This window comes from Polyodon spathula, chromosome 12 (genome assembly GCF_017654505.1).
Source record: "Polyodon spathula isolate WHYD16114869_AA chromosome 12, ASM1765450v1, whole genome shotgun sequence".
Classification (NCBI taxonomy): Eukaryota; Metazoa; Chordata; class Actinopteri; order Acipenseriformes; family Polyodontidae; genus Polyodon; species Polyodon spathula.
In genome coordinates this window covers 4,615,516-4,744,119 of record NC_054545.1, presented here as the reverse complement: position 1 = coordinate 4,744,119, position 128,604 = coordinate 4,615,516, and the positions used below count along the sequence as shown (strand labels likewise).

Here is a 128,604-nt window from a genome sequence, read left to right as displayed (position 1 = left end):
TCTATTTTTCCTTTTAGAAACAAACTGGGTGGAAGTTTATGAAATCCGGTTTGCTGCAGATCACAGGGATCTCATCCTGTCTTGTGATTGTTAATTTTGCAAGCAACCCAGCTAATAAATATTCATATGTTCATGTGCCAGGAACCACAGCATGTGAATCAACATGCTATTCTGGTTGCCATAGCAAAAAGAAATAAAGAAACAAACATGTACCTCCAAACAAAAACTGCAACAAGTGAACCCTCAGAATTTGTGGACTACATTGATCAAACTGAGCCCTTGCCCAGAGAGGTACTGTTTGTAATTCAATCCATCAAACAGACTCACTGCCTCTGGTCTGTACTGGGCTCTACCTCTTTCACTGCTGTGTTCTTCTGGGTGGTAACCAGTAACTAAGCAGTCAGTTCTAGACCCTAGCAGTGTGCTTCAATTCTGTTTACCTGGATAGTGTTTAGAAGAATCTTCCTAGCTTTTTCGATCCAGGATGAACACAATACACTATCAAGGTTTTTTAAAGAGTGATCCTTGATCGCAGGGTGGCCCATTAATTGCTCACTGCAAAAAGAAAAAAAAAAATGTATCTTGAATATTCACAGTACCAGTTACTTTCTCGACCAGACTCATACATGGTCGGCCTGTTTCATGGGTAAATCTAGTTGTGTTGAACTTCTGTTTTTATTTTAATGATAATAAAAGAATAATATATTAGTAATAATAACATTATACATTTTTCCTATAATTTCCTAAATCTTAAGCATATTGCTGGTGATAACAGTGTTACAGGTTTTTTTTTGCAGCTTACAAATTAAATATTGTTCTTCCACAAAATGTTATTGTTTACTTTGGTGGTAAGGCTCGAGTTCCTGCATAGTGAACAGCAGCACCTAGTGGCTCAAAGCTGTACTGCTATTTTAAACAGAAATCCTGCATTTCTTCTAAAGTGTCATTTATCTGCCTGTTTCTGTTTCTTTAATTGGTGGATAGAATTAGAGGATTTATGATAATCCAAGGTTAATGAAGATATTGCCAATAAGATCCTTCCGGTCCCTACCTTGTATAAGTATTTGCAACCCAGAAAAGCAACATGAAGAGGTCATTAGGCTGGAGGTTCCTCTCTAAGGCTTTATGCAGCTGAGTGAAGATGCATTTATCAAAGCACTTTGCATAGGTGTCAAGCATCAGGGCTTGATTTGAGCAGCTCCTTGTAGATATCAGCTCTTTTAAAATGCTGTTTTGCAGAACGGCTAGATAGGCTTCGATTGATTCAGTCTCTTGTGGTGGGAACTGCGGAAAATTGTCAGTCACTATTTTTTCCACCAGTTGCATGAATTGCTGATGCAAACTGCTGGGCATGTTTGAAGGACAGTTGTTCTCCCCCCACTGGATTGCATCCATGGCGGTTTCCACAGTTTCTGTCAATGTGGTCTCTTCTTCATGGAGGGCGTTCTCCACAATGCTCTGCACTTGGAGCCACACATCCCTGTGCCTATGACTCACTCCTGCTGTTGTCTTTGCATTACGCACACACCTGCAGACTTCAAGCAGTCTACGTCCATTTGTTGAAGTCGCTACATGAAATTTCACTAGGAGACAAAGAAAAAACGAAATCACTTTCAATATGGAGCATTTTAAAAGAAAATATCATGATACTTTGTAATAAAACATCTGAGTGGTTATTTCCTCTTTACTCATTTCTTTGCTGTTTTGTTTTTCCCTTGCTGATGGCTTTTAAGTTTGAGAATCTAACTCACATTGTTTACCCAGTAAACCGTGCAAGAGTTCCTTTAACCTTGTCATTATTTTTAGTCTGACATTACACCATCATTGTGCAGTGTTAAACAGCAGTGAAACTTTCCTGAGGAAGGAGCTAGATTATGCATGCCAGTATTTTTTGCTTCCTTGTTCTGAGTTATTAATTAATTAGCTACGTGAAAGTTCAAAGTATTTCAGTAAGCAAGGTCGGCTGGTCAGTTTCCTTTAAAAATGAAGAACCTGCTATTTTATACTGTACTGGCAGCTAATAAACAAAGTATTTTGGAACAAACATTTGTTTACATGAGATGGTTTAAATAATACATTTTAATACTACTAATAATGTAGGGAAAAGTAACAGGCAGTTAAAAGGTTTTAAAAACCTCCAGTCAGTCAATCCCATGGGCAGTGAATCAAAGCATTGTGACAGCTTGTCATTTAACTGCATAGCTGCCTGTGTTATCTTAGGGATGAACATAGTGTGTCTGTTATTATACCTTACCCACACTATCTAAATTAGCAACAACCATTTCATCATTTGATTTGCATGTACGTTTTTAAACATAATGTATTATTAATGTGTGCAGGCAGGGCATTAGAAAGATCTACTGCAGACGTAAAGCTTCAGTGAGCCGATCTGCATGTACATTTGTAATCTCCATCACACTGAATGTTAACACAGTTATTTTTGTTGCTGGAGTTCAGTCAAAAATGTAAGAATAAAAAGTGCAACTATGCATCTAAATGATCTGTGTTACAAGTGCCCTATACTCATTGCTCAGTGGTACAATTACAATTGTCAGTGTACTCTGGCCTGTCTTACCGTCTTTTTGGATTGCTTTGTCCAAAAGTGGAGCAATCTCATCTTCACTTTTACAGAATATCTTTTCCATTAACTTTTTGCAGCATCTTTTTTTTTTTGTAGAGATACCTGGCATGGTTCCCACTCTGAAGAAAAAGCATAGAGTGATAAGAGGAGGCACTAATTGAAGCAGAACAACTGAACTGTACAATCCTGCTGTAAGAGCGGAATGCATCCTCTTTATCAAGCCTTACCATGAGCCCGCACATACCGCACTTCTGCACACTTAAAAAGAAACCTGCCAGTCACAAAGGCGCATACTGGGACATGTTATTTCCCTGTGTGGGTAAGGTAGTGGTGTGGTAAGCAGTACATCTTACTTCCTAACAGATACGGGAACCAAAACCATTCCCGCTGACCACTTTAGAGAATGCTATTATGAACAGGTGATTTTGCAAAACCAAAATCATTTTTCATACTTTTTGTGCCCCACTTTAAACTGTGGCACTGTTAGCGTGCGCCATAGAACTGTGACTCAGATGACTTATGATAATGTAAACATGATAATATTCATATGTTAAGAAATGTTAGCACATTCCTGAACTTCAATATACATTTTCAAACAACCCACAATATGTAACATATTGATCAACCAAAATATTGAATCAGTGCTCTGTTGTGTTGTTGAACTTCCTTTCTGGTTACAATTTAGAATCTCAGCAGTAATATTCACAAGCCTTCATTGAACAATGGCAACGAATAATTCATTCAACTGGCATCAGTCTTACTCACTGATTTACATCTGCAGTTTACAGCTATAGATCTGTCAATGTGAAAATACCCTTCAGGCAATGTGCATTTTTATCAGTTGTGTTTCCTTTCACTTCTCTACTGTCTGCTATTCAGAAATCCCCCCCATCCTACATCCCAGTACAGTGCTTTCCCTTCCCAGTGAGTGTGGGGAGGGTTACATCATGCCATCAGCTTAAAAACAAATAATAAAACTGTTCCCCATCTGAATCCTGGAATAATTAAACTATATGGGGACCGACTGCTGGTTTTGGCTTGGACATCACAAAAACAATTCTAATACTGCAACATACTGTAGAAAAAGAAACAACACTGCTATGAATTCTAATGAAGGATGCACATGGTGTACCAGAAACATACATATCCAAGGATATAAAGAATCGATTGCAATGCCAGTGTCATGAGGAATGAGCCTGGCATTACCAGCCCCCACAGCAGCCCCCACAGAAATAGCTTTTTTTCTTTAAAGCTCAGCTACTGTACATATAAAGCTATAAGACCTATATGTTATTTTCTATGCACAATATGTACTGCAATTGAAATCTTGAATACAGTATGCATGGATTTATTTGTTTCTTTCTTTCTTTATGTAAATGTATGAAATTTCTACCATGACATCAGTAATATCAGTAACATTTTAATTGTTAAGCCCCCCAAAACAAAACAGCACTTACTTACCCAACAGTAGATGCTCCAGATAAAAATGTAAATCTGTTAACTGGAGGGCTCTGCCGTGCTTTTAAAGGATGGTTTTAGCCTGCTGCTACCAAGAGGTAATTTCCCTTTGATAGCTCATCCCTCCTGTAGGGACTTATCCAGCAGGCAATCTTCCATCAAAACCTTTTTTGGCTTGTGTCTTTGATTCCGGGTATTTTGGGAATTTTCCTTCATGAAAGGAGTCAAGTTTCAGGCATGTGCACACCGTCTGGTGTTTGAATGGGGACAAAGCAATCACTGTAAGGAATAACTGAACAACCCCCCCCCACACACACACACACGCGCCTTTTTTTAATCCTTTTGGCAAGGTAGGCTCCACCTTATCACCTTATAAGTTAAAGGAAAGCCTGTTTTAATATTTGATTGGCAGCCGTTCAGTTCTGGTGACTCTAAATCTTCAGTGTCCCCACAGCCATGTCATCAATTATCTGTTTTCTACATGAATTCACACATTCTCCTTCAGCACACTCTCAGAAAGCAGGCCTGATTTACAGGACAGTTTGTTAACTTTTTCAAAAGTAGTGTACAGACACAAGCTCCCCCTTCCTTGAAAGGTGCTTGTTATAACATTGCTCTGTGCACCAAAAAAGACCTGACCAGACTTCTGGCATATCTGCAGCAGTAGTAGTTTTTAAATTGCTTCTTTACTCTCCTGCTGGGGATGCAGTCAGCCACCGTTGTATGTAATAGAGCTGGGTGTGTGTTCCTAGGCTATGTCAATACACTTTTGTTGTGTTTGTTTTGTTTTTTTTTACATAGGAACTCCTTACATAATTGTAACAAAACTTGGTAAGGAGTTTTTATCAAGGACATATCAAGGGAGCCGCTGGTCCAATTGTGATGAACCTTGCTAAAGTTAATTAATTAAATCTGTGTGCCTGTGTGTATATATATAACACAAGAACTACATGAGTTTGCTTTATTAATTTAACCTCATGTGCCCTGAAACTGGCAGATCAGTGATCCCATGATTGGTGCAGAATCCCTGGTGTAGAGGTTTCCCAACAGCAGCCTGCAGTGCAGGGTTTCCTCAATAGTTCATTTGTTTAACCCCATATTGCAGCGTATTTTGATTTTAGCCTAATAAAAGATCTCCCACCACCCCTAAACTAAATGTAGCTAACAAAATGACTCCATAACCGTTAGCTATTGTCCACTTCTATTAGCTGCAATGCATTAAATGTACAGTTTTAAAAGAAACATGATATCTGGTACTCCTTCTGCTTAAAGGAAGCTCTTGGTTTCTATGCCTTATTCTTCAGTTGTCTGTTTAACACCCAGAAGCTTTGAAGTTTTGAAAAATGTGACATTTCGAAATCTAACATGAAATACTGTACAACTATAATTTTGTAGTTTCTTTGATTACACGATGCTATATAAAATATCTAAATTATGTTCACATTGTTTTTCTCAATCCTATAATTGTAGGTGATTCAAAGCTTCTGGCCACAGTTGTAAATCTGTGTTGTCGTGCTATTGTTTTGAAAAGCTTGAGGATACCCATGCTCGGCGGTGCAGTATCGGTATGACAGGACCTGCACTACGGGGCTTTTATTTTCTTACTTTAGAAAGCATGATGCTCAATTTCTCTCATGTTATGAGTTTTGTTTTAGGAATCTTCTCTTCCCTTGTCTCATCCTACCCCTGCCCCTCTACCCCAAGCTGGCTGTGATACACAATTAGCTCTTGTGGTTCAGATATTTGGTACTTAAATAAAAGGCGAATATAATCTTTCATTTTCAGTCTTTGAAAAGGTATTTTTAAGAAGGTTATTTCTTTAGCATAACTCAGAGGTTTCCTATAAATGTTTATTGGTATAAAAAAAATTTTAAAATAAAATTGGGAAAGCAAAGAAATCCTCTTTTTTTCTTTTGCTTGCAAAATGTACACAATAATAATTTAGCCAGGGCTGTGGTTCTTTCATGTCTGCCCTGTGGTATCACACTAAACCCAGTGGATCTAAACAGGACAAGATAAAGATATGGTACATAATAAATGCTCACATATGAAACAAGGCAGGAGTATTTGTTTTTTCAATGCATACATTTAAAAAGATATTTTGCAGTTGTGTGCCATGTGGGCCCGTAGCCATGTGATGGTACTGAAATAAAGAACACTTTGTTACATTCTAACTGGCGTCTTATTGTTCTCTTTATCAGGGGAGCAGAATGCTTAGACGCTGCCACTATAATGGGTCAGATTAATTTTTTAGCCATAGCTGGTACGGGGCTGTTAGCAAACAGTGAGTGCCCTGCTCCCTGTAGTTTTAATCCTAAAGCATACACTTTCTTGCCAACAGAGACGTTTAACCTCCCAAAGCTATAGATTAACATGATTCCTAAAGCTGAATCTCCTTGTATGCAGTGTGTATGCCTTTGTACTTTAAATGTGATATGAAATAAATCTGTGATGTCACAATGAAGCAGGTTTTCCAATGTTATATTAGACTAGCAAAAGACAACAGGTTTGTTATAGGTTTATTCTTGCAGTTTACAGTATAGCAAAAGCCAGTGGTAGGTAACAGTTGTCTTCTAGTAGGCATAGCCCTTAAAGAATGATTAAGAATGTGAATACTTTAGAAGATACAGTATTTAGAAATTTGGACGAAACATAACAGTTATAGTGCATCATCTAGTGGACTAATAAGGTAATTAATGAGAAGGTTTCAAATTATTAAAAGAATCATTGTATTTTCCTCCTGTGATGTAACTCTGTTTACAGTGGCAAATCCCACCCCAACCCCCATCTTAGGCAAATAAATAAATAAATAAAAACATTGTATCAACCCTCACCGTTCTGCCCAAAATGTAAAATGCTGTACTTCCAAAGTGAGTCAGAATCTCGCACTTAAAACTTCCCTTAAAAAAAATGTAATACGCTTTATTCACTTTGAAAAGTGTCTGGTGGTACAGCACAGAGAGAGAGAGAGAGAGAGAGAGAGAGAGAGAGGGAGAGGGTGTCGAACTCTTTCTTAAATACAAGCTGTGCCTTCATGATTTACTGATACAGTAGGATTGTGATTGACTTGACTAAATAATGATTTACTGATACAGTAGGATTGTGATTGACTTGACTAAATAAAATTTTCCTTCTCAAATTTCCCTCTACACCAGGGGACTAATGCCTGGGGAACCCTGTCCCTAAAGACCCATTCCTGTAGAGCTAATAAGTACAAAATAACTCTCTCTCTCTCTCCTACTCTCTCTCTCTCTATCTCCTGATATATATATATATCTATATATATATATATAGTATTATATATATATATATATGATATATATATATTAACTATATATTTGTACTTAAATTGATAAACCGAAAAGTCACTACAGACAGCAGCCTACACACTGCTGTGGAAACTATACGATTTAATGCTAAAATGTGTTTATACATATCTAAATACGAAACACAGACCAAGCTTCTCAGTGTGTGGCCTTTACCATAAACACACCTGCCGGCACACGACTCAGTGACTAGACCTCGTCTATTTAATGTGAAACAATAAAACGACAGAATTGTGTTTTCATCTCTGCCGTTTAGTTAATTGGAAACCGTTTAATGCTTGATTTTCTGTTCCCTGCAAACGGATACATTGTAATTAACATTGCACACATTTTTAATCAATAAATAAATACGATTCACTTCAGGGTGCGACCGTCGCGTAACCTAAACATGAATTAGCCCGTCAATGTAACTCTAAAAATAGTATTTTATATTGTGATTTTCTATTTTTTTCTTTTTCTTTTTCCATATCAACAATGATATTATCCATCTTGTCACACGGAGATTACAATGTAATTTGTTACAACTGCAAATAGAAAAAAAAGAATAGTCACCGTTTATAGATATCGCGAGACTATTCACATTCATTGTCACTTGACCTACCTTGAGAACTGGAACGCTGTCGCATTATGATTGTCATTATCTGGAGCCAATCATATCACACTGAAATAACCTTGTCCAATCAAGTATCTGTTGGAGGTGGGATTAGTATTTTTTCGGCTAGGATTGACAGCTGGTAACTGGCGTCGAGTCACTCTGGCGTCGTTCAGGTCGTGAGAGAACCTTCTGGAGGTTAGTACGGTTTGAAGCGAAGCGTGTGAATTAATTTGAGTTAATTGAAGGAATGTGATAATACAATTCTCACTTAAATTAATACCTTATCTGTAATTCCCACATCGTTGGCTACAAACTCGTTTTACAAGCTTCAGAAATTTGAAGATAAATCCCAATATACAATTTCAATTAATATACGTTGTTGTTTTTCCCCAGATACCCTGCTTTTGAGGGCGTCTCGTTGACCTTGGGTGTTTTTTTTTAGAATTCCTCTTCGCCGAAAAGGTCTGACCCTGTGTTATCTGCACCGCCGCCGTGCAGTATTTATATAATATAATAACACACCACAAACCCCCACAGCGACCGAGCAGTTCATCGCGTCCAAGGGCGAGCAGGGGTGTGTTTATGTCTTTATTTTACGAAAACGGTGAGTACCCGGACGACAGGAGCGACGGATGGGAAAGGTATTTGTTCGTTTATTGTGACTTTTTCATGGCTTGTCTTCTCTTTTAAAGAAATGTGGAGCGAGTGTAGTAATGTGGCTCAAAATGGCGCCTCTGTTCGCACTATATATTATCGTGATAAATTTTAGTGACGCACTCTGACCACTTTTAGCATATGGGACTGAAGTGGTGTGTATATTTCGTTTTATAGTCGAGTTTGTTCCTGTGAGTATTTGATGTGTAAAATGATATATTCCCACTTGATTGTCACAACACGTGTGTATTTAAATTCCTGCGCGGTAGTTTGTGACTTGAGTTAGATCTAATCTCATGCGATTGGCTGGTTCAGCGGGCTCACCTTATTTTTGTGGCTTTGTGCTGCATTACTGAGTCATCATTTGGAAAGATCGACCTCGAATTGTACGGCAAGGTAGTGTTTTCTTTTATTCATCTTTTCTGATACGACCATTGGAACAAGTCACAGGGGGGAAACAGTTTGCCATTAACTGGGTTACAGTACCTGCCAAGACTTAGTTGTTGTATAATACAGTACAATAAAACACATTTTCTAGCGCGTGAAACATATCCACTGTAAATATATGTTAATACTAGCTAAAAATATAATACATAATACACAGATAATAAACCGTGTATAAACTAACCCGGGAAGGTGTGTCCAGTACATTATTTTTCTATCTAGTTTTTCCTCCAGTGTTCACAGGAGATAATGCTGTTTGCTTATCCAGCTTTTGCAGTGTGTGTGTGTGTGTGTGTGTGTGTGTGTATATATATATATAATATATGTATGTGTATGTATATATATATATATATATATATATATATATATATATATATATATATATATATTGAGAAACTGATGTGATGCATCTGCTGTCTGGTTTAAGTTCGTTTAACAAACATTTTAACAAATTTAAAGGACACCAGTGGAGACACTGGTGTGTGTATAGATATAAATATCTCTACCATGTTGTATTTTACATTAAATATAGCAAAATGAATAATTACTATGTTATACAGCTATGACAACCCAATGTTATGTTTGATAATTTAGCTACAAACAGAAATTTGTTAAATGATCTCGCATGATTTTACCCATGCATTTAAAAAATACAACTTTTTTTTTCCTTTCTTTTAGAGCTGTTGCGCTGGTACCTGTGTGGGGGAAACTTGGACTACAAGCGAGGAGCTTGCAGCCTCAGTGGCGCAAACTTTTTCATGTCAGAGACCGAGTACACTTACAGTCGTTTATGTCATCCGCTCTTCTCCAGACAGAAGATACCAAAAAATTGCAAGCAAAGATCATTTTATCTTATTGACAAAACTACTAGTAAGCCAAAATGTCTGTCAACGTTAACCGCAGCGTCTTAGACCAGTTCTATCGCTACAAGATGCCCCGTCTGATTGCCAAGGTAATGTTATTTGTTTGAATAGTGGGATGAAAGCAAAGTTATCCCCACCTGCTATATATACTGGGTTTGAGATGTATTTCACCATTGTAAAGGGACCTGACTGATTCATTCAGAGTGCCTGTTCATGAACATGATTTTGTGCATTTAAAAAAATGATATGGCAGCATAACTGAACCTGAAACCCCGATATCTCGCTTTTGTAACAGCAGAATCTGAGACTTGCCTATCTAAATTTATTCCTAACTAGTTTCACATAGGGGTTTCTGGTCTCTGAATAATCTCCTGTGAACAGTCGTTACCAGTTACCATATTAATTATGTTTTAGTTCCAGTCACACTTTCTGTTGACTGGAATTCTAGAAAATACAGCTTGGTTGTCAAAGATGCATAATTTTATCTTGACATTTTTATCAATGTTTGTGCTAATCTGACAGGATTTCTTGTTTTTAAAGTATGGGGAATTCTAACCGATTTGGTCCAGTTTTACAGGAGAAACATTCTAATAGTTTTTAAATGTATTTGTATTCTTTGCCCTTTTTTAATAGGTTGAGGGCAAAGGAAATGGAATAAAGACAGTTATAGTCAACATGGTTGACGTTGCAAAGGCACTTAATCGGCCTCCAACGTGTAAGTGATGCCTTTTATGTATTTTGCTGAAAAGACTTAATTCACCTTTCCAAATTGATACAAAGTTAACAAGGCTTGTCAGCTGATCTCCCTATGTGTGTGCATGTGTCCTGAGCTTTACGATTCAAATGATTGGAACTGAAAACACTACAGGGGTGGATTTATTTTACAGACTTCTATTTAAAACAAAATGCTCTCAAAATCTAGTACTAGCTTCAAGCATAACTAGAACTTTAATATATTACCTGTGATTCTGGGGATATGCTATTCTTGGTGTTAGAAATAAGGAATGCTTAGATCTTTTAAATGTCTGTTGTAGAACATGTCTGTTGTATATAAAGTAGTTTTACCAGTTGATATTTTAATTTTAAAATGTGTATGAATTTGGGGAGTAATTCAGTCTTGCTAGTTGATGTTTCTTTGGACATCTACATGGAGTGTGCATAAACTTTACTCTCCTTTTTTGTTTAGATCCCACCAAGTTTTTTGGTTGTGAGCTGGGAGCACAGACCCAGTTTGATGCCAAGAATGACCGCTTTATTGTCAATGGATCTCATGAGGCGAATAAGCTGCAAGACATGTTGGATGGATTCATTAGAAAGTTTGTGCTGTGTCCAGAGTGTGATAATCCAGAAACTGACCTGGTAAATAGTCCTGAGGGTAATTGGGGTCATACGAATGGTTACAAAATATTAGTAAGGGATTTGGTGTTTTTTTTAAAAAAAAAAAAAAAAAAACACAAAAAGAATGTTGGAAAAGAAACTCCAGCCCATGTGAGAATAGAACCTGCAATGCCTGTCCCCCCCCCCCCCCCCCCCCCCCCCCCCCCCTGGAGAAGTTGGCCTATCTAACGATTTTTTTTTTTTCTGTTCATACTGCTGCATTGCAGTTATTGAGTTCCTTGATTTCTGTTAACTAGGGCATCTGTGTTTACCACACTAGCACCAGTGTACATTCTCCTTATCTGCAGTGACTTTAACTGATAATGATAAAACTCTGCATTAATGTATACTGTTTCTGATAAATACCAGTCTTTTATATTAAACTGCTTTTAGCAGCAAAGAAGACTATTGATTTGAGTGTCAATCTCATGTAGATGCTTTTTTTTCATAACACTGCAGGCCTAAATCAAACTTATAAAAAAAAAAAAAAAAAAAAAAAAATCTGCTTGCACTTGCTGTGTTGGAGACCAGAATTACTTGCATTGATCAGTGCTAAAGCTCTATGGTGGCAGTCCACATAAACACAACTTAAATTTAACCTGGAACAAGAGACTAAATATTTATGGATAGTTACATTTGTTTATACAATACATTTGTTTTTGCACCTTTTGGTTATTCTTTGAATAAACTATTTGTTTGTTTCCCCCTCCCTAGCATATCAATACTAAGAAACAAACCATAGGTAATTCCTGCAAAGCCTGCGGATACCGAGGCATGCTTGACACAAGACATAAGCTCTGCACGTTCATTCTTAAAAACCCACCTGGTGAGTAATTTCTGTCAAAGTAATAAAATGTGAATGGTGCATACAAGAATACCGATTTAATTAACTCTGTCTTCTCCTGATTTATGACATTTTTCAGGAATTACAATTTAAAATTAGTTTAAGTAATTGTTGCGTTATTTTTTTATTGCCGTAGGCAGTTTGACTCTTTTTGTTTTTTTTTTAATGAAGAGAATGAGAGTGGATCTGCAAAAAAAGAGAAGGATAAGAAGAACCGCAAGGGTAAAGATAAGGAAAATGGATCTGACAGTGGAGAAGCTGGCAGTCCTAATGCTATAGATGCACCTGACGCAGTTGTAAGTAAATGTTTATATAAACATACATCTTTTTAGTTGTATGTATTTCCACTTCTGGAAAGCCAAAGGTTTGTACATGGTAGCATTTTGTGTACTTCAAACACCTGACAGCTGCTTCCTTTTTCATTTGTGGTGAGGGAAAATTGGTAACAACAGCAAACCAATAAGACGGGCAGAGTTAAGTACCTGCACCTGGAGAAATTGTGATTTCTGGCTTTCAGTGGCTCTTCCAGGGCACCTTGAAACGTGTTTCTTGTAATTGTCAAACTTAATAAGACACATTGTATAGTGCATGTTAAATATATCACTTGATTTGATCTATAAAAGACAGAACTTTTGTATTGTCATGTTTGTCAATTCTATTTGACTTGCTTGGATATAGGTCCAGCGTTGAACCTTTTTGTAACACAAAGTGTGTTGTGTTGGTTTTTAGTTTTTTTTTTTTTTTGGTCTCTTGCTACAGGATAGGGATGATGATGATGAAGACTGGGGTGAAGAAACCACAGAAGAAGCTCAGAGGCGCAGAATGGAGGAAATTAGTGATCATGCTAAAAACCTGACACTCTCTGAAGATTTGGAAAAGACCCTGGAGGAAAGAGTCAATTTGTTTTATAACTTTGTCAAGGTAATCTAGCCTGCAGTGGTACAAGGTTGGGTTTGGGGAGAGTTAGGAATTGCCAAATAAAATAGATTGAAATTTATGAATTTCAGTTGTTTAAAGTAGATGGATTCTTTTAACTTGCTGTTCCATTCATTAATGTATTTTTGTTATGGTACAGCATTCAACAAGAATTAGACTTTCTTAACCAATTTTTTTGTTTAAATTTAGTTTTGTGCCTCGGTAGATGTTGGTAGCCTTATTCCACAAATTCTTAACAATCTTGTTCTAATCTGCAGCAAAAAAAGGAAGAAGGATCCATCGATACTGCAGACAAAGAGATACTTGCTGAAGCGGAGCGACTGGATGTGAGCGCCATGGGCCCCTTAATCCTGAGTGAGCTGCTGTTTGACGAGAACATCCGGGACCAAATGAAGAAATACAAGCGTCACTTTTTGCGTGTAAGTATTACACAATTTTATGACTTTTTTTTTTTTTTAAATGTTTAAAGCCCTTTTAGTTGTGTTTTGCGGGGGGGGTGGGGGAGTTGTTAAACAAATTGTGTACAATAACATATGTCTGTTTTGGTTAACAATGGGGACATTTGGGTAGTCATTTGTCTTTCTTTTATTTCCTTAGTTTTGTCACAACAACAAAAAAGCCCAGAAATACCTGCTTGGAGGCTTCGAATGTCTGGTTAAGATCCATCAGACTCAACTGCTTCCAAGAGTCCCACTTGTGCTGAAGGACATGTATGATGCCGATCTTCTTGACGAGGACGTTATCCTTGCTTGGGCCGAAAAGGTAAGCTTCCTGATTCCTGCTACTTGCCGAAAAGTGTCTTAACCTTGTTATTGATGGTGTAGGAAGAGCATAGCTTTCATATTTATTCATACAGAGGTCAAGGCTTAAATTAAGTTAATAGAAGATTCCACATGATGCAGTCACTGACCTGTTTCAAATAACCATGAAGCTGCTAAGATTCCTTTCTGTGGTTTATCTTGTTGACTTCTGACATGCCATGTGTTTTTTATGGTCTGCTTTTGTCTGAAGAGAACACTTTTTTTTTAACACTAATATATATTTTCTTTTGAATAGGTGTCTAAGAAATACATTACCAAGGAGCTGGCCAAAGAGATACATGCTAAGGCTGCTCCTTTTATCAAATGGCTAAAAGAAGCAGAGGAGGAAAGCGGGGGCAGTGAAGAGGAGGAGGAGGAGGAAGATGAGCATGTGGAGGTAGGCTGATTTTACTTGTCATCCAAGTGTTAAACATTAAGTGTTGCTATTTAAATCTGAAGATTTTAGAATGATTAATTTGTGCTGGTATTTATTGTAGTTCTTTTTTAATTTTGTAGGTGGTGTATTTGTCCTCTGCTACACAGCTGAAAGTTGAAACTGTCAAAGCTGCCAAGGAAGAGGAAGACATTGATATCGATGCCATTTAAAATTGCTGCTTGAGCTTAGTAAAGCTTGCCTGCTTTTGAAGTAGATTACAAAGCTTAGATAATACAACAAGCATTCCTGCACAGCTACTACTGTTAATCTGAATTTTACAGCTTTGCGATATTGTGTTTGACATTCTTATTGGTGAGTTGTGGTGGAATCTAAGACTATCATTGATTCTATTGAGTGGGCTTATTTAGTATCTTTTTGTTTTTAAAAATGGATATGTGGCACTAACAGTACATATGAAATAAAGATGTCTTGTTTTGTCAAAAAAAAAAAAAAAAAAAAAAATTGTTTTATGGTGGATGAACTTTTAAAACAAATATCGGCAAATTGACCATTCTTGGCGTCCGATGTTAAACAACGCTGGTGGGTATGTTCAAATTATGAAACTACTAAGTTAGTATGATCATTTTACATAAGCATACAATACATTATGACATGGCTCTTATTTATAGCAGGAGCTTGGCATGAAAAGCCAATTCATTTAAAAAAAAAAAAAAACTACCATGAGATTAGCCAACCAGTTGACATGAACATCATAAGAGTGAGAATCTTTAAAATGAACTTTGGGTATTTGGGTATATATTCCAAAACTGCACTAGCTGTCTGTTCTGTGAAGTTTAGTTAAAACAAATGGGGGAATTTACACACAATCTATTATAAGAATCTGGGTAATGTTGATGTAATTGGTGAATAATAATATAAATTTATAAAAATAAAAAATGGGGGGGGGGGGGGGGGGGATTTTGAAAGATTAAACATGCATAGGCAGTCAGTTGAAATGCTGCAATTGTATTTTATTACCACTAGAGAGTGCTGCATCATTTAAAAAATGTAATATTCAGTCGGTTTTGATACCTGAATATACTGTGCTTACGCTGGAGCAAACGCTTTGCCATAGAAACAGACTTCTGAAACAATACATTTTTTGATTATTAATAAAGGAGGCAGGTTTAAAAAAAAAAAAAAAAAAAAAAAAAGTGTCAGCCAATAAAAATAAAAAAAGCATGAGTTAGTAAAGGCATAAGCAAATATAGGTACTTCAACAGTTATGTAAATAACCCAAATTTTGTCTTGAAAGACAAAACATGCATTTTTTTTTTTTTTTAATTACTTTGTCTGGTGTACAGTATTGAGAGAATCCAGGATATAGCAATCTTCATTCACCGTTAAGGCATTTCAGTCTACCACTGACAAACCTAAACCTACGGTAAGATTTTGTCAAATTATTTTTAAACCCAACCTTTTTTACCTTTATTATTAATGACCAATGCTCAATTGGATTTAGAACCAGAGTACGACTGACATGGACCAAGAACCTTCTGATTAATTGCATACCACTTTGGGAAATAATATTTGAATGAGGTAACACAGATGGTGATTGGAAGCTAGGCTCTCCATTTATGTTACAAATTACTGTATATACTTCTGATATACTCTGCCATCTTTAAACAAAGGCTTTTGAATATTTACTCTGGCAGTTCAATACCAGCCCTTGTCTGATGTTGAATAGTACTTTCAGATGCATTCTTTATTTTTCAATGTGAATGGTCTTTTATAATGTGTAAACCACACAGGAAATGCAGTGTGGGAGGGACATCTTATCCTCCGACAACATGCTGCAAAAAGGTAGCTGGTTAAATAAACACAACGAGGAGGATACGGGGAGGAGCCTGAATGTTTTATTTTTCACCAGCTCCATGAATCAAGACCTAGATTTTTAAATTTTAATTACTGTAATGATTATTGAGTTTTGAGGGAAACATATTCCATCTCAATATGTGTGCTACAAAACAATGGTTACATCTTTGGACAGGGACTAATGATATCATTTCATTTGCAAAACCTACCTTTTACAGAAGTAGATAGAAAGCCATATATTTACACCCCTGCTGTTATTTAGTTGTAAAAGTGTGCTGTTTTTTCTGCAATTCCTCAAGACAGCTAAAACGTTTCACGATTTGTGAATGCTGTTTTATGTCTTGATCATTAATCAACTTTCAAGCTCCATCCCCACTGAGCAAGCACCATTCTGAGCCCCCAGGCTAGAACGACTCTTTCTGGGAGGGTGAGCAGAGACAGCTGGAAGGCTGGGTCCTTCCACACCCATGGTTTGTAAATGAATGGATGGATTCTTGTTTAAATTGTATCCCAAGGTAACACCCCGTACCACATAGAAGTGAATGGAGATAAATACATGAACTAATGCAAGTGTCAGTAGAGAGTGTGAAATAAGAGTAGAAACCAGATTCTCATTCTTTACAGTTAAATGAATGGTAGTTAACTGCACAGCATGTGTGTATATCTATCTCTCTCGCTCTATATGTATGTATGTGTGTATATATATATATATATAAAGTTACAATATGAACATAAAACAACCAAGCACAAAACAAAGAACAGAAAAACACAGTGAAATATACAGGGTGACAATTATGGTTCTTTTATCAATTAAAACATACTCTTTAGCTCCAGTGGCAGCTAGGACACAGCAAGGACATCCAGTTAACTGGGCACGCATTATATCTCTTAAGCAGAATGTAAAGGGAAAACAGTTGCTTTTGCCCGGGCCAGTTAATAAGCATGCTTTGGAGTCAGTGCTGTCATACAGCATCATAAGGCTGGATTGAGGAGTATGCTTTTGAGTAGCCCCCAGCTCTCTGAGGTTCTGTCAGGACAGTGGGGGGTGATGATGACCAATGAACAGTTTTAACTAATCATTAACGCACTCTCCCAACAGCGAACTGTAACAGGAGTGTACTCACACTGATATGTCACAACCAGGTTGTTTTATATGAGAAATTACAATAGCCAAATTAGTCAAAACAAAATTGCATTAGCTGTCTTTATATAAGGCAGATACATGTCAATATAAGCCACTTCATTGTTGGTAATTACACATTAGTGGGCATTACAGTTTGCACATGCATCATCTCACTATTCCTCAACAAACACAGTAGCCCCTCTGTTGTAATGAACATATTGATGCTAGTTGCCAGTCACTTGGGTTCATTTGCAATAGGACTCCTACAAGAAACAGCAAAACCGGAAAACAAGATAAACATAGCAGCTGATCTGGTGAGTACATACTCTGCATGGGGAGCAACAGCTCAATTATTAGTTGAGGGAGTTACAACAAATAATAAGGGGGGGGGACTATAAAAATGAGGTAAGACTTCACTTGAAGGTCTTGGGCAGGTAATGTGAGTTTCTTGTAATCACCCCAGCAACAACAAACAGCGCTGTCCTGGCAGCTGCTCCAATGAGCTCTGAATGCAGCTGCTTTCCTCACTTCCTCTCGCAGTCCCAGGGCTTGGCTTGCAACAGTCCTGACAGTGGGCGGCCATCTTGGATTCAGTGAGCCCGCAAACCTTACCTTGGCTTGGGTTGGAGATGGGGAGATATCAAGCCGGCTGGAGGTTTAGCCGTTAGCTATCCCATTTATTTTAAAACACGAAATCCCAGGTCGGAGCTCGTTATTTATTTATTTTTTAGCACGTCTGGAAGTCTTTTATGTTGACGGGATAACCGGTTTGAGGATCTCTGCGGGTACCCCGCCTCCCGTCTGCTCTTCTTGTGTGTGAATGCAGTGAAGCAGGGCCCGTTTCGGTGTGTTTATTTCACTTTACACAGACGTAATCTGTTTGCCTTTCTAACGCTGCTGTACACGTTAATTTATGCGAGGGAGCAGGTCTCTTCTGATTTCGCCGGTGAATAGTTTGTACCGTACTTGGCAGGATGCGGTTCTCTAAGTTATATTTTAATTAGGTTGCGACCGGTAGCATTGCAGAGTAGAACTTGGTAGGTTTGAATGGCTGGTTTAACTTTACAAGGAATCAATGGTTTTTATTGAAAACCATCACAGAACTGTCTGGCGTCTGCTGTTCTGAAAACTGTTGCAAAATAAATACAAAAGATCCGGTCTGACCCTGGAAATATTAATAACACGGCTGAGAAGAATGTCGGCGAGAACACCACTGCCCACGGTTAATGAACGCGACACCGAACATGTAAGTACTGTACTATTTTATCATCTGGCATTCTAATTATTATTATTATTATTTATTATTATTATTATTATTATTGAAGACATTTTAGACATAACCTGTTTTGTTCTGATTTTGTTTTGCTTTCACCAGACCTCTGTCTAAACAGTATCATTTCATTCATCTGTACTGCACACTGTAAAGTGTTGATAGCTTGCTTGTCTTGTGTTGGTAGCATTATTGTTATAAAGCTAAAAGGAATGAATTGCATACTGCCTTTGTTACTGTGGTAAATGTTAACTGCACGCAAATCACTTTGGAAGCGGTGAGCGACTTTGCAAGTTACACGAACTTGGGACGCATCATATTGATTTAAAAGTGACCTGACACAGATAGCTAGTTGCAATGAATATGGTAATTCGCAGTCAAGCGTATTCTTTGCTGTCTATATTGAAGCACAGGTTTTGTTTGTGTAGTAAGCTCGCTGCCGGTACAATCGAGAGAAAAACGGTGGTATTTGCGACAGTTACAGTAACAAATTGAATTGCCTTGTTGCAGTAAACAATTCATAGACGTTTTCTTTTTTTTGTGGTAACTAAAGGTTGGTTACAAAAGATTTTTTTTAATTGTTTTTGTTCATAATGTTATCATTAGTGGCGAAATTGAAATGATTACACGACCAGTGAGATGCATAGTGAAACATGTCACAGCACTAATGCTTTTGTTATAATTGTGATATATATTCGTTAAACAAATAAAATGGTTATAGACCAACACGCTGTTACAGGTCAAAAGATAATTTATAATTAATAAGTGCAGTATAATTGTTATTAAAGCAGTTATATCTACAATTAAGTATTCAGCTGTAGTTTAAAGTCCATTCTGTATTGTAAACATTTTATAACTAAACATGCATTCAATGTGTGTGTGTGTGTGTGTGTGTATATATATATATATATATATATATATATATATAAACATTTTTTAGAAGCCAAAGCATGTAGAACGCTATAGCAGTTTATATAACATTGCAATGCTACTTACCTGGTCTTCACCTGCCCCAGTTAGACAATTTTTTTTTTTAAATTTTATAGTTTTTTTGTTTTTTGTGTGAGTCGCCCACCAACCAGTTCAAGAGCCATTGTTAACTGGCCATCTGCTGTGTGGTGTTTGCAGTTGTCAGACTGTTTTTCACACTGACTTAAACGTCTGGCTGATCAATGATTGTTCGCAACAAAAGCAATAGGCCAGTCTGGTTTGATGCCATTCAAATAACGAATGCAAACATGAAAGGGACACACTCCGTTAAGAGGCATTGCATCATCATTGTAAGTCTTTATGCTCATGTAAATGTTTCAATATATTTTATTTACAAGTTGGACAGAATCAGGATTTAGGGATATGGTACAGATTCTTAACTTTATATATAATACCTGTTTAGAGAGTTACTAAACCCTGGACAGATCGCTGTTGGATTGAGCTGTTATATTCAATACAACATTTGTATACATTTCTTCCAAGCAGACCCATTTCCTTTTGTAATTATAATTTTTGGTTAAGTTTGGTTAATTTTTGAAAAGGCCGCGCTTTCTCAGATGTAATTTAGATAAATCCTGACTGGAATGCTGGATTTTCCTAACAGCTGATTTTAGTACAAACATCATAGAGACAAACAACAACAACAAGGTTTTAGCAAAAAGGAGAACTTTGACTTATTTCAATACTCTTGGTTGAGTTGGGGGTGGGGGGGGGGGGGTTCTGTTGTTTCTGCCATCACAAAACTAGTCTGGTCTCAAAGTTTTTGTTGTAATTTTTTGACAGCTGAAATGAAATGAAAGGTGTGCATGACAGATGATTCAAATATCTTGCTGCAATTGACAGTAACTGAATCTCTCAATGTCACTCCAGATGGAAACCTTTCAATGGTATTAAGAAATGAATTGTCCATTGATATGACTATCATGTGATGTGAGTGTATAGTGAAGGCAAACTGCTGTCATGCAGCTTTTCCACAGCTCTTGGAGTCCTACTTTTAAAGTAATGTTTTTTTTTTGTAAACCACATCCTGAAACTTTTTATGAAACCTTATGTTAAGTGTGATGCAATGTGATGACAACATTATTTTGGTTTACCAGAAGTTATTTATTGCTGTTATTAAAGCAGCACTTTTTTTTTCTTTAGTTTCAGTATGATTTTTTTTGCCCGACAGTGCTATATAGCCCAATTGATGTTCACTAGTTTGGGAGCCTTGGCACTACCCCCTTTTATGTTTCATGCGAGCAATAGTGGTGTAGAAAAGTTAAAACACGCAAAAATGTGCCAGAGACTTGTCACAACAAATGTTGTTATATAGCAGGGGATAATATTTCCTGAGCACCTTCAATGTTAAAGGTTTTGAAAAACAAAAGGATTTAAACTAAGCCTCTGACCTACTGTGGGCTGTTTTCAGTCAAGTATTTTACTTTTGGCCAGTAAGAAATTGAACATTCGGTGTTTGTACAGATGTGATAAAGGATCTATAGCTGCTGATGTTACACACCCATTTGTTCTTGCTGCAGTAAGGTAGCGGTTTATGAAATAGCCTAGAGATTTGCTCAGTGAGACAGAGGAAGCTGATCAAAGTCAGGTTTTCTCACTAGCATTCGACTCGCACAGCAAACAGCCCCAAACCAGTCTTGTTTTGGTGGTGTCTTTAAAAGCCTCCCATTGATCTTGAAGTGCACTCCTCTGTTCCGCAATCATTTGGCATGATTTGGGTAATAGTGCTGAACCAGTTTAAAGTGCACTTGATAGAAATGAGTCAGTCCATTTGCATAATGCGCAGGCAGTTTTCAGGGCAGGAGGTCTATATTCTCTCAGTGACTTTTTGAGTAATACAGAAAACGAAATGAACTGTGTTTTTAGCGTGTGATGTTAATGAAATTAGGGTTTGAGCACATATTGTGCTGGCAGTCAACATGAGGTCCAATATTTGAACTGGTAGAAGTTTAAGGTGTTGGTAAAATACTCTGACAGGTCAAAATAAACCTAATTCTGGGAGCTATATGTTTTTTTCTTTAAGTTTAAGTTTTGTATATGTTTCTGTGATTAAGTGGGCGCTATTGCATGTTATGCATTTCTTTTTCAGCTAATATTTTGGTCTGTGTATTATTATAAGCTTCTTACGAGAGAGAAATCCAGTGACATCCAGTTGTAAAGCAGGCTGATGTAAATGAATAAAAAAATTCACTTAACTGTTTATGAAATCCATTAAGATTTGTTGTTCTGTTGTTTTTCATATTGATGTTGAGCCTATAGTAACGTTAACCCACTCACCCCCACCACGCAGCACACGTCTCGTGTGGATGGGCGCTCGGAGGTGGCGACGCGGCCGAGCCGCACTGGAGCCCGCTGTAGGAATTCCATCGCCTCGTGTGCCGACGAACAGCCTCACATCGGAAACTACCGCCTCCTCAAAACCATTGGCAAGGGAAACTTCGCCAAGGTGAAGCTAGCCAGGCATATCCTCACTGGCAGAGAGGTAAAAAATACTTTCTTTTGTTTTCTACTGCAGCATTGTTTGACAGATAGATAAGATAGAGACAGGGGCAGTATCCTGGCTTGGTCAGGCTCTGTTAAGTGCAGTAATATTAACACTGGGTAATATTGAAACAGAGTATAGGCTTATAATCTAGTGTGACCTCAAGCCCAAAAGAATCTCAACGTCTAGATATTGTTAAACACATCTGCCTGCTCTAACATCTAGGATTAGTAGCGACAATTGAAGTTTTTGTGCTTATTAAATGGTTTACATTACATTTTTGTAAAGTAGAGAACTTTACTGTTGTCTTCAGTGAGCTAGCTACTAGTTAAAGGTCTGACTACTATCTGACTCTACTGTGTCATAGAGAAATCCAAAGTTAATTAAACCTCATTAAACTGTGGTGTTCGTATTCATTATTTTAATTTTTTTTCAGGTTGCGATAAAAATAATTGACAAAACGCAGCTGAATCCTACCAGTCTTCAAAAGGTAAAACTGTTTTGCATTTGTTGTCTGTTACACTATGTAGGACAGTTATTTTGTGGGTTTTCTTCAATATTCACAATTTACAATTCCTGGGATTGAACTTTTTCTTTTTTGTTCCATGTTGCATGGTGCTATACGTGCACAATGCATTTTATATTTCGTATGTTTAAGAGATTGCACTAATCCTCCATTCCAACACATGAAAGAGATGGGTAACATTAACGTTTGCTGTGGCTGTTGAGTTCGGTGATTTTTAAAAAAATAAAATAAAAATTCAATACATTTAAACGCACCAGGTTTGGAAACTAAGCACAAGTGCCTTTTGGTGTGAGCTGTTCCAAGTGGAATTATCAGTGCTTCAGTTTAGATTTTGTAGGTGTAGGGTTCCCAAATGAGTGTTGACAAAGTGAACCTGTGAGTTCAAATATAATAATAATAATAATAATAATAATAATAATAATAATAATAATAATAAAAACATTATTTAAAACATTGAGTACAGTTAATTTAATTTGTGTTCAGTGGTCATATAGTGGTTTGTATATGAAATTAAAATAGTGCCACAGTTAAAGTGGCTGGTCTTGCCTTTACAATTGTGAGCAAACTGTGTTTTAGTTCCAGGAAGTAAATGTGGGGGTGTTGCAGAGAGAGAGAGAGCACTTGTGAGTTGAAAGTGTTTTTCACTGCTGGTACGGTTCTTGCATTCCTCTTAGAAATTGACAGATATTTGCATGACAGCTGTTTTGAGATTTGCATTTTGCAAGGCGATTCAAGTTTGAGGTCCAAATATTGATCAAACAACTGCGTATGGAAGCTGATGACAGGAAGGGGATATAAATCCCAAGCGTCTCCCAGTTTGTGACTGAACACAGACTCACTGTATTAAGCACCTCTATAATTAGCCCTGCTGTGGCTTGTTTTTCCAAATCCATATTGATTTTCATAACTTTTGACATTAGCAGTGGGCCTGAAAGAAAAATTGTTGTTGTCAACATTGGTAAATCAAACTTGGTTATTTACTACTTTTACTTATATATATATATATATATATATATATATATATATATATATATATATATATATATATATATATATATATATATATATATATATATATATATATATCTATCTATCTAATATATAAACTATTATTTACGGTATGTGATTTATTGTATGACATACAATAACAGTAACATATATTCCTATTTGTTTACTACCCAGTGAGTGATAATAAAACCTGCAAAATACAAAGAAAGTACACTCTTACTAGTTTTATGCTGTTGCAATTGATGCTGGCTCAGGTGTTCGCAGAAATACTAGTTAATGTATTCAGAGGCAAAAACAGGCCTAGCACTATTATTATTATTATTATTATTATTATTATTATTTAGCAGATGCCTTTATCCAAGGCGACTTAGACTAGGGTGTGTGAATTATGCATCGGCTGCAAAGTCACCTACAACAACGTCTCGCCCGAAAGACGGAGCACAAGGAGATAAAGTGACTTGCTAAGGGTCACACTGTGAGTCCGTGTCTGAGCTGGGATTTGAACCGGGGACCTCCTGGTTACAAGCCCATTTCTTTAAGCGTCGGACCACACAGCCTGCATATTCCTCTTAAAATGACAATATGTCCACCTGACAGAAATCTGTTTCATATCAAAAATCAATAAGGTCACAATGTTAAGGAGGAAATTTTAGTTATCAGTCACTACATTTCACAGTGTAAGATCTCCAGCAGATTGTTTAACTGTGTGTGTGCAGCAGTGAGAACACATCTCGTTTTTCCTGGGTCCTGACACCTAGCATTTCAGCTGGGAATTCCAGGTAACAGGACATGGGTAGGGTGACAACATAAGTCAGTGACCTAAAAAAGTGATATTTAGTTGGTCTTGAATTTTATTAAGGAATATCTCCAAATTCATTGGACCTGCAGTATGTCCTGATGACTTGAGTTGGAGCATGGTTTTGTTTTTTAACTGTCTGTTTATTTATTTTTTCAGTTTTAAAAAAAAAAAAAAAAAAAAAAAAAAAGGCATCTGGGTTTATTGCCATGAGCGGAGCTTCATGCTCATCTTCTCCTAGGGAAATTGTTTGATATTAATATTTTTTAATTACCTTATGTTGCTTCACTTTTCATCTTCTCAGTGAGTATGGCTTAACCAGGGTTTCTTAACCTTTTCACAGCACAGGGATGCAAGTCGCTGTTACTGGCCCTATCTTGGGCAGAAAATAGTAATGGATCTTTAAGTAAACTTAAGAACTAAAACAGCTCTTTGAATAATAACGAAGTATGTTTTGCCACAGCTATGTTTTATTTGTTTATGTATTTTTTAAACAGTGTGGCCTCTGATTATAGAATTTCAGAGAAGTGGGAAGTGTTGGCTGTTCGGTTGCACAAGTTACTTCTCTTTTAGAAATGTGATTTTATGAAAACGTTGAACACACCAGAGTGGATTGAGGTTAGGCAATGGCTCACTGACAGAAATAACGTCAAATGCACCGGGGAGCTGATTACTGTAGTGTTAGTAGTTAGAACTGTTTTATAACTGATGATGCCTTATAAGTGGTATTGCACGGGGGAATGTGTGAAACTTCTGTAAACCAAGTAAGTATTTATAACGCACAATGTGTTTTACTAGTTTTTTTTTTTTTTTTTTTTTTTTTTAAGCCAGCATAAAGCAATGTGTATACATAGATTTGAGTGTTACAGTGCTTGTACAAAAACCTGGGAGATGGAGCTAAATCAGTTAGAAATATCTAATAACAAAATAATTAAGTACTGCGTGCCATAAAAACAAATAAAAATGATGTAAAAAAAAAAAAGAGATAGCTAAAGTATCCCCAGGGTAAAAGAACGACAAACAACAATCGTCCAAAACAGTTTAGTCCATTCTGACTTAATACTACCATAAAACAAAGTAGGCTTGAATATGCCATTTCTTCATTTTCAGAATGTGCTTGGGCATTGCATGTGGTCCAACACTGGAGTGTGGTTAGGAGGTAATATAGTGCTGATTCTAATCTAGCAGATTTAATAACAATGTAGTCTATTCAATTTTATTGTAAATGCCATTAATATGCACTGACTGTGCCAATATTGAATAATATATCTAGGAACTTGGTTCTTGGATAAATAATGTCATCACCCTGTTGCTAAGAAGAAATAAATCTAGTACCAGACTCTGAGGTTGCATGACATTTTGTTATAGCTTTATGCTGAACAGACTTCTGTGTTAAGCATGATTGAACGGGGGTGAAGGGGTGAAGAGTTTAATTTTAACTCACTGTAGGTGTTCTTTCCAGGAAACTATTGGTACAGTAAGATTATTTTTGCTTTTTAATTTCCCTTTTAAACTCTGTGTTGACCTCAGCTTGTTTCATATTCTGTCTACAGGGAAATGGAATATGTTGTCACCTAAATTATGATCATTGAATCGTTCAGGATTTTAAAAATGTTGGATGTTTGTCTGTCATTGGAGTGGAGAGGGGGTCATTTGACCACCACTCAGCCTTCAGCTTAAATAAAATTGCACGTCCGAAAGCTGTACATTTTGCTTACCCTAGACTCTTCTTCATGTAGGTTGTAAATAACTGAAAAAGAAAGTGTACTTCTGTGGATCTGTGTTCTGTGTATCTGCTACATTGATTTGACAGAAGCAGCCACATGTATGACATGCCCGATGCACATCACGAAATATTAGAACAGTGTATAACAGCCACAAAGGGCTTAATGACATTTAAAATAGGCTGTTTGTACTGTATGTGTACATTACTGTTTGTTTCAGCATTGGATTTAATGAGGTGTTTCCTTCTTTTGACTCTTCATGGGAACGTATGCATACCCAGAGGGATACCCCGTGATTTCTTTGAAAATTTCAAATGGATTTCTGTTGCAGTCAGGGCAGTGATAACTGTGTACAGTAATCCTATTATGAAGATAACTAACTGAAGTGATTTGCTACCCGATTATAAATCTAGGTAATAATTAGATCTGCTGTAAGAGCAGTTTATGGCAGCAGTTTTAACAGAACCTGTTTAGTGGTCTTATATACATCCTTAAATATTCAAAGTGTTTTACTCTAGGAAGCTAAAGTATTATTATTTATTTATTTATAATAATTTTGCACCCCTGTCCAAACAGTGTTCCTATCCTGAATGTTTTACAGCTAGCATTTAAGCAACAAACATTATATTGTGGTCCAACAGGGCCTCGTCCATTTTTGCTCTCTGTTTGTGTCTTAAACTGTATTGTGAACAGGGCCAAATTTCTTGTGTCTAAACCTAGAAGTAAGCATGTTTGTTCTTCGGTGCTTGTGCATTGCTTCCTTAGGCCTTCAAGCTGTGTAGTAAAACTCTGGTTAGTAACTACCTGTCCAATACTGGCCTGCACTCTTGAGTCTAAATAAAAGTGAAATGTTCTTCGGTTTTGTGACACACAGATTTGCTTAAATACTGGGATTTGCAGTACTGGGAATGCCATTATCTTCATTCTTACAATGGGCTGTAGCATGCTGACAGATGTACAGTAGTGTATAGAAATTCAGACAAATGCAAGAGACAAGAGCAGGGATAATAGTGCACAGTATGACAGTTTATCCCTGTGACATAAATCCACCCTTCCTAATTGCCCTTTCCTCCAATTCCTCTTTTTACTTTTATTTTGATTTTCTATTCTTTCTACTATACCTTTTTAAAAAGTCACCCTTCCCAGCTAAATACCTTTGTCTGCTTTACTTGGTTTCTTAGTGCATGGAATTTGATTACTCTGATGGTAAAGTGTGTAGCCTTTGGATATTTCGATGCAGTTTGCCGATGTTCCTGTAAACATCTAATTCTTAAAAACATATCATTGTTTTTGTATGCTAATTGTTTGAATTCTACTGTAATGTTCAGTAGAAAACCGCAGTCTGTAAGAGTTAGATTTACTGTATGACTGCTAGAAACAGTAACAGCAGTGCTGGGAATGGTTTTGTTTTCCAGCAGAACTACTCATGTCTCAGAGAAAATGTGAGTCATTGAGAAGGAGACGAGAACCTTGGGATGACGCACACCTTCCTTAATGTGAATGTCACACTGGTTTGTGCTTTTCATCAAAGTGAAGCATTACATTGCTGCTGCCGGATCTGTGGTTTAATTAGTGTTGGGGAAGTCTTTAGTCTCTGAACTACAAAATAGTTATACAAAAGTGAAGCTTAGACCAGAACATAAATGGATCCCCAACCCCAGTGCCTGGTAGTTTTGAGGGTTTTTATTTCATATAGAGGTTTGCGTTGGGGATAATGACGAGTTACCATAAAGAACCTTTTGGTGGAATTATTAGTTTTGAAGAAGGCTTTGAAGAGCCCTCGTAGCTTGTAAATGCTTCTTTAATTGATTCTGTGGGTGTCCGTGTAATGATCTTGTTAGTGGGTAGAGGGTCTCTGGTTTTAAACCCCAGTCTTGTAAAATTCAGAACCTTTTTTCTAACTACCATTTGTTGGTATGCTAGCTGTGATCCTGGCCTGCAATCTCTTGTAGATGAGAGTTTGTCAACTTTTTAAACCATATAAACCTAAAGATCACAAATTGTTGTGATTGGTAGAAAGCACTGCTATAGCTTTGTGTGTATCATAGATCTTCCGGGAGTATTCCAGCCCTTGCTTCCTGCCATGGTTAAACTCTTGACATTTAGCTCCGCTGTGAAAAATCCATGCCATTGCAAACACAGCATGGGGCTCATGGCTAAACAATACTTAGCAATTCAGTCATTTCCTTCTCAAATATCATATTTTTTATATTTTGTGAATCACTGTCTAAAAGAGTTTCCTCTTATGTTTTAGGTCTTTTGTGGCTTCCCACAAACTACTTTAGCTTTAATACGATGTTTGGAAAGCCAGGTAGGGTTAATGTTCATGCTGTTGATTGCCATATGAAAGATAAACCGCCTCAGCTATTGAAAACAGACTAGAATTGTAATGAAGTGCTACTTCCACAAAAGTACAGTAACACCACTGTACCGAAAGTTGCCCTCTGATTTGGAATGTAATGTTTTGATGCCTGTGCAGCATATGGTCTGCCAGTTAAAATATTGCTTTACTGTACTTTGAAACGCAGAATTCTCGTTTGTCAGAGCAAGCACGTCAGTCTTCCTGGTGGTGGGGGGCAGGGTAGCTCAGAATTAGTTGATCTTATTTCAGCAGTTTGTTGCTCAGTACACCGGCTCAGTGTAGCTGTAGATGAAACTGGTTAATGTGGTTAAATGTATGAATTTTAAAACGACGATTTTTGCAGTTGTAGACAAAAGCCAAGCAACTTTTTTTTTTTTTTTATTGCATTGGAAGTTCTTTATCTGTTAGTATGTTAATGGTAAAGTTTGTATATTTGCCTGGTTCTCCTTGATCAACATTCAGATTATTTTCTTTTTCTGTTTCCGCATTCATATGTTCTCTGGTAGTTATGGTATTAGGAAGTGTGTATGTATGTGTGTGTGTGTGTGTATGTATGTGTGTGTGTGTGTGTATATATATATATATATATATATATATATATATATATAATGTGTGTGTGTGTATGTGTATGTGTATATATATAATATATATATATGTATATATATGTATATATATATATATATATATATATATATATATATATATATATATATATATATATATATACATATATACACACACATAATTAGAGCTTGTAGACTCCCCTTCTACTCAAGAATGTAAAAATTCAGCAAGTAAGAGATTGCTTAGACGCTTTTTGCGTCTCATAACATGTTCTTTGTGGGTTGTAAAAAATTCATGAGACTGTTTCTTGTCAAGAAATCAGATACAAATTTTAGGAATTTTGCTTGGCAGAGCCTTTTTCAAGACAGCAGACTGGCTGTGAAATTGTTTGGCACTTTGGTTTTCTCTCCATTATTTTGAGTCACGAGGCACAGAGGGATTCACTTTTTTTCTTTCTTTTGCCACTTTGCTAGCTCAAATATCTATAAGCAGTGCTGCAAGAATGTATTTGCATTGAAGTTATTCAGAGTGCAGTGTCATGGTGACCGCAAAAGTATCTCAAAAGAACTGATAATTGCTTTGGTCAGTTTAATTTTGTCATTTTGTTCGTTTGTTGATATTTGTGTAATGGCACCTAAGACTCAAAGCAACACATTTTTATCTTGTATTAATTTTGTGGTTCCACAAAGTAGGTTGGTACAGCGTGGTACCAGTAGCAGTCTGTAGTAGCCCAGCAGTCAAACAAAACTTAATATACACCAATTTTATTATTTCCCACTAGTCTTTTATGATTTATGTTTAGGGAGTGTCTCGTAATTACTACTGGTGCTTCTTCCCATCGGAACAAATTGCCTATTTACTGTAAGGAAGTCAGATCAGAAGGACTTGTTTTAAATACAGTCACATGATGAGCTGGTGATTGACATAAGCAGACCTTGTACATTTTCATCCACTGTGACCCATAAATACATTTATATAAAACCAGAAAGCTAAAATGAGTAACTTAATATACGTTCTGTTAGTAGAGCAGCTCGTATTAGAGGTGTTATAAAACTGCAAGATGTGCCTCTCAACTCTGCCGTTTCAGTTTATTATTTTTGTTTTGGGGTATTGAGAGAAATCCTAAATTCAGAAACCCTAATTGTACAGTCCTGAGGACCGTTAGTTTTCTGTAATTGTTAAAACTTGCACGGTCTGGCATGTGAAGTCATTGTGTGAACTTTTCATATAGCCCTTCTGTGTAAAAGGAAACTTAATAGTTCCAAAGTTTCTGACACAGTTTTCTAAATTTCCTGTCCTGAAAATGAAAAGAATCCCTGACAACACAGTTTAGGGAACGTCAGCCTGCAGCTGGTTGTTAATTATTCAGTCAGCCATGGAAGCTGTAGAGAAGCCTTTCAGAGGTGCTTTAGTAAGTAGGGAAGCCAAGAACATTTACCACCCTCGTCAGCTGCACCAAATAATAACTTTCCTGGGTTTGGGATAAAGCCAAGCATCTGGAGGAGGTCAGCAGCAGGTCTTGAGTTTCAACTTAACAAAACAGTCTGCCCGCGCTTTTCATGTCTTCTGCTGCTTGGTTAATTGTGGCATTTTGCAGCTCGCATTCCCGAATAGTTTGTGATGTGGGTGTTGTGGGGGAGAGTGTCTGGGGATTAAATGTCCAGCCGGATGTGTTGGGTCACTCAAAAAGGAAGATGAATGTAAGTGGTCACTGGATAACCGTTTGGTGGGCTGCAGCTGCACTGTATTCAAGTGCTCCTTGAATGCTGGATTTAGATGTAGCCAGTTTAATCCCTTGATGGAACGATACTGTACACTAAAATCACATTGCCTTGGCTAATTTGCACGTGTCTGAACGTTTATTAGATTGCAGCATCTAAAGCAAGTCTTGTAAAAACATTTTCGCAATGAACAGTTATCGGGTTTGTGTGAAATACTGTCAATAAAATACCACAAAAACAATTGTAATGTAACTCCTGCCGGCAGTCTTGTGAAATATTGTACAAAGACAGTCATCGATTACTATTATTATTATACGCATTAACCTAACCTAGTTATTTCATCATCCTGGGAGTAGCTTCCTTTGTTTCATTTCTTGTATCTCTGCAGTCTGTCTGAGTGGCATCACACAGCTGAGGATAAGTTGACACCACCATGATCCGAATATCCTCCATCTGCAGACTGACATGGATTAATCACTTCAAGGATGAAACGGAAGCACGTTTCATTGCGATTCCACTTGAAATGGCACAGCATGTCTTGCGTTCTGTGTTAGTGGACCTAGTATTTTTAGCGTCTGCTTATAGTAGTGTTCCGAATAGGAAAGGTGGGATGTGTTTCCTTAAATTCCTGTAAACCTCATATTATCAAATACAGTGAAATCCCTACATCGCAACCAACAGAGACTATGATCCTGTAAGCGAGTTGGTCCTAAAAGAGATGAAGGCATACCCAAGGCTATTTGTTATGTTACTTCTGTTTTTATGTAAATGTGGAATTCCAAACTTCCCCCACAACAGGCATATAGTGGAGCCCTTTATGTATGGTAGAGCTCTTCACATTCTAGATGTTTCAGAACATTTAGAGTCCTTTATTTTCAGTACTCGTAGCTCTGTCTACCCTTTTTGGAAGATTCCATTCCCATTGCTAGGGCTTCAGGGGCAGTCAAGCCTTCCAATCACGGGGCTACTCTTCACTTTTGATGAGCTAAATAAAATCCAACCTTTTATTTGCAGCAGCCAGATGATGCTAAAGGTGCTAACTCTCACACCCCCCTTCACACTGGATATGGGCCGTGATTATTGCCTTCATAGCCTCTACATTTCATTCAGCCTTCAGCACTGCAGAGTGACAGTATGTGCAGGCTAACAGGGCCAGTGTCCTTCTGGAGGTCCAAGTACCGTACAGCTGTGGCCATAGGTTTTGCGTCACCCTATATAATTAACATGACATTTTGAAATCTAACATAATGTACTATACTGCTATTATGGCTACCGATAGACTTTTCAATATAATTTTGTAATTTGTGAAATAAAATCTAAATGTCTAAATTATGTTTATAGTTTCTCAGCCCTAAAATTCTAGATGGTGCAGAACTTTTTGCCAGTGCTATACATGGTGGGACTGCAGTGGTTGCTGTGAATTCATTCACTGCTGCATGAATTAAACCAGAGTGCTGTTTTTAAGTATGTTAAATAACAGTAACTGTCACCAACAGTTTTTGAAGGAGGGTCACAACAAAATGAAAACTAATCTGAATTTTGTTTTTGCAAAGCGGACATTTCAGATTACACAGGAAGGTGACTGCTGCTTTGGGCATCGTGGCATCAAAGGAGCAGAAGCAACTCGTGCTGAGCAGACGGTCGTCTTTTTTGCTGTGCTACTGTATTAGTTGCTGTATCATTTTACTGTGTTGAGTACGGTAGTGATTGTAAAAGCTACTTTGAATTTGTCAGGGCAGTATGAGCCGTCAGTTTTTGCCATTTTTATCTTTGTATGATGGTTGAACTCTTTCAGTGTTAAGGGGTCGTTTTGATTTGCCTGTACCCCGCTTTGATAAGCCACAGCTGGTTTTTGTTCTTCTTTTTTAGAGTATTTTACAGCACCAGGGAATTTCCCTGGATTGCATCAATCCCTTGATTCTGTGTTTATCCTAGGACCCCTATAAATGTGTGGTTGATGTTATCTGTCTGTCTAATCTATCTATATGAAAAGCTGTGGCTTATCCTGGAAGGGTTTAGGTTAATCAAATCCAACCCTAAGTAACTTGTTAAAAAGACAACAATAACTAATGAATAGCTTTAAGTGTCTTGCATACAGATATTTTGGTTGGGGCATACCCAAGACTGGGACCGGTTAACCAGTTGGCTTTTTTAAAATTTGAGAATTTATAATTTGTCCTAGATTGACCCCCGATTTATCGTTTCTATGACCCTAGTTACACAGGCCTGTTATAAAACCAGCAATGACTCTTGGGTATAGCCTTTGCACAGTTGCCTTGCTATTGTAAAAGGTGTGGTTTTACTGGACCAAAATGGAGCAACTGCATTGGGTTACATTGGAGAATTTTTCCACTGCATTTTGACAGTGCTGCTTGTGGTATTCAGCTGTGCTGAACGACCGCAGTTACTCACGATGCATTCAGTGAGTGGGTGTAATGTTCTTATGCGTCATACAGTCTTGTTGGAGAAAAAAATCTTTTCCTGTCAGTTACATTTCCCTGATGATGAATATTATTATATTATGGGGCACAAATAAGGGGCGAAAGAATCTCACCCGTATGATATGTTGTGCTATATGTTATTGGAATCATCCGAGACAGACTGGGATAGGTTTAATCTGCAGGAAATCTTTTATTGCTTCTAAAATACAGAATTGTTGCATTATAATATAGATATGCACTGGTGGCATGCTGTTCATACTGTGTGCACACTAGACCCGCTTAGAACGGGTGCGGCAATGCCCCTTGGTGAAGGAGGCCAGTCTGGAAATGTTGGTCTTCTGCCCCCAGCGTGCAATCCTCCTGTTGTACCAGGTTAGGCGCTCTGTTTTTCTTCCTCTCACTGCTTGCATGCTGGGCTGCCTCTTATTTTCCTTTTAATCCTTACCACCGTTGACCTTTTAACCCGAGAAGGAGATTTAGTAGTGGTGGCAGGATAACAACAGGGCCACATAACTTCTGGAACTGTATGCCAATTCTTGATCTGTTGGTGCTGTTTAGTGTTTCTTGTTTTATTGCTCAAATTTTCCATTCAAACATGCTTACATGTAGAGTAACAGGTTAGTAATAAGTACATAGACACATTGATTATTATTTTTTTTTCCCCCAAAGTTAGATACATGTGCAGTTTAGTATCTTAACTTTATGGTTTGTATGTGTTTTATTGTATTTTCGATCTAGAAAAGCATTGAAAGCTTCCTCCCGTTTGAGCTGCTAAGTGTGTGCACTATGAATGAATGAAAAAAAAAAAAAACATTCCTTGGTACCTTCTGTGCTGAGTTGTTACAGAACCTTCACATGCACATTCATCCTATTTGTGTGTGTATGTATGTGTATGTATGTATGTGTGTTTGTCTGTAGGTGTGTGGGCAGTTGTACAGTAAGCTTCTCTCTGCAGTATTGTAATAGAGACAGGTCTGCAGCATTCTTTCTGCCTATTATAACAGAACTGCCTGAAGTGATTTCCAGTACTTCAGTGGGCTGTGACTGAAATGTGTGTCTAGAGTTTGCAGAGCATTGTCTGAGTAGTCTTGACTGCAGAGTACAGAATAGCTACTGCCACCCTAGCATGACTGAAATATTTCTCACTGAGGTGTTAGAAGTCAGTATAATATACATTTTAATACAGGTCCAAATGTAGGGTGTACTTAAAACAAGGGATTTGTTTTTTTTAGTGGAATTATACACGGCAGATACAGATTAATTCATTCTGCTGTTTTTAAATGTCTGTTACAGTAATGTAGAGCTCTTTTTTTTTTTTTGTTGTATCGAGTGTGAAGTGCAACATATTGGCAGCTTTTCACATCCTGGTGGTTGGCAATGTACAGTACACTGACGTGGTCCTGATTTTGGCAAGTGGGTACCCCTCAATGTAATTGAGTATCTCAGTTAGCTTTAAATTAATGGATGCATTCCTAGGGCTTCCACTAGCAAAGGAGTTCCAGCATGAAGCTGAAGTACGTTGCTTCAAAAGTAACCTCTTCCTACTGTAATATACACACAAATACATGATACAAAAATACTGCTAACACCCTAGATAGTGGCAGTATTAAGATCCAGCATTGTTTTTAGATTAACGTGTTGAACTGTAGTTGCTCCTGAAACGTACAGTATGGTAATCTGACACACGCAGTCTTGCTGTGTTATCAGGGTAGCAGCAGTAACACTTCCAGTTACTGTACAGCTTGGGGACCAAGAACAGCCTTAGATATTTTGAGTTGGTTATTTTCACGGTGTTAAACCCCATAATGTAAAAAAATAAAAATAAAATAAGGAAACTAAACACTTTTATAGCAAAGTTCTTGGTGTTCAGAGGCATCTGTCAAGAGGCAGGGACGCTCATAAATATGAACAGCTTTTGTAGTGTAGAGAAGCATTTCCGGTAGTTCCATTTACTTCATTCTTTGTAAACCTAATGGAACTCCCAACTGAGCCTGATGTGGAAAAATACAGGAGGGGGGGGGGATCCTAATTGTCAGGCATAATTGCATGCAAAAGGGTGTGCTATCCTCCAGTTTCTAGTTGCATGGAGAATGAGGCTACAGCTGCATCATTGAAGCACCATTGCAATCAGAGTAGGCAGGGAAGTATTGTCCTATTGGTCCTGTATACCATAGCAGGTGCATGTGGAGGCGGTGGTGTTACTCAGTGGTGAAAGATAAGGGAGTTAGGAGTGTTGTGCTTCCACAGCCAAGCTCTGCAGTTAGCCTTTTTTAAGTCTGCTAAATTTATTTATGCCTATAGCATCCCCGGAGCCATATGGCTGCACTACACAAGCTCTGGGATATAATCTACATAAAAACGTGACCGCAATATAACCCCCCAATTTAATATTTTAAATTCATGATCATGATCTACCCGTCTTAAACTCGTATTGCACTCTGCTAAATTTCCTACTCTGGAAAACCTAATCCTGATAACTGAACTTCAATGGGTATTTTTGTAGCTGCTAGAATTAGAACCAATTACATACTGTCACCTAGAGCTGTAACAAAGGGTACATTTTGACCTTCGAAGGCTCAGACCTGGTGAATGTTACCATAGCTACTACTAAAGTCCTATTTTTACAAGTAAGCCATGTAAATGGAGTAAAACATTCACATGTAGTTTAAAAATTCTTCATATAGAACAGTAATCATGTTTTTATAATTAAAATGCAAGTTGTTTATGTACATGTAATTGATGCTGCTTGTGAAACATATACAGTAGTGTTGGACAATAATGCAATTTTCTGTTACAGATTATCTGCTGTAAATTATCACAATAATAATGGTTGTCCCCTGAATAAATAACATATATAACATTTCTTGTAACAGTCTTGTAACTTGTTTTACAAAATCAAAAAGAAAACGGTGTTTCAGTTCATAATGCTTTCCAGTTCATACAAGTTCTAAATTGCGATTTTTTTTTTTCTAAAAATCAGCTGTTTGAACACCACCTCCTTTTTTTGCACAGTGCAGGATACCCCGATGTGTCCTTGTAACATTTATTCCCCTGGTTCCACCCTAGTCTGTTGAAAATAAATGCACATTTTCTTCAAAAAACAACATAGCTGAACACAATACTTCAGACTGGTTGAACATCTTTTTTGCAAACTGTAGACGAGAGGTGTTTCTATGGGTTTTTTCTGCCTTTCTGAAAGCAGTTCTTTGGACCGTGTAAAGGTTCCGTAGTGATGAGGTGCTGTGTGTGCTGGGTGCAGCGTTTGTTTAAGTTTGGTTTAGAACTCCCTTTGAATTCCTGGCTAGTGACCGAACCTTTGAACGCAGCCCTACTGTCAATACAACATCTCCTAATTGCTGGTTTTGTGTGTATTGTTAATTATAGCATTGTACAACTTTGTTTGTTTTTTTTAAATGCAGTCTTTTTTCTGCAATAATAAAAAGCAAACATGTAATTGGCACCAGCCCATTAAAGACTATTGGGGGCCTGCTGATCAGACTGTGGAGTTGGCGGCTGTCATTAAACTCTAGCCTCTCAAAGCCGTTGGCTCTCAGAGCTATTTCGTGGATGTGTACAGTTGGCAGAGCATTTTGACTGTAACTAGAGGTTGGCTTTGAATTCTTTTGAAGCCAGCAGCGATAAAAATCTTGTCTGGTATGTACTTTACTTGCCCTTATGGGTTGTGTTTTGTAGATGTTGCACTTCAGTATTCAAAGTCACAGACCATTTCAAACTAAATCTAGCGTGTGTGCAACTTGGCAGGGTAACTAGATACTAGCCAGATAGGACTCACTCGCTCCCCAATGGCCTCTTTTTGTGAATCGGCTGAGAATATGCTAGCATACAGAAACTATCCCCAAGAATTTTTTTTTTTTTTTTTTTTTTTTTTAAGAAAAGTGGCATTGGTCTCCAATAATAGCTTTTACTAATTTCTTCAATATGATTAAATATCTTCCTCTTATCAGTACAATTCTTGGTCCAATTGTAAATTGCCCTGAAATTTAACCTTATCCCTCCTTCCTGAAACAGTATCTGTTTTTTGTATTATATTATAGCAAAGTGCATTCAACATTGCAGGTTGGGTAAGATGCTCTCTGGGTCTTTTTTACAGCATGTTGCTGTCGATTTTCTTTTTCTAATCAAAAAGCAGACGCTGCAAAAAGTAGATTTTCAGCGCTTGGATAATTTAAGATCAAGGCACTGAAGTTTAGGTTAAATTGAGTAGTTTGTGTGGGAAGACATGCAGAGGGCATCATGGTTGCATGAGTGGGAACAGCATTTTTTCACTGATTTCATTAACCTTAATTAGCTTATTTTACTTTTTAATCGGTTCCTCTGACTAGTGCTTGATCCACACCACCTAAATAATGCACTGTCGTCGTTTTGGATGAAGTGACAGGCAGTCCAGTGGTTTCTGTGTGTGTTAATTGTTTTGTTACTTTGTTAAAGCTGGCACAACGTGACTTGTTTCTTGGGTAATTTTGAATGGACGTTTTTCAATGTCCTCCTTTGTGGAGAAAGAAGCACTTTTTTTTTTTTTTTTTTTTTTTTTTTTTTTTTGCCCATTACTGGATGAGCAGAGTACTTTTTTCCCTGGAGCTGGAGATTGTCCACAGGGAAGCGTCTTCCTCCCCCACGGTTCTCCCTTTGTGAGGTTAAAAGGCTGTCTGATTTGTGTCTCATTTTATGTATGTTCATTATTCTGGGGTCATCATGTCATCTCATCAAGGTTAGTGGGGGAGTGAGTGGGGAGTGAGTGGGGTGGGGGGGGGGGGGGGGGGGGGGATCAATGCCAAGTGTTGTATTATATTGAGAGAGGTTTGTCGAGAGCCAATCTGGATTATGTTTACTGGTGCAGGGCTTTGTGAAGGTGGACTTGTATACAAGGTTTATTATTCTACCAGCACTGTTGGCATTAAATAAGGGCTTTTAAAAGCAAAAGGAGGTCTCTTGATGAAAGGTTAATCAAATGAGTGGAATTCCCGCTTGGCAGCTACAGCTGCGTATGAAGATGTGTAATACTGTATGCAGTTCTCTTCTGTGAATCAGAGCTAGCCGAGGCTGCATTACATCATAGCCAAGATGCATGTGCACTGTATTACAGTACATGGAATTTGAAATGAGAGACTGTCAGTTGGGTGTATGTTAAAGTCACTGTTGTGTCCTGATACAATCTAAATGAATTTCATTCAAGGACACGTACGACCTGTATTCCTAAAAGCAGTTTCAGTTCAATTGGATGCTATTGGGAGATCTACCCGAAGCTTCCATTCTGTGTATTAAAAATAATTTGCAACCCCCCCCCCCCCCCCCCCCCCCCCCCCCTTATCTGCAGTAATCCTGGTCTGGGATTGCACTGGCATAGGGTGTCGCAGGGGGATTTTTGGCCATGACTAAATTTAGAAAACCATTGCAGAATTTAATTAACAGTGAAGTATTTGCATGTTTATTCAATGAGCTCTTCATTCTGCACTTGCCTGTAGTACTGTTGTCGGTATCAATATACGTACGGGTCTAATACAGTCTAGGTACACAGACGAAAAAACTAGGGCACGGAAGGACATAGGAAAGTTAGACAATAGCTGTTGAAACTGCTAACGGTTAACTTTTTTAAAGGAAAGTGGGTTGCACATTGATCCACTGTGCCAGGTCGTTTTACTAACAAACTGCTGACATACAAAAGGATGTCATTAGCTGATCTTTGTATCTCTTTCATTAATCTTTTCAGTATTCTTTCAATATACTGTATGATGCATTTGTGGTTTGTAGACAAATGGACCTTAGTATCAGCAAGCCCAGAATGCTGAGTCGACCCATCAAAGCATCCAGGTATTTATTCTTCAAATGTGAAAACTGTGAACTTACAGAAAAACGGGACACGTTAACTATGATTGACTTTTTTTTTTTTTAACGCAGAGAATACTAAAATTTCAAAGGAAAAATACAGGCTACATAATCTATTATCTGCGTGAGTGTATAGTATAGTGGTGGTCACTGAATATCATGTGGGACAGCTTTCCAATGTGTGTTTTCTTCTGTTTATAATGGAACTGCACTGGAGTATGTTGAACTCTATTCCCATGAATTAAAAGAAATGTGACGGGTTAAAGAAAAAATAAAGTTGCGCTGACAACTGATCCAGGGCAGTGAAGGAGGGCTTGCAATATTTTCTTGCTAATGAGGGAATCACCTTGCGGTTCAAAAGGGGTTTTGTTGGCTCTGAAGTGATCCACTGGTCATGAGTTTTGTGCCTCTGGGTTAGTGTTCTAATCCCTTTTTAAAGTCCCTAATCCAATCAGTGAGATCCTGGGTTTTCTCTGTAGTTATTGTTACTGTAGACTAGGACAGGAGCTGCTACAATTGATAGCTGTGCCTGTCTGTACTCCCAGTCTAATCCAGTGGTGGTCTCCTCTCCCACTCTTCCCCAAGTGTATCCTGTTGCACCACTTTTTATTTTACTGTTTTATTATTATTTCACATTATTATTGAATATCCTCAGGCTGGTAGTCAGGCTTTAGGTCACTTTAGGACTTTGTTTGTACAGCACATTAAATCCAATTAATCTGTCAACTTATCAGTTAATAAATGCATTACCCTATGTAAAAATATGTACTGTTTGCATTTTATTCAGCACCAAATTGGGAAGTTAGATAATGAGAAGTAATCTCCTGTATTTCCCCCTTTTTTCCACCTCCTTTTATTAATTGTATGCGGAAGTTAATAAAACCATCTAAAGCAAAATAGATTTTGATGTATTTTACTCCTTTTGAATACATGCCGTCATAATAAAACTTGTAACAAGGCCAAAACAATGCTGTCAAGAGATTGAGATTAAACAGAAATATAGAGAATTATGTTTTGCAGTATTTATTTTTTAAATCTCTCCATTTTTTTTCCCCAGCTTTTCAGGGAAGTAAGAATAATGAAGATTTTGAATCATCCAAATATAGGTAAGTCATTTTTATTTAATAACTAAATGTAAAGTTTAATGGCTCTTAGTTGTTTAGTTTCACCTTTATGTAAATGAATGTATGTTTCAGGTATATCCTGTATGTAAATGAATATCCCCCAGCACCTGGAAGGCACCAGCTTAATAACTAACCCCACAATACACTGGGTGGCACTGTGCTGCTGGTGTGTCCTCGGACAGCGTACCAAAAACCTGGCAATCTAGATAGGACAGAAACTGGATCTACTGAGGTTGATGAGACAGGAATCCAAGGTGATATGGCTGCAACATTGTTCATTCAGTTGCACCTTTCCCCTTTCTTCCTACATTCCCAGAGACTCCCAGAGAAGAACACATTAGCTGTTTTTATTTAATAGCTTGCTGAGGGGTCTTTTGAACACCCTAATAAAAGGTTGCATGAAATGCAAAGTGTAAACAGGTTCTGGCCCTGGAGTGGGTGTGCTGTGCTTAGTGGGCACAGTAAATGTGACAGCCCTTTGCTTGGGAAGCCTCATGGTGAGATTCAGGGTCCTGCTTGTCAAGCTGTCTTGACTATTGTGGGATGCTGTATGGCACTGTAAATGTGGCAGCCTGGTTCTGGTGTGATTAGGTGCTTCAGAGTAGTTTGATAAAAGCTGCTGAATATATCTTGCACTGGTGGAGTTGGCCGTAGTATGCCTTCGGTTTTTGGTCTTTCAATTCTTGGTCTTTTCAAGGTCTTTCAATTCTGTTTTTGAAACCCACTTGACCCAGTCTTTACTCAAGTGAAGTGTACGTTTGTAAAGTGCATCGCCTCATCTGATTAGTAAATGCACATGTCCCTGCAACATGTGCTCATTAAATATTTCAAGAAGTTCAAACCTTCTGATACTCGGTAAAGGCAGAGACCGGAGATAGGCTTTAGTCATTAATAAAAAAAATAAAACACTAATAAAAGCATTTATTAAGAAGCTGAACGCTGTCAAAATCAGTGATGCCTGTAGAAAATGATCATTTGTCTGCTTATGTTTTGGTACATGATTAATTAAACAGTGGACTATATTGTGGTAATCCATTTCACATAAAAATAAATAAAAAATTAAATCCATGTATTTATACTGGGTGGATTTTCTGCCTGAACCATCTACAGATGAAAACTATTTCATCCCAAGACACTGTTGAGTGGACTGGTTTTGCACTGTACACATCTGAAGTGTTTTTTTTAAGTAAAAAATTACAATATAGTGAATTAACATATCAGTTTTCGGTGTAAAACCACTGGTGTGTTTAAGAGGAGAGACTGCCCCCTGGTGGTCCACTGAACTTCATGTAGCAACAGGTACTCATTGGCGGTCTCATCTATGGACCAGACCTAGCCTTGCTTTGGCTGACAAATTCTTAATCCCAAATTGTGTGGCGACCATGTTTTTAAAAGGATTATTCTTCCTAGAAAACAAGTGTGTGTGTGTGTAATGAGTTGGGGAAATTAACAGATTGTGAAGCTATATTTTTGCTTGAATGCATTTCAAAGCAATATAATCTTCATTGCCTCCAAGGGTTCATTTATAATTTCACACTGAGCTGGTGAGTTTATTTTTGGCAAATGTACAGGCTGCTGGTGTCACTTTCAGGATGAAGTTCTAATCTCATTTTTACATATAATGGAAGTTTTGTTTATATGTGATGAGGATGACTAAACTGAAATACAGTATGCCTATGGTTTTTACCAGAAATACTTTCCCCCAAAAAAATCACCCTTAAATATTCAGTGGTTATGATTGTGCCGTTTGAACAATTGCTGATGAAAAGAAATGTAAAGCTAAAGTCTGCTCAACCCAAAATAAAAGCATGGGAACAAATCAGCCTGTCTTCACAAAGCGTCAGGGATTGGTTAGACAGAACAATCCCTCTTTGTGTCTGGTTGCACAATCAGCCTGAAGGATTGAGGAAGATTGGATTTGTTTGGCTTGGTTTGAGTGCTTTACAGAGCGCTACGCTGGGATGTGCTCGGGGCTGCTGTGCTGTAGAAATCATGAACATAAGAACATAAGAAAGTTTACAAACGAGAGGAGGCCATTCGGCCCATCTTGCTCGTTTGGTTGTTAGTAGCTTATTGATCCCAAAATCTCATCAAGCAGCTTCTTGAAGGATCCCATGGTGTCAGCTTCAACAACATTACTGGGGAGTTGATTCCAGACCCTCACGATTCTCTGTGTAAAAAAGTGCCTCCTATTTTCTGTTCTGAATGCCCCTTTTTCTAAACTCCATTTGTGACCCCTGGTCCTTTTTTCTTTTTTCAGGCTGAAAAAGTCCCTTGGGTCGACACTGTCAATACCTTTTAGAATTTTGAATGCTTGAATTAGGTCGCCACGTAGTCTTCTTTGTTCAAGACTGAACAGATTCAATTCTTTTAGCCTGTCTGCATATGACATGCCTTTTAAGCCCGGAATAATTCTGGTCGCTCTTCTTTGCACTCTTTCTAGAGCAGCAATATCTTTTTTATAGCGAGGTGACCAGAAATGAACACAATATTCGAGATGAGGTCTTACTAGTGCATTGTACAGTTTTAACATTACTTCCCTTGATTTAAATTCAACACTTTTCACAATGTATCCGAGCATCTTGTTCGCCTTTTTTATAGCTTCCCCACATTGTCTAGATGAAGACATTTCTGAGTCAACAAACTCCTAGGTCTTTTTCATAGATTCCTTCTCCAATTTCAATATCTCCCATATGATATTTATAATGTACATTTTTAATTCCTGCGTGCAGTACCTTACACTTTTCTCTATTAAATGTCATTTGCCATGTGTCTGCCCAGTTCTGAATCTTGTCTAGATCATTTTGAATGACCTTTGCTGCTGCAACAGTGTTTGCCACTCCTACTTTTGTGTCGTCTGCAAATTTTAACAAGTTTGCTTACTATACCAGAATCTAAATCATTAATGTAGATTAGGAATAGCAGAGGACCTAATACTGATCCCTGTGGTACACCGCTGGTTACCACACTCCATTCTGAGGTTTTTCCTCTAATCAATACTTTCTGTTTTCTACATGTTAACCACTCCCTAATCCATGTACATGTGTTTCCTTGAATCCCAACTGCGTTCAGTTTGAGAATTAATCTTTTGTGCGGGACTTTGTCAAAAGCTTTCTGGAAATCTAAATAAACCATGTCATATGCTTTGCAATTATCCATTATCGATGTTGCATCCTCAAAAAAATCAATCAAGTTAGTTAGGCACGATCTCCCTTTCCTAAAACCATGTTGACTGTCTCCCAGTACCCTGTTACCATATAGGTAATTTTCCATTTTGGATCTTATTATAGTTTCCATAAGTTTGCATATAATAGAAGTCAGGCTTACTGGTCTGTAGTTACCTGGTTCAGTTTTGTTTCCCTTTTTGTGGATCGGTATTACGTTTGCAATTTTCCAGTCTGTCGGTACCACCCCTGTGTCAAGAGACTGCTGCATGATCTTGGTTAGCGGTTTGTAAATTACTTCTTTCATTTCTTTGAGTACTACTGGGAGGATCTCATCCGGCCCAGGGGATTTGTTTATTTTAAGAGCTCCTAGTCCCTTTAACACTTCTGCCTCAGTTATGCTAAAGTTATTTAAAACTGGATAGGAACTGGATGACATGTGGGGCATGTTGTCAGTATCTTCCTTTGTAAAAACTTGTGAAAAGTAATCATTTAATATATTTGCTATTTTTTTTTCTTCCTCTACGATTTTGCCATTTGTATCTCTTAAACATTTAATCTCCTCTTTGAATGTTCTCTTGCTGTTGTAATATTGGAAAAACATTTTGGAATTGGTTTTAGCTCCCTTAGCAATGTTCATTTCTATTTCTCTCTTGGCCTTTCTAACTTCCTTTTTGACTTGCGTTTGCAGTTCTGTGTACTCTTTCTGCGTACTTTCTTTTTGGTCCTTTTTTAATGCTCTGTAAAGTGCCTTTTTTCACTGAATATTTTTTTTAATTGATCTATTAAACCATTTTGGCAATTTAGTTTTACATTTAGATTTGTCTACTTTAGGGATATAATTGTTTTGCGCCTCTAGTACTACATTTTTGAAGAACAACCATCCTTCTTCTGTGGGTGTTTTCTCTATTTTACTCCAATCTACTTCTGTTAGTCTCTGTTTCATACCTTCATAGTTTGCTTTTCTAAAATTGTAAACCTTAGCTTTAGTCATTACTTTTGGGGATTTAAAAAACACTTCAAATGAGACCATGTTGTGGTCTGAGTTTGCCAGTGGTTCTCTGACCTCTGTTTTAGTTATTCTATCTTCGTTATTTGAAAAGACTAAATCAAGGCATGCCTCCCCTCTAGTGGGTGCCTTCACAAATTGTGTTAGGAAGCAGTCATTTGTCAATTCCACCATTTCTGTTTCATCCTTCGCGCTACCCACCGGGTTTTCCCATTTTATTTGGGGGAAGTTGAAATCCCCCATTAGTATGGCTTCTCCTTTGCTACACACATTTCTAATGTCATTGTATAACAGATTATTGTGCTCACCGTCTGAATCTGGCGGTCTATAGCATGCTCCTATTATTATGCCTTTTGAATTTTTGTCTGTTATTCTGACCCATATTGATTCGGTTTTATTTTCTTTGTCCAGGTTTAACACCTGGGCTTCAAGACTGTTTATGTATAGCGCTACCCCTCCTCCTCCTCTTCCCACAAATATTATATTCGTCCCCATCACTCTCAGATAACCACGTTTCTGTAACACCTATCACATCATAGTTACCTGTTAGTGCAGTAGCTTCAAGTTCTAGAATTTTGTTTCTGATACTTCTAGCATTTAGATAAATACATTTAATGGTTGTCTTACCTGAGTTGTTGTTCTTGTTTTGATGCGGTCTCCCTTCTGTTTTTTTGTTGATTTCTCCCCCCTTCCTTTCTAGTTTAAATGCTTCCGAACCTGCTCGAGGATCTTTTCTCCGAGTAGACTAGTTCCCTTGTTATTTAAATGCAGTCCATCCCGTCTATACAGATAGTCCTCGTTGTAGAATGTGGTCCAATGATCAAGATAGGTGAAGCCTTCCCGTGTGCACCACGTCTTCAGCCATGCGTTTTGATTAATTATTTCCAGCTGTCCATATGGTCCTTTGCAAGGTGCGGGTAGTATACCAGAAAATACCACAGTTTTGGTTTTCTCTTTTAATTTCCTTCCTAGCTCTCTGAATTTGTTTTGCAGGGATTTTGGTCTGTCTCTTCCAATGTTGTTTGTACCGATGTGGACGACTACTACCGGGTTGTCTCCTGTTCGTTCTAGGAGCCTGTCCACGTTTTCAGTGATGTGCTTGACCGAGGCTCCCGGAAGGCAGCACACTGTTGTAGTAAGGGGGTCCAAACTGCGAATTGAACTTGCTGTGTTTCTCAATATGGAGTCCCCAACAATCATGACCTCCCTTCTTTTTGCTGTCTGGTCACCACTGTCAATAGGGTCCTGGATGTTGTTCCTTTCATTCTCTTGTTGTTGGTTCTGCTCATCAAAATTCTGAAGTGACTCAAATCTGTTGGTTGTTTTGATTTCTGGTGGTTGTGTTTGACGAAGTTTCTTTTTTTCCCTGCTTCTGCCTACCTGAACCCAGCTGTTCTGACCTTCTATCTCCCTGGTGGCTTTCAGTCTGTTAGGGGTGATGCAGACTTCCATGAATTGTGGGTGTGCCAGTTCCTCAAGATCCTGTTGCTGTCTCACTTCTTCCAGCTCCATTTCTAGCATACTTACTAGTTTATGCAAATCCTGGATCGCGCGGCACTTTACGCACAGTTGGTTTAGCTCCGCTGGGTTTTCTCGGATTTCCCACATCAAGCAGGTGTCACAGATTACTGGCTTGAAGACCATGTTGAGGTTTTTTTTTTTTTTTGAAGTTTAGTTTCTTCTGCAGCCGTCAACCTGCTTTCAAATTGCTTCGAAACTGCTCTGTACTTTTCCACGCCTGTACTTCTCCCACTCGCTGTCGCTTCCACTCGCTGTCGCTGGGAAGACTGCCTCGTTCCTGGAAGCAGGACTCTTGGGTTCTTGGTCACCAAAAACCCCATACATGTTTTCAAATGTTAACTTTTCATTTCAGTGTTTTAATTTTGTAATCTGCCCGGTTTCCACTTAATTTAGCAGCTGGCAGGGTTTAAGTCAAGTCACCTGTTATAAACATGTGGCCACGCTGTCTTGTGCGCACACATGCCATGTGTGAACTACCACCTGAGAACTTCATGCTTCTGTCAATCCTTTTAGGAGGGAATTAGGCACCCTGCCACAGTCTATTTACTACATTGCATAAAGGGGGAGATGTCACTGAATTTTATTAACTTGTGTTACGATCTCAAGCAAGATAATTCATATCTGCAGTCTAGACATATTATACATAAAGAATTGCAGGACTGTTCTCATATCTGCGACCCTAACCATGCTATATTTAATTAATCTGAACAACAATAAATACATTAACACACAACTCGGTGATATGTAAAATGTAAGGTAAAGAAGAGTTAGTTTTGCCGCAATGTAAAGAACATCAGTTTTTGGAAGTGTTTAGCATTGTTACACTGATCGTAAGACAACATCCCGCTCTATGGCTTTGGTATTTGAAATGGTCAGAAAGCAATCCATTGATCTGTAACAATTACCCCCAACAATTACCCCCAAAGAGGCCACATTCTATTAGAAAGCTTCAGCTGAACCCCTTCAAAACACTTTTTTTCTAGCACGCAAAATCACTGTTTTTAGTGATCATTTCTGGGATGTGGTGCATAGAAATACTGAACACTGCGTCAAGTCGCTGTATAATATGTGATCTGCGATTGGTAAGGCTGTAATTTTCTTAATAAATAGTAAGAAGTTAAGATGTTTGCACAAAATGTTGTTTAACCTTCCTTAAAACTTTGTCAGCTGTCTGTCGTGTTTCAAATCCAACGCATAAAAGCAAGAAATGTGGTGCTCACAGAGTAAAAGGAAAGGTGATGCTCCTGATTCGTGTCTGTGGGTGTTGAGAGCGTTTCTGTGAGTATTTTAAGCACACTAAAATACCGACACATCACACCAGCTGATGAGTATTTTTAAAAGCTCCCTGATGATTCAGTGAGGTGTTTCTTACTCATGAATTCAGTATGCCATCCCACGGGCAGCTATTCAAGCTTATTTTTTTGTCAGGATTTTATAATTCTAGTCAAGCTGCCGGAGTGTAGGATTTTAAAAGAAGAGCTAGAAATATTTTACATTTTTGGTTAGGGATATTCAAACTGTAAATTTTTATGCATTTCTTTGTGAAATTAATTACTAGAGTCATTTTAGTCTGATCATCTTCCTGTAAAAACTTGATCATGATTTAATTAAAGCAAGGTAACCCTTTTATGAATGCTTTGGATCAGATTTAATTGTGTAAATAATGTAATTGATATATATATACTAATAAATAAATATGTAATGCAATAGTAGGCTGTACAAAAAAATTTTAAAAAAAAAAAGGTGGTTAAAACATTGGACTTACTGTAAATAAACCACTGAGCATTGATTCATTTTTTGCTGTGTTTGTATACAGTAGTTCTCTTTTTATGCTTGTTACGTAACATTGTCCATTCTCTTAGGGTGTCCGTTAACAGTGCTGGCTTTAGTACTGACACGAAAGAGTACTGCTTCAATCCATAGCCGAATAAGCCCCCAAAATGGTGGGGGGGGGGTTCATACTGGCAATAAATGGCTGAAATGAGTATACTGCCTGTGCTATTAAAAATACGTACAGAAAGACGAGAATTGTTGCTATAGCTCATGTTAGGAATTTGTGTCGGAGTTGTGATGACATTTCGTTTTATTCTGTAGCTATAAGTTACTGAAAGTACCATCATCTCTGGGAAATAACAGGACACTCGTCTGTACATATTGCCACAGCGGGTGGTGTGTTTTACACTGGCTCTAATTTTGTATTCATTACATTGAAGGGGATGTATGATGTTTTCGATACACAATGTTACCTAGTGAACAATTCCCTGGTTCTTGACTGAAAGTTGTCAATCTCCAAGGTAAGTACAGCAAGCCCCACGTCTGTGTGCTCTTCAGCAGGTGACGGGAACAGCCGTCTTTCTTAACGACGCTTTCAGCTTAGAAGGTTCTGAGTAGGGAAAAGACTAAAGTGTTTTTTCCATGTAATTTTTATATATTCTTTTTTCCCTCCCCAATAGTGAAATTATTTGAAGTTATTGAAACAGACAAGACTCTTTACTTAATAATGGAATATGCCAGTGGAGGTGAGTGTAAATCTTTAATTTTGAATTGCATTGTTATTGAGTGATATATGTTTTGGTTTTCTATACTTCAGTAGTGCAGCACTGCTCCATCGTGCACCTGCAGATTGTAAGAGGCTCAGAGAAAGCACTGGTGGTGTTCACTAGTTGACTGCAGATTGGGTTTTGTATGCAGCTTGGGAAGGAAGTGAAATGTTTTTGTCCGGCTGGGGTAGCTCTGTTCCAAATGGTTCGCAGAACATGCGATGATACAACTCAGTATGACACTAATTAGCACAAATAGCAACAAGAAGCAAAGGGGTCTGTGGTGCCTCAGTGAATTGGCAATGGGATCTGAAGCCTTTCACTTCGCCGGTTCAAATCTATCAGCAGTGATCGAAAAGTCGATCAGGTGGAAGTTTGTTGCCTAGATGTGAAATGACTTCTGTTGACCTGTGCCCAGTCCACGTCACACCCACCACTGCCACCACCATGATCATTAATGGGCACCTTGACAAGCAATTTCATACAGTACCATGTATACAGAACCTCCCTTGCACCCTCAGAGAGTGGTCCTTCCAGGGATGTTAAGGCACACTAACAGGAAAGTGTTGAAGCCTGTATCACCAGTGTCTCATCACAGTATAGGATAGTCTGTATAGGTTTAGATTGAAATATATTTACATAGTAGAGGTTGGGAAGGCAGGCAGGTGGCAGGCACATACTCTGTCCTCCTAAGCTGGAGCTGATCAAGAAAAGATGGGGAGTTTAAATTGCCATTGCTGCCAATCTGCACCAAAATGATCACAAAGAGAAGCAGATCCTTTGTCAAAATTTGTTCATTTATTCCATTGCAGTACGTAATTATACTGAACCCCTACCGCTGTATAAACGTCTAAAAATGTAACCACCTATTTATCTCCCGATAACATAATTCACATTGGTAACTGTATACTGCAAGATATGGGATCAATATAAAGCAAGATTAAACATTAAAACCCTGTTTTTGAAATACACAATCCATTTAAAAGGTAGAAAGTGTTTAGACCTTTTGAGGTGTAGCTGTTGCGTGTTTTTTAAATGTGTTATTTTTTGTCGGATTGTATTTGCTATATACAGTATTTAGATTCTTGATTTATAGTATGAAGACTGCTTATACATTCATAGAGCAACCAAATATAGTCTCCTAATATGTTGACGTTGTTTTTAATAAAAGCTGGGAACCGGTTCTGTCACAGGCTGCGTCCTAGTGCTGCTTTCAATTGATATGCATGTTGGATGAATGGGCTGTTCAGCAGTGTCGATCTCATTCACGTACACACACACACACACACAAAAGCTGGCCTTCACTTGTCTTTGATAATGAGTGAAGTGCCTTGCACAATGCCTGTATTCTAGTGTATACAGCATATCTGCTGTATGAAATACCTGATTCCAGTAAAGAGGAAAACACAGCATTAATTAAGAAAAATGTAATTGCTTAATATAGTTAGATGTAAAGAGCATGCATACTAAACAAATGGAACAAACTGTCCAGGGGACAGAGCGGAGGTGGACGGTTGCACAGAGGAAAGCTGTCACAGTGGTTGTGTGTTAGCCCTGTGCAGGTTTACATCAGAGGAATTGGTTGGTATGCCTTTTTCCACAGTAATTTAAGGATGGAAGAGAGGAGGTTGTCATAAAATCCTTGTGCACCGAGGTCAGGCTGATCGGGAGTCATTATTGGCAGGCAGAAGCCATCATGGACATTCCACAGGGATCCAGTGTGCAGTGCTGCTTACTTCATAATCTTCATTCCACAGGTTTCCAGTGTGCAGTGCTGCTTACTTCATAATCTTCATTCCACAGGTTTCCAGTGTGCAGTGCTGCTTACTTCATTTCAGCAGACTCTCTTATCGACTGTGTTTTCCACAACTATTTCCAGTATTGTGTATGTCACTGTAACCTATATTAATACAATGTTGACTGTCAAGGATCTTGGTTTTATTGGTCAATCTGTATTTAATTAATAGGGATATTGGTTGGTGGGGGTATTGCATTGTTGACTACCTTAAATTCTGCAGCAGCTAGCCGTTATTTTTTTTTTATTTTATTTTTTTTTAAATAAACTATTTTCTTATCTGGATTGCAGGAGAGGTCTTTGATTATTTAGTCGCACATGGACGAATGAAGGAAAAGGAGGCCAGATCTAAATTTAGACAGGTACTGCAGTGTGCTCATTTTATAAAATGCTCAACCATATTGGGGGGGGGGGGGGGGGGGGGGGTTGCTATTATTTCTTCGTTGCATTTCACCTCGTGTAATGTGGTTTTTTTTTTGTTTGTTTTTTTAATTCTAACAATATTCAACCTTTGAGACCCACAATAGCATGTATGAAAAGCCAGCTGCTTCCATTTCTGGTACACCCAATTTTAAAAGGAAAAGTCCTGAGACTTTGCCTGTTTTTTAATGTGTCTCCTGTTTAAAGACACATGAAACTCCTTCTGATTTTAATAGTAGCATCTCCTGGAGTAGGCAGTGGTTTCATTGTTGGAGCTTGTTGCTAGTTCAGCAACTGCTGGCAAAACTTAACTCATTACATTTTCAATGACACAAGACTCATTCTAGACTGTGGGGCACCCTGAACTTTTAATACAAAATAATGATGACGGTTTCAAGGGCTTCCTAGATTTAGGTGAACAAGTGAGATGCAGGTCTCCCTCCCCCTCAGCACTCTCGTTTTCCAGTATTTGGGTCAGCATCAAAGTTAAAGAATGCAGCAGCAGCAACAAAAAAAAAAAGTAAAGAAAAACAAGCCTTGCTGCAGCAGAACTTCTTTGTTTTAAAATGAGGACTGCGAAGATAAATGTACTGTCTGCAGACAGGAAGATTTCGAAGACTTGCTGCACTGAATTTGTTGCATGTGTGTGAAACATCAGTTATGTAGGGCGTTTTTTATTAATGACATGTTCGGTTCTTATTTTTAGCTATCTTTTAGGGGCTTTCGCTTTTTATATACAGTATGAAATAATTGTTTTTAGTTACTTTCCGAAATGCTTGGGTGTTTTTTTTCTGTCAATAGTAGTAACTCAACAAGACTTGCACACTTAGTTTTGCCTTCTTTCCTTTGCTGCCTTCCACCACAGGCATTTTTTTTGTCTCTAGGATTTGCAATTTGCAATTCTGTTTTTAAATTCTCACTGTGTAACTATTGTAATCTCGTTTTAAATCTTCAATAGAAATGTAGAATTTGCTGCCACTTAGTAGTTTGGGTGGGGAAAGGGGTGAGGGCAATGTGAATTGAGTATCCCTTTCCGATATTTTTCTGGTGTTTATTGGCTATACGCAGATTTCATTTATCGGTTAAACTGAAAAATCAGAAGCCCTAGTTATATGGAATCCTTTTTTTTTTTTTTTTTTTGTTTCGATTCACTTTGTACATCATTTTCTGTTCGTCATCCTGGTGACGTTTTTAAAACCAAAGGGCTTTCAATCATGTATTTTGTTTTTTGTAGATATTTATGCATTTCTTGAATCCACTAGAAATTAAAACAAAAAATGATCTGCCAAGTGATAAATGACAAGAAGAATACATTAGTTAAAATAACTTTTCCCAGACCTATACTAAATTGCTATTTAAAGAGCTGTAATTGAATAGAAGTTCATTTTTTCTCCCCTTTTAGAAACCACTGAAAACAAAACCAAAAAAGTTTCACATCAGGAATAAGGATGGTGTAGCATTGAATCATCAGTGACCTCCAGTTGTGGAATTTTAAGCAGTACAGGTCAACTGCAGGAGTCCAGGGTTACTGTAGATAGTAAGTGCTAGTAGTCAGGAAAAGTAAGCCTTAGCTGGAAGCAAAGATATATGATTTACACCTACCAATGACTCCTTAATGTGAATCCTCTTTCGAGAGATCTTTTTAAATGTGTTTTTGGTCTGTCCACACTGTCTGTACAGAAAAATAACCTAAAGATACGGGTAACGAAATTTTAAAGGAAACATGGCATGTATGTTTTATATGCTGATACACAAGACAATTCTGTCCATTGGTCTACAGTATTAAATGATTTCACTGAATTTGATTCTACCGTGCAATTAGTGAACCGGAGTTCAGAGCAGAGTTCTATTTCCTAGACCTCTTTACCAGGTCTGCAGTGTTAGTTTAAATGAAATGTCCTAAACTAACTTCAAATGCACGTGTTTTTGTAATTTCATGAAAATGTAAAAGCTTGTATTTGTTTTGTTTAATGTAGATAGTGTCTGCAGTGCAATACTGTCATCAAAAACACATCGTGCACAGAGATCTGAAGGTAAGCAGCTGCGGCACATCTATTTTTAATACTGACCTTTTTGGTTTTGCTCCAGCTTGTTTTTAGGTTTTTTTTTAATAGCAAAGCATTTTGTTTGTTTATTGCCTTTCTTTTTTTCCTTCTATGTTATTAATTATTTGTGCCTTTTTAATGGGTTGGTCATTGAACTAACTGGACATACAGTGTAGCTTGTTTTAAAGTGAGCTGTTGGCACTTGAATTCATGTTTTATGAACCAGGAAAACTTTTTTGTTTGTTTGTTTTAAGCTTCCGCTAATCTATAATGAAACTAAATAAAATCTCCAGATTGTGTTTATTTATTTTTACGTTCATGAAGATAGGATGTATTCGATCTATCAGCAAAACAAGTTGGATGATAACTTTTTTTAGATTTTTTCATTATCTCTTTTCATGAAATTAATCGCCAAAAACAAAAAATATATATATATATAAAAATGTGTGTGTATCTGTGTTGTCTTTCTCCCTCAACAGGCTGAAAATCTGCTGCTTGACGCAGACATGAATATTAAAATAGCAGACTTTGGTTTCAGCAATGAGTTTACATTGGGCAATAAACTGGACACGTTCTGTGGAAGCCCCCCCTACGCTGCTCCAGAGCTCTTCCAGGGAAAGAAATACGAAGGACCTGAAGTAGATGTTTGGAGTTTAGGGGTGATCCTTTACACACTAGTCAGTGGATCCTTACCATTTGATGGGCAGAACTTGAAAGTAAGAAGCATAGTTTCTGATTCCACTAATACCAATTGCCATAGGTCTGTCTTTGATAGCCGTATGATTCTGGACATTTTTTTGTTTTACTCAAACATTTGCTAAAATATTATTCTATCTTTTAAGATTTCTGTTTTCATTTACCATTTTAAACTTAAGTTGGGTCTGCTGGTCTCTGACCAATTTAAAAACTGCCATCACTGTTGTGTATCTTCGAAACATGTAATTGATTTAATGAACACATGTTGAGTTTCTTTCAATAAAAAAAATTGTTTTTGGTGAAATATCAAGGCAGTAATGGAAAATGTCATTATTGCACATCACTAATCTGTAACTGTTCTTGATAAAAGTACAGCCAGATACAGAGCTGTTTGAGACCAGCGTTCAGACAGATTTCTGTTGCAACACGTAACATGCTTATCTTGTTTCAGGAGTTAAGGGAAAGAGTACTAAGAGGAAAGTATCGAATTCCTTTCTACATGTCAACAGACTGTGAAAACCTTCTCAAACGCTTCCTAGTGCTAAACCCAATCAAAAGGGGCACACTTGAGGTGAGACACAATGAAACAAATGGGTTTTATCCCATAGTAATAAATCATTCCAGTGGTCACATTCTAATCCGGTCTTGTTCAAATCCCAGCTCAGCCACTGACTTATTCCGTGATCCTGAGCAATTCACTTAACCTCCTTGTGCTCTTTTGGGTGAGACGTTATTGTTGGCAACTGATGCATAGTTTACACACCCTAGTCTTGTATCTTGTAAAGCGCTTGGTGGTCCACTATGAAAGGTGCTATATAAAAATATATTATTATTATTATTATCATCCCACCCCCAAATACAGTAAAAGTGATTTGCAACAAATGCATTTCTCTCTTCCAGCAAACAATGAAGGACCGGTGGATCAATGCAGGCTGTGAGGAAGAAGAACTAAAGCCTTTTACAGAACCAGAATTGGATATTACAGATCAGAAGCGAATAGGTACACGTCATTATTACTGCTGTTGTAACAGACAGCATTTAAGATTTTATTTTTATTAGTAATAAGTGGACCTGATAAGCAACATAAACATTTATACATTTTTAGATGGCAGAAAAAGGAGCATATTTCTAATTGTAAAAAAAAAAAAAGTGATGCACAAATAACTAGCTGCACCACAGTTACTGTACGATTATTGCTTGTGTCTAGTTTTATAGATAGGGGGTGGCTAAGGTACTGGGTGATAGTGACACTCAATCCTCTGCTTTAACACTGCGGTCCACCAAGTCCCAAGCTCTTTCTACACAAAGGACTAATATATAAATGTCTATTCTATTGTTGCGCTCTGGCCCTGAGCTGGCTGTGAAAATTTATTCAATGCAAAATGCATTACATATACATTCATAAAGTAAGAACGGTATGGGGGGGGGTCTCATTGTAACTGTGCAAATCGATTAAGCTTTAATTATTGTATTTGTTTTATTGCTTTTATAGACATAATGGTAGGGATGGGCTATTCGCTTGAAGAAATTCACGAATCCCTCGGCAAAATGAAATACGATGAAATAACGGCCACCTATTTGCTGCTGGGCAGGAAATCCTCTGAGGTAAGAGTTCCACTGGCAGTGTCATGAAATTCTTGCATTCTGATTAAAGGTTTATTTAAACTTGATATTCATTTCTTTAATGTATTCTTGTTCTTGCAGTTGGACGCAAGTGATTCCAGCTCAAGTAGCAACCTGTCTTTAGCAAAGATCAGACCCAGCAGTGACCTCAACAACGGCATTGGAACATCCCCGGCACATCACAAGGTCCAGAGAATATCATCCAGCCAGAAACAGAGGAGGTACAGTGATCAAGGTGAGAGTTAAACAAAAACAAATGCTGCAAACACAGTGGCTGTGTTGAAAACGATATGCGCAGCAGGTAGAACATGAGAGGCACATTTCAATGTCAAATGTAGTAATTGAGAAATTACAGAACTGGCTGCCTTAATGAACACACTGCACAGGCAGACATATCTTATTGCAATACACTCCTCGCTTCAGCTGCATACATAGTAATGACATTCAAGTGATATGTAATTTCACAGATAGCCGTTGCAGTGAGGAAACACATGGGCACAGTCAGTGTTTATAATAGACTTCTCTTTTTTCAGCCGGACCCTCGATTCCCCCGGTCGTGACCTACCCAAAGAGAAGCCAGACAAGCACTACAGACAATGACCTGAAGGAGGAAGCAGGTCAGTCCAGGAAGTCCAGTAGCAGCGCTGGGGGAGGAAGGGGAGTGGCTCCTGCCAGCCCCATGCTTGGGAATGCTGGCAACCCCAACAAGGCAGACATTCCTGACCGGAAAAAGGGTTCGGCTGTCCCTAGTGTAAGTAAACTCGTCTGTTCGAGACTTTACACACTGTTTATTTGTCAGACATTCAGTCACTGTGGCTTGGAAGGGTGGGTTTTGTTTTTACAATGGGGTCAGTAGTTCAGATATTTTTAGAATATGTTGCTTTGGTGAGAATATTAAGACTTATGGCTCCCACAGGCATCTGAAAACACTTTGACAAGCAAAACATACTTACTGATGATCGACTTTTTGACAAACCAATGTATCCTGTTTTTGTGTGTGTTTTGTATTTATTTAAAAGTGTTTTTTAGACCTGCATTTTGTTTAATAGTTTATTGGGTTGGTTCTTTGGAATCAGTAATTCACACTTAAGTTTAAAGGAGTGGCTTATAGCTATAGTGCCCAATTAAAGTGACTGTCTATGGGACTTAAATTATGTTCTGCAAACTTCTAAGGTTCATAACACTTAAATTATGCTTTCAGAATAATTCGGTTTCTGGTGGAATGACCCGAAGAAACACTTACGTGTGCAGTGAAAGAAACAACACAGACAGGCAGTCTGTAATACAGAACGGCAAGGAGAACAGGTAACGTCCTTGTTTACTCAGTGTGTACACTATATTGATTAGCTTCTGTTAAAGGACTGCTAGGTGAAAGTAGAAAATAAGTATGGACACTTGCACGAGCTGACAACTGTATGGAGCAGAAGCCTGGAGCTGTAATGTGTGCTACTGCTGCTACAACTATTGCTACTAATTGCATGGTTTTGTATTGGGGCAGATTAATATAACTGGATGCTACCCTCTTGAGAAACCCTGAAGGACTAAACAAAAGTCACAAAGTTAATAAAACATCCTTTTCAGTTGTGAAAGCAAAGCCGCTTGGCCACGCTCATTAAATACAGCAGCCTGAAGAAGCTTAACGCAGCTTGCAAAAGCGGTGTTTCATTTATAATTTTATGAAGAAAACCGCTGATGTGATTTTACCATTTGTATTAAGATTGATCGGGGGGGAGGGGGGGTTGGTCTTTTTTCTTTCTTTTTTGTGATTTCTCTTTCTTTATTTTCTGTAATTTTGTTGTATTTTCTGTATGCTTCTGCCTGGCATATGCCCCGCATCACAGCCTGACAGAAATGTCCGCTTGCTCGCCTAGTCCTTCCGCATACGCATCAGCTTGCTCCACATCCTCCATCCAGCTGCGACATCACAAGTCCATGTCAGCCTCGGGCTACTCCAGCAGGATGCTGTTGCCTCCCATAGAAAGTGGAGCCGATATCTTCAGGCTTGTGTAAGAAACTGAAAGGGGCAGTTTTGTGTGTTTTTAACCTGTAGTTTTACCTGCTTTCTGATCCCTCTGCTTTTGTCTTACTGTTTCTTGCAGTCCTGTGTGTTTGCGTTTCTGGTTCCCTCCTCCCCGGACACTTGAAGCAAGGGGCTGTGTCAGTTTTGATGTAGGAGCAAGACGGGGCTGCTTATTTCTTTCTAGATGTTTTGTACTGCTTTCATTTGAGTGATTTACCGGGCATGAAGCATTAAACCCCACCCCAGACCTAGTCTTCTCAAAGCCCTTGTTGTTGTGGACTCCCCACCATATATAGCCCAAGGTCTTTTTTGTATTGCATTTTAACAGCTCATGACTTGTCATAGCTCTTTCCCAGTGGACCAAAATCCAGTTTATGGTGTCTCCTGTTTGTGCCGAATATCAGTCTGTATTATAGATACATGAAAATGGTTTGACTACAAACCTTTAGGCATATATCTATGTATTGGAGATTCTAGAACTTATGTTTAGAACTTAAGTCTACAGCTAATAATCATGACTTATGAGAAAACCGAGAAAAATGTTTGTTTTGATTTAAGTAACACAAGCCATTCTCACTTTTACACTGATACTGCAAATGCACATTTTAATTCTAGATCCTTCATATAAAAGTTCAATAAGTCTTGCCTTCCATGATGTATCGGTTCGGTATCATAAACTTTTCCTGGTTTCCATGAGAAAAAGAAGTGTGCTCAAGCCGTCGCATTTCAAGGGATTGAGAACATTTTTCATCCTTGGAAATTTCTTCTGCCAAGATTCCTTCCACCTTGACAAAGCCATTCTTTGCAACTGGATTGAACACTTTTAATTTCATTGTCTTCTGTCCTGATCTTTCAGTATCTTAAGGAAAAGCTTTCTTAGCAGCCCCACTCCTTTTCTGTGTTATTCAGCAGCACTCAGTCCTCCAGTACCAAATTTCCCATGCCTTAAACAGGAACAGCTCAACTTCTCTCTTGCAGAATAAAAAGGAATCTTTTTAGACATGTTTCCTTACTCCTAGTGACTCTCCACTACAGAAGTCTCTAAACTGACTTACGTACTAGTCACATGCATGCCCATTTTTTTTTAAAAACGCCTGAAACCCCTTCCCCACAGTTGTGCCTGTAATGGAAGTCCTGTCCGGTATATCCTAGGAGGTTGCAGAGTCCAGATTCAGCCAAAATTTCCATTAAATCTCCTTGAATGAAACTGTAAGTCCTTTGCTGGTTTTGGTCCTTTTTACAGCACTACACCTGGCCAGAGAAACCCTGTGGCTTCCACCCACAGTATCAGCAGCGCAGCCACCCCCGACCGCATGCGCTTCCCCAGGGGCACCGCCAGCCGCAGCACTTTCCACGGCGGCCAGCTCCGAGAACGCAAGACCGCCACCTACAACGGGCCCCCCGCTTCTCCCACCCTGTCGCACGACGCCACGCCCCTGTCCCAGACTCGCACCCGGGGCTCCACCAACCTCTTCAGCAAACTGACATCCAAACTCACAAGGAGGTAGGTGCACTGCTGCAGTATCCCAGCCCTGTCATGTAAGGGAAAGAAACACGAAAAGGTAGAGAACTAAGGAATTGCTTTTTTTATACACCTGCATTAAGGCATTTTGGGCTTTCTATTTTAATTTCGTCATTCCAGAGTACGCCTGTAGCATATTCCGTTTATTTAGAGCTGGGTTTGCAGAAGGCACTATTGGACATAAAGTAGAGCCCATTGTAGAGCTCCAGTCTTCTGGCAAGGACCACCCTTTTTGTTTATTTTTTTAGGCGATAAATTGGATAGCAGTAATTTTACATAAATGGTAAATTTTGGCCAGATTTTCTGTAATAGTTCGTTTTGTTTCTGTTCATTTCATGACATAATTCTTGCAATTTTTTGGTGGTTTGCTCCAGATTACCCTGGTGTAAATATTGTGCTTTAATCTGTGCAGTTTAGTGTGTTAGACCACAGTCACATTTTATTTATTTATTTTTTTCATGATTATGCTGCATTTTTAGTTGCGCCAGATCTTCAGTTTTTCAGTTGTGCAAAAATTTAAATTCAGGCACTGTTTTCAATTCTAAAATATTTGTTAGTGTACTTGTATAATGCTTACCAATTAGATTGTTCCACCAAGAGTTGCCCTGACTAAAATGACAAAAAAAATATAATATAGATATATATAATGATCTAAAGAAATATTTGCAAGCCTTTTTATTTAGCTTTTTTTTTTTTTTTATTGGGTGTGATTCGCCAATATTTTTTGGTTGCAAATGTTTATGGCTTTTCAAAAAAAAAAAAAAAAAAAAACACCTACATACACACACAAACTAACTGTTGCTCTTTCCTGGATATCACTTAAAATATTAACAAGGCAAAACATTCCCAGTTCATTTCAGTCCTGTCTAATTTAAGCATGATTTAAGGCTCCGTTCTTAAACATGGCGATGCTGTAACAGGCTTGAACGGGACTCGGAGCACCGTGCCCAAGTGATTCAAGGGGCTTCTGTGTGCAGTCCAGTTCTATAGAAGGATTTCACAATCTACTGTTTGGTGTACATGCTAGAAAGATGTCCCTTTTCTGTCTATAGAAAATCTGTCCATGTGTTCTTGCTAGAGGTTTTGCTGGAGAGGCATAAGGCTTTGTGCTTACAAGCTTCAGCTTGCTTTCTTCTGTCAACTGAACTCAATACGATAATATGATACTCCACTGAAGCTTCACTGCTCACCTTATCTGCTTGCTGTTTAACAATACATAATAAAATACATGTTCAGAGTTTCATTGTTTAAAAAAAAAAAGTGCAATTGAAATATCCTGCACTATTTTTAACTTTATATTTTTTTTTAATTGATCATTTTAAACAAGCTAGTCCTGACTGGTCTGAAAAGGCAGCCTTAAACTCTATTTTGAAAATTCAACTTCTTATCTTCACCACTGTCACTTTCTTTATTCTTTTAAAACAAATTTCCACTGTTACGGATTATTAGCATTGATTTGTTTTTTCCTTTTTTTATTAATCTTTCAGATTCTATTTTTTTTCTAATTACTTTTTTTTTTTCATTTTTGTTCTATAGAAACATGTCATTCAGGTTTACAAAAAGGTAGGATTTCAAATTAGCTTCTTTTGCGATTAACACACATGACATGGCTTCTGAACCTTGGTTGACTGAAAAACTAAACTTCCTGCTTGAAACTAAAAACAACTATTTGTTTTGTGCTAGCAAGCTTCTTTTCAGTGACTGTGTCGATTGACATGACTATTATAACGTTCTGATGAGCATGCCTGTTGCACTCTCTCTTCAGTACTTCACCAACAGTTCAATTAGTTCTTTGCTCATTAACCATGCATGTCTATCTGCAGAATGGGTTATGTGATATGTAATAATTCTTAATTGAAACCATGCAACAATATTTTCTCTTCAGGTAAGTGTTGAAAGTGAGAGTAGCTGGCAGGCTTGATGGGTGTTGTATGAAAAACAATAATTGAAATGATGCAAGGAATTACACAGTATCCTTCTCAGTCATCTTTAATTTAATTGGATGATGGGATTTCCCATTTTTCAGTCCCCGGCAGTAGTCTTTGATATGTCTGAGCCCAACACCCCAAAGCTCTCCTGTGTATTACATGGGGTCGAAGCTCACGCTGGCCTTGCACCCAGTCCTGGGCTTAAAGAACAACCTTTGAATAAGTATATTGTTTAAGTGATCAAGCCAGGAGTTGTGATATTAAATAAACTGTTCCTCCCTTTCCAGCTTTATGAACAACTCCTATTGGTAACCCTGTAGACTTATTCATGCTGTGATGAGAGCAGTCGGTTCCGAGCTGGGGCCTGATTGTTCAAGCTCCTGACACCTGATCATTTCAATAATCTACCTAAACAAGGGAAGACCAGGACCCAGTCAAGCAGGCCCGTAGAGTTTCTGACCCAGACCAGACCCATGATTTGCTTTTCCTGGACTGGATAAACTTGGGGTCTAGGCTATGTGCTTCAGTAATAGTCTAGACGTTGGCCTAAAAATGAATAGTTTGATATAGGAGCTCCTTTGTAAATCTGGCTTTTCTATGGATATACACAGAACTATTACAGTATCTAATGTATCTTGTACTCTATCTTGCTTAAACTGAGACAGTGGTTTATATAAGTTGTGTAGTGTTTTTTTTTATTTTTTTTATTTGTGTTTGTTCATTTGACTTTTTTTTGTGCAACCAGCTAATAAACTGTTGGTTATGCACTTAGTTGGGCTGCTGAAAGATGAGTGATTCGTTTTGAAACTGTACATTAAGACTCTCACAGGTATTAAGAACTCTCTAGCGCTTTTGTCTTGGTGCTGCAACAACCACTGGAGCATCCAACTCCTTTTGACCTCCCCTCTCTGTTCCTCTGGGGCTGCTTATACCTCGTGTTGTCATCCTGTTTTATTGGAAATTCGTCTTTCTAAAAACCTTGAAACAATTGTTGAGGAACAGGACTGGTGAGAAAAATATGAATGCACTTGTAGCTGTCGAATTAACGCAAGTCAAGCGTAGACATGACATACTGTATGGTGTAGTTTGCTACATTTTCTTAGGGTAGGCCACAGGGTTTTTTCCATTGCAGAAGTCGTGGTAATCGTAACAGCTTCATGACAAGTTTCCTTTTAGACCATGGCCATGGTTTGGGTTCAACCAGACATTTTTAACGTAACAGATTAAACACGACTGCTCCCATTGTAGCTTAACCTGGAGAATGTTGAAAAATGCCTCATTTCCAGCTAACATTGCAAAGTAGAGTAGTTTTTAAATATCAACGTTTTACAGGTATTAAATTGAATGTTTTAAATGTGAAAGGGTTTAGGTTTACATTTATTAAAAAAAAAAAAAAAAAAAACTAATAAAAATATGCTATTGTAAAAAGTGATGATAAATGTTTTTTTTTAGCGATATTAAAAGCATTTGTCTATTACTTTTATATTTCATCAAAGAAAGGGGGAGGTGTATGTGAAACAATTTAGAGGAGCCCAGGACAAACCAAGACTTTAATCTGCAAAAACATTACAAATGGGATCTGGCCAGATCCCAACTTCAGCATAACCTGCATAAATAGTTAGACTGTAGTGGTGGGCTCAGGGTTTCTTTTCCTGGTTACATGGAAGATTTTGCTGGACAGAGAAAGGGCATACACAAATATAGCGTGTTACATATTGGTTGGTTTAGACTTAAAACTAAAGCATTTTAGCAATGCTGATCAAACTGGGTGGAAAACAGTTGGCCTGTTATCACAGCCTATCCATACATCTTCGGTTTTTCATTTATCATCCATACCATCCTTACTTAATGATTATGGACTTTCATGGGCCAGTGTGTGATCAAATGTCTTGAAATGAGGAGGGATTTACAGACCAGTCAGAGCTGCGGATAATTCCGTATGAAGCTTCTCAGGCATTTAATTTCTGTACATCCATTTTGCTGACAAATATTAAAAACAAACAAAAACAAATGACATTGACCCTTTTTTCAACAGATTTAGTTTGCAAATTTTTGGGGAAAATGTCTCTCTGGGATGAACAATCAGTTTAGCTATAGTTAACTGCAGTGGGTCACTTTGTCATGTGGGTATCCTTACAACTTTGTAGATATCCCTGATATTTTTGGTCCCTTTTTAAAATTGCACTCAAACATCAAGGTAATATTTTTGCTTTCAATCTTAATTTGTCAGTTTTCCTATTTGATCTAGTACCAGGTAGGCAGCTAGACAAATTGAACACCTTGTTTTTTTTTTTTTTTTTGATTAGCTTTACTGAGGGGCTTGGCACCTCAAACTGGTGCAGGAAATTGGCTTGGTGCATAATGGGGTATGAAACGTATAGCCTTAATCCTGTCTAAAGGTGCTGTGGTGCTGAGGGAGGTCTAATGCTTGCTAAATACAATCGGTGAACTATGTAAATATCTTCAACATGAAACCCCCATTCAGAAGCAGCAGCTGGCACAGAGATTTTAGCAGCTTACCGGGCTTCTAGTAGCAACTTCATAATTCAGAAGTTTCCAGTGTGGGAAAGGTGGTTTAGCTGGTAAAATTGATTGAAAAATTGTTTCATGAATTGCAATCTGCTCTGATCTGAGCACTACAACTCAAAGCACAGAATTATGCTTATGGCCTAAAAATGTAAAAAATAAATTAAATAAATAAATAAATAAATAAATATATATATATATATATATATATATATATATATATATATATATATATATATATATATATATATATATATATATAATATATATATATATATATATATATATCAAGCCAGGGACTAATCTTTAGAATTGCTTACAGAAACATGTTTGCACTTTGAAAGTATTGTTTCCGCTTACCCCTGGCATATTTTTAGCTATGTATGTTAATCTGGGGAATTATACGATTGTAATAGCAATATACTTAACAATTCAGCTGTTCAGCAGAATGGAATGGACCAGGGTTAAGTGTGCCTATTCGGTAATTTACATAAACTGAGTTAAGTGCACTGAATTTAATGAAACCTCGCTTGTGTGTGCAGTTTAATTCTTCATTTTTCCTTTCCTCAGGGTCAGTATTGACCCAACCAAACGACAGACATCGAACAAATCAGGGCTTGCCAATACCCCTGCCCAAGGATCAAAGACTGTTAGTAAGTCTTCAGTCTCTAAATCTTTCCTCCTCTTGACATTTGTATGTGATCGTGTCTTACATCTGAAAACATATGTTCAGAATCCATCTTTTCTTGCAGATTCAGGAGCAGAAGATATAAAAAGTTGTAGAAAATCGGAGTTGGAGAACTAGAGTAAGGGATTTCTTAAAACCGATTCCAAAAAAAACGCTGTAGAGTTTGTGGTCCCCCAGGAATCTGCAGAAAGAGTGGCTCTTTACATCTCACAGAAAAATCAACGCATAAATGCAAAGACTCAGGCTGTATATGTGTTTCTGCACCAGTATTGCATGTGCCTTTTACACAGAGGTAGATACCCACTGCCCCGTCCCCCTCTCCCTGCTTTTGCTGTGAAGTTATCAACAAACCTGTGCACAGAAATAAACCAAGCTGGTCTAATGAGATGAAGTTGGATTACAGAGTAAAACTGAACTCAAGCTTGATGAGTTCCTTGTATTTTTAAATTATGCACTCTTTGTATATTCTAAGCTTTGTAAAACCAAAATAAAAAGATGGTATCGCCACAAAAACAGCATTTTTACCTACGCTAGCCAGAGTGAGGATGAAGTGGCCAAAGCAGACCTTTTCATGGGCACTGTATATTTTACTCCCTGCTTCAATAAGCCAGTAAGAAGGGAAGCCAGCTGCATTTCAACATGGGGACCATTTCATTCTGCCTGCGCATCCTGTGTTGTCTTGTACATTTTAGGCTTTGACTGAAAGATCAGATTCATGAATCTAAACAAATGCTGGTATAGTGCAGTTTTTTATTTTAGCACCGGTAATTCCAAATATTTAACCGGATGGAATACTGGATTTATTGTAACACACTACATCAACACAGAAGTTTCTGAAGGAATTGAGAAGCATTATAAATGCAGTGCATAGAAAGGCGGCCATTCAGATTCATTGGTGTTGATGATCTATCCCATGACCTAGTAAATGTAAAGTGCTTGTGTTAAATGGACCACTGCAGCTGCCTGCCTGAGGAAAACATGTAATAAATGATCCCTGCCTTAGGCTTTTATCTCTCCTGTACGTTATTTGACAGCAGTGTTTCTATCAATTTGGACCACCCCCAGTTCAGTGCAGGTCTGCTCTGTTGAACTTAAGGGAGAGATAGTGACACAATACGCCAAGTCTGATCTTCTTCAACTATATCTCAATTAGAAAACCAATGGGTTTCACTGTACTGGCTCTGTGCATTTTTACCACCTGCACTCCCAGCTCAACTTTAGAAAAGACTGCATGAAGCCTAAAGTTTAAGATGTATGCATGCGTGTGTGTGTGTGTTTTTCCAGCATACACAAACAAGCGCATTCACATGCAACACCCACAGGTTTAAACTCCTGAAAACACTGAAGTTTGTACACTGGTTTTTTTGTGTTTTAATAAAGCAAGAAAGTAGATTGCCAGTTTGTCCCACAATTAAGTATGTTGGGGGGAAAAACAAGTGTGTATGATTTTAAAATGGGGATTTCAATGCAATTAATGCTCTTTTATCTTGTCCCATATGGGCATAGTTTCTTCAAATGCATTGATTTGCTGGTAATATTTTTAAAAGGGATTTATTTTTTTCAAAAGCATCCTTAGGAACCCATATATTAGTTATGAACAGGGAAATGGTTACGTTGTCTTCCATGTTCACTATTTTTTAACAGATCAAATGAATTGGGAGTCTTGCTCATACTATGAAAGCAAGAAGTGTGAGGAAACTTTTTTTATTAATTTCTGGCTGACGGCTTTCTTGGTTTTGCAAATTGTCATGCAGTGATAGTTTATAATATACCTATTTCTTTCACTCTAAATAAAGAATGATGAGTTACAGTGTCATCTGTCTTTTTATTGTGTCTAAGCTTTGTTCCTCTTTCCTTTTCATTTTGCTTTCGGATTGTCTTGTTAAGAATCCCAACAGAATCTGAGAGAAATGGGCGATTTGAGAGCTCAAGGTGAGGAGGAAGGTTTTGGGTGTGTAACAGGGTATCCTTCTGACACCCGCCTCCTGCTCTGTGCTAGATGGGTTTGTTTTTATTTAAGTTTGCTTTATTTGTTTTATAAACCTTCAGATTTTTCTTCAGTACAGATTTTCACAAGTTTTTTAGGTGTTTTGTTTTAAATCATGTTTTTGTTGTAGAACAATAGTGGTGCACATTTTTTTTCCGCAAGTGCTGTGAACCAAGTATTGTTTTTGTCTGCTGCTATTTTATCAGATCATGTTTCTTTGACTCTTGTCTTACAATGCCACCTAATGGAAGCAGCTGGTGAAATCTTTGGAACCATGATTATTCGTACAAATACGTGTATATTAACAAAATAGATATACTGGTGTAGAAGACTGAATCTTATTTGCAACACTGTCTGTTGTTGCATCATTACAATTCTTAACCTGTGTTAATCTTTGTAGCTTTCAAGCTGCTTTTATTAAGTAGCTTGTCCCTACAAGTGCCAGAGTATTGTATGCAGTACTGTCTGAAGAAACTACTCTGAATGAATGCCATCTAATGTCACATGTGCATGCAGCACCCAAACTTTTCTATATAAAACATAATCTTATTTTAAATGTTGCATGTCCATAAACGTATTATTGCATGGTTGCATTGTTACAAATCCTCCTTTTTTGTTTTGTTTTTGTTTTTTTAATGCAATTTAAATGCTGTACCCTGAGCAGATAGGTTGTAAAGAATAATCCGCAGTAAAGTATTCATGAGAGAGCCCTGCTAGCTTCTAGAATGTCATCACCTATTTTCGTAAAGGGTCGCCTGTCAGTGTTTGTGCTGGTGCTTGTGCAAAAGTTTAGCCCTCTCGGTTCGTCATTAAAAAAAAAAAAAAAAAAAAAAAAGGAAGTGATTGTCGAAATCTTGATCAATATATGGGTACAACACAATTTATACTTGCACTGTGCCTCTTGTCCAGAATCCAACTAGATCATTTGAACTGCTGTTTTTGTCCAATGTGAATCGATAATAGAAAAATGAAAAAATTGCACCAAAGTTCATGTCTCTCAAACTCTGTGAATGTAGTTACTAATTCCAGGATCTAAAACTAAAGAGCCCCCTACCCCCCCCAAAAAAGTTAAATTGGTATAAAAATGATTGCACGGTAAGTTTAGTGTAAGAAATGTATGTAAAAATTAAAAAATACAAATGGAAGCTCTGCCTAATGAGTGCTTATTCTCTTGCAGTCGCAATGTATCTGGGGATCAAAAAGACGAAAACAAAGAAACCAAGCCCCGTTCCCTCCGATTTACCTGGAGTATGAAAACCACAAGCTCCATGGACCCCAGCGATATGATGAGGGAGATCCGCAAGGTACTGGACGCCAATAACTGTGACTATGAGCAGCGGGAGCGGTTCTTGCTTTTCTGTGTCCATGGAGACGGGCAAGCTGAGAACCTGGTGCAGTGGGAGGTGGAGGTCTGCAAACTGCCGAGACTGTCCCTCAATGGCGTTCGCTTCAAGAGAATATCAGGGACATCCATAGCTTTTAAAAACATAGCTTCCAAAATTGCCAACGAGTTAAAGCTGTAAAATAGTAATAGAAATGAAAAAAAAAAAAAGTAAGCTGTAAATTCTTAAGTAGCAGTTCAAAAAGTGTTTTTTCCTGAACACTGGCAAAAATATGTATTTAAAAGGAAAAAAAAATAATGTATAGAATAATGCTTAGGCAATAATTTCCTGCATCTTTGGAATTATTATTATTTATTATTATTATTATTATTATTATTATTATTATTGAAAGTAACAAACGTTCTTGAGCTGCTGGGGTGGGGGTAAACATTTGATCTTTAAGTGCACGACAGCATTACTCAGTTTTTCTCTGCTGCATAAAACCGGTTTTTAAAGGAATCTCTAACTTTATTTGACCAATGTGTTTGGTATGCACCCTGTTATAAAAGGCAATTTCTAATCCTTGCAGTGTTACAGTGGATGGATGGGGATGTCTGTGAATCCTGTAGGTCTCTTGACAGAGCACATTACCTACAGTTTGCAGCACCAAATGATCCTCGAAGAGCCTCCAAAACAGAGCATTAAAAGTACTTCCCGTTTCTCAGACGGTGAAGGACGTATTGCGCTCGAGAGCCTATTGCATACATTTCTTACCAAACTTTCCTGTGAAGTAGTCCGCTCTCTGGCGTTTACACTGCTCGCTGTTAAACCAGATGCTTGGTAGTGCAAGGCGGTTTGTTTTGCAGAAGATATATTGACCAACTGAAAAAAATAAAATAAAAAAAACAGTAACATTTTGGGAAAGGGAATGCATCAGTGCAACTGAGTTGATGTTTTTCTTTGGAAAAGACAAACTAAGTCCTCCTCTATCATCTGTTATTCCCAGGTTCTTCTGGCAGATTTCAGTGCAGTATTTGGGCAATTGTATTTATTTATTTTTTTGTAGCTTGTTCAGCTGTAATTATGGGTAATACCAGCTGAGGTCTAGCCTGCGCACAGACTAGGTTTCTAATGGTTGCCGCTGTGGGACAATGTTCATTTAAGTACAGTGTGCAGTTTTATGGCTTTAGTTATTTTGTTCTTTTCCAAAGCTTCAGCACAGTCTTTGGAATGTAAATAATGTAACTTAGTTTTGCAACAGCTCCATATTGTTATACTTCATTTTTTCCTTTTTTTTTTTAAAACATGTAATGAGCCAGGAATGATGGAATTGATGTAACTTGTCTACAGTTAAAGTTCACCAGTGTCTCCATTAAAACAACCTCAAATCTACTTGTGTGGTGGTTTTTTTTTGTTCTTAAGTTTTGCTGGTAAATGTTGTGACATGCCTGGTGTGTTCTGTAAAGTTGATTTTATATATATATATATATATATATATATATATATATATATATATATATATATATATATATATATATATATATATATATTACACACATACTGTATTGTGCTTTTGATTTTACACCTAAATACTCTGGAGAGTTCTGTTAATCCATGGCTTGACCAAGGTAAAAAAATTAGGAATCTTGACCTTCATCAGACAAATACATAAAATTAAATGAAATATGCAGTAGATCAGGTGTGGCCAGCCCTGTTCCTGTAAAGTCACAGTTCTGCATGTTTTCTGGATATCTTTAAATGTTAGTGTTGACCTACTAAGAAAATTCATATTGTATACTATCAATACAGTATTCTGCCACAAGCAATCCTTGCAGCCTATTGATACAAGCCAATTTAGTCATTTTATTAACCTAGAACTAAACAAGAATGGGGACAAATTTATCCTGTTTCACGCATGCATTTAATGTTGCAGTAATCATATTGGCTGTATTGAGTTGTGTGTTTTTCTGCTGAAATGATCAGCATTTTTCAAGCAGTAGCTGTTCACAGAAAAAAAGCTTATTATTTAAACATCTGACATGTAGCAATATCATTATGTGCGCCTCTACAAGTTGGTATGTATTGTAATAAGATTACAATGTTGGCATGCTGTTATTGCATATTGATCAACATATTATTTGTTTATTTAGCAGATGCCTTTTTCCAAGGTGACTTCAAGACTAGGGTGTGTGAACGTGCATCAGCTGCAGAGTCACTTACAACAACGTCTCACCTGAAAGACAGAGCACAGAGAGGTTAAATGACTTGCACAGAGTCAAACCAATGAGTAGTGGCTGAGCCGGGATTTGACCCTATTGGTTACAAGCCCTTTTCCTTAACCATTGGACCACACAGCCTCATATGAAATCGAGTGTTATTGTACCACCCAGAATCAGGTTGCCTTATTAACACCCCGGGTGCACACTGATGCTCCACACATAGTAATTGGTATATGCCACTTTAGCATGACATGGAAACACATGTATTAAACATATAAATATGCAATTATACAGCTCCACAACCGTTGTTCTAATGAGGTGTGCCCACAGTTCCAGAAGATGGCGTAGCAGTGCCTTTTATTACACCCTCAATGTCCTGGTGGTACACCCTATGTGACTTCATACCCCAGGTTACTGTTATCCCAGCCCTGCCAGTTGTGTTCATTCATATCATGATAAATACATTTGCTGCAATGCTGGGCAGACGTGACCCACTTTACAATTGCACTGATAAATGCAGTAGTCTAGCACTGGGAGGATAATATTAATATGTCAATCTGGATCTGGGGAGTGTGATGTGATGCGAGGGTCCCAGGGTTTGTCTGTGCGTATCATTTTCAATCTTTTATAATTCGGTGATATTTCATTTGTAGACTGGAAACCTGGAGCTGTTCTTCCTGTGTGGTTTATTAGCTTCTCCTTCCAAACGCAAAGCAGGTTAGTGGTTATTAAAGTGGTAAGTGCGTCATAGCAGTGACCTTCATCCACGTCTCTCAGAGCTCGGGATCATGGAGGGAAATGGCAATGAAAACTGCTGCTGCTTGTCTCATTTAATTAATTCCATTGATCTCCGTTCCCTAGCAACATTCCAACACAAAGAAGATGAAACAAACCTGAACCTTGTTGAAGATTAAGCTTTAATAAAGCCTCATGCATCAGTGTTTCCCAGGGGTCATATGGAAACAGGCCAGTGCCACACAGGCCCTGTTGTGTGAGTGTTTAGCATACTTTACGGGTGGGATGCGTTCTACATTTCATTGGAATTGAGATCCAATAGTGTAATATTTTTATAAAATTTTTGTATTCATTTTGTATCAATTGCATGAATAAAACTGGGTATTTAGGAGAAGCTCACTGAATAATTATCGAACATTTGACAAACATCAGGCTATGGCTTATTTTCAGATGCATCTACAGGCATACAATACAAAAGCAAGACTATAGCTTACAGGGGGGGGGGGGGGGGGGGGCAGCACCTAATATGAAAACAGACTTTAAAAGTTTGTAAAAGATTTAAAATGACCAGCATTAGTATTATACAGGAAGCTGCTAACAGGCCCTTTGGTAAAGTGACCCTTCTGTATGGTGTTGCACACAACTGATACAGGTCTACTGGATCATATGACATTACCTCAGGTGTGTGTGTGTCTATATATATATATATATATATATATATATATACATACATATATACACACACACTGAGCATCAAAAGAAACATCACAATTATAACACATTTTGAAAAAAGTGTATAAATGTTTTTGGTTTCTTTTTAATCACTCGATCATTCATCCTTGACCAGGACACACTTGAGTGACTACGACTGAAGAATATGCATTTAATCAGCTATTTAGTGAGATAGTTGATTGGACACTGGGTATAGAGTGATTTCAGCTGTTGAATTGCAAGCTTGAATAAAAGCAATAAAGAATATGCCATGTCTGTCAAGAGAGCAGCGCCTTCGTGCAATCAGCATGGTGGAGGCTGGACTAGGGCAGCGTACTGTGGCTCGCAGTCTTGGGTGCTCACAGACAGCAATTTCAAACCTGGTGAGATGGTATAGCCAGACACACTGTCAATGACAGGCCACCAACTGGGAGACCACTGAACAGGCAGATGCTTATCCAGGCAGTACAAGAGGAATGAGACAGGATTCCACAAGACAGATGGACTGCTTCCAACGGTGGCCACACACACTACTAGCCTGTGACTTTCACAGTATCCCCCATCCCCCCATAACTTCAGACAGTAACGTGTTAATCAGCACAATAAAAAGTCACTGCAGCTGCACTAAAACAGAGTTTGTCATTTCAGTCACATTTAGTGAATTTTATCTAAACGCAAGTTTCTTTCAACGCTCAAATATAAGTGATAAGTTTCTTTTGATGCTCAATACATATATTTTACAGGCAAGGAGATTGTTCCCCCCCACCCCATTTTTTTTTTTTTTGGGGGGGGGGGGGGGGGGGGGTCAAAGATTGTACCACTTCACAGAACTGCTAGAATTAATTTGAACCCAATCTCTGGTGACCTCTCCAGCCCAGGTTAAAAATGCCAGCCTTGGTGCAGCATAGCTTCCATCCCAGCCCCAAGAGGCATTGGCTTTGCTACAGTAGAGGTGCTTTATTAAAACAGGTCAGATACAGCAGACAAAATAAAAGCCAGACCAATTTAAGTCGTAATGTGTTTTGCTTAAGTTAACGTTATGATGCAAACCTTGGTAGATGGAGTCTTCACCATCCTTATTTGTACACAGCAAGAACCATGTAAAATAAGCCTTCTATGTGGTGCTCCCTGCCAAATCCATGCATCTCTAGCAATTAATTTAATGAGACAGATTCCAGTATCTGATTGCCTCATGTACAGAACATGCATGCATGCATCAGATTCTGTCACCCCTGTGAATTGGATCTACTTTAGTACAAGAAAGAGAAACACATTACATGGGACAAGAGATGTTTATTCTCAGCATTTCAAATCTTCAGCAAGAATATTGCAAAACCATCAAATACAAAAATCTTCAATCACATTGATGGAAGACTTGTCTACAAATATATAGTGCCACTAAGGTTGCTTGGAGTGTGATCCTGAATTGAGATTTGATAGTAGGGTAGGACTGTTTGCAGTTTTACTTTTGAGCTGGCATGAGTTCATCGATGGACTGGCCCTTTTCCAGGCGCTTCTCCATTTCAACAAGCAGCTTCACCCCATCAACCACCATCTGGACCAATTCCACCTCTGAGAATCCCAGGCGGTCAGCGTTGGAGATATCAAAGACACCCCCCACAGCTGCAGTGTCCACACCACCTGGAGAGAACAGGGAGGATCAGAACCAGGCACAAATAAGGAGTACTCATTGCTCTGGTGTGGAATACAAAGATTTGCGTTGCATTTTACATTGTGAAAATCAACTTTTCTAATGACTCTCCCACCTCCAACAGGAATGGAAGAGCATGCTATAGCACTAACCTGTTCCACGTTTCTGCAGTCTGAGTTTCTTAAGGATCTCTCCAAACTTCTCGTGCTTGCTGAGACAGGGCAGCTTGACATGGACACCGGCACGGAGACCAGTCCCCAGGTTGGATGGGCAGGTCAGAACATATCCCAAGTGCTCATTCCACATGAACTCATGACCCTTCTCCTTGAAGAGTGATTCGATCTGAAACACATACCTGAAATCTAAGACTCTACAAATAGCAGGCCTGGAAAGAGAACATGTAAAATTCCAGTAAAGCCATTGGTGACCCACAATTGCACAGCTCCCTAATTAAATAGCTTGTGGGAAAATGCAGACCAATTCTTATTCTCCAACCATAAGGCATTGCATTATTCAACATAGTTTCCCTGGAAGAACCCTCACATCCACTTGCAGAAGACTGCCAGTTACATGTTACCTTGGTTAGACCAGTGCAGAATCTGTTGAAGACTTCCTTCATGTTTCCTCCTTTCTGCATGGAGATAACGCGGAGGTGATCTTCCTCATTAACCCAAACCAGGAAGGTCTTGTTGTCATTGTGCCTTGGAATAAAGAAATGCAAACCCTGGGTTTTACATCCATTTCAATACACAAGCACTTTATGCAAGCATAGGAGAGCATTGGGACATATGTACAGGATTTAAGAGTTGGGACAACCTGGAGGCCAAGCAAGCATCTTGACAAACATACCCATCTATTGCAAAGAGTTTTGAAAGTACATATTCTGCACCTTGTATGCACTCACCACTGTTCACCCTTGGTAATTTGAATCCTTTGTTTTCTATATTAGGTAGTAAAGGCTATTGGATTGATGAATTAGTTAAAACAACGTCAGAGCCAAGAATAGTAATTCAACAGCAGTTCTCTGCCATCATACTAAAGATGGCTTTGTTTAGAAACACTCCTCAATATATATTGTTCCTAAGATCAGAATCTGGAGTCTTACCAGATCCCCCTGGCATCAGGCCAGTCACGAGCCATTCCAGATGCCAACAGGAGAGGAGAGACAGGCTTGTCAAACAGGAAATGGTCATCAATCAGCTGTTGTTGTTCCTCATCGGTCATGTTTTTCAAAGCGTAGTATTTACCCTTCAGATCACCATCCAGGGAACCTAAACCTAGAAAAGCACAAACAGATAATTGACCAATTCTGTCCAAACACGTTAGCAGGGAAGTATGGCTGCATCAGAATGATTAAATGGCCATCAGCGACACTGGCATCGTGAGGCAATGTAAATGCAGTGCTAATACTGCAATGCCATTTTATTCCACCAGAGGGAGCATTTTAAAGATGAAATTATATAGCTCAATGTGTGCAAGGATTTCTTGGGTGTCATAGTTCTCTTCTGCCTCTATTTTCACAGCCAGATATTTACCTTCCACTGCCAGGTCCTCAACGGCCCGTCTCTCCCCGCGGCTGCAGTGAGGGGGCAGGCAGAATCCACGGATGCTTCTCCCAGTCCGGACACGGGAACTGAGCACATAGTCTGGATCCAGGTCATCACCGCCCTGCAAAGACGATCACACATTCTGTTCAGTTTCTAGCTATGAATCCAGCTATGTGTGAACACTGATAGTTTCACCAAGGGAAGTTGCCATCAATTCCATGACGCGCACATTACAAGGTATGGATTAGATGTTGCACAAAGCAGACGTTTTGGGTTTTTTGTAGCAAGTCGTACATTGTAACCCTTTTGTTACAAGGGAGTTTGTACCAAAGAACGTATAGAATCAAGTGAAATGAGATGCATTTAGAAGCGACATCATTTAAAGAAAAAGCACCTTCAGGTGGTCTGGGTTCAAGTCCGTCTTGTGTGTATCACTAGGCTTGTACCCCCCATGTCGGTCCTCAATAACAGGGTCCAGAAGATCCTTGAAAACCTCATAGGTTTCTTCATCACCTGCTACACAACCTACTGTCATAATGAATGGGTGGCCTGGAATAGAAAAGGCAAATCGAGGAGAGTTTATTATGGTGCTCAAGGGGATTTGGAGATGGGATTAACAATCGAGTCCTTACAAGAAAAGCGGTTTTTACAACAATTTCTACAAGCTTAACATGCAAGCATTTATGAAATTAAAAAAGGTAGAAGACAGCTAAACAAAAACACTGGTTACCAGGATTATCAACCCCAGTCTGTATGACAGAGTCTGGAGTGAATCCATGTGGGGTTGACCGCTCTCAGTTTCTTGTACAGATCCCTTGTTAGGACCAGGATCTTGTTAGCTTTTAGTGAGGATATTCCTCCTCGGCAGACAGCCTCTTAGTGCAGCCATATTTGTATTGCTAGACAAATAAAATTCTACATAGAGGAAAACAAGCAACCGTCTGCCATCCCTTAATGAAGTGCTCCACGGGTTACCACCCTGCATTTAAAAAAAAAAAGCTAAACTGGTTTGTGAAATGAGTCAATTGCACCGCGACCGTTCTCTCTCAAAGAGCACATTTTTTGAACTGTGCAAATATTTAGGTCAAAGACTACTGGTTTCCTTGGAAAGAGGTCGGGGGAAACGTTTGCCCTCGATAGTTTTCCTGGTCATTGTGAAAATAAACCCCAAAGCGACACGCTTTACTGCTGCAGGGGATGTCTTTGGTAAACTATTTGCAAAAGAAGCACTTATATAAGGGATAACAGATGGCCCTTTTCGATGAAAGTTGCTTCCGTGCTTTACCTGGGTTGTCAACCCCAGTTTGAATGACATCATCCAGTGTAAATCCACTGGGAGTCGTCTTATCCCGCAGCTGTGCGTACAGTTCCTCAGTCAGCACCTTCGCCATATGATTATTGTGCTTGCTCAAGTCTGGGTACTCCTGCGCCGCGGAGTACTTCATCTTCAGTTGGTTATGCGTGTTTCCGAAAGGCATGATTGCCACCTGAACGCAAAAAATAATAAAAAACAAACAAACAAAAACAAACATTTCACAGTAGGTATATCCGAGAACCAAAACTGAAAACCAGATAATTCCAGAACAATTCAGTGTCAACAGTAAACGACCAATGGTTGCATTTTCTAAACAATCGTAACGCAGCACATTGAATCAAAAGTACTTCAATCCTTGAAATCTACCAGAACAAAAAAAATCTAATGATGCAAAACAGGCCTCTTATTTCCCTCCCCAAGCTCTTCACTGTAATTACCTTCCAAGGAGAGGCGAATAGCAGCATTTACTCTTTTTAAAAATGCATAGTAAGGGTTGCATCTTCCACACAAACTGGCGTCTATTCAGATTCATTCTGTAGAAATGCGTTACATTTAGACAAGCATTTATGAATGTTTTTCAAGAGTTCCTTCTTGCAAATTAACAGTGGAGAGCCCTTTTTACTTCAAGTCCAGGTTTAAACCGCGATGTTGCGCACAGATTGAGGATCTGATCCCATGGGTCAACTAGACAGTGATTCTCAAAACGCGCACTGGATTCTAGAATTTAAGCACTTCTAAGGATAATCAAAGAATAGTTATCAGGGGAATTCATCTTCGTGAACGGAAAAAAGCTCTTGGCAAAACTATCAATTCCTTGAGACGCACTTAGCTTTGTATTCGTTACAAATTTACAGAATATCAATTTATAAACAGAATAAACGATTACCACTTCAAAAAGAAACAAGACTACTGCAAACTGATGGGGAACGTGTTGGTAAAGTAACATTGAATTCGCTCACACCACATCCTTTAACATCGTTTCCGTTTGGAATGGTTCAGTGATTTAGTGCGCGACTAAAATTTAGGATTGGAGTAAGGACACACAAGGGTTAAAAGCAGGATTGGTGCAGTGTTTCCGTATGCAAGCAATTCGTCAGCATTTATCTGAAGTGCCAGAGGTCGGTTCTTGAATGTCCTTTACAAACGCGTGCATTTAATTTAACGAAAAATACGTCATACAAAAGTCAAATATCTACAGGGGCCAGCGTTTTTACGCCAATGAAAATAAAGCTATGCTCCCGATTAAAAGGCTAGTCATTTTATTTGAAACTAAATTTGTTTAAATTTGTTTTTAGCAAGCAATCGCTTGTTCATGTCCTTTAAGTAAGACCCGTATTAAATAACTTAGCTATATAAAGAAAAGCCCTGAATTTAACCAAAATTTAGTTATTGTAATTGTTGCCAAACCATTTATCGAAGCAAGCATTCCAACCCATTATTTTAAAAAAATGCCCGTCTCAATGCAAGAACATAATCAGTTCTTAAACTGATAGCATGTTTTAATGGTCAACCAGCGACGCCCAGATAATTCCAATTGGTTCAGTACAATTCACAATTCGTTCTGCTGGAATATGCACTAGTGATCTCTATGGATTCGGTCTGCAACTGGGTCAGGTAAAAAATGCACTTTTACCGTCATCTATATTAAAATCATTCCTAAAAAACACACACACACACACACACACACACACACACACACACACACACACACACACACACACACACACACACACACACAAAATGTAGTTTTTTTAAAAAGCTCACATTTCTTGTATTCTACATATTTGAACAATAGTGTATGTATTACCTACTTTTTAAACGCGCAGTTTAGCACTTTATTTTGCATGAATTGTTGCATTGTTATATTTTAAATAAGACAAAGAAATCACAACCAGAACGCTTTAATTCACCGACAGCAATTTACAATCCTGCTGCTGTAGTCTAATGAGTAAAACATCCATTAAATAAGACCAATAACTATCTTACCTGGTGTGTTTGCAATTTAAATAGAGCTGGACGTGTCTTGTATTCCACTCCTGGAGTGCTCACACCAAGCTTTAATCTGGTGTCCAGAATGAAGAGTATCTTGGTGTTTTTATACATGAGCAGAGCTCCAATCCTATTGGTTGTTATTTAGAGTCCATTCATTCAATTGGACAAGGGCTAAAAGCAGACCACATGATACATATTGATCGAAAATACTTTCATATACCAACGGAATACTAAAATGAAATTTACCCGCATAACTCGTTTGCAGGATTTACAACTTTAAATCAAAACTTGTTCTACTGTACAGAGAATATTGATAGTAATGTGCATTCGTTCACTAAAAAAAAGAAAAAAAAAACACAATAGTGTATCACAGAGTATATCACCATAGTCTAATTGGTTAACGTCCTGCTGTGTTCTACATGCACAATATTATTTTAAATGCATATTGACATTTAGTAATGTAAAAGGATACAAAAAAAGGAGCAAAAAACTTTTTTTTTTTTATATACTCTGTGATACACTATTGTATTTTTTATTTATTTATTTTTTTATTGAGAAGCGTTGAAGAGGAGCTCCGGGGGCTAAGGATTATAGAAATCAAACATTTCAGAATTACACGAGTTAAGCTTGCTTTCTTGTTTTTGATCAGTTCCATTAATTTTGTGTAATTAGAAATCTCTGCATCGAAAGACATCCTGTTAGTTCTACCGTTCCACTGGCATTTATGTATCAGGTCTGCTATATTTGGCCAATAAAATATCAATAATAATAATAATAGTTTAAAATATAAGCTATAGGAGAGGTTATTTTGGAAATAGCTAATTGCATTTGTTGGTTGGTTAATAAAACAAAATGATTTTATTTTAAGGGGATTGCTTTTTGAATGTGAGGTTTATTTTCTTTCTTTAAAGACCGTTAAATAAAACACACACACACGCACACGCACACACAAAAATGATCCAAAACCGTTCAAGGATCGTTTAGTAACGGGACAGTACAGAAACATGATCTGCCTTTTTAAGAGTTGCGTTTCGTCATCAGTCTGAGACGAGCATCTGCACGCATGTTGTTCTGCGAAGTGTATCTTGCTTTGCAGGTGAGTGCTTTACATCTCCAGAAACAGCTTAGCAGGGGATACATTCACACTGTTTAATTACACGAATGCAATCCCGCTCGCTGTTTCTACATGGAGTGTACACGTGTGGAAATCACGATGTTATATACTTGGAGAGAGGCACGTGTATTTGTATTTCTTCTCATGGTAACATGTACTCAGTCTAGGGAACCATCTCTTTGCATGCGTATTATTTTATTTTAATTGTTTTAATAAATTACAGATATACTCTTTGTAGATTTTAGTTCGTGAAAACGATTACACTGAACGAGGTTGTCATTTTAAACCATTCAGCATCCTAATGCACATAACGTATCGGGGCAAGACATTCTGATAAAAAAAAATCTAAGTAAAAAATTATAAAGAGGTAGCAAGTCTGAGATCAGCGGTGTTTTGTTCTGTGATAGAGTAGCAATTCACTATTGAGTGTTACACGTAACACTCATCTATCTATCTATCTATCCATCTATCTATCTATCCATCATGTGAATTAAAATACAGCTATTACTAAATGTGTTTAATATTGTTAGAGTGCATTTTATTTAGTTGGCGTTTCTAGGACGGTCGGTATGTTTAAGGTGGGTTTGAACGGATTTTGTTTCATTCATAGGTTAAAGTGTTAGTAGAAAATAAAAGATAACAGCATTATCACTTACATACACCTGTCGACAGAGCTACCAGCACACCACGCCGTTACCGAATCAAACCGTTTAATCGCGAAGGATTCGTTGGTTTGGCAGATGCGCGTGCCGGAAGGTGAACCGAAACCGAGCATTTTACAAAGTTACAAGCAAAAGTTTGCCTGGAAGTTCTAACTGAAAATCGTAAGCAAACGCACAGACTACGGCTTGTTCAGTTACTTTTAAACATAATTAACTTTTTTTTTTTTTTTTGTATTTTTTAATGCATTTAAGAGGGAAAAGAATGACTTATATACATACACAGCTCTGGAAAAAAACTAAGAGACCACTGCGAAATTATCAGTTTATCTGGTTTTACTATTTATAGGTAAGTGTTTGGGTAAAATGAACATTTTTGTTTTATTCTATAAACTACTGACAACATTTCTCCCAAATTCCAAGTAAAAATATTGTCATTTAGAGCATTTATTTGCAGAAAATGACAACTGGTCAAAATAACAAAAAAGATGCAGTGTTGTCAGACCTCGAATAATGCAAAGAAAATAAGTTCATATTCATTTTTAAACAACACAATACTAATGTTTTAACTTAGGAAGAATTCAGAAATCAATATTTGGTGGAATAACCCTGATTTTCAAGTACGGCTTTCATGCGTCTTGGCATGCTCTCCACCAGTCTTTCACATTGATGTTGGGTGACTTTATGCCACAAAAATTCCAGCAGCTCGGCTTTGTTTGATGGCTTGTGACCATCCATCTTCCTCTTGATCACATTCCAGAGGTTTTCAATGGGGTTCAGGTCTGGAGATTGGGCTGGCCATGACAGGGTCTTGATCTGATGGTCCTCCATCCACACCTTGATTGACCTGGCTGTGTGGCATGGAGCATTGTCCTGCTGGAAAAACCAATCCTCAGAGTTGGGGAACATTGTCAGAGCGGAAGGAAGCAAGTTTTCTTCCAGGACAACCTTGTACTTGGCTTGATTCATGCGTCCTTCACAAAGACAAATCTGCCCGATTCCAGCCTTGCTGAAGCACCCCCAGATGAGTCCAATTTTCAGCTTTGCCCAACACCTGGTCGTCTAATGGTTAGACGTAGACCTGGAGAGGCCTACAAGCCACAGTGTCTCGCACCTACTGTGAAATGTGGTGGAGGATCCGTGATGATCTGGGGGTGCTTCAGCAAGGCTGGAATCGGGCAGCATTGGCATGAATCAAGCCAAGTACAAGGTTGTCCTGGAAGAAAAATTGCTTCCTTCTGCTCTGACAATGTTCCCCAACTCTGAGGATTGGTTTTTTTTAGTACAGCACTTCACCAGTCAAGGACATAACATAAATGATGTAAAGTTGTAGTATTAGAACAGCTAAAATTAGACAATGCGACATATAGAAGAATAAAAGAAAGTAAATGGATAAATAGACTGAACACAATTATGCCAGCGGGACTGAACAGAAAAGAATGAACTAATTAATTCCAATGAATATCTAAAAGTTCAAAATAATTAAATAGACAAAATTAATTCAAAAGTTGTGCATGCTGATGCGCTGGGGAGACCATATCAAGGCTGATCCTCAGCCAGCATTGCATGATAATATAAATCTAAGTTTATATAAAATAATGTTAATTAGAATTAATATAGATCTAAAGATATAAGTAAAAGTGATGTCACAATATATAGAACACCATTACATCATGTAAGAATAAATCATGGATTTGAATATAAACAATAACAAGTAGTTGTCATGCCGTCAAACACCTATAAATACCTCCAATGTTTTGATTCAAACACATGCTCCCTTGAGAAAGATATGTACAACATATCGAAACGTTGGGCAGCTGGCTCTTTGAGCTTATATATATATATATATATATATATATATATATATATATATAATATATATATATTCCCATTTTGGTAAACAACCTTTTTGTTTGTTTTGGGTCACATTACAAAACCCCTTGTAAGTAAGATGAAGGAGTTCTACTTTAGTATGTTTTTTCAAACCAGTATAGTCATTTATATATATATATATATATATATATATATAATATATATATATATAAATATATTATATATATATATATATATAATTCGGAGACCACAACGAACCCGAAATTAAATTGGGCTTTAATTTACCAGTAACGAACGCATTGGTCATTGCTGCTTGTGTACTTGCATACACACACACACACACACACACATATATATATATATATATATATATATATATATATATATATATATATATATATATATATATATATATAATGTGTGTGTGTGTGAGAGGTCTCATTCTACACTGATGTACCTCTAGTGCAGATTTTGCTGATTGTCAGCACTGTACTTGCATTTTACAATCTGTTCTTCCTTGCAGTTGTATTACATTATTGAGGAAAGTCACTTGCTTAGCAATAATACTGTAGGTTAAATAATGCAAGCATAACATTTATTAGACTGTAAACTCAGTATTATTTTAATGGACACTGCAGGACAGACACAATCGGATCGCCTTAATGAATGTTTCTGCAGATTCCTGTACAGCGGTCAAAGCCATCGCCAAGAATGGTTAGACCCTCTCCACTGGTACGAGCTGGCATTACGATACTGATCCCTGAATACTGTCGTTCACATCAAGCTTCTGTGCTATATGTGTGTGTAAAAATTCAGAACATCATTTAAAATCACATTAACTTGGGAACAACAACAACATTTAAGCAGTGCTACTGTGTGTTAATTCAGTCAGTTAATGAAGATCATTGGCAGTTATAACCAAATTCAGTAATGTGACTTTCAATCTTGCCGAAAGGGAAAGCCCATTCAGCCTATAAAACATCTGGTCGTGATCTTATTTACTGTTCCTATGTTTTTTTTTTTTTTATCAAAGCTCTATATTTGATTTGCTGTTTTCATTTGCTGTAAGAGTCAGACTCTGAAGATCATCTTTTCTTCTTTAATTAATTTTTTAATTGAAGACTGAGTTCGTAACAATCTGAAGCATTCTGCTCTCGTCTCAGATGAGTTTCGTGGAGTATGGAGAGTACATCCGGGAAGGTGACATTGCCATTGTCTTCCTGGGACATGAGTCGATGTTTCCAGTCAAGGCCCAGCACGGCACCCAGACCCAGACTAAATACGGTGTCATCCGGCACTCCTCTGACCTAATCGGGAAGAGGTTTGGATCCAAGGTCACCTGCAGCAAAGGTGGGTGGGTGTACGTCCTCCACCCCACCCCTGAGCTGTGGACCCAGAACCTGCCCCATCGAACCCAGATCCTCTACTCCACCGACATCTCCATGATCACTATCATGCTGGAGCTGAAGCCTGGATCAGTGGTGTGTGAATCAGGTGCGTGTTTCATTAAAAAAGGTTACGTGCATCCTGGATTAGCGATTTCTTATCTCAACATCCGCTTTGGTGCTGTAATATTTATTTAATTAGGGGAGTGTTTTATTTATTGTATTTTTTTGAGTTGCATGCAAAGTACTGTAATACATACCCTGTACTCCCCACTTAATAATGCATTATATATAATAGAAATAATAGTTTAGTAACTTGATTAAAAAGCGCTTCTAAAAATGATTATTTGAACACTGTTGGAAACCTATATTAACCTGGTCGCTGTTGTCCAGTTTTGTGTAGAAATGGCCGATGACAGCAGGGGTCTTTAAACGCCAAAGCAGTCTGAGACATTTTTGTGACTTTGGAACTTGACTGTAAAAACTTTAACTTGGGTAATTTGAGAAACTGAGAAACAGAATTCTGTTGAAATAAAAACCTTACGCACAAATGAAACATGCTGGAGGTTCGGAACCGAATTAAAATGAAATCCTTGGGGTCAAGAGAAAGAAAGACGTGACTGCAGATGGACAGTGAACCAGCTCTGCTTTTATACAACGTCTGTTTACAGGCACATAAATAAGCAGCCATCTACTCCTCAGCCTGTAAACCACGGAACAGCTCTTCTTTTTTTATTTCAAGTGAGTGTCTTGGGTTGTTTCATCTAGTTTGTGGACATTTATTTGAAGCATCACTGTATGCTAAGTAGTTAAGTCCAGCAAACTAGTAGACTTAGTTCACTTTTGAAAGAGGCAGTGCAGTATTATTATAAATTTGACTAATAGTGCTAGCAAACTACCCTGTGTTTCATGAATTGCAGCCACATGCTGCATTATTATAAGATATTTTCGTGTTATTGTTAAGGGCGATGTAATGCATTTACAGTGAGCCAGAAGGGCTTGGGACTTGAGTATTCCTTCTGTCTCTGAAGCAAATGGCGTGCTCAGCAAGACAGCAAGTGCAAGCCTGAGTGAGCATGGTGCAGCACTGTGCGCAGAGGAGGGAGGTAGGGAGGGAGGAGAGCTGGGAAGGGGGCTGTAGTGTCAGTGGTTTGCGTAGTCCTGCATGCATATTTATAAGGACTGTTGTGACACAAGAGCTGGCCTGGGGTCCCTGTGGAGTGCAGCTCAGCTGACATTCGGAAAACAATGGCAAAGTGTCACTCTAATTCCAGACGCTGAAGACGCTTACTTAACCCTTAATGCCAAGATCCGTGGAAAGGGCTGCAAGAAAAATAAAGGCGACAGCAGCAAACAATAAAAAGCTGACTGAAGCAGTCCTTGCCGCACGATTTATGGAGCTGTCGGACACATTGAACTGGGTTGGTTGCTGTTGAAATTCATTAGTATTGGTCTTCACAATACCTCAACAAATTGTAACTGGACCATTGCAGACAACATAATGAATCTACGGGGGAGGTGAAAATAAAAAAAATCAATGCATGCTATTGGCTGTTGGGTCATTTGGTTCCTTACATAATACTTCTTTCTCTCCCAGTGCTTGGTCCAATCATTGCAGATTTAAATATGTAAAAACCCTCAAGTGGTGATCAGTTGTTTTTTTCTCTGTGCTTTCAGATCATAGGAAGGGTTACCCAGCCCCTTCTGTATTCGCACGTCTCAGAGGGGAGTTGATGGGGTTGGTTGTTAGCTACAAACTCATACCATGCATGAAAGTTCAAGACTTCTCTTGCTGATGAGGATCGTTTCTAGTACCGTCGCTCGTATGCATGCCTGTTCTTGCACTATGAAAGTTCTAGGGGAATACAGTTTACAATGAAAAGCTTCTGCAATTTCTTACATGAGCTGAAAACTGGTAATCCATTGCTATGGCTGCTCATCTTGCTCTTACCAATGGCCCAAACTTTTGAAATACTTTCAAACAGAAGCGGTTTCTTAAAGAATAAAAAACAACTCCTTTGAAACAGCCCAGTTATTGTTTTGAGATCTCTCTTACTAGTTTTAAAAGCATTCCGTTATCTTGGATTTGTCCCCAACTGACAAGTGGAGCATTAATTAAGCGATAGCAGGATAAGTGTGTTGGGGTGTGTCCTGGGCAGGGCTGTGCATATGGGCCTCCCTCTCTCACATTGCAACCAGGTCAACCTGAGAGAATGATATCAAAGTCAAGGTCTGGCTGAGATTTGAAGGTGGTCCGTTCAGCCTTTATCACGTGTTTACATTACGAGAGCCAGCTGATCGAAACTCAAAAGTCTAGATACCGTGCATGTTTGCACAACCGTAACTCGCTGCTAAGGTCGCCAGGCCTCAACTTTCATATTGCCCTTAGAGGTGGCATTGAAACCCCCTGCTATCAGCCATCGCTTTCCTACACAGATATCAGCATTCCCATGGGGGTAGGAGTGATAATCTTGAGGAAAGTCGAGTGCGAGTGTTGATAAACGGCCGTCTTGAATTAAATGCCCTTCCAGGAACAACTTCTGCAGCCCTGAACTTCTTTTTTCTTTTCTCTCTTTGATGAACAGTATATATATATCTCAGTGCTGCACGAAGCGGGTATCCGATAAGATCTCCACAGACGAGGGTCGTTGGTGTTGATCTGGCTAATTTACCATTCCAAGGGAAACAGGTGAAGAAACAGCAGCTTGGATTCATGTGGAGTGCGCTTCTCCACAGAGCCTAAGAAAAGCAGCAATCGCTACAAACCCAAGCAACTGGGGAGAGCTTCTCCTAATAATCATTTCGCACAGCACTCACCAGTGTATAGTATTCACCTGGTGTTTTTCAGGAGGTCCTTACCGTCTGAGCACTGCAAACCTGCAAAGAGCTCGAGAAAAAATAACCACCGCTGTAGTACGGTCTAGGGTAAAAAAAACTCACTTCACTGAGCTAGGCGACCTAGATCTTGGTATGCCCCTAAACAATGTCACATATTTACATATAAGACAGTGGAACTATTGAATGGCTCATAGTAGTGTTCTATTTTTGAAAGCTTCAGTGCTGGAAGTGTTCCTCTGCATTGCACGCCAGCAACTCTTCCTTTGAGGTGATTGAGGTAATAGATATTTTAAATCCATCGTGGGGAGGGCGATGCATTTCAAGATTTCACATTTTCTTTCTAAAAAAAAAAAATAGTTATCTGCATTTGTTTTTCTGTAATGCTAAGGTGATTTTGAAATGAAGGTTTAAATGAGCATGAATTGTGAAAAGGGGAGTTTAATTGTGATTGGATACTGGTGATGTAATGTGGTATACTGCTTTTTGCTTGGTTGTCGTGTCTAACTCATTCCGATTGGTTGGTATATTTTCTGTAATTGGGGTGTTTTGAGTTGTAATTGGTTAATGGAGACTGGATAATGAAAAACCCTTTCCAGTTTATTTGCCTGTCAGTGGAAAATAATAATTAGAGATAACGTTTATCAGTGAACAAAGGATCTTGATAAAAAGAACAGTAGCAGCATGGTTCTGTTGAGCCGCAGTGTTAATCTGTATTTCAGTATAGCTCTTTGCAGTTTTTTGTGCCCATGGTGTACTGCAACTGTAAATAACTGTCTGACATTATTTATTATTGGGAAACTTTTGTAGTGCCATTTTGTAGTGTGTGTGTTTTTGTACAACATTGCATTTTACAGTAATTGCAGAGTGTATGTAGTATGTAATGCGGTTACATTTTTAGAACTGAAATCTACGGTGTGAAATATTTCCCAGTCTTGTGAGGATAGATTTATGAATACCAGCATGGGTGTTGACTGACAGCTTGTCTGTTGAGCTTCAGTATTTCTGTCGGGTAGGACAGTGTTCAGAACGGGTGGGAATGAGCAGAGGCCTGTTGAAGGGTTTGTCTCTAGGATCTAAAACTCATCTCTAGATACTGCAAACTATAGAGATTCTGCAATACAGCAGCCTGTGTTGACTGTGACAGCGTTTGTCCATGAGTATTTGCAGTCTGAAAGTTTGACAAAAAAGCAAAATCAACTTTCAAATGTAAATTAATCTGCTTGCTAGCTGTTAGACTTAGGGCTTGTTGCTCTGTGTGTCTGAATCATGCCCTCTGCATATAGTTCAGGACTGTAAACTGGGACTTGTACCTCATTCTGCATCAAAGTAAATGCTAGGTGAACTCCAGTTCCACTTCTGTATATTTCAATCCCCTCCAACACTGATGCAATGGGTGATTCATACACAGTTAGCCCCACGCTCTGAGTAATAAGACTGATAAACAGTGGTGTGGAGGATTAGTGAGTGGAGGGGTTGGGCAGTTAATCTCCCTGCTGCGCTGGAAGTGTCATCCCAGGGACCTGACCAGCAATCCTCCTTGCTCTGGGCTCAATTTAGACAAGCTCTTTGAGGTAAAGAATCTTGCGTAATCCCAGGGACATCCGCTTGGCTTGTACCAATAAAATCTATACAGTATGTCTGTACCGTGTGTGCATCCGCCCGGCTTGCACCAATAAAATCTATACAGTATGTCTGTATCATGTGTGCATGATGGCTAATAGCCAGTAGTTGAGTATTGAACGCTAGTGCAGTTGCAGTATCTTTTTTGGTGCACAGACATACACACACACACACTCACGGGCCATGCACTCTGTAGTATTAAATGTTCTTCTGCGTTCCTGCCTGTGCTGTGCTGGTTCAGCTTATCCTTGCTAACATGACGTCGGTCACTTAAGCCTGCCCATGTGATCTTGCTGGAGAAGGCTGAAGTGTGGTGGTGCATTCATAGGCAGCTGATTTGTGAAGCCGAACAGAAAACTGAATAAAGCCCTTTAACCTCTTCTCGGCTGTCCATTCAGAGATGTAGAAACCTTTACAAACAATCAGTTTTACAGCTACTTTTTTCACCTCTTATGTTAAAGAGCAAGCGACTAGAAACTCTTCTTATATTTTCAGTTGCTTTTAGTCCTGTTAATTACTTTGCTGCCGAAATGTGTGTGTTTTGCATGTTTATACAGGACTGTGTTTTCTTTAAGGTATTTGTCAGTTTTGTAGGTGAAGGAAGTGACATGCTACATTTGTCTACTTTACCTACCTACCTGCATTCCTTGATCTGGCATAGGGAGAAACAATCTATCTAGCATGATGGTGTCACATCCTTCACTTCTAAGTCTCCAGATTTTTTCTAAGCATACCCTAGCTATCAACCAGTTATGTTAAACTCAGTTTTACCTGCTCATATTGTAGTGAGCTAATAAACAGGGTTCCCCTTTTAATGATGCAAATTATGTATTTTTTACTCTCTGAAGATGTGTCTTTGCATTATAGCCTGATATGTTTTAATATTGAAAACACAAAGGCTACCTAATGGTGCTTATATGGCAGCTAGGTTCGTGTGTCCGGTTTGGTCTGTAGAGTTTATTAGTAGTCTTCCCTCATTTTGAGTCTCAGTGCTGCAATGCGTTCTCTGATATAAGTCTTCCATGGCTCAGCTCTCAAGCACAGTACATTATGTCCTGTTGCAGTCATCTTCCTTGTGTCACAATCCCAAGGGCAGGATTGGAATGGATTGCAAACTGCATGTTTTTTTATTTTTATTTTTTATTGATCTGTTTGCAAGCACAAATTGCATTTATATGTTTATGTACACTGAATAAATGCATTTTCAAAAGGAGGGGGGAGGGGCTGATAGGCCATTACTGGGTCTGATCTGGAAATCTCCCCTCGGTTTGCTCAAACTGTTTGACTTCATTCATCCGCCCTCATTTGCATTTCAATGTAGGACCTCTGGATAAACATTGCTCTCATTGTTACCATGAGAACAAAAACTCTGTTTTTGTGATCTTGGCTGTGTGAAAGTGAGCCGCTCCACTCTAAAACATCACTTCCTGTGGGTAAACTGCATTTCCCTGCATTTCCCTGTTAAATGCGTGCGATGTGAACCCAACCTGGAGTAAGAGTGATGGTTTATTGTGTGTCTTAATGAGTTCTACATCAAAGCTGTGTTCTGAATGTAGAAGATATGATACCCTCTGTGTGTATATACAATACCCTCAGCCATCCTGTTAGGATACCATGATGTGTCAGTATTGCAGACCTATCTTAGCAGCTTATGAGAGGGTTAAACTTACCAACCAAACCCTTGACCAGGTCCTGAGGTGCAATATCTGTGTGATTATGCTTCTTGAACCTGTAGTGGAATGGCCATCCAGGACTGGAGAATTGCCTTGACCAGTGCAGGAGAGATGTAGCACAGTCCTGATGCTGCAGCTCAAGACTTCTGGCTGGCTGTAGGAAGGCAATGGTTGGGTGCTAAATGTAGATGTGCTGTTTGGGCTGTGTTTCAGGTACTGGCAGTGGTTCTCTCTCCCATGCCATCATCAGGACCATCGCCCCCACTGGCCACCTGTACACCGTGGAGTTCCACGAGCAGAGAGCCGAGAAAGCAGCCGAGGAGTTCCGGGAGCACAAGGTGGCGCACTTGGCCACAGTGAAGAACCAGGATGTGTGTAAAGAGGGCTTCGGCGTGGTCGGAGTTGCCGACGCGGTGTTCCTGGACATCCCCTCCCCATGGGAAGCTATCGGACATGCCAAGGCTGCCATCAAAGAAGAAGGTAAGGCAGCTATCTGCTCGTAGCGCCACCCTGGTGATGTTTCTCCCCCTGTATTGGCTTGATAAGAGAGTCTGAAAACAGGGATGGAATCAATTCCTGTTTTTCAATTCCAATTCCATTTTAAAATCAATTCCAAATCCAATTCCTTCGAAGGAATTATAATTTATATTTTAGAGACGTAATCTTGTGATTGGTCAACTGCTTTCATTTGAAGCCAATCTAATTGACTATCAGTAACTTCATGTCATGTGTTGCCACTGTGAGAAGCTCATTAACAGAATTCTGCTAATTGCAATATTTCATCAATGATGTGTTGGAATAGATTTTTAAAAGGAATTGGAGTTGATAAACCAGTATTGGGCTGCCTGCACTGAATATTCCTATTACAAGTCAGAATCTTTTCTCTTCTCTGAATCTAACTTGTATTCTCCTCACCCCAACAGTGTCAACTTTTCCAGCACCAGCAGTCTTGTCTTTCTCCACAGCAGTCTAGCTGCTTCTTACTAGATTAATTAACCTCCTTTGGAAGGCCTTGAGTCTGTTGGCTCTGTCAATTTAAAACTGCTCAGCCCCTGTGCTATAAGTTGAAGTCGGCTCGACAAACCACAACAGTCATTGCTCTATATAATAAGCAAGCACTGCAGTGGTATCTGTTAAGGTCAATAAGATTTATTGAGTCAGGTTATAAATCGTCTGAGGCGAAGGCAGGGTCAATAAATCATGGTTATGGCATCAAGAGATGACAACATACTCATTCTAGGTTATCGTGCAGTGTGGGAACATGATGCAAAGAGAATCTGGCTTGGATGTAAGAAGATGACTGTACCTACAGATGAGTCAGTACGTCGGGAATTAGCATGGATGCGATGAACATACTCAGTATAAAACTAGCAAGAAACTAAACTGGTGAATAAATAGACCGCTTCTACTGTACCTGCAATTGCCAGGGGTTTAGATCAGGTGTTTCAGCAGCCCCATGTGTGTCTTGTTACTGCAGACCCTCTCTCTCTCTGTCCTCCTCACCCTACAGTTTTTTTGAACATTTTTGAGATGTCTCAGCCATCTGCAGCTCTCCCGAAATACTTAGAATTCACTCCGACTGATGTTTATTTTATAAAAAGCTCTCTCTCTCTCTCTCTCTCTCTCTCTTCTGTCTCTCTCTCTGATCAGATAGGAGACACCTCCCTCAGTTTTTACAGTCTTGAAGCACTCTAGAACTGTTGTTATCTCGTCTTCTAAAACCGGAGATACCAGCACCGTTGTTAATCGTCCCTAGGCCTACTCATTTGTTTTATGTTCCTCGTCACTAGAACCCCTGCTGACTGCACTGTCAAGGGGAGGCATCCAAATTAAAAGGTCACAAAATCACGTGAGTTCTACAATTCAGGAAGCAAAAAAACATATATGGTAGCCAGTTAGAGAGAGCAACATAACAAACATCATCAATGAAGGGATGGGTAAAAAATTGCATTTGTAGCGGTAAGTACTGTAGAGCAGATTTTGGGTCCATTATAATTAGAATTACAACAACAATTACAGCAGAATTGTTTGCTGAAAATGCAATTACAATGTGATTGCGTTCAATTGCAGTAATTACAATTATAATGAGTTACTCTAAAAAGTATCGGTCACAGCTACACACATTAACATGTGGTAGAAGTAGGGCTGAGACTGTCTGGAACACACATTGCTGCCAAGAAGTAGGAAATGCCATTCAACGAAACCAGTTGTTTTACCCTTGAATTGCATCTGCAAGTTCAGTCTTTCTTTCTGTTTATACTGTGATTCTTTTATCTGTTTGTGGGGCTGTTGATCGAGCAGACGGATAGGTCTGAAGATTGATTGTTCCACAGATTGAACAAAAAAAGTAGATTTTTGAAAATGCATCGAGACATGCTGTTGGTAGACTAATGGAGAATGAAATAGATTTTGAAATCAATAGGGGTAAACCAACTGCATTGCCGTGCTGCTTGCTGTGTATTGACTCGGAAGGTGGCTGTGTAATTTCTGTTCAAAGATCCAGAAGGGTTTGTGTTGGTGAGGTGTGCTGGTCACGCTGTTTCCTTTCTGCAGTTTCAATCTCCTGTGGTCGATGCTGCTCCTCCAGGTCGATGCGTGAAGAGCCTGTCTGGAGTTACTAGCTGTGCTGCACGAAGCATCTCCTGCTCAGACAAGGCCCACAGAGTATATAACCCAGGATGACTTGCACTTTTAAGCACCATAATGCATTATTTCTGATTTGTCGAAAGGCGGCTCATTTTCAACCTCTCCATCGCCAAACCATTTTAGTTGTTAGTCTGATTTAGAACCAAGCAGTCTTTCACACAGTTCTAAATGAGGGAGGTTCTGCATTCGCTCCAGTTCCTTTAATGTACTACTGTGTCTGACGAGTGGGGGTGACTGGACTGTGGGTTATATTGGACTATAATAAAGCAGAGCCCTGCTTTGGAGGGGGGAGTGAGAGTTAGTGAGCCTCTGATCGTGTAGCTCCACGTGCTTTTGTTCTTAATTGGTAGCTGGTTTTAATTTCATGCATGAAAACAGCAGGAGCCTCGCATTATGAAGTAACCTGAATCTCAGGGGATACTGACTATGTATATAGACACAGTGAAACTATATTGATACAACCGGGGGTATAGCAATCCACAGTTATGCTGATTAAGGGAGGTTTTGATTTTTGCTTATTACAGTGTATATTCACCTTAAATTCTGTGTTTAATGGCTCACTAATTTGAGTTATAAGCTGTACCATGCAGCAGTACTAAAAAGAAAATTGGTTCTAAAGTCAGAGAAGCATTTCAAAGTGATCGCAGTGTCTTCTGTGTTATGTTATGACACAGCCTGGTCCATGTATGATCAGCTATATAGCTGACTTGCACCGAAACTGTGGAAGGCACTTCCGAGGTCCGTTAGGGAATTAGGGTCCCAATTGTTTTTTCAGGAAGCCCCTCAAGAAACATCTGTTTGCTTATATTTGTGAAGTGCTCTAAGATGGCTTGGCATGATTGCGCTGTATGCATTTAAATGATGATGGTGAACACGTGTTGAAACATTAGTCACACATGAAATACTGTATTCAGTGATCTCCATCCAGTAAAATTCACTTTTAAATATGCAGTCTCTTCATTGCTTAGAGTCCCTCTCTCTCACTCGCTCTTTCTTTGGTACCCTCCATATTAAGGCAGCGTTCCACACAGAGATACTTAAAAAGGTTGGTAGCAGTCTGGCTCAGGGCACACTGTAAATAATGCTCCATATGAATAAAACATTTTAAAATGAAACTCTGCCAAGGAACTGGCACACGGTAGCAAGTGACATTTGTCCAAGTTCTGTCCAGATTTCGCCCTGTAATTTAGCAGAGTTCTGCGATAATGTGTTTTCAAAATGGTGCCTTGTTTATTTTTGTGTCTGTGTCTGTTAAACGTTTTTTGGTTTGGACAACTCCACATACAGCACCATCCCGAGAACAGTGAACCGCCTTTAATTCGCTTGCATTTAAATGCTAATTGAAATGGATGCCAGTTTTACATTATACAGTATTGTGCAGTACTGTTTGTTCTTCATTCCTGCTGTCAATATTGTAGGTTTCTTTACGGCTGTAGATGTAAAGGGGTTTATGGTATACTGTGTTCATGGTTCCAGTATTTAGTGCAGTCTTTGCGATTACGAAATTCCATTGTGCTAATATGAAAATGGCATTAGGCATTCCTACAGTAGTTCTACCAGGAGAGTTACTGTGCTTGGAGTGTGTCCTGGTTACCTGGAAGCTAATCAATACAGTGGCCTCTCTCAGGCTAGTCCACACATGCCCAGTTGGTCCTCCTACCACAGACGGTGCGCTGGCATGGTACTGTTGATACCTTTGCTTTGGTCAGTCCTATTGAACAAATAGCTGAATTGCTTTTCAGCTTCATTGCTCCTGTTCTGCTTTAAGTACTGGATATCCTGTACTGTTTTGCCTGTGGTTGATAGATTGGTCTCTCAGGAGTCTAGATAGCATTTTTAACTACTCGTTATTCAGAATTTCCTTCACTAATGTGACATCTGCCAAGATTTGTTTATTAACTTGTTAGACAAAGGTGTGAAGGGGTGGGGGTATGGGGTTATTAATTTATTAATAACCATCATGCAACACCTTTCCCTGACAGCCACACTTGTTCTGTCGTCGTGGCAACTGTCAGGTGTCTGATCCTTGTGTTCTGCCCCAGCTTTCTGCCTCCATGCAATCCCGTTGCAGTGCTGACTGGAGAAGTGAGTTGTGTTTCGTCAGGGTTGGATTGTACTGGAGGGAGTTCAGCTGCATCAGCCTCTCCATCTCCTCCATCTGAAGGCAGATCTGCAGTGTCTGCATTTTAACCTGGACTAAAAATGGAATAAACATGAACTGACAAATCTGACAAATCTTTAGCGGCTCAGCCCAGAAATACATTTCTCTGTTTATTAAGTTAAATTTCACAATTTTATAGTAAGTGTCCATTTGTATTAGTAAATGTATCAGTTTGAAAGGAATGCCTATCTTCTTTACTTAATGTATGTAAATGTGTCCCAGGACAGACTCTCCTTCTAATCGATGACCTTGCTTTTGGGCAGAGCGTTTGTTTCGTATTATTTGATTTTATTACAGGTTGTACAGGCTCCAGCTGAATTCGGATTTCTCACTTTTGCTTGCCAGGCACGCTCATACAGTCTATAATAATTCTTAATTGATGTGATGGTGTACTCTGCTGTTGACTGCAGAGCTCATCGGTGCTAGGCAGGAGTGCGCTGCTCCTCCTACTGAGACCCTGAGAAAGATGCCTGAGTTTTTAATCCATTTCAAAATGACAAACCTGAGGTATCTGGTTTCCCCTTAACCTTTGTAAGAGGCACTTGTGTTCAGACAGTTGTACATTTAGATGTCTATAAACAGTAACATTAGACTTAATAAATGGTAAATTTGATGACATTACAATAACCGGGATGGGAGCATAGCAGTTTCATTCATTCCTAGTTTTACCATGTTTAATAAGACACACTGTTACCTTATGAGGCTCATAGTATAACGTGGAATGGGTGAAACTGCTATGCAGCAGTCTATTTCCATCCCTACAATCAGTTTGTTTGTGATTTTTGGTAAGATCTTTATAGACGGGGTGGGGGGGGGTGTTACTGCAGCATAATTGTAACTGTACTGGCACTTGAACAAAAAAAGCATTGTAAATTAAATTGAAATTTCAACAAACAATTCTGCTGTAATTGTAATTTCTAACTGTAATTGACCCCAGGTCTGATCAGGATATTTCAGAGGTTTGCACACACCATTGGTAGCTCCACTGCCTGCCCCCCTGCCTGCATTCTGAAAGGCAAGCAGCAGCACAGGCAGACAGCTGATCCTCTGAGCAGTGCTGTGCAAGAGCGAAGGCTTAGACACTCCTGCAGCTGTATAAGGAGAGGGGGAGGGGTGGTGGTGGTGGTGGGGTTGTCTGTTTAAAATGATTTGTGTGGGTTTGGCTCCTACTAGGAGTTATGTGTTGAATAAATACATAAACAGCCGTGATGGTTGTTGTGGTCCGTAAGAAACTCAGTGCACTTTGAAAACTGAGAAATTGCCCTCCAAATCATGGTCTGCATGCATCTCAAAGCTGCACTGTTTTACAGAATTGCATGTACAGCTTTGGAAAGCGAGATTTCAACTTTTAATTAAAACTGTGCTTTCAATTCCAAAAGAATAGCATGCAAACCTGTGTCTTCAAGGTGCAGCAGACCACCCTTTTGGTTATTCAGTTTTGCTGTGAAGTTGTTTAGTATTCCTCATGGTAAGTGTGTTCTGATCAGAGATCCAGGGAGTTTACTTGTGTTTGCAGAGGAAAGTGAATCACAGTAATGGGATACACAATCTAGCCAGTATCAGAATAGTCAAATACAATAGGCAGGATTTCTTGTGGCTGATTGTGTACTTGTCTCAAAGCTGATCATTGTATTGGCCATGTGATGTCCGCCGATTTTGGCATTGATGTGGCCCTGCACAAAATATTAGTGAGGATCACAAGTCAGCTGCATGTTTAAAAGTACATATCAGACAGACATGTTTAATAATACATTAATCTGAATTAAACTGATCCCAGCCAGAAAGAGCAGTTTTTAAAAATTACTTCAGCTTGTAGCAGCTGCTTTTTTCCATGTTTGCAAGAGCGGTGTTTCAAAGTATTTTATGGCATGTATTAGGATAGTTGTAGACCATGAAAAAAATCTGCTTCCAGATTTATGTTTCTTAGACCAAACCATTTAAAAAATGTGTGCATACATACATACATACATAGGAAGAAAATAATAAAAAGGTATATTGGAGTGGGGTACCAGAAGTGGAAAATGAGACATGGCCACACTTATAAACAGCCTCCTGGCCTTGGTGAGTCTGAAGTTTTAACAGAGCAGATTTGTGCAAGAGCATCAGTGCACTATATCAGCACTCCCTGTTTTGTTTTCATTTTTTGTTTTGTTTCAAGAGAGCATCAGAGGGGGCCTGCCAAGGTCACATGACAGATTGACATGAACTGCAAAGCTACTGTTGGAGGAGAACACTGGTCTCCATAGCAACGCAACCATTTTAGCATGAATTGCATGCCCGTAAAGGGGAGTGAGATCTGGAAGGGAGTTTAGTTTGCTTTTAAGATGGGTCTATTTTAATCTTTTTTATGTTTTTTATTTTATATTACAACAGTGTTTTAAATGGCATCATTTACACATTTACATTTTTTTGTTTTTGTTTATTCTTTTGCTCATTTGCGAGTACTTCAGTTAAAATTAATTAATAGCTGTGACACAGTTATAAAGCATATGTTAATTAAAGATTAAACACTAAGGCGTTGGCTTTAAATTCACTAGTAATTTGTTCTTCGCACATTGATGGTGTTTCCTGGCAGTTTTTCATTGGTGATTAATATAGGGATAAATCCAGCTCCTTTTATTCAAGTAAACTAAAAGACAAGTCCTTTGAACACTCTTCTTAGGCTTACTAGAAAGAGAGCATATGTCATTCAGCAGACGTGTGACCAGCACAGCCAATGAGGGGGGAGACGAGAAAGGAAGCCTTAATCGGCTATTTTCTTGAATCTATTAGTTGCAACTCATGTCTTTTCCAGCTGAACTGAGATAGTTACCCAAAATATCCTGAATGCACTGAATACAAGAAGATGGAAAGCCATCAGTAATTTAGTTTTCTTAATTGCAGACAAAATCTATTGCTTCAACACAAATGTATGCATTTCATGCAGGGGTATAATATTAGCTAGTGGTCAGTCCGATGTGCTCTTAAAGAAAGCCCTGTGCATTCTTTAATGCTGCAGTGTGGTCTGTGGCTGTGTTAACTTGTACTCCAAGCATTAAGCCTATCACACTTTTTTAACCCCAATCTCCTAAGCTTCATCACTCACCAGCTGATTTTATAACAAACCAGTCATGCGATGAGCGGATCATTAACACAAAGGTGTGCTACATATGGTGGGTGTTTATTCGGTATGTTACAAGCAGGAAATGTACCGTATAGAAATAGGTTCAAATCATTTTAAATCCTCTCTATATTTCTCTTTTAAACTGTAAAACAGGTTTAATTTGATTCAAGTGGACCATAAAATTCTTGATTAAATTATTTTACGTTTTCTTTTGGGTTTTTTTCTACCGCAACAATGATGTTTCCCAAGCAGAAATTATAGTGAAATATCTGCGTTTCCCGAGTCCAGCAATAAAATGATGTTGTGAGTCTCTAGGTGTCCTCTGCACTGGGGTTCAGCTTCACCCCCCTGCCTTGTCAGAGTGCCTCTGCATTGGGGTTCAGCTTCCCCCCACTGCCTTGTCAGAGTGCCTCTGCATTGGGGTTCAGCTTCACCCCACTGCCTTGTCAGAGTGCCTCTGCACTGGGGTTCAGCTTCACCCCCCTGCCTTGTCAGAGTGCCTCTGCACAAGGGTTCAGCTTCACCCCCCTGCCTTGTCAGAGTGCCTCTGCACTGGGGTTCAGCTTCACCCCCCTGCCTTGTCAGAGTGCCTCTGCATTGGGGTTCAGCTTCACCCCCCTGCCTTGTCAGAGTGCCTCTGCACAAGGGTTCAGCTTCCCCCCACTGCCTTGTCAGAGTGCCTCTGCATTGGGGTTCAGCTTCACCCCACTGCCTTGTCAGAGTGCCTCTGCACTGGGGTTCAGCTTCACCCCCCTGCCTTGTCAGAGTGCCTCTGCACAAGGGTTCAGCTTCACCCCCCTGCCTTGTCAGAGTGCCTCTGCACTGGGGTTCAGCTTCACCCCCCTGCCTTGTCAGAGTGCCTCTGCACTGGGGTTCAGCTTCACCCCCCTGCCTTGTCAGAGTGCCTCTGCACAAGGGTTCAGCTTCACCCCACTGCCTTGTCAGAGTGTCTCCATAAATCCTGCTTGGATGGAAATGTCATGTATTGGAGTGAGCGAAAGTGTTTGAATTATAAATAAAGTCACGTCGACAGTGTGAAGCTAGTGGAATAAATAATGAGAGGAATAAATAAATCGCAGCACAGGGAGTACAAAATGAAAATGAAGTACAGAGGAATTGTGTTTGTGTGGTGGGAAGGGGGGTAGTAAATATTTAAGGAAGTAATTAGAAAAGTAATTCAAGACTTTACACCGCCCCCCTAAATTGAAATATGTAACCAAAAATGTAACTGAGCTGAGGTTTCACATTGACACTTCTCATTGATTGAGCTTCCCCAGTAACTGACAATATTTATGGTGACTGATCTTCACCTCCAACCTTATCACTCTGCTCAGTTCCTGCAGTTACTGGCCATGTCTCAAGAAATGCTTGTATACAAGTCTCAGTTGTGCTGTGGTTAAACACCAAGGGGTACTTGTAGTAAAAGCCAGCGTATTTGCAGGGTTTAGCAAATGCACGTGGATATTGCCATCAGACCAGGCTGCAGAATGTTTTTAAGGTCGCATCAAATGCGATTGACATAGAAGTGGAGGGGGGAAAAAATCCATGGATTAGTCACATATAATAAAACAGCTCACCTGAGTATAAGAGCAAGATGATGAGCATGCATCTCATACAGACAGAATCAAAAGATAAATGTGCTGCTAATCGTAAGCCTACCTATTATTTTACAGATACCAGATTTTCTTCAAGGTTAGAGGCAGACAAGTACAAGCTATTTCCAGATTTAGTGCTGATCCTGCCTGTAATTGCTTGAGGGAGCTGGGGGGGCATGCTTAAATGTCGAATGGACTTTCAGACCGTCCGTGAGGGAGCTGCTGCTGTGCAGTCTATTTCCTGTGCAGGTCAAGCCGCAATTGAAAGTGATTTGTCCGATTGCTGAGGGGCACGTGAGAATCAAGAAGATCGATTGGCTTAAAAAGGTTGAGGTAGATGTTTTAAAAGCAGAAATTGTAAAGCGTCTTGGGCATAAGGGATGAAATGTCCTGGGGAAAGAAGTTATGATTTGGAGCATTAACTGAATGTCAAATATACAAGAATGCAACTGCTGTAGTAACGGCATGGGATGTGGAAACCGGAAAGCCGGCGATTTTTTATTTGTTTATTTATTTATTTATTTTTGTGTGTCCAATTGTAATATCCCCGCCCCAATTTTCTCCTAGTTTGGATTGCCCAATCACTTTTCCACTCACTGCAGCAATTCCCCACATGGCTCAGGAGACCTGAAGATTCAAGGGCGTCCTCCAATCCCACGACCAAGCCAGCTTCCTTTTTCACTCAGGAACTCGAGGGGAGGGGAGGGGGGGTCACAGGACAAAGATTTGCACATCACGGAGTCCTTCTGACAACCCCTCATGCGCCCCAGGCTTTGCAGTAATCTTTATTTGGCATGCAGAAGACGTGACATTGCCAGGAGAGGTAGAGAACCCTGCAGTGAAGCTGTGTCGAAAAGGAACCGTTCACAGAGGGATTTCAGGAAGAATAGAAGTGAGCAATCAAACCTGCAGAGTTCAGTGAAACACTTGGTTTTAACTCTGTACTGATCAAGCTGGGGTGATTTAATGGCACGCTTCCTAAAATAACTATATAAAAAAAAAATATATATATATATATATATATATATATATATATATATATATATATATATATATATATATATATATATATAAAGCAAAATGATGTCTATAAAAAAATCAGATATATGCATTTTAAGGTATTAAGATCCGCTACACTGTGGATCATTAACCAAGACCCAGTGAGTTCCATTACTGGCAGCAATGCATTATAACTATTCCAAAGATTAATGACATCAAGGTGTTAATTAACACTGGTGTTTTAAGTTAAAGATTTTGTAACTGTCTACATCACTCCCTGTTAATCCCTTATACTGTGACAGTGCTACCTAGAAGTGACCTGCTCAAGAAAAGGCCAGAGTCGTCAGTCTCTTTCCTCTATTTATTCATTTAATTTGATCGCTTCGAAACGTCGACTCATTTCCGTCTTATCTTCACTGTAATTGTGACACGATCATTTCTTTGTGTTTACTTGTACAATACAGTTCAGGAGAAATATTTATAGAAATCCCTTTCCAATCAAAGCATCTGTAAGTGTGAATGTCTTCCTCCGTTAACATTTTCAGCTCCTCAGACAAGCTGCTCACGTTGTTCTGCACCAAGCTGTGTAATGAGATTTGAATGAGCCTCGCTGTGAGCTGCACTCAGCCTGTCACTTCCTGGTGCAGTAAACACAGGTCAGGGGCTCCTTCCTTGCTCGAGTATGCGACAGCTGACCCAGCATGATGTAATGCCTCCTAATCCTCAGATTTTTAAATCCTTTTTTTTTGTACGTATTTCTTACAGAGCTGCACTGAATGTTACTGTTTTGGGTTACAGAGGCTGAGTGAATGTACCTTAACTCACAGTGTCGTGGGATGCAGCTAGTCTGGATTGGCTTGCGTGTGAAAATAAGACATTTTGCCATATAAAGGGAGACAACATAGCAGGGGTGGCCAAAGTTCACCCTTCCAGTCCCAGTCTTTGTTCCAGCCCTGTTCTAAATTGCTTAATCGAGCCAATTAAACCTCCATCCAGATCCTGAAGTAGTTCATTAGCTCATTTTACCTGTTACACCTAGAGTGGAACGACCCTCAGGAACTGTGATTGGACACCCTTGTTTAAAAGGGTCTTTGGCATATTCTGTTAAAATCTCAGCTTATTGCCCCTTGAGCTGTAGGTGCCAGCTGTTCCCAGTGTGCTGTGTGCCTGGTCCCCTTATCTGCTGCTCTGAAGTGATATGGATGCAAGGCTCGGTACGCAGCCAATAGGCAATGAGATAAGACTGCATTAGCAGTCTAATGGAGAGCTGCTGGCAATGGTGATATGAGGACTGGGAATACTGAGTATGGAACTCCGGCTGGTGAAAGAAAAGTGCAGCAGAATAATCTCCATGGTGACTGTCAACATATCCTTGGGTAACCAAGCACAGATCCGATACAAACATAGACCCCTGAAGATTATTTATATTCAACTGCTCGCTCTCTAAACTCACTGTTGGAATTTTCTAGTCAGAGTAAACAAAGCTTGAACAATATGGAGAACTGAAAGAGCTGACTGGGTCATTCATTCTGTACAGTAAGATCAGCTTAATATGAAAATGAGTGTAAGTGTGATAAACAGATTAGCTTTTCAAAGGAGGGGAGGTATGTTAATTACCTTGGCCTTTTTGATTGGGTTCTCAAGACAGTGTGTGTGTGTGTCTTCAATGGCTGTACAGTACAATACAGTTCAATACAGAGTGTGTGGTGTGGCCTGGCCTGGTGTGATTTGTTGTTTCTTTTGTGTTATAGCAGGAGAGAATATAATGTACAGTGATGGTACAGTACACCCAGAATCCATTTCAATTTTAAGGGCTGTACAGCAAGGATTCAGATGCCAAGCAATATAAATACAGTTAAAGGTATACCGAATATGGTATAAAAAAGGTAGTGTGTTCTAGGGAATGGCCAATACGTGTACCACAAGTGTTAGGCCTCATCCCGGGGTTCCTGGTTAATACCCATCTGCTCTCGTTTCTCTTTTATTTTGGGGGGAGGTGGGGTTGGCATTGCTCTTATCTGTAATTGTGTTTGTTCCAGGTGGGCAGATGTGCTCCTTCTCTCCGTGCATCGAGCAGGTCCAGAGAACGTGCCTGGCCATGCACGAGTTTGGCTTCAAGGAGATCACCACGCTGGAGGTGCTGCTGCGGATTTACGATGTCCGCTCTGTCAGCCTGCAGCTCCCGGACTTCGGGGATGGAGACAGCACGGCTGAGAGGGACCCCAAAGAAACCGGCACCGGCCAGCAAGCAACTGCAGTCTGCAATAGCTGTGTGACCCCCAGAGGCATGGCCGGACACACCGGCTATCTGACCTTCGCCACAAAAAGCCTGTTATAGTCATGTGGAGAAATCTGTTCTGAAATAGCTGAGGTACTGCCTTAATAAACACACACACACACAGAGTGGCACTACTTCCAAAGGAATTCCATAAATAGCCAAATCGGCTGGGAGAGCACTTGTGTTTCAACAGCGAATCAAGAGGGACAGGAAAAGCAGAAGCAGAATGTTTACAGATTTATTAAATAGTAAAGAACTGTCCTGAGTTGTAAGATTAATGATATACATGGAATGTCTATGAATGGGTTGGACTTGGCATAAACCCACTCCTACAGCACTGGGATACATTTTTTTAATAATCCTGCTCCCTTTCATTTTATTTTATGCAATCCCTAATAAAAAGCATTGTGGAGGTTCATTTTTTTTAGCTTTAATGATCAATCAATAGTATTAATAATAAATAGCAGTGATTATGCTATGGCTGTTACAGGGGTAATTCTGTAATACCCATGATTCTACTGCAGGTTTAATAGATGCACTTAAATGGTTAGACACTTTAGGGCATGTGGTTGCCATGGTTTCATGCTTCTTGACTACAGTGTTAATTGATAGCCATGTTCTGTATGGGTTAAACAAGAAAAAATATATATTCAGCTCCACAGCCCACCAAGTCCAGTGTCCCAGTTAACCCTTTCAGTCCTGGCAGTACCTCAAGAGCCCGCCTTATCATAGCGCTGTATGTTAACATGCAGTATGCTGTCAGAAGTCGCGTTGGAACCTCACAGGATTCCTCGGTCTCAGTCCTAGGTAGGGTATAAATATATGTTGTCTCTGTTCTCGTGAATAAAGGAGTTTTCATTTTTCAGCTTGACAAAATAATTCTGGACTGAAAGGGTTAAAGCTGACATCTAGGGTGTGTTTGGAGATTGCTGAGAATCCCAAAGCACCATCATGATGGGACTAACACACAGGAAGAAGGGAGTGGGCGGTTGAGTGAACTGCCCAGAAACGCATGGTATGAAGGGAGTTCCTGCACAGTGAGTGTTTGTGGAGGAGTTTTCTGTTCCTTACCCTCCTTTTGACCCGATGTTCTGCACTGAGAGGCCTGTGAGAATATCCTGTACTTTTGAAAGCATGATTCCATTTCAAAATGTAACATTCGTTGTGTACAGACAGCTTTTAGAAAAACTAAAATGGAAGAATATGTTAAAATGTTGTATTCCATGTTTGCCCATCAGATTTGACACCTTTTCCAGTTTAGACGTGATTCGATGCAAACTCGTTCAGTGATGTGTCGGTTGTTTTTTTTTGAGGTGTTGGTTCAGGTGGACGGCTGAGGCCGTTCCCTGGGGGCATCAGGTATTGCCAGTAAAGGCACAGGATTGGTGAGTAACGGAATTGAAGCTAGCATGCATAGTGTGAAAGGGCGGTCTAATATGGGGCTGTTCAGGTGAGGCTAATTACAGAGAGGGGAGTTCTCCGAGGAGACAAATGAACGACATGACGAGGTTTCTATATAAGTATTCTGCTCCTTCTGAGAACACAAAGATAATAAATCTCCAACACTTGGGATTGCATTAATACATTTTATTAAGTAACTCATAACTCATTTCTGGAGATGACCCCCCCCCCCAAACATGTGGCTGTCTTGAATGTTAAATAAACCACAAGTCCAACCCCTTGCTTGTGAAAGCCCCAAATAAGGATCAGGAACTGGGAGATTCATTCCTGTTTTGTGAAATACCATATACTGTAATGAATAATGCAGCTTGTTCAGGCCTATGGATCGAAATTGGATTCCACTGCAGTGATTAACATGCAGCAATGTGTTTTGATAGCTAAAAATAAAACATGTCTGTTAAGAACAGTAGCAGTTAGCACTGCAGCCTGATTAATCTGTGTCTGCATGTGTGTTGTAAAAAGAGAGACTGTAGGAGAGTAAATCCCTGTGCAATCGAGAAAGCTGATGCATGTGTTCTCTGTTGTGTCTGTGCATCAATTATTAAAATCCTTTTAAATAGAAACTCTTTAAATAATATACAAATGGTTTTGGATAGTTCAGCCAGAGTGTGAGCCACGTGAGATCCACCTATAAGAAGATAAAATCACGGCTAATTTTTGTGGGTAGAAATAACCGCTGCTCGGCCTCAGCCCTCCGTCACTTTCCAGTGAAAGGTAATCTCCAAGATACAAAACTCCCAGTTCACGGCAGCAAAAATAAACCTCTGAGCAGATTAAAGGAGAAGCGATTCTGGAAAGCTGCTGCTTCTCCTGTTATTATTTTTATATATTAAACCAGTTACGCAAGAAGCTATGGCTTGTCGTTTTATACCTGCTTACAGCTTCAGTAAATAGTCTTGTTTTACTCATTAGTTCCATGCAAAGGAGTCTTTGTTGAAATGCTGTGCTTTACCAGTGTTGGCAGATGAATATGTACAGTCAGGTTTTCTCAAATTGAAATTGATTTAAGGTTTTTATTAAAAAAAAAACAAAAAAAAGCAAACCCCTGAATCTGTGCACAGCCTTTCAGCTCCCACTCAGACTCAGTAAGGATTTGAATGTACTGGGACCGATTTATAGTATAGGGTGGTTTCATAATAACCATAGGGAAAAAAATATTACAGGACATGTCTTTTTTATCCTGCTTTAGACAACAAGTTCCCAGACCGTTGTATAGGACTTAGACTTGAAGGCCTTGAAGATAACTTTGTGTGGAACCTCCTAAGTCAGTAATGTACACTGAAAACCCAGGAACATTGCAGAATTATAGGATGAAATTAGGACAAAATGAGAAAACATCACACCTGGCATTCTTGATAATCCTGCTATAGCCATGAGAATAACCATGAGTCAGGCCAATGGCGGTGATCAATTCAAACTTGTTCTGTAAAAACTCTTATGTGGGTTTTTTTTTTCATATGGTGGGTTGTTTATGAATCACCCTGTAGGAAGAATAGCTCATAAAAAGAAAAAAAAACACATTCCATATTCTTTTATTCCACCCATTCAATACGATCTTCATAACCTTGCTGGCTACAATATAATTTTTGGCAAGAATCATAATGCGCTTCCAGAGCCAGACTAAGTGTTTATCAATGTATGGAGCTAGAGTCTGGCTTTTGGGGTGCTTAAAATAACAACCTTTCCTCACCTGTTCAGTATGTTTACAGGACTGCCCATATTTAGTTCTGGTTGTGCAGGTCATTTTGGTACATGCTGACTTGCTTTAATCTAACAGTGTACAGTTGTATGCAAAAGTTTGGGCACCCCTGGAAAAAATGTATGTTACAATGAATCTTTCAGTGAACAGAAGTTGACCTGACCTCTGCATGGTACACAGTTAAACATGACACTTTTCTGCAAATTTGAGTACAGGATTACTATTTATTTGCATTTATTACAGATTCAAAATAATAAACAAAACTGAACATGGCGCGTGCAAAAGTTTGGGCACCCTGTCACTTAGTACTTGGTAACACCTCCTTTGGCAGATATAACTTGAGGCCCTGTAGGCACCTTCCTCTGATAGATCCGTTCCTGGGACTGCAAACTGTGACAGCCAAGGCTGAAGGAGGTTGGACACCATCTGCATTGTAAAGCCGGTTTTGCAGATACAGACAGTGTGTAGTGAGGCCATAGAAACTGGTGCATTTTTACTTTGGAATGGCCATCGAGATTCAAATTACTGCTCAAGGATTGTAGACATCCGCTGTGGTGTACTCTAAATAGCACAGGTTTAGTGGATGATTTTGAACTTTCTAGGACCTATAATAAAATGAAGGTAAAGAAATCCTGCTGGAGTGATCTATTATCAGTCCTCCACTAGTGATTTTATTGTGAGAATTCCTCCATTTATTGTTTCCACTCTAACATGGATCAGTATTGCTCCACAGAAACCAGAAAGGCCTGTCCCTCACACTGCTGTTCCATCCTTGTTGCAGGTGACTTTGTTTTGCTTTGGCAGAAGCTTGTGGAAGTCTAGTTGCACTGTCACTGTGATTAAAGAAGAGCTTTTTGGTTTTACACTGAGGTGCCATGTAGCTTAGAAACATGAGGATTACTGCTCTGGAAAGGCTTGTCATCAAACTCAGACTCCTTTAACAGTCTGTCAAAGTGCCAAGAATTAACTTGGATTTTCCCTGGCATTAAAGACCCCAGTCACGCAATGCTAGCAAAGCTCCTGTCAATTAATTGATATTGATGTTTTTAAATTACTGGTTTACTGAGCTGTGATACATCTAGCCATCAGGTTGAGAAAAAAGTTTTTAAAAATGAAGCACATTTACCATGTCTTGTGACTACTCAGGAACTGGGGGGGGGGTTCACTCTATTGGCCTTGGTCACAGTGCCTGGCATCATCTTGGCATTGGCAATATAGCGTTGAACATGCCCCCTGCCCATTTGTCTGCCATAGATATGTGTAACCCAGGCTAGATCAGCCAAAGTGACTTTATAGAAGTAAGAGACAGCACCATCTAGTGCATATAGCAATACAAAGATAAATCCTTAATACATGTTCACTTGACTAGTCTAGTTCCTGTCTCCTGCAGCCCTGCCTTCTTTTAGACTCCTTTCATACGACATGCATGTGACACCTTTGAGTGTTTGAGGAGTAGATTGATGATGTAAACCAAAAACAGTTATTGATCTAGCAGTTGGATGACAGGACTAGCTGTCTGAAGAACCTGGGTTCAAGTCCTGGCATGTATGATGCACCACCTGTTCTGGGAGTTATGGCTGAACCACAACAACTCTGCACACTTGGATAAAAATACAGTATGTAAGAGAGTCTCAGTGCCAGGAATATCAATGTAAAGCTTTTGCCTCTAAATAGGTTAACAGCCATGCTTGTGTGGAGTGTTGAGAGAATGCATGTGTTCAAGTAGGGGCTTGAATATTTTGAAAATATTGGCAGCCATAAGGCCCCTGTGCTTTTCAATTAGACGCTCGCACAAGAAATCTATTGCATTACCTATGCTGCTTCCTGTGCTGTCCGGTTTGCAGCAATATATATACATAATCATCATTGATTTATTTAGAGTAAACGTTGAGAAGGGTAGTCCCCAGGTGATTTTATGACCCCGGATGTGTGAATAAGAGCATCAAAACAATAAGGATCATGTTAAAAGATGTTTTGCTGCAATACGGACGGCACGGGGTACAGCAAAGGTAAAGCAACATGTTTCTTATAAAAGCTGCAGTAACCCTTTAAAGCAGGGGTCTCCAATCCTGGTCCTGGAGGGCTGCTGTCCCTCCTGGTTCTTGTTCTGTCTGTACACTAAATTAATTAACTGGACCAATTGAACTTCTAATAAGCACTTAATTGGTCCGATTAAGTAATTTAGGGTACAGTTGGAACAAAAACCAGGAGGGTCAACAGCCCTCCAGGACCAGGGTTAGAGACCCTGCTTTAAACCCATTACCATCACTGGATACTAGAGATTTAGACTGGCTGTTCTCACTGGGTGTATTGGGATAACAAATTAAAAAAAAAACAACATCAGCAATAATGATTTGGAACAAAATACAAATTAAGCTGTTGAGCGGCACAGTAGCAAAAAGACGTAATTATATGCACTGATTGTTCAGTAATTCAGCTTTCAGATTCTGTGTGGATGAAAGGTGCAATGCAAAATGCAAGCTCTATTCCATGGCATTTAAAATACTTATGAATGCCAGGGTCCCTGGTTTTCCTCTGATCTCATGTTGTGTTTGGGAGGTCACAGCAATGCTGGGGTCTCATGCAGGTTACTAGCCTGTGTAATTTAAGTGTTCCAGTTTCACCTGTTAGAACACAACAATAAAGCATGAGAGCCTTTTTGAAACAAGAGTGTACTGTTTCTCAATGGAGTACTACTGGTATGAAAGCTGGAAATAAATAAAAGCAACGTAAAAGAGGTTTCCTGTTCAAGGCACTCCTGTGCACTTATTTGTCTTGTCGGGTTCAGGGTGTAACTAGGTCAATACATTCAGCAGATCTTTCAGGACTCATGGAGGCTGCCGCAGTGGTTGGTGATGTCATTACCACCTCACCGTTGTGAATTCAAAGGTTATTTGCTCAGTAAGACTATGTGATCACCTTCACAGTGTACTGTTAGGGTACTTTATCTCTAACACCATCGTTATGGTTTTATTGGTCCCAGCTTACGAGCTGTCAAACTGCCAGCAGGTATTTCTTCCTCCTCGTGAAGGTTTTTTTAGTGGGTCTCATTGCTGTGTTGGTCTTTTGTAAGCCCTTCTCAGATAACACAATAAGTGGATCTTCAAGGGAAATGGTTTTGGTTTTGTATTAAGGTTTAAAGGTAACATAATGGCAGCTACGGTTGTATAAGCCATTGATACATTAAGTCATTGGTGGAATAGTATCTCAGTTCCAGTTATTTCTGTTATACCCTGTTCACCGGACCATGGTACCATATTGGTAGCTGTGCTCAATATGTATTCCAAATCCAATGTGTTGCTGTTGCTGGCAAGGCTCTGGCTGGCTGGCTGGATTGGGTTTTCTTAAAAACCACTTTATGAAGGAACAAGGCAAGAGAGGCGTCTGAAGTCCCCATTGTGTTCTGTGAATGGTGTCATTGTTTTGCTCATTCACTGTTGTGTAAGAAAGGATTCCTTGCTGATAGAACTCCATCTGCTGTGATATTCATTATGACTGACCTTTATCCTTGGCCTGCAGTTCTAAGATCTCAATAATAATAATAATAATAATAATATTTTTACGTGGACCACCATCACAAAGTGCTTTACTGAGGTAGGCTGTGAAATGTGCATTATGCTTGCTTAGGGCAACACAGTCAGTCAGTTCAGTTGCAGGAGGTGGGATTTGAACTGGTGACCTTCTGGTTACAAGCCCTGGACTTTAACCACTGGACCACACTGCCTCCTATAGAGGACTCACACCAGGGGTGTCCAAGGTTGGCCATTCCACTCCTGGTCTGTTCCATGTACCCTTGCAGTTACAGTTACAGAAGGCAGGGGAAGTGTGACAAATGATAGCTGTAGGCAACAGCCTGGTATGTTTTTGAGGACAACCTTCTGACCATTTTAAAACTATTATAAACCAATCTCAATGTAAGACCATGGAGAGTCCTGATTGGCTGGTGTCGTTTTGAGGTCAAGCAGCCGTGGCAATAACCTTTTGCCTCTTGGGAAGCTCAGTCATGAATGGAAATTCACCTACACTGTACTTCATCCTGCTGCACACACACACACACACACACACATAAGCACAGGCTGATGCACACAGTAAACAGCATCTCCCTGATTGCAGTAGCTGTCACCCTGCACAGTGGTTATCCTTTGTATCCAGCTTGCTTTCAAATCACCTGAGCACAACACTACTTCTCTCTGTACCTGCACACCCCTTGAGCTAAAAAGCTATAAAACTGTAGGACAACATGTGATTTATTTAAGGAATGACCTTCTAGGGATTCATATTTTGTCTGGGACACAGATAAGATTAATTAGGACAGACTGTAAGTTTACTGTATTCACGGGGATGGATCATGGAAAAAAACAAAAATAACAACAAAATAATTTATATGTAAATTGCAAGGAGTGACAGAAAAAGTACAGCTATATAATAACCTAAATAATTCTATGGACTACAGTTTTCTACCTGCCTGTAGAATTGGCTATAATGGATAAATACCTACATCTATAGATTGCCATAAATATCTGTATAGTAGCGCTATTGATATTACAGAATCATTCCAAATTATTAGTCCAGAGATCATTGTAATATAATATAGTTAGCAATGAAAATCTGCTCTGTTTGCATTCTGATGTCATAAAGGCAATGTCTGGCAATATTCATAATATCCTCTCTTCTTCTGTATAGAGCAGCAGCAGGAGCAGGAAATGGGAATGGTTCGCTGTACTTTGCTTGGCAGAGCCTGTCATTATTATGCTTTTACACATTAGAAACAGGCTGTCATAAAAGTGTTTACTTTAGATAAGCAGCTCTAGAAAAGACAGTTTTCAAATGGACTTTGAACGTTTTTTATTTTATTTGCATAACACGTGTGTTGCTCTATATTGTGTATATGGGGTTTATTCTGACAGGGTGTTCATAATGTACACGGTGCTGCAGAAATGACTGCTTAAGCATTTGCAATGCAAATTGCATTGCTTCTGTATATCACTGGCTATACCAGTTACTATTCCCCTAGTTATATTTATTAGTGGGGTTTAATGATGAGAAAGAAGGTGTTAAGAGTCTCAGTTTGTTAATGTTTTTAACTAAGAGTAAAGCACCATCTCTGAAACATTTGACCAGGAATAGCCCTGGGAAGATGTTGACACGGGCGATGGATTCAGTGTCATACTTTTAAAATGGCTTCTGGGAGACTAAACGGTTGTCAAAGTTAATGGCAAACAAGAAATGCTTTCTACATCTGAATGGGTTTGACTTTTTATCATTCCACTCCTCTTGTTACACTGCAATCCCTCATTCCAGGCTTGCTTGCTTTCTTTCTTAGCGGTCCAGGAGAGCTGTGATGTAATTCACATTGCCTCACTCAAGGTCAGTCAAAGGCAAATGTAACTGAAGCATTTATGTGTATCTGTCCCCTGTTAACGCCTCTGCTGCAGTGAACCGTTTTTTAAACACATTTGCAAAGTCATTAAAAGGGGCCAGTGGGCCTGCAGTATACACGGTCTACACACCAGGTAGCATGTCTGTGCTGTGACCTTTTGCTGTACACAGCAATTAAAAATTATGAGTAAGGCTGTGAATTAAACCAAGCATTTTGTTTTGTTTTTTTTGTTTTTTTCTACTTTACAGCTTGTTTACTGAATGGCTGAGGAGGTTTGACAACTTTACAATAAAATGTATATTTCTACTGTTTATTCCCATGTAAGATTGAAGTGGCTATAGCTAACAAAAACATGTCTCTCTGCACAGGAGACCTTCAAAATGAAAGCAAGTGCAAGACAGGTGCTAACTGCTAATACCCTAAATGCCACCAAAACAGGATCAGAGTTCAGATAGGGGGTGAAGGTTTTATTATAGCAATTCCCCAAAGAACTCTTCTCGCTTGTAACCACCATTCATGCCAGCAAAGAAATCGAAGTGCAGTTCTTACAAACGTCAGCTTTTTGTCAAACAGACCCTAGTGCTGGTAGCTATAAATACACGTTCGGTGAAGAATTTATCTATGCTTTTTTTTTTTTTTGACATTCAGAAAACAAAATGGAGGGCTTCTCCACAGTGGTGAGCCCTGGAATTGCTTCTGAATTGTTAAAGGCTGCGTAATGCTGTCACATAAAGGAGTCTGAATTTACATTCAGATACAGAAGGACAAGGACAATAATGACAGTGAAATATACACCCCCCTCGCGGCAGTTCTGCAGTAATCCGAAGCAATGTGCTGAGTTTTAGACACCGGCACAGTATTCTTGACTGTGTTTCTGTTTTCAAAACCTGATGTGTTACGATTCAAGGTCAACCTAGCCAGTGTGTTTGGCGCACTTCTTTCCTGTTGTCAGCAGAGACCAATGATATAATAAATCATTAACAGACTTTAATTAGTCTAATCTTTACTTTTCATCAGAATTATTACGATTTGGGAACAGAGCAGAGAACAAGAGAGGGGATCTGTAGTTCAGGATTCTTGCGAACTGATCTTTTGTTTTTTTTTTGTTACAGAGATGTGCTAGTTTGACAGTCTTTGGATCTGATGTATATAATAACACTGTTTATTAAATACTCTTTTTTTAAACTAGAAATGAATTAATCAGGGTCACTGTGTGTGTCAGTAGCTGTTTCAAGGGTAACTTTTAAAATAAAAAATACTTCTAGCTTTTAAAAAAAAAGATGCCACCCATTGTTGGTAATTCACTTTACACAGAATTTAACATGAATGCCACTTGCTAGCAGTAGACAGTAATTACCATATGAACAGAGCAGAAAGTAGTTGATTAAAATGCATTTTGACGGCTGTGGCAGCACTCTTTGGAATTGACTATGGTAGAATTATTTCAAGTTCTAGGTCACTCTGTTCCAGGGTAACGGGGCAATTCCAACCTCAGAGCCGGAGCAGTCTGTTACCATGGAGACCCCTCTGTGCCACAGTGCTGCTGCTCATTAGGAATTCTTTTCAAGACAATTGTTCAAGAAACCACCTGTTTTTCACCAAGTTTATTCTGCTGCTTTTTAAAGTTTAGTAAATGTCCTATAGTTAAAGCACAGCAAAGTTTAGTGAATTACTGTGATGGCATGGTAAAATACAGGCTAAATGGCAGATAACAGATAACCGCTTAGAAAATAACACAGACTTCAAATCGTTCTGTTTTTATTTCACAGCAGCTTGAAAGTTTACATAGTAATCAAAATATACAATCCATACGATACAGAATACAAAAATGCTATATATATATATATATATATATATATATATATATATATATATATATATATATATATATCTATATACTAAGTACATTTTATCCATTCATTAATCATTTTTCTTTTTTTTTCTCCTCCGGCAAAACTACATTGATTTGTGCCCAAAGGAGATTTTAGCAAAAAAAACAGAGTAACGGTCATTGGAATTGTATATTTGATTTACAGATATTATAGAACTCAAATGGCCAATGTCCTTTTTAACACTGATAGCAAAGTAAACTAATGTCCAAGAGAGAATAAAAACCATCCACCTGTAACGAGTTCTGTACTGGACACAATGTACCTGCAAGGGACAGATACATAATCAAGTACCCTATTCCCTCGCATCCTCCTCCCACTCTACAGAGAGGAGATATAATGAACAGAGTTTTATAATACAGGTCAAATTATTAAAACATACTTTAAAAACTTGTTTTAGAAATGACAAGGCCTCTCAGCATTTGGGTTGATGCAATTTGTACAAAGATCCAATTTGTTCAGAGTAGATTACAGCAGCTGTAATCAATTCTGAACAACAGAGTGAAAAGACCCTGGAGGAAGTGCGTTTCTTTAATGGTTACAGTGAAATGTCATTAGGCAGTGTGATTGAAGGATTTCAAACTGCCTCCAGCTCAGCATGGCTGGGAATCTCAGAGGCAGCATCACTGCAAAGCATTTCTTTTCATCAGCCCTTTTAAAGACATTTTATGTGGCTCCCCTTGTTATTGTGCCACTCTGCGAGAAACATCATTACAATGCAATAATAGGACTTGCTTTTGCCTTGCTCCCTTCATATCCGAGCATCCCCAGAGGGCTGCACACATAACACAAATAAAACATAAAACCAAGCCCAGGCAACGCTCAATCAACCACACAGGGGCTGGGCAAAAAACTGGAGAGGCCTGCCATAACAATGTCAATGGGGCGCCGCTGATTCAAAGTGTGGGACAGCTCGATGAAAGACTACAAGATAAAGGAAGGCAGCTCCGGCCTCTCTATAACATTGCAAGCCATACAATACTGAAATCATTTACAGAAGAGAGTCAGTATAGTGCTTCTGTTAATATTCAGCCAATATTTATTGCTCAGATGATTTTTTGCAAAGCATTTTCCAGTGTGTACACTTTTGTTTCTATGTTTAAAGGGCACAGGTGACCACAAGTCTTTGTTCCGTGCCAGTGAGATGGAAACTGTATCGATGTAAAAGAGGTGCATGAAGAAAGGGCTGTTGATATTGGCTGATTGTAAAAAAAAAAAAAAAAGTTAAATTAAGTCCAGCATGCAACTAATGTGTCAGTGGCTGCAGCACCTGATAGCTGGTTGGTTAAAAACAATCACTGGTAACCTCCCTGACAACCGGTCCTCTGGAGAGATGATTGCATTCACTTCCAAATAGGTGGAGCAGTAAGTCACTCTGACAAGCAAAGAGGCGAGTGTGGCATCGTTAGTGTCCATTGAGGAATGTGTACATTGAAGCGCAGGTTTGATGAGGCTCTTCTCAGTGCAGTTTGAAATACAAGCAATTTATTAAGATTCATTAATAATAAAGCAGAACTAAAACACATTTTCCAGATTGTTCTTACAACAGAACCCTTTTAACAAACTCAATTATTTTTCAGTGTTTTTAGTATTATTCATGAAACCCTTTCTAGACTGTGGTTAAAGAACCGAGAGCAGTCCTACAACAGTTTTGTAAATATCAAATCTGATATCCTTAATCATTATTTAAATAACTCACGAGTTGAAACCTTTTGAAAAGAACCCAGGTAATCCCCCTTGCCTGTGTTGCTTATGATTGATCAACTGTGTTAAAGACACAGGCTTCTTCAAGACTTGTAGCAGGACCAAGCCATATATCAAGCCGTTAAGGATAACAGAGCTAATACAACAATATACACACAACTGTTCACGTTTAGAGAGAAGGAGTGGGTGGCTGACTGTCTTCCCTCAAGCATCCAAGCATGGAACCATCACCCTGCCACATACTGCCATTACTGGCAACCTTAATATGACATTCACCCTGTCACGCCAATCATTATCAGCCAGGCTCAACAGGCAGGGAACTGACTTCCAGTAGAATAGAACCTTGCAAAGTATCAGACTGTGTCCTTCCAGTGCTAGTTGGCCTGTGGCTCCAGGATTGCAGAAGGTGACAAAGCAAACTACTGCCATAGCAGTCTACTGCAGCATGCTAAATCATTATAGTGCAGCGCGTTCTGCCTGCAGCAGGTAGAGGACAGGTCTCTTACTAAACACTGCTGCGTAGACAATAAACAGATGGAACACTGTCTGAAGCTGGTATGTTTTATATGAAATCTACAGAATAGGCTGCATGTTTGCTAGATTTGCATATTTCAACCCGCAGGCAATCCGTCTTTGCCAGTCCTCCCTCGCCCAGGCATAACAAACTTGAACACAGAGGGGTCTATTTGGAAGCAAGTGCAAAGGCTAATGTTAGAAACAAATACCATCCCATGCCATATGCAAGGATCTTAGGGCATTTTACAAGGAAAACCCAGCAAATCAAAAGAGCTCCAAACTGCTAGCTAATGAAAGGCCAAATCAAAGAGATATGATTTGAGACAGACTCAGCATTTTGGATACCATTTGGAACTGAGTTCCAAAGTGAAGGAGCTCAAACACTAAAAGCCGTTGAACCACAGGGTTTTAACCGAGTTCTTGGAATTACCAAAAGGCCATCATTTGCTGAACTCAATGTACAAGTTGGTTTGTAGGGATTAACTGGTCCTACCAGCAACTTAATTGTTGTAAGCTTCAAAATGAAAGCTTCATAATTCTTCAAACTACTTCTTGTAATTATTTACTTCTAGCCTGTACAGTATAATACATCGTTCAATTTGGAATTCAAAGGTCTGAACCAAACTTCACCTTCAGCGACCTGCTGGGCTCTGTAACGCTGCCTCCTCTCACACTTGAGAAATAAAAGAGCTGAAGTCATCTGTGAACAAATTCAAGCTTTGCTTCTCCTTTGTATTTAATACAGTTTGTTTATGTGATGGGCTTAATCTCTCTTATGCATCAAATGTAATTCAATATTAATGAAAAACGTATCTATAAACAGTGTACAGGATCATATCATTGGAACAGCTTTATAGGATTCACATAGTAAGGAATGCCCAAAATAGCAATATGTACAATTTTTATTAACTACAAAGCAAGCAGTTGTGAAGAAGCATGAAAACCTGCAAACTTAAGGACATACATACCCCCCACCTCTATTATACCCCTGCCAGTATTGTGTGACTAATACAAGCACTGCCTGTAAAAGGAGCTCGAGCAAGTTTAAGGACCAATGTGTTGGTCATCTGCTATATTAGAAAGGGGAAGTACAGTATCCAGCCTTTTGATTCCTGCAGTCATATACTCATGACAATAGCTTCTCAAGTGTTTTAAAAACATTATTCAGAGATCAGTGAGGTAGGGATCCAGAGCTAATTCTAGAGGCTTTCTGGATGCTAACTAGAAAAATGATCTGCATATTCTACTGACGCCTCCCCCATGTCCAATCCATATGTTAATAATGAATTGCAGAACTGCACTGTGTGACCCCCCACAGTGACCTTGCCCTTAGGATATCACATCCAAAATCAATAGGTGTCTGAAACATCAACCCGTCCACAGTACATCAATACGAGTCGCCTCATGCCAACTCATGCGTTTGACAGAAAACATTGACTTTATTACACCACTCAATGTAGCCGGGCAGCATGGGAATGGGTTATGTCCCTAAAAATGGAACTGTAGCAAAGTATCAGAGGTCTACATTTTGACACGACTATAGATTTCAATTTGGCTCAATTTGAAATCTACCAGCACCACTATAAACAATGTTAACTTTGCTGTGGTTTTTTTTGTTTGTCCCTTGTAATGTGTCATGTGAATAAGGAGGGGGAATCTTGAAATGTGAGATATGCACATTTTAAATCCTTTGCTTATTAATGTAACAGTTTCAAGGTTGAGAGGCTCAAGTAATGTTTGCCACCTGCATCACGTGATAACAGCACTTCAGATGTTATAGTTAACTGCTTCAAAGACAAAACTCTTAGCAAAGTGACGACCATCAGGGAGAAATTAATCCTTGTTTCCAGGGAACAAGCAGACTACTGGCTTATGTTCAGACGCACTAGCGTGATTAAATATTGAAGGTGAAGTCATTACTGCAGTGGAATAGTACACTGGTTCTTTTTCTTTTAAAGAAAACCAATCAGGTTTGAAAATGCATATCTTAAATCAAGCCTGTATAAACAATGGCTCAAACAATGACCTTTGAGCAGTGACCTTTCCCTTAACCCTAAATCCCCCCCGAGTTGTTTTTTGTTTAACAATTTATGCTCCAAGGTCAAGCCACGTTTTGGCTAGTTTTGAGTAATCTACATTATGATTGCACTATATTCAAATCGAGAAAGAGAACTTCAAATGCAGTAAGGAAGTGCAATGAGCACAATGGCATCTTGCTAAACTCCTATACCCCCAGCTAGAGGTTCACTGTTAGGCTTTTTTTTTAAGGGGTTGGTTCCCAAGACTGCGTCAAAAGATGTTTTGAATTAAAGGTTAACTGAACCAAAAAAGGTAGAAGGACGTGGGACCAAGCCCATGATTAAATGCTTATTTTCCATAGCATTAAACATTCTTTTATATCTGATTTTCTTTTAACTGACGATGCACAGCTTTTGTTACATTCCGGGCTCATTTACAAGACAAGGGCGAAAAAAAAAAACAGAAGGAGCCAAAACAAGGGCCTTTCAACATGTCCAGCAGGGAGCTCAATTCAGACTTCTTCTCTGGTTTGGCAGATATATTCTGCACCTAACTGTTCACTGATGTTATTACATAAACAGAAGACATTGCTTTTCAAATGTAAATGCAGATTGAGCCATAATTATTAGCAATTCCCTACTGCACAGTACAGTAACAACTGAGCTTCACTGAACTGTAAAGAACTGTAAAGCTACTACGTCCTATTAGGGTAGCATGAAAACTGTTACAGTAGATCCCGCCACCATTGAAGCAAAACTGCACTGGCAATTATATATTTATATATCTTTTTAGTATCTCTATATATTATTATTGAGTGTTTGCAATTGCTTGATTTTTTAAAGGTGTTTTAAACATAATATTTGCTGTCCCATGTAAAATAATATTATAATATACATTACTTTTATATACATTATAATATACATATACAAAATGAGAAAATACAGGTATTGGAATCTATTGGATGGAGGCCATAGTGAGGACAAGCGCTGTCATATCTGTCCAGTATGTACTCTTTCACTGAGTTTTGTAGGTGGTTATTTCCTGTGTACCTTGGATATTAAAATGGGGGATACGGAGATGAGGCAACACCCAAGTATTACCAAGAAGGAGTATTTACACTGGGATCAGTCTACTTGCATGCTCTCATTTCTGCTTTAATCTTTTAATTAAAAAGCCCCCAAAGTAGACCCTTGAACAGCCAGCTGGAAACTAGATGCACATCATGATTGTGCAGCTAAGGCTGTTGCTGAAGATATACAATTCACTGAAACGAACAGTCCAACATGCTTGCATAAAGCTGTTTATATTTATATAATGGTACAAGAAATACAATTTGTAGTTGAATTACTGTAGTATTTTTTGGGTATAGAAATAAACATGCACTATGTATTGTGTTACATAATGCACATGTCAATTGTGCATTTCATGGGTAAGGTCATAATGTGATAAAAATACCCTCAAAGCTTTTTCAGGCTGTTCTTCACGATTTATTTCTGGCCGATTGCCTAATGGATGGAGCCGGCTCACAGCGTCGAGAACGCCAGGCCAATTGTCAGAAAAAAATAGGACGCTGGCCCCATGTGATGGTTGCCATGGAGCCTGCTGAAAGGATAGCCCTGAAAGGCTGTAATAATACTGTCTCTATTATAGCCTGAAAACATGAACCGACCAAGTGATAGCGTCAGGTCATTGGGAGCGAAGGGGGGGGGGGGGGGGTCCACTTTAAGGACTTACCTTGGACTCCTGAATGGAACCTTGAGAGGCTGCAAGATTCTCAAACAAAAACTAGAAAATAAACCCAGTCTCTCGAAAGTATAAATTGAAACCAATGAAGTCTGGAATTGTACTCAGCTAATGTGTACAAACTCTTCTGCATGTGTAGAAAAGAATATACAGCTATCCCTTGTATTACTGATACATGTGTTAATTAAATAGAATCCCTGACCTGTAACACATGAAAGCTGCATCTCCCTGGTCAGTTTCCATCCTTTCACTGAGTTTGGACAATACAAATCCCTTTGCAATCTCTCAAAGAAGAAGCAGGGGTGCTAAGACAAGTGTATTGGTTTGTTAAATTCCAACACAGATTAATAGAATACAAGGAACAGACTGAAAAGGCAGTGCTCCATGCCTGTAGATTTCTCCCTGAACAGTGTGTTTGTGGGTGCCCAGAGGTGACCCTGCTACTCATTGAGTCTTGGAAGGTGTTTAGGGTTGTTTTTTTTTTTTTTTTGTCCCGAGAGAAACTGAAAAGTATATTTAGATTTACAAATGGAAAGGTGGAGATACATAAATTCATTTGATATGGTCAGTTGTGAAGATGAAAAGCCCAGGAAAGAATCAGACGGGGGCCATGTTTTAGTGTGAGAGCAGACGAACATTATGCGAGGGGAGTTAATAAAGGCACTCAGCTCCTCGCTATGAAAAACATGCAACAGTATGAAAATATATATATATTTTATACACTTTTTCTTTTGAGACATAAAAACTGCAGGGAGTGTGGAGCTGGTTCAGTCTCCAGGCCCATCCAATCCTTACCCTTGCAGCGAAATTGACTCTCTGGGACAGATTGAAAGCCCGCTTCCATTGGCCACTTGGCTTGTGAAAAGCTTTTGGCAAAGCAGCAAGTCTGAACCTGACCAAAGCTCATGAGAACAAAGATAGTGCACTATGTAATGAAGAGATTATAATGTATTCCTTTTAGATGTTATGGGAAAGCCTGTATTTGGCAGAAACGTGAGGAGGTCTAATGAACCCACAGCTTGGGCACCAGGGGTGTTGGAGAACGGAGCTGCATTAGCAGAACAATGCTTTACTTCATCAAAAAGGAAAACTGCCAGGAAGCCACTGGGCAGGGGGTCTGATTGTTCCAGTATAAATAAACAACCTGCTCATGCTATCCAGGTTAAAACGTGGTCAAGAAGGTGATGACATCATTGGTTTAAACCCCATGAGCTGAGCTTGGGGGAGCAACTGCAACAAGATGAACACGAGGCAAAGACTTTTCATTTCATTCTATCAGAAATATATATTTTTGCATGGCAGCCATGTGTCTTTCATAAAATATGTGAGAAACAAAAGAGATGTTAATTGCAATTAATCACTGCAATTAATCACCTGCCAGGAAGAGATCCTCTAAGCAACAACTCATTCAGTGTGTGTGTGTGTGTGTGTGTGTGTGTGTGTGTAGCAGGGCAGTCATGCTCTTCATCTATACTTTTAAAATGTAAGTTGCATAATGGACTGTCTGAAAGGTCTCTCTGGATAAATAGAGCAGATAATTAAATGCTTGTGCATGTTGTAATATGTGATTGACCGTCATGGGGAAATGGTTTTGAAGAAAATATGCATGCCAAACGTGCTGGTTTACAAACAATTCATATTCATTTATATTAGACTTTAGCTTCTCTCTCTCTATCTCTATACATATAGATACATACACAGGATAATTGAAAGCCTTAAATAATTGTATATCTAAAATTATAATTTAAATGATGCACCTGCTCTCTCATTGCCTTTCAGTCTTTTTTATCATAGTCTTTGTTATTTGGTAGTGTTTAATTCCATGCTATTTTTAAATGCATTCACAAAAGGTTTCAGAGATTTAAAAATAGAAAACTAGATCAAAGAGGGAAAGCAACTATACTGGCAATATAATGGATGGGAATCTGCTTTTACTGAGAGAAACACAGAGGCTGCTTCCATAAAATCACTGCAGTTTAAGACACAAAATGTGACACATTTTGCAACCCTACCCCACTCCTAATCACCCACCATTACCAGCATTTACAGTCTTTAAATAGTACGCTGAAGACAGCACTGGCTGAAATGTTTGTCTACTAGTTTCTTATAGTTTTGCCCATTCTGATTGAGCGTTTGGAAGTTCTGGATGATATTCTGTACAAATTACATGGTAACTACTACTGCAAGGTAATGTACAAGGATGGGTCTGTAAATCAATACTGCCACTGTAAACAAGTAATACATACCTAATTATACACCAATTACTGCTAGAATCATGCATTAAACTTGTGGTAACGTCTGCCAAGAAAGAGCTCTAGTCTACATAACCTTTACAAATGAAAGAAAAACAAGCGAGACCCAGGAAGAAACCTGTAAAGGTTATTTTTTTTCTAAATTCTAGTTTTTATTGGCTGCCAGTTATAAAATATACACTTTTTTCCAAATCAAAGCAGCACATAAAGTATGGGTACTGTACGCAAGAATTAACACCGCAGCTCATTTGTACATCTTCAACACTGAAATAAGCCGCTTCATCATTGTAAACATACCAAATAACTAAAAGCAGATGTAAAGACCTTCAAAGCAGGATAAGGGGCTTGGCTGATTAGAGTTGGCTGATATCGATCTAGTTTTAAAAGAAATCTACAAAATAGAATCTGATTAATAATTTTTATATCAAGACTTGATAACTAAAAAGAAAGCAAACTCAGATTTTGTTACTCATTGTATTATTTGTCCAGCACTTTGATCTCTAATCAAGGGAAGCTGCCACCGTTCAAGTACAGTAGAAATACCTGTAGGTCTTTAAAGGAACAAGTTCAAGATATTAAAAACATTTACTAAAACGGTTAAAGTAAGTATCTAGAAAAACAGAATAAACAACAGTAAAGTGTCAGCATACCTTGCCAAAGAACAGGTGTCCTTACAAAGAAGAGTCACCCTGACCTCAATCCAGAGCATCACCATAACATAACACATGTCAGAATGCCAGACGCCCATGTATAGTTTAATCAAACAAAGAGGTTTCCATGGTATAGACTTGTCTTAATGCCAGTCAGGTATCAGTGCTAACAAATAAAGTAGGCTGCAGTTACAATTTTTCTGATTTTACTAAGAATAGTTGGACCTGCATTTACAATGTTTTATGAATACCATGTATAAACTGGGCAAAGTAAATGAGTGATTCAGCTTTTAAATACACATGGCCAAGCAGAGCCCTGCATTACAAGGCTCATACTGTACTGTTGTTTTGGGGGAAAATACTGCTTCTGACCTTCCTCACCACTTCTTATTTTAATTTTTTTTTTTTCGTGATAGTTCATGAACCAGTCAAGCAGCTGAAGCATTTTGAAATTCACTGGCTGGGCTTTAGAAACCATCAGATTTAGTCTAGATGCATACAGGGTGAATACTGCAACTGTCCTTCCAAGGTTTGATTTAAGTGTATTAAGAACGCGTGGGGATGCTGGCGCTATCTTCATTTAACAAAAAAAAAAGAGAAGAAATTATGTAAAATTCTATTTATATATATATATAATATATATATATATATATATATATATATATATATATATATATATATATAATATGTATATATATATATTATATATATATTATATATATATATATAATTGAGTTCCTTGTGTTGCTTCTCTGTTTACACCATATATTATAAGATCAGAAGCCACTGCTGTCCCTTGCCTCTACCCTGTTTACCAATATACTTTATCCCCAAAAGGACTCGCTCCGAGACTAACAGCAGCCACCCCCTCTGTAAAACCTCAAACCCCTAAAGATGATGTCAGTTAAAAGATGCTTCTCCACAGTGCAGCATGTTAAAAAGAATCCCCAATGATATACTAATCTCTGCAAACGTCATGATATAAAACGTTTGAGCTTGCAATGCCTTACTCTGTACACACATCTTTTAAAACCAAATGAATTCAATGATAACAAGAAAACACAAGCTGTAAAATCATAGTACAGTGACTTTGGATGAACTGGAATCAATTGCATTTTAAACAGCATCTCCTTTAGATTTACTGTACCAGCCGTGGAGATAAAACATGGCAACCCCTTTCATTTCATTAGTAAGCATTGATGTTTTCATCTCCATACTACTGAAATAACTGCTGTTATTAAATTTCAGTCACAACAAACCTGCACTTAAGTGCTTGAAATTAAAATGATGTGAAAGCAGGTGCAATGGGACAATTGTAAAGGGTCTGGTCTGGTTTAATTGGCCACTTCGTTAGACCTTCAGAATGAACACTGATACTGTTATCGGCTCACACAGTATTACTGCCCTGAAATCTGTGGAAAACCTTAACAATGGAACCATTCCAACTGGGGGTATGGCTGCTCTTATCTTTCTCATGTATACTTTATATTTAATAAAAAGTATTGAATAAAATAAACTGAACTGAATAAAGAGGCACAACTCTGTCAGTACCTCCGGCACCAAATATGCATTAACCGTAGCGAATATATCCTTGGACTACCAACCAAACTAGTTCATAGCTTTAGTTTTGTTATACGCATGAAGTAAAATGTACACTGGAAGGACTTTATAGCAATGTCATAATAATAATACAGACTATGACTACACTTATTACTATACCTAGTTCTAAAGGGGACAGTTCCGTTTTCTTTTTCTTCATTTTATGTGACACACATCGGGGCAGCTTTGGCGTTAAAAGGCACTATATTAAATCTAGGGTTGATGTCTCAAGAATACAAAATATACTGAAAATGTGTAGCTAATAGATTTTAACTTAACTCTTCTAGTCAGTGCAAAATGCATAGATGCACCCAAAGCTCTTCAGATTACATTTTTTTTTATTCAACTTCAAAATAATAGTCTATTTTTGTGCATGGTGCTGTTTTTAAAATACACTGGACACAAGTATTGCAGTTTTACAAAGTATTCACACTAAAACACAAAAGGCTGCTTGAGCACAGTGCTTAAAATATAATCTAAAGTACAAAGCTTTTCAACTGTACAGTTACATAATAAATACATCATTGTACAAACGCTTTCTTAGATAGTACATCATTTATGTCTGTTGTGAGATCAATCACTCAGCTCACATTAGCAATAATTTAACAAAATTAAAAAGGGTGGAAAATGATTTACTTCATGCTGTTCACTACTCTCTGAAACAGAAATCCAGTTTAGCATGCATTTTAGTACCAGGTTAATATTACTGCACACATTCTTTTTTTTTACTTTTACTACACTGTAGCAAAATATTTAAACACGTGTTACACCACTCGTGAACTTTAGTGCGCTGTTTAGGATTGGTAATGTGCATAACTGGTTACATTTTGATGTAACTTGATTAACCACTCACTCAATCACACAATTCTGTATTCCGTTCAAGGCATAAATGGCAGAAGATGGTAAATTACAGTGTCGTTTAATTACGTTTTTTGGCATTTGTTATATAATAAATCAATGTGTTTTTTAAAGAGTTTACACTAAACAATACACTATTTATTTATATTTTTACCAAGCTTAAAGATTATGAAAGCAGATACTATATACAGGTCACTTGAATAACTCACAGATATTCAGGGAGAAAAGTATAACGCAGTGAAATATGACAGGGGCATATGTATTTAAACTAAAATTCATTTTGCACCATTTTTTGTAAAATAAAACTGTTAATGTTCCATAACAGTTTGTTGGTGTAAATGCATTGAGAAATCTGGTCTGTAGGGGGCGCTGTAAGGTGCCAGCCATTCCCTCCTCTACCTGACAAGTTTGATAGCTCTACCCCAATATCACTTTTCCCTGGCATAGCCATGAACTGGTCAAGTAAAGTGACTTTTAAACCACTCTGTAGTTTCATAGCATGTCCCCACTCTTCAATCCAGCACATACAGTACTAGTGCAATTCTAATAAAACAAACCTTATTCAAAATAAGGATCTGTATTTTCTCATAGAGTTAAAAAAAAAAAAATAAACAACTAAAAGGATTACCCAGTTGTCTTTGCAGAGACTGACATTTTATCCGTTTCTTTTCATATTGATATTCAGTCATTTGGAAATGACATATTGTTTTTATGATATGTTATGAACCCAAGGTACAAAGAACGATCAATACGAGTGACAACATACATGTACTAATATTCCCATTCATCTGTCTTCATGTCCAAGTAGCTGAGGATGTTCTGCGCAAACTTGACTGCCTGTTTCCGGGCAATTTTGGACATTTCATCTCCTTGAGGATCTACTGCATCAAGCGCTAAGAGTTGCTTGGTGAGAAGTTCCTCCAGCAACTTATAGCTCTTGTCGGCTCTCTTGCCGTCAAAGACAAGCACCTGCCTCTGCAGTTCTGAGAGGCTCCCCAGCACATTCCAGACAGCCTTTTGGGAGGGGTGCTCCTCCGTGCAAGTATCACTGGCCCTCTTCCTCAGCGCTTCCATCAGGTCAATGTAGGTGATGACAGCCTGCACCTCTAAAACCGCCCTCCGCCTGGCTTCGCGGATGCAGGGGTTCCTGGCGGTACTCACCTCATCCAGCCTGGTCAGCAGCCCCTGCAGCTCTGCCTTATGTTTGAAGTGCAGCTCGTTGGCTTTCTCGATCGTTAGCAGATGGCCCCGCAGCTGGGCCACCGTGCAACGGATCTGCTCGATTTTCTGGATGGAATCATTCTGGACCAGGTCATACCTGCAGGTGGCGTCCCCTTCTCCTTCCAGGTCCAAGTGCTTCAGCAGCCCGTTGATCTCCTCTACCACCTGCTTCCTGTAGTTTCGGACCTCTGTGTTCCCAGATACATCCAGGGCATCCAGCTCGACAAGAAACCCCGTGAGCACACGGGAGAGGCGCCCGCAGCTGTCCGCTCTGTTCAGTCCCATCAGGAGAGCGATAAGGTCACCCCGGGACTTGTTGACCTCCACCATGATGGAGTTGATCTTGGTGACAGAGCCATGGGTGTTGTTAGAAAGGGGGAGCGATAGGGCCTGACGCTTCATGCAGCTCTCTATAATATCCTGCACTGCGCACACCCTAGTCAGTGCACGGTACCTGGCTTTCCGCAAATGTACTTTTCCCCCGGTTCTGATCTGAGTCAGTCTCAAAATGACATCCTGGATGCCATCCACAAACTCGTCACTGATAGTTCCCCCTCCTCCCCTCAGCGGCGTCACCTCCTGGGCGACCAGGTTCTGTGCCTCAAGGTAGACCCTCTCTATCTCCACCCGGGAAGGGTGGTTGACGTTTTGTTGTAGCATCTCAAGCAGAATTTGGACCTCATGGGTGGCCCCCTTCTTCGCCCTCTGGATGTCCCCCTTGTTCTCTGTGTCCACCGAGTCAATCTCAAACAGCTGTCTGGTCAAAGCTCTTTCCAGTTTGCAGTAGTCCTTGTCAGTTTGCAGGCCACTGAAAGACGACACCTGGGAGCTGAGATCCTTGACTTCCTTCATGATTTCCTGGAGCCGAATCATGGAGGGATGCTGGTTACCCATTTCCATGTTCTTCCAACATCAAAAGTTCCAAAGAACAGGCTGTGAATGAAAAAGCGAAATAAGCTACGAACCAGCTTGGGATTCTCTACATTGTAGCAGAGAGTAATCACAAAATTAGAATACAAAATGTGACTGAAAAGCTAACGTGACACCATTGCTTGGGTGAGGCACAAAACCACTGTGTCCAAATATGCTTTAACAGTGACTGACATCATCACCTTGTGACATCACAGTGTGCTGCAATGTTCTGTAGTGTGATATCATCACCTTGAAAAGTATATATATTTTTAAAAGTCAGTAATTAGAAATGTCTGCAACTGAAAAATCACTGTAGCACTTTTGCACTTCCTTAATGATTTTAGTCAAAACTAGTTAATGTTTACATACCTTTCTGACTCAAAATAGTTGAACAATCAGCTGAGGACTTAACAAATGACACATCGGAAGCTAACTTCAGTTACACCCAACTAAAAACATTACAAGCGTAACCGAAGCAGACATTAAATACATTGTCTTGGTTAACAATTCCTAGGTAAATTTATTTCTTTAACACAGTTTTCAATTCAAGTACCGGTATTTAAGCAGTATCCAGAAACGATAAAAACAGTTTTACTTTATTTTGTAACCATTCCAAATGCTGGTAAGAAATAGTAAAAAAAAAATCAATAAATAAAAACTAGCTGATGCTTTAACAACCAAGCAGAAGAATTAGGATGACAATACTTACACACCGAGAAGGATCAGCCTAATTTGTTAAAGATCTGGCTCCTACTGCAAATCAAAAACACCCCTCCCTGAATTTCCTGCAAACAATTCAGTCCTGGCTGCTACCTCATAACCACGCCTATGCTGAACAATAGATAAGTAAGTTATGTGCCAAGCTCACATTCTGAAGATTATAAGGGCAGTGCAGCACTGTACTGGCAGGCTACACTTCAGCTGTTCCTCTGTGATGTCACAATAGATTTGTTCCTTCTCTCTTAAAGACGAAATATGGTTTTCATCAGCCATGACTTTTTTAAGATTCACGTCAGGGAAGATCAGTTTGTTTTGTTTAGCTTTATTTCCTAAAAGAAACAGACCTGTTTTTCAGTAAGAAGTAAGGAAGTACTGCATATTAAAAGCACTGCTGATCGGCATGTGGGTACTAACTAAAGTAGTCCTGACACGTCTGGATGTTGAGAAACTCCACCACCCACATGCTTTCCCTCTGTGATTTGGCAGAGCTGGAGAAGATGGTGCAGATTTTTTGTTAATGAATGCTCCAGAGAAACAAAAATGAGATCAGTTTAGTAGCTATACATCCTCTAATCTTTATAATATCTTGATTATATTTAAATTTCTACCACTAATTAAAGTCCCCTTCAACAGAAAACTACGCAACATTCTTAACTGTTGGTAACCCATGCACAGATTCTACTGCCTTACATTGTGCATGGCAACTGCTATTTACTATCATTATTATTTGTTTATTTAGCAGACACCCTTATCTAAGGTGACTTACAGAGACTAGGGTGTGTGAATGATGCATCAGCTGCAGTCACTTACAACAACTTCTCACCCAAAAGCACAGGGAGGTTAAGTGACTTGCTCAGGATCACACAGTGAGTCAGTGTCTGGGCTAGGATTTGAACCGAGGACCTCCTGGTTACAAGCCCATTTCCTTAAGCGTCGGACCACACAGCCTCCTTAGCTATAAGATAAAGGCAGTTTCAACAGGGTTTGTTTTCATTCTAATTCCTTAACTGGTAAACTGCTCCCTGTGTGTGCTTTATGATTATTCGTTCATTGCTCTGCTGCAATTGTTATTATCATCAGCCGGCCGTGCACAGCCTGGCAGTATGAGTTTACTATGTTCACCATGCTTATATTTGTACTTGTATCTAGAGAACCACTTATAATTAAAGTTTGTTATTGAGAAAATTATACTGATTGCTATAACTTTGCATAAACAATCGTTTCGGGGGGGATGTATCTTGCTGTGTAAGACTACCACAATATATACAGAGTATGTTATTAAATATTTACATTCTGTACTGGGTGTTTCACAAACATTTTTAAATAAATAAACCACATTTATTCCACAATGTGAGGAATCCTTAATCCCTCTGCAGTTCAACGTATCCTTCAGCTATATACAGTTTCAGTTTGCTTTTATTATGATAAAAAAAATACTTTCAATAAATTAAAAGGCAAGTGTTTTTAACAGTTATCAACATAAACTTCTATTTCCATAAATGGGTTAGTATGATATATTAGCTATATATAAAATATATATAATATATATATATATATATATATATATATATATATATATTATATATATATATATATAGATATATATAACATATAAGTCTTAATAAACAGTTTTCCACAATCAAGTTAATTCACAAAAGGCTCACGTTTTGATATGTATTATATATATTATTATTATTATTATTTCACTGGCAGTAGGGCGATATTAAACCCCAAGGCTGCTGCCTGCATGTTTTCGACTGGTTCTAGTCGCTCTGGAAGAATATGTAGTGCACCAGGTCAATGTGTTTAAGGGGTCGTGTCACCTGCGTGACTCTTCTGTGTGTATCCAGTAAGTCTTCGCTTGTGCTCCTGTACAGTACTTTCCTGTACTCCTCTATTCAGACAAAGACATGGATCCTAAGAACAGTCATGTTAAAAACAGTAAATATTCCATTATGGTTCATTACTATTATTTTATGTAAGCAAACTGTGTGTTGTAAGTCTTTAACAGCACCAAGCCACGTGTCATTAATCTGAATGAGTTCGTGTCACAAACATGATCTATTCGGACAAGCTTCTGTGAAATATGTCTATAAACAGAAAGCTATACTCATGTACATAAAAAGTGCCCCTCAAAAAAGTTTGATCTATGGGAGACATAACTCTGATAGGATCTCTTTGGTTTGTCGCAGCGATCATGGGAGAATGTATAACTCTGAATGTTCAGTTTGGTTTACGATCATGGGAGAAGGTATAACTCATGTACTGTTTGGTTTGTCGCAGCGATCATGGGAGAAGTATAACTCCCCTGTTCTCTTTGGTTTGTCGCAGCGATCATGGGAGAATGTATAACTCTGATCTGTTCTCTTTGGTTTGTCGCAGCGATCATGGGAGAAGGTATAACTCTGATCTGTTCTGTTTGGTTTGTCGCAGCGATCATGGGAGAATGTATAACTCTGATATGTTCTGTTTGGTTTGTCGCAGAGATCATGGGAGAATGTATAACTCTGATATGTTCTGTTTGGTTTGTCGCAGAGATCATGGGAGAATGTATAACTCTGATATGTTCTGTTTGGTTTGTCGCAGCGATCATGGGAGAATGTATAACTCTGATCTGTTCTGTTTGGTTTGTCGCAGCGATCATGGGAGAAGGTATAACTCTGATCTGTTCTGTTTGGTTTGTCGCAGCGATCATGGGAGAAGGTATAACTCTGATCTGTTCTGTTTGGTTTGTCGCAGCGATCATGGGAGAATGTATAACTCTGATCTGTTCTGTTTGGTTTGTCGCAGCGATCATGGGAGAATGTATAACTCTGATCTGTTCTCTTTGCTTTGTCGCAGCGATCATGGGAGAAGGTATAACTCTGATCTGTTCTGTTTGGTTTGTCGCAGCGATCATGGGAGAATGTATAACTCTGATCTGTTCTCTTTGCTTTGTCGCAGCGATCATGGGAGAAGGTATAACTCTGATATGTTCTGTTTGGTTTGTCGCAGAGA

General features: G+C 38.9%; 6 protein-coding genes across 22 annotated transcripts in view; 4 read left to right on the top strand and 2 right to left on the bottom strand.

Moving 5' to 3' along the window:
• Positions 1-8,054: 8,054 nt before the first annotated feature.
• On the top strand, positions 8,055-14,691 carry LOC121324813 (eukaryotic translation initiation factor 5-like). Of its 3 annotated transcripts, none has more exons than XM_041267015.1 (12): positions 8,055-8,155; positions 8,354-8,564; positions 9,737-10,010; positions 10,555-10,636; positions 11,108-11,280; positions 12,013-12,124; positions 12,314-12,438; positions 12,902-13,063; positions 13,336-13,497; positions 13,676-13,840; positions 14,135-14,275; positions 14,395-14,691. In XM_041267015.1, the coding sequence occupies exons 3-12, from the start codon at positions 9,939-9,941 to the stop codon at positions 14,482-14,484; spliced, it is 1,284 nt and encodes a 427-aa protein (XP_041122949.1). In that variant the 5' UTR covers positions 8,055-8,155; positions 8,354-8,564; positions 9,737-9,938; the 3' UTR covers positions 14,485-14,691. The 3 variants fall into 3 exon arrangements, with proteins under 3 accessions (XP_041122949.1, XP_041122948.1, XP_041122950.1); XM_041267014.1 differs by having other exon boundaries at positions 8,354-8,601; XM_041267016.1 differs by having other exon boundaries at positions 8,057-8,155; positions 8,403-8,601.
• A 3,118-nt stretch (positions 14,692-17,809) lies between these two features.
• On the top strand, positions 17,810-68,302 carry LOC121324812 (MAP/microtubule affinity-regulating kinase 3). 10 transcript variants are annotated; one of them, XM_041267010.1, is made up of 20 exons: positions 17,813-18,498; positions 21,803-21,994; positions 22,431-22,484; positions 40,038-40,086; positions 48,252-48,317; positions 50,425-50,495; positions 52,530-52,586; positions 53,078-53,314; positions 53,746-53,865; positions 54,195-54,294; positions 54,787-54,899; positions 54,999-55,152; positions 55,451-55,668; positions 56,119-56,222; positions 58,181-58,441; positions 59,996-60,022; positions 63,484-63,566; positions 63,666-63,719; positions 65,489-65,533; positions 66,766-66,840. In XM_041267010.1, the coding sequence occupies exons 1-18, from the start codon at positions 18,448-18,450 to the stop codon at positions 63,716-63,718; spliced, it is 2,010 nt and encodes a 669-aa protein (XP_041122944.1). In that variant the 5' UTR covers positions 17,813-18,447; the 3' UTR covers position 63,719; positions 65,489-65,533; positions 66,766-66,840. The 10 variants fall into 10 exon arrangements, with proteins under 10 accessions (XP_041122945.1, XP_041122946.1, XP_041122944.1 ...); XM_041267007.1 differs by lacking the exon at positions 63,666-63,719 and having other exon boundaries at positions 66,766-66,929; XM_041267011.1 differs by lacking the exons at positions 59,996-60,022; positions 63,484-63,566; positions 63,666-63,719 and adding an exon at positions 56,759-56,923 and having other exon boundaries at positions 17,810-18,498; positions 66,766-68,302.
• A 3,546-nt stretch (positions 68,303-71,848) lies between these two features.
• Positions 71,849-77,162, bottom strand: LOC121325016 (creatine kinase B-type). The gene is made up of 8 exons (XM_041267304.1): positions 77,075-77,162; positions 75,059-75,260; positions 74,168-74,322; positions 73,762-73,894; positions 73,332-73,503; positions 72,804-72,927; positions 72,379-72,568; positions 71,849-72,216 (listed from the first exon to the last, which is right to left on the bottom strand). Exons 2-8 carry the CDS (start codon positions 75,249-75,251, stop codon positions 72,038-72,040), a joined length of 1,146 nt encoding a protein of 381 aa, XP_041123238.1. The 5' UTR covers positions 75,252-75,260; positions 77,075-77,162; the 3' UTR covers positions 71,849-72,037.
• Positions 77,163-78,116: 954 nt separating this feature from the next.
• LOC121323932 (tRNA (adenine(58)-N(1))-methyltransferase catalytic subunit TRMT61A-like) lies at positions 78,117-101,849 on the top strand. The gene is made up of 4 exons (XM_041265270.1): positions 78,117-78,176; positions 81,850-82,180; positions 88,416-88,682; positions 100,746-101,849. The coding sequence occupies exons 1-4, from the start codon at positions 78,144-78,146 to the stop codon at positions 101,042-101,044; spliced, it is 930 nt and encodes a 309-aa protein (XP_041121204.1). The 5' UTR covers positions 78,117-78,143; the 3' UTR covers positions 101,045-101,849.
• A 19,191-nt stretch (positions 101,850-121,040) lies between these two features.
• LOC121324474 (BAG family molecular chaperone regulator 5-like) overlaps positions 121,041-128,604 on the bottom strand; it is a 7,984-nt gene continuing 420 nt past the window's right edge. The window contains exons 1-2 of one of the 2 annotated variants that reach the window (XM_041266401.1): positions 125,597-126,354; positions 121,041-124,908 (exon numbers count right to left, since the gene is read on the bottom strand). In XM_041266401.1, coding sequence (XP_041122335.1) covers positions 123,526-124,875 — 1,350 coding nt within the window. In that variant the 5' untranslated portion in view covers positions 124,876-124,908; positions 125,597-126,354 and the 3' untranslated portion in view covers positions 121,041-123,525. Of the gene's footprint in view, positions 124,909-125,596; positions 126,355-128,604 lie in introns of those variants that run through there. The other variant, XM_041266400.1, reaches the window with a different exon arrangement.
• Positions 128,157-128,604, top strand: part of LOC121324475 — a 5,868-nt gene continuing 5,420 nt past the window's right edge. For all 5 annotated transcript variants that reach the window (XM_041266405.1, XM_041266406.1, XM_041266404.1 and 2 more), the window contains exon 1: positions 128,157-128,604. This exon is cut by the window's right edge and continues 267 nt beyond it. In XM_041266405.1, the coding sequence (XP_041122339.1) occupies positions 128,199-128,604 (406 nt within the window). In that variant the 5' untranslated portion in view covers positions 128,157-128,198.

Excerpts from the sequence above, each read along its gene's own strand:
- LOC121325016 (XM_041267304.1), bottom strand. The coding sequence starts at position 75,251 with ATGCCTTTCGGAAACACGCATAACCAACTGAAGATGAAGTACTCCGCG. Across the intron at positions 73,504-73,761 it reads TGAGGACCTGGCAGTGGAAG|GTTTAGGTTCCCTGGATGGT; the intron begins GTAAATATCTGG and ends GTGCTTTTCTAG. Across the intron at positions 72,928-73,331 it reads CCTGATGCCAGGGGGATCTG|GCACAATGACAACAAGACCT; the intron begins GTAAGACTCCAG and ends CTTTATTCCAAG.
- LOC121324812 (XM_041267011.1), top strand. The coding sequence starts at position 18,448 with ATGTCGGCGAGAACACCACTGCCCACGGTTAATGAACGCGACACCGAA. Across the intron at positions 21,995-22,430 it reads ATATCCTCACTGGCAGAGAG|GTTGCGATAAAAATAATTGA; the intron begins GTAAAAAATACT and ends ATTTTTTTTCAG. Across the intron at positions 55,669-56,118 it reads AGGGTTCGGCTGTCCCTAGT|AATAATTCGGTTTCTGGTGG; the intron begins GTAAGTAAACTC and ends TTATGCTTTCAG.
- LOC121324813 (XM_041267015.1), top strand. The coding sequence starts at position 9,939 with ATGTCTGTCAACGTTAACCGCAGCGTCTTAGACCAGTTCTATCGCTAC. Across the intron at positions 10,637-11,107 it reads ACTTAATCGGCCTCCAACGT|ATCCCACCAAGTTTTTTGGT; the intron begins GTAAGTGATGCC and ends TTTTTTGTTTAG. Across the intron at positions 13,841-14,134 it reads TCCTTGCTTGGGCCGAAAAG|GTGTCTAAGAAATACATTAC; the intron begins GTAAGCTTCCTG and ends TCTTTTGAATAG.
- LOC121323932 (XM_041265270.1), top strand. The coding sequence starts at position 78,144 with ATGTTGTTCTGCGAAGTGTATCTTGCTTTGCAG. Across the intron at positions 78,177-81,849 it reads AAGTGTATCTTGCTTTGCAG|ATGAGTTTCGTGGAGTATGG; the intron begins GTGAGTGCTTTA and ends CTCTCGTCTCAG. Across the intron at positions 88,683-100,745 it reads GGCTGCCATCAAAGAAGAAG|GTGGGCAGATGTGCTCCTTC; the intron begins GTAAGGCAGCTA and ends TGTTTGTTCCAG.